Below are 144179 nucleotides of genomic sequence, written 5' to 3'. Positions count from 1 at the left end.
GGAGCTTCGTGCTGTAGAATGCTGTGCAAACCACACCTGCATGGCCTGACCTTCCTGATGCTGCTGCTGCTGCACAGAACTATCCAATCATGGCAACTGCTTCACCTGTTTTTCCCCTTTTTCTACACTAATATTCTCTGTTCTATCTAGTGTCAACCACAGGAAGATGGGTTCCCCTTTTGAGTCTTGGTTCCGCTCAATGTTGCTTCCACCTGCTCTTAGGGAGTTTTTCCTTGCCACTGACCTGAATTTTTCTGTAAAGCTGCTTTGTGACAACGACTGTTTTAAAAGGTGCAGTATAAATAAACTTTGCCTTGACTTGATTTTTCTTAGAAGACTTTAGAAGCTTTCAAGCAGGGGTGAAGAGGGTGCTAAAAATCCCTACGTAACGAAGAGTGCTGCAAGTGAAGTGACAATTATTTCAGTAGAAATAAAAATATTAATAATACAAAGAATATTACTTTTAATGAGAATGAAGAGTTTATAGGAAAACTGTAAATAATACAGTTCCTGTTAGATTTACATTTACAGCATTTAGCAGACACTCTGATCCCACTATGCTTTGCTAGTGTACATATACAAATCTTTCTTTGTAGGCATAGAGAGAGAGAGAGACAGAGAGAGAGAGAGAGAGAGACTGCTGAGAGAGTGTGTTGGCCTGTTTCTCAAGAAAGGCATGGTTTGTTTGGCCATATACTTCAACACCCACATGTCTGATCAACAAGTCTGAGCGTGACATATTTATTGGCCAGAGTTTACAGGGAACCCGTGTAGATTGATTTCCCATTTCCCAGCATTATATGTCTGTATATACCAAAACTACAACAAAGGCATATTTTAAATGGGTAAGCGTTATGGGTTGACATGGCTTATGTTTTTTTTTTCTAGCTAACACATAATGGCAACATAACTTCTCCAACTGCTTTTAAGTTTAATAAATAGCTGTGATGTTATTCTGATATAAGAATAAAATAGTAAAAGAACACAGTACCGGTTTAGCTGGGATTAGCTTGTATGCTCCCTCAGGGTGGAAGATGAGTTGTGACAAGCAGAGATTTTAGCAGCTTTTAGGACAGTTATGCCATTTTTATTAGTTAATTTAAAACTGAATGAAGAATATTGCTCATTTATGTTGGTAACATTGTCGTCTTTCTTTCTCCACTAAACATCTATGAACATGACCATACAGGTCGAAGTGTTATGGGAGCTGTTCTGTTAAGTTAACTGATACTTTATTAATCCCACAAACAGGGAAATTCCACCTCCGTATTTAACCCATCCATGAAGTGAAGCACCACATACACACTAGTGAATAGAGACACACACTAGGGGGCAGCGAGCACACTTGCCCGGAGAGGTGGGCACCCCAATCCGCAGCGCCCGGGGAGCAGTTGGGGGTTAGGTGTCTTGCTCAAGGAGACCTCAGTCATGTGCCGTCGGCCCTGGGGATTGAACCGGCAATCTTCTGGTCACAGGGCCAGTTCCCTAACCTCCAGCCCACGGCTGCCTCCAGCCCCCCATTTCAATTGGCTTTCAGAACTGTATATGTTAAATTTAACTGGGCTTTCTTTTAATTGGTGTGTCCCAAAGACTGGACAATGACGGCTGCGCCCTTTCTTCCCAACATTGCTCACATTCCTTGGCAGTGTTCAGAGTTCGGGCCCTGCCTTCCCACTGGCTCTCGCGGCTGTCATTCAGGCCTGAAGGATGAGCACAAGGCACAGATGGTCAGAATTTGGTGCCAATAGTATGAACCCATGGACCCAACCTGCCTTGTTTCAACAGTCCAGGCTGGTGGAGGTGGTGCGATGGGGTGGGGAATGTTTTCTTGGTACACTTTGGGCCGTTAATTCCAATGATCACTTGAATGCCATGGAATATTTGAGTATTGTTGCTGACCCTGCGTGTCGCTTCATGGCCACAATGTACCTGTAATGTAATAGTTACTTCCAGCATGATAATGCACAATGTCACAGAGCAAAAGTTGTCTCAAACTGGTTTTATAAACAGGACAAGTTCAGTTTTCAGTGGCCTTCTCAGTCACCGGATCTCAACCCAATAGAACACGTTTGGGATGTGGTAGAACAGGAGATTCACAGCTTAAAAGCGCACCTGAAAAATCTGCATGATAGAATCGTGTCAACGTGGACCTGGATCTCAAAGGAATATTTACAAAATCTTGCAGAATCCATGCCTTGAAGAACTGAGGCTGCTTTGTGAGCAAATGGAGGCACTACCAAATATATGGGTTCCTAATAAAGTGTCAATGAGTATATCTTTCAACTTTATAGGTTATACAAATGCCAATATTTTGTTTTTAAACAACATTTTAAAGCACTTTTTTTTTGCAAAAAAGGGCAAGTCACCCATTTCCCTAAAATATCCAAGACTTGTTTAGTGTCTGAAATTTTCTACTAAAACTTTTTCTAAAACTACAAGGTTAATGTAGCAAACAAGCAATGGAAGCTTATACCAGATACTGTAGTGCAACCTGCCCACCCATATCATCACATGCTTGCCTCAAACTATAGTGCCTTGTTTAGTATCTCAAACAGACTTATGTGGTTCCTGACAGTGGATGACACTGCTATCTATAAAAATGGACAAACTGCCCAATTGTATGGACTGCAGGCAAAGCAGGCACAAAGAAATTGTCAAACATGGTTCAAACAAGGTAAGGCAGCCTCAGGAAGGTAGAACGGAGAAGAACCAGACAGCTATAGCTCAGCAAGATGTAAAGGAAGACACTTATATAGGACACTGCTAATAATAACCCCACAAAAACTGGCCACAGAAGCCTAGGTAAAGCTCCATGACCCAGCCTGGAGACAAACTCCCCATTATCTTCATATAACTGAAGCTCATATTATGGCTGTGGTCAGAAACCACACGTTGTGAAAGCATTGTTAAAAAGTCATATCCTGCTGCAATGAGAACAAAACCCTGACATCTGAAACTAGAATACAAAGCAAAAGTGAAGGGCATTAAAATATGAAAATTAAATGTACAGTTGGTTACATGTTTCATATGTTGTATATCTTTATGGTTTATTATAGCTGTTACAGCAGGGAAACAATGTGATGAGATTATCTGTTCATGTTCTTTTGAGAAAAGCAAAGCAAACACTACTTCACACACACACACACACAAGTTTGTATTCCTATCTTTGTGGACAATGGTGGACAGTAATTAAGTAAATGTAATTCGTTATTGTGCTTAAGTAGTTTTTTCGTGTATCTGTACTGAAGTTTTTCCATTTTGGGCGACTTTTTCCTTTCACTCCACTACATTTCAGAGTCTAATATCCGACTTTTTCCTCCGCTACATTTTGAGAAATCTGTCGTTCCTTTTGGTTTCTGTGTGTATAAAAATGTAACACATTAAAACAAAAGATTTGTGAAGCAAGAGCACAAATCAGGGCCCAGCGGTCACTTTGTTTATAGCTGGTTTTGACCCGTTGGTCATACCGACCCAGTGCAGCACGCGGTTCAACGTCAGCGCAGCAGCGTAAAACTTTGGGAGAGTCTGTTCAATATAAATGATGAACTAACCTAACTTTGTGTAAATAGAGCACAATATAGAAATATGGCCACATATGCAGTCGAGACTGACACGGCTTTTTTCTGAATTTCTACAAACACCATTTCATCCATCCATCCATCCATCCATTTTCTAAGCCGCTTCTCCGTCAGGGTCGCGGGGGGGAGCTGGAGCCTATCCCAGCAGTCTTCGGGCGGAAGGCAGGATACACCCTGGACAGGTCGCCAGTCCATCGCAGGGCAGACACACAGACACAGACAGTCACTCACACACTCACACCTAGGGGCAGTTTAGCATGTCCAATTGGCCTGACTGCATGTCTTTGGACTGTGGGAGGAAACCGGAGAACCCGGAGGAAACCCACGCAGACACGGGGAGAACATGCAAACTCCACACAGAGAGGACCCTGGTCACCCGGCCGGGGAATCGAACCCAGGCCCTCCTTGCTGTGAGGCGACAGTGCTACCAACCACGCCACCGTGCCGCCCAACACCATTTCATTTTATAGTAAATTAGTTTGGGCTGGTTTATGTTTATGAACAGACGCCTACAGATCAACATAGTAAAGGAGCTCATCTGTGATCCTGAGTTTAAAGCCAGTTTTTATTCAACTTAAACTTGGAACTAAGTTGTAAATAAATCTGAAACTGAAACTTTGCTTGCTTTAAAGAAGTTTTCAGAGCAACTCAGTTCTACATAATGGAAATTGTTTGCCTCCAGTGTTTTGTGTTTATGATAGACATCAGTGTCAGGCTAATTAATGACGTTCTATTAAAAGACTGGTTTGCCAAGAGAGACGCTGGAGGACTTTCACCTGAAATGAGTTCATGAAGCCAGTCTTGTTATAAAAATGATAAGAGGACATCAGAGCCACGATTAGTCTTTTAGTCTTTTAGTACTTTTAAGTACACTTGAAGGCAAATACTTTAGTACTTTTACTCAAGTGGAGGTCTAAAGGGAGGAACTTCTACTTTTACTGGAGTGATATTTTACCTTGGGCATCTCTACTTTAACTCAAGTACATGGTTTGTACTTCGTCCACCACTGTTTGTGGAGCGTTTTTGTGTTCTTCTATATTACTGCAGCAAATGCTAATGTTAGTATTCTACCTATTTCAACCTTAAACTGTTACTTTAAAACCACAGTGTAAATGCTGCGGTAATCCAAGGTGTTCCTTAAATGTGCATTTAATGCATATATATTATTTGCTTTCATGATGCCATTTTGCGCTTCAGCTAACCAGTTCTTCCCTGTAATTGCTATAGTATCATATTCAAGGGGTGCTTGCTCAACAGTTAAATGATGTGAGTAATAACATGTTCATGCTGTCGGCTTCAACTTGCTCAAATCGACAAAATGTAATATGAAACTTTTGCCAATATTGAAATATACACAGTAGACAGCAGAATCATGTTACTTACTGTACTATTCAGAAAGTAGATATCACAGTTCAGGCCCAGTTCCCGAAATTCATCATAAGTGGGGCTTCCAAAAAACCATGGAGGAGCTGGAGTGGGTAACAGGCATGTCACAGTAAAAGCATCATGGGTAAACCATCTATAGGCACCCATTGGGATGATTGATGGGATATTTTGCATATACATTAACAATAAACCCCACTGTGAGACTTTTATTAGGTAGAATTATTAGGTGGCACTTTATCATGTTAACTGATTGGATTATTAAGTAATTTGATAGTGAGTCCTCACATACGTGATGAATTATGGACTTATTTGGTGAATGTATCTTGGAGATAGAAGCGAGTAGCTGAGTTCAGACTGGGGGAACATTTAACCCTTTAAAATCCAAGATTTATAACATACTAAGGCATATTATTCAGTAGCTACGTGGACTTTAGGATAGAGAAGTGTGTAATAAAGCTTCGGGCCTGTAGGTGGCCATTTAAGGGGTTAACACAGCCGAACCTGTGGCCATGTTAAAGACTAAAAATGGAGAGTAAATGGTACTTCATAATTAAAAAGGTCTGTAAATAATATTCACACGTGGTTACCGTTCAGTAGATGCATGGTAGATCTGCCCTAAGGTACCACACATTCAGGACTTGACAGGATTTAGAGCAAATCAAAAGATCTACCCAATAAAATTCAGTCAATACAGAGTGATGCATGCAAACCAGCCTATATTAATAATGTAACCTTTTACACTCAGCACACACAGTGGTTTCCCTTTGTTTTTTAGATGCTGATCACTAATAAAATAAGCACCGAGTAGTGGGTTTAGAGCAGCATGATAATAGGTTTGTGGGGTATTGCCCCGCTAATCGAACCCCTGATGCTGGGCCTGAGTTCAGTGCAACAGTGCTGTATATTAACGGTACCTTACTGTAAAATGGTACAGTTCAGTTCTGTCAATAGTAATGCAGTAAGGACATGTATTTGAATTTCAGCACTGCAAAGAAACTGAACTGCAGTGTCAGTAGTGCAAGCACTCAACAGGTGAAACTGCTGTAATTTTACAGATACATTGTTTTACATTTGTATGCAAAAGTTTGAACACCTTCGGTCAAATGACATGTTTTGCTGGTTTTGTAATTGAAAATAAGTTAACCTAAATATAGTGTTTTTTGGATAATTTTAGTGCACAAGTTTTATTTTCTTGATGCATTGCCTGCATAGAAATGGCCATTGTACAAATTGTGTATGACTTTTTTGTGCAATATGTGAAGTTCAGCAAATAAACAGTAATTGCATCGTAAAATGTGCAGAAGTTTGTTCTCTGTAGAGGATGCGTGACCCATTTTCACTCAGAAAATAAGTGTAATTGTAACAAAACGTAGTGTAATTAGTAAAAAGCGTAGACTAGGGGTGCCCAAAGGTCAGCTTTGCTTTGTTTTGTTTTTCTACTAATAAAAAAAGCGTTTGGAGAGCATCCAACTGTCCCCACAAAGCCAAAATGTGCCTGATCAACTGGGTCCTTAAACAGAACAAAATACACACACACACACACACACACACACACACACACACACACAAATACACTGTTTGTTTTCATCTGTTGATCTTGACAGTGGGTCTATTCTTCTTGAATAATAGTCCCACTTCTGACAGTTGAGTAGAAGAAGCAATTGATCAAAATGTGCGCAGCATCATGTTAGAAAGGATGGAAGCTAGTCTGAAGATTAATGGCGGCCTAGATTCTCATTATTGATATTGGATTGTGTTTCTGTTATGATGTAAACTCACACATGCATCAATTCAAATAGATTTTTTAAATACTTTAGAAGCTTTCTAAATAGTTACGACACACTGTGTCCTCACAATTACCCAAACTTTCAGTGAGTGGACCGTTTCGTCATAATGGTTTAATTCCTCTGACATTGTAATTTAACAACAGACGTCATGCTCGGTGATGAAGGAGGGAAAGAGTAGCGATAGCAAGAGCCCAGAGCAATTACACCGAGGTTCGGCTCCTGCTCTACAGCTCCAAATGGATTACTGTCACTGTCTTAACACGCCTGACATTCTAATTAAAGCAAAGCCCGGGGATTTGCTATTCACTTACGTCTGAGAGAAAGACAAAGTGATTTATGAGTTTTTCGTTCACATTTCAGATAGCACCATGTGTAATACAACACCTGCTGACATATTCTTCATCCACTATCTTGTCTCTTGCCTTTACAAAATGAACAAAATAGAAGACATTTCTTTCTGTCTCTGTTTGTCTATAAACTTTACTGGGAAAAAGTCTTAGCTAGCCAAGAAAACTGTACTATTAATCTTGGCCTTAAGTGTTTTTGTCAGTAAAAACACTAAATAGCATTAAAATAAGTTTTAAGAAATGAAGTAAAACATAAGATTTTTATGTTTTTTTTTAACAAATAAATGTATATAAGGCTCATATGACAGATTATTTTATTATTTTAATATTATTTTATTATAAATAGCTTGATGTAGTATGTTAACATTGTTCATTTCTAAACATAGCGTCACTCTCCAGTTCATATAGTGCACATACACTATATTGCCAAAAGTATTCGTCCGTCTGCCTTCACAGGCATATGAACGTGAGTGTCATTCCATTCCTAAGCCCACCCTTTGCAGCTATAACAGCTTCAACTCTTCTCAGGAGGCTTTCCACAAGGTTTAGGAATGTGTTTATGGGAATTTTTGTCCATTCTTCCAGTAGAGCATTTGTGAGGTCAGACACTGATGTTGGATGAGAAGGTCTGGCTCACAGTCTCCACTCTAATTCATCCCAAAGGTGTTCTATCAGGTTGAGGTCAGGACTCTGTGCAGGCCAGTCAAGTTCTTCCACACCAAACTCACTCTTCCATGTCTTTATGGACCTGCTTTGTGCACTGGTGCGCAGTCATGCTGGAACAGGAAGGAGCCGTCCCCAAACTGTTCCCACAAAGTTGGGAGCATGAAATTGTCCAGAATCTCTTGGTGCTGAAGCATTAAGAGTTCCTTTTGCTGGAACTAAGGGGCCGAGCCCAACTCCTGAAAAACAACCCCACATCATGATCCCCCCTCCACCAAATTTTACACTTGGCACAATGCAGTCAGACTAGTACCGTTTTCCTGGAAACCGCCAAACCCAGACTCGTCATCGGATTGCCAGATGGAGAAGCGTGATTTGTCACTCTGTAGCGATTGACTCTGCAGAAAGTTGGCGACCTTAATAATATTAATATTACTGAATAATATGGTCATGTAAATTCAACCAAATTATACCCTGGAGAATAAGATATTAACATATAGTTAACATAAAGGTAACACATCTTCTACAGAAAACATATTTTAAGGCACAATCACTTTTTATTTGTTGAATTTAGCATAGGGGCGGCACGGTGGCGTGGTGGGTAGCGCTGTCGCCTCACAGCAAGGAGGGCCTGGGTTCGATTCCCCGGCCGGTCGGCCAGGGTCCTCTCTGTGTGGAGTTTGCATGTTCTCCCCGTGTCTGCGTGGGTTTCCTCCAGGTTCTCCGGTTTCCTCCCACAGTCCAAAGACATGCAGTCAGGCCAATTGGACATGCTAAATTACCCCTGTGTGTGAGTGACTGTCTGTGTCTGTCTGTCTGCCCTGCGATGGACTGGCGACCTGTCCAGGGTGTATCCTGCCTTCCGCCCGAGGACTGCTGGGATAGGCTCCAGCATCCCCCCGTGACCCTGATGGAGAAGCGGCTTAGAAAATGGATGGATGGATGGATGGATGGATGGATGGATGGATGGATGGATGGAATTTAGCATATTTGAAAAAAAAAATACTACATAAAATATCACCTGTACTAAAGTCATGGCACTTTTTTTTATTTTGAACTATTTTTGTGTGCTAATATTCACAGACAAATGCTATATGTCAGTGTGTTTTCTGTATTCGATGTATTAACTTATTTTCACTTAGAAAATCAACAAATCAAATAATTAATGTCTTAAAGGAACAGTAGCAAAAACATCCTGCTTAATTTGAAGGCATAAATTTGGAGCTGGAAAAATGGTCATTTGCATTGTATTATGATTCTTTTTGATATGTAAATGTACACAAATAGTTAAAGTGGACCACAGTGGAAAAGATGAAATACAGGAGAAATGTAAGATTTGGGGCTCTTTAATGTCCAGATAAAACCTTAAATATCACTTTCTAAGATGACTCTTTTGGGCACACAAAAATACAAGCGGTCTCTGTCTCACTCCAAATATTAAATCTTCATTTATAAAAATGACAAAGTTCAATATTCCCACTTTTTTCCGCTGAAAGCTCTTTGTCTTGATTTAAATTGTGACCCATCATTGGCCAAAGGCTGTTCATGGAGTAGATATTATTAGTTAGTTTTGTTACTTGGGAATATTTTTTTATGCACCTTTTATAAATTTATTTGAAATTACTGGTAGCATCAAAGGATAAACCTGCTGGAAAGTGATGAAAGGAAATGAACTGGTGATTCAGATGTTATACTGACACTGTGTTTACAGACATAGTTTGCACTTTTAGGCAATTTAAGATTTGAATAAGAAGTGGCAACCTTTTTTTGATTTTACAAGCATAGTCTGTCAAAACATCTCAGCGTAGGTGATTCATAACAGTTACATCTCAAATATCCTGTCAAACATCCTGCAAATAGCTGGAAGCGACATTGGCGCCATGAGACTGGTGACAGTTTAAGCAGCCTGATTGGTTTTGTTGTTTGAGCTCTTCCCTGTAACAGTGATGCTGTGTAATCAGGCCTTTATTCAGGCATGTCACCAGCAGGGGGCATCACCTTGATGCAGAAGAGTGCAGTATGATGCAGTATTACCTTGTAATTTGAACATAAAATGTAAGTTTTATATAGAATTAATTATAATAACTCTGTATTTATGATTATTTTGCTTTAATATTATCATTTTTGTAAAACATTCATGTCCAATATCCTAAAGCATATAGAATTTATAGAATGCATAAAATATATAGAATCTTCTTCTTCTTCTTCTTCTTCTTCTTCTTCTTCTTCTTTTTCTTCTTTCGGCTGCTCCCTTTATGGGTTGCCACAGCGGATCATCTGCCTCCATCTTGCCCTATCCATTGCCTCCTCTACTTTTACACCAACCATCTCCATGTCCACCTTCACTACATCCATAAACCTTCTCTGAGGTCTACCTCTTCTCCTTCTCCCCAGCAGCTCCATCTCCAACATTCTTTGCCCAATATATCCACTATTCCTCCTCAACACATGTCCAAACCATCTCAACCTGGCCTCTCTGGGTTTATCTCCAAACTGCTCCACCTTCACTGTCCCTCTGATCTGCTCATTTCTAATCTTGTCCATCCTTGTCACTCCCAACGAAAATCTCAGCATCTTCATCTCCGCCACCTCCAGCTCAGCCTCCTGTCTTTTAGACAGAGCCACAGTCTCCAAACCATCCATCATAGCAGGACGCACTACTGTCTTGTAAACCTTCCCTTTCACTCTTGCTGTTATCCTTCTGTAATCATGAGTGGGCAAACGGAAGTTTTGCAAGGGGACAGAGACGGGGACTGAGGGGAGGGGTGGCAATGTCCATGCAGCTGTCCAGCAGATACACACATTCAGGAGAAAACTTGTGTGTATAGGCACAAATGCAGCAAAACACCAAACATACACCCATTTCAACAATCTGCTAATTTATCTTAGTACAACATACAGCACATTACAGCATTAGCACATCCTGAAAATGTAGCCACTACAAAGTGATGCATGCAACCCTTCCTCTGTTCATCAATGTTGTCTTTTATTTATGCCCAGCAGCTGCACACAAAGAGTTTACATTCACTTTGTCCTTTTTGCTGCATTCCATGTATAAAATGCAGTAGGTTTAATTGGATTTACTGGGGTATTAGGATTGGTTAGTCGGGCACTGCATCAATAAAAGACCCCCTGACGCCAGGCCAGATAGGCATATGGATCTGGACAACACGCGTATTGAATGTTTTAAAACAGTGTCCCAAAACATATTTGGAGACTACCCATTCAACCATTTGTAAACATTAATGATGTTCTTTAAATTTTGTAAGAAAACAATATTTGTTTCAGAGATAAGCACTTTTAGTACAACATCAAACTAGTGGTGGACTTTTTTTGCACGGAGAAAACTCCAACCAGACTGCACTAAGGCTACTATGAAGTCAAAGTCTGATGCTGTTCTTCTTATAGTTGTGTCTGTGAACTTGTGTTAATTGAAGGGATCATGAACTCACAAGGCATTTTGAATATAAACCTGCAAACTGCTCTAATGATAAAGATCTCAGCCACATTTTGGAAGCATACCTGGTGTTGGAATAATCTGCTTAAAGTAAATCCCACTTGGTTTGACACTTTGCTTCCTAACACAATTGACTTTATAGATTTTTAAGTATGGCCCACAAGTTCAAATACTTTTTGGGGCTGCTGTATATTTAATGAAGATTAATCCAGTGAGAAAACCACGGCTCATTTAAAAGATTGTCTCGTTTCACACTTTCACATGATGGATTAATATTTGGGCAAACATTAGTGGCAGTTCTACCCACATTTCAGCCCCTTGTTGTGATATCAGCACTCATTAGCACTTCTTTAAGCCACATTTGGACCAAAAGACTGTCAATAAGTGCTTTTAACAGTAGCTCAGAAAAGAAAAAGAATTCTAATCATTATTTATACAAATTTTACTTTTAATTCCAAGGAAAACACTTTGATGAACATGACGCATGATGAATGTTGAAGCTAAATCATCCAAGTGTTAGTAGATATGTTTTCTTACCTTTTTTCAGAACATTTGCCGAATAATGATGGTCAGGTCATTCAGCCAATCACAGCCATTTCTGCACTTACTCACTCATTATTGAAGCCACATATCCTCCTGGGTCGCTGGCTATCCCAGCACTCACTGCGTGGGAGGCAGGAAATACCCTGGACAGGTCACCAGCTCATCACCGTGCATGTTATTTCCTTAATGCTCCATTCCTCCAGCTCAATGTAAACTGTTAACAGGCAGATTAAGGCAGGTTTGAAGGCAAGCTGCACTGTGTCTGGGTAACTATGTTTGTTAATATAAATTTAATAAGATGTCTAGTGATAAGTAACATTTTATGAAGATTTTAATATCAGGTAGCTTTGCAGAACTGAGCTGCTGACAGTGACAGTACAATGCTGCATTGTTTCAGTCAATCTCCAAGGACTTACTGCCCTTCATCACTTTTCTCATCAACAAGTCCTTGGCATCAGGTGAAGTTCCATCAATTTTCAAGACTGCAAGAGTACTTCCCATCGTAAAGAAACCCATGCTTGACAGCTCTGATGTCCACATCTACAGGCTGGTATCACTTCTTTCTTTCCTTTCAAAAATTCTTGAACGTGCAGTTTATAATCAACTTTCTCTCTTTCTCACACAGAACCAGCTCCAGGAACCCAACCAGTCTGGCTTCAAACCAGCGCACTGAACAGAAACTGCTCTCATAGCAGTGACCGAGAAGCTCCAATCAGCAAGATCAGCCAAACTGTCATGTGTCCTGATCCTTCTTGATCTCTCAGCAGCTTTTGACACAGTCAACTATACGATCCTTCTGGACATCTTCACCAACCTTGGAATCACTAGCTATGCGTGGAAGTGGTTCAAGTCCTATCTGGAGGATCGCTCTTATCTGGTAACATGGAGAGGGTTCACATCCTCTCCATGCAGGCTCTCCACTGGTGTCCCACAAGGCTCAGTGCTGGGTCCTCTTCCCTTCTCTCTTTACTCTAGCTCTCTCAGTGATGTTATATCTTCTTATGGCTTCTCCTGTCACCCTCTGACACACAGGTTTCCAGTCGCATCTTGGCATGTCTGTCTGACATCTCTTCATGGATGGCAGCTCACCACCTGAAGCTCAATCCTAGCAAGACTGAGCTGATATTACTGTATTGGTTAACACCTTTGCCTTCTACGCTGTAGATTGGGGTTCAATCCCTCATCAGGGCAAGCACCCTACACTATACCAATAAGGGTCCTTGGGCAAGACTCCTAACACCACCTTGGCCTACCTGTGTAAAATGATCAAATTGTAAGTCACTCTGGATAAGAGCGACAGCAAAATGCCATATATGTAAATATGATGCCCTAAATGTATCTAAAGCCATGAGGAGCTGAACTTTCCCCTCCTCTGCTGTCACTGCAGATGGGCAGGGTCGCCTACAGAGCAGTGCTAGTAGCTGTTAATAAAGTATTGCTCTTTTTATTTGAGGGTCCCATTTTGTAGGGAAGATTTCAACCACTGCCCCTTGTAACTCAGTTCCAAGGGGCAAGGTGACTCTTAAAAATAAGGGGTAAGGGTAAAAAGAAGAAATGGGATTGGTCCCAGGTTTTAAAAATGCCTCTATAATTAAATGGTTAAGATGTAAACAAAGTTGTTCAGAGTGGCTTGATGTGAAATAATCGATTCTAGAGCAACATCAAGTCAGAATTGTTCACTGTGGTGGGGATAGGAACCAGATGTCTGAAGAGTTTATTGGCGTTAAAAGCTACATCACAAAGTTATTACAAGAAACAAACTTTGCAAATAATCAGTAACTGTTCATTAAAATGTGCAGAAGTCTGTTCGTTGTAGAGGATGTGTCCACGTATCTTCACTTAGACAATAAGCAGAATCCCATTTGACCAGAGTACCCAAAGTTTTGCATCAAAGTCTTTAAGTGCTATAGACACTACCAGTGAACTGAAAATGTGACAGAAGTAGCTACATTAACCGGTTTTGTTTTGTTTTTTATCAGTAGAAGTGAAAATGAAATCAAAGAGGCAAGGTGGTCCCTGCACTTAGGACAGGCAGCATATGAGTGCAACATGAGGGCTGGCTGGTTGGTCTCTGCTCATTGAGCTGAAGCAGGAAGACAGAGGAAGTGGATTGAGACTTCATTACAGTCCAGAGTTTCAGCTGCCTCCTCCTGGGCCACTGATGGCCTAAGAAAGACCAAGTCGGCAAAAACACACTGTCAGCTCTCTGCAGAAATGACTCCAGTGGTTTCAGATGTGACATCTCATGTGCCCTGATTGAAGTCCGAGATGAGTGTTCTCTGAATTACTGGAAATGGAGTGTAATCATGTCTGAACACATCTGTTTGGCCACTGTGTTTCTGCTTATGTCAGTCAGCACTAGATTGCTGAGAATGCTCGGTAGTGAAAAATAGCTTTGTCAAAAGAAGGGAAATATAATACTTCTTAGACAATAATTAATAGTAGTTAATCAAGGGAGTCTTGGTAGAGTTTAACAACATGTGGCTCATTTCTCTCATAGCAGGTGGGTATATATGTATATATATATATAAATATATATATATGAAAGGAAGATGAAGTAAATGTTTAAAAAAGGACAGTTAGTTATATAAAACTTTTTGTTTGATTATGAAACCTTTTAAAGCATAACATGTAAAATAGGGCAATTTTAAAAGTATCATCAATGAAATCATTGAAACCATAAACTCTGATTTCCTAATATATCATACGGCACAACCAACAACAAATGACTTTTATTATGACTTTTATTATTTTATAATATATTTAGACTGCAGTCACCTCAGGAGAACCACTACCATGTTATTATGTAAAACTTAAATTCGATCATCATCGTCATCATCAGTATATCACTTTTATTTATCTAGCACCTTTCACTTGCTCAAGTACACTTAGGAAAATACCTAATCAACAAGAAATGAAACAGCACATGCACACACATGTCGAGGAAGCCTTGTAGGCCATGAAGGTGAAGCATTTTCCCAGCTGAACACCACCAATCCAGGCCGCATCATAGCTGTGATGAAGCATCACCCAAATGCCCAGCCCAAGAAAATCACTTTGCTATCTTGGTGGATATAATGAGAAACTCCTTAGCCATCAGGGAAACATCAAAACATACATTCAACCAATACAAAACAAATGAAAAACCAATGTAAAGCAGTAGGCATATTGAGTCAGTGTACAACTAAGCACTCACTGATGACAAACACTAGTTTATACACATTATCAGTGATGTTACATAACTTTGACCCAGGTACCTTTGTGGCAGAAGCCTACTTTTCTGTACTGTCCATACTGTACTCTTCTGTTAGAACTGAAAGGATCTGAGAACGGCTTTAATTCACAGATAGGTTGATTATTCAGCTTTTGATCATGGTAGACATGTTGAAGATTGTATACCAAGCGTGATTACAAGAGCTCAGTCAGTCTGCATCAAACTTACCTTCAAAAACATGCTTTTCCCTCTCAGCAGTAGACAGCTGGAGAATGTGAACACAGATAGAAAAGAACACGGTCAGAGAAGAAAAACTGAAAAGTCTGTCTTTATCATTACTTTGCTTTGGCATCTAAAAGAAATTACTGGTGTTGATAGTAACGTGGATGCTGATTCTTCTTTTACCCTATTTGTGTGGCTGGTGGCCTCAGATACAGAGCAACTGTGGCCAATAAGAGACCATCGAACAGCTTTTACCTGTCCCCAGTCACTGAGATTGACTGTTTTGTTTCTCTTTTCAATCTGTGCCTCGCTATGTTTTTGTGTTGCTTCTTGAACAGTCTATACTTTGACTGAAGTCTGCAGAAATTAGGCAGCGTCTGGCTTGCGGCTGCCGAAACCTGATGAAATACAAGTTGATAAATTGAGAAAATATAATGTTGGAGCAAGAAAATAATAACTCCACTCCTATTCAAATCAGAACAGTTTTATTTCTTCAAAACAAAACCTGTGACAAGTGCAGAGACAAATCTTTCAAAACATTTATATGCAGTAAAATAGTCTATTTATCCACAGACAGGAAAGATATTGAATGAAAAACCTGAATTAATGGGAAAAGAAACACAAGCAGGTGCTTCCAGGCATCTGTACTCCATAGTACAGTTAAGCAGTTTACATCCGATTATGCTCTGTGGCATGTATATAATGCAGTTGTCGACAGTAATGAAACAGATGTAATTCATTATTGTACTTAAGTAGTTTTTTCGTGTATCTGTACTGAAGTTCTTTCCATTTTGGGGCGACTTTTTCCTTTCACTCCACTACATTTCAAAGTCCAACATCTGACTTTTTCCTCCGCTACATTTTGAGAAATCGGTCGTTCCTTTTGGTTTCTGTGTGTATAAAAACGTAACATGTCAAAACGAAAGAAGTGCAAAGCCAGAGCACCAATCAGGGCCCAGCGGTCACTTTGTTTAGAGCTGGTTTTGACCTGTTGGTCAGACCGACCCAGTGCAGCACGCGGTTCAACGTCAGCACAGCAGCGTAAAACTTTGGGAGAGTCTGTTCAACATAAATGATGAACTAACCTAACTTTGTGTAAATAGAGCACAATATAGAAATATGTCCACATATGCAGTCGAGACTGACGCGGCTTTTTTCTGAATTTCTACAAACACTATTTAATTTTATAGTAAATGAGTTTGGGCTGGTTTATGTTTATGAACAGACGCCTACAGATCAACATAGTAAAGGAGCTCATCTGTGATCCTGAGTTTAAAGCCAGTTTTTATTAAAACTGTTTGCAAAAAAGTGATTTCAGAGCCACTCGGTTCTACCTAATTGAAGCTGTTTGCCTTCAGTGTTTTGTGCTTATGATAGTTTTAGTAGACATCAATGTCACTAATTAATGACATTCTGTTAAAAGAGTGACACTGGAGTATTTTCACATAAAATGAGTTAATGAAGCAAGAGTCTTAATAAACAGTAATAGGACATTAGGGTCATAATTAATCTTTTAGTACTTTTACTTTATACTTAAGTACATTTGAAGGCAAATACTTTTGTACTTTTACTCAAGTGGAGGTCTAAAGGGAGGAACTTCTACTTTTACTGGAGTAATATTTTACCTTGGGCATCTCTACTTTAACTCAAGTGCATGATTTGTGTACTTCGTCCACCACTGATAAAATCTCAGCAAGATCAGTTTGTCTGCATCTAGAGAGGTATATTATAGCCATAAACCCCTCATAACGAAGATAAGCACATGCATGTGAGAGCTCAGTGGTGTGCAAACCATCAACACTGCTCTGCAGAGATGTCAACTGATATGGCCAGACGAGTCATCTTTCACCATTTTCTCCACAAGTGGACGACTGCATGTGAAAGTACAGCAAGAGAATAACACAGGCCTGAATGTTTGACCCATTTAGTGAGGGGTTCCAGCAGCTCTGTTATGCTGTTGAGGGTATTTTGCAGGTATAGTTTGGACCCACTAGACAACTTAGAGGGAAAAATCACTGCAAATGAAAACAAAGTTATTCTGATTGATTGACTGTGGTCTCCTATAGTATGACAGTGCCCCCATCCACAGGTCACATGGGGTCACTGAATGGTGTGATGGGTATGAAATCATATGCAGTCATCATATCTCAACCCAACCGATCATGTATGGAAGATTTTGGACCAACATGTTAGACATCATTCTTCACCAGCTTCATTAAAACAGTAATTGAAGGAATATCTTTTGGAAGCACGGTGTGTTCCATTCTTAAACGTTCAGTTCCAGAGACTTGGACAAACTACACCGAAGCACATTGAGGCTGCTCTGGTAGTTTTTCCTTACTAAGACAATGTATATAGTTTAGCCCCTTATGAATCCAGTTTTCAGTCCTGGTAAATATGCCACAACGGGCCAATCAGTTACATCAGCAGGAATACAAAATGCAGGACCAGAAACTGAAAAGGTTTGGATTTAAAGACATTTGTTCCACCTGTTCCATGCAGGTAGCAGGAAATGTATTATAACATGATCATTTACATTTACATTTACAGCATTTAGCAGACGCTCTTATCCAGAACGACTTACAAGAAGTGGGCTCTGCTAGCAATTTTGAGCCTCACCTCATTTGCCTAAGCAGAATCTGTCACAACATTAATATATGCCAAAATCTTCATAATCAATTTTGTTAAAGCTTATTCTCACTCTTATTTTTCAGCATGTGTCCTCTCTAGCATGAAGCAAGCTGTGAATAAGTATGTAGTTTAAATAACTATGTCAATAAACTAATGTACTGTATAACTGTATTTTGTAATTGTGTTGTTGTTTCTCAACAGTGTTGAATCTTATATATATATACATATACATATATATATATATATATATATATATATATATATATATATATATATATATATATATATATATATATATATGATATATATATATATATATATGACCATTCATACAGAAGCACATTTGTGAGGTCAGACACTGATGTTGGACGAGAAGGCCTGGCTCACAGTCTCCACTCTAATTCATACTAAAGGTGTTCTACCGGGTTGAGGTCAGGACTCTGTGCAGGTCAGTCGAGTTCTTCCGCACCAAACTCACTCATCCGTGTCTTTATAGACCTGCTTTGTGCACTGGTGCGCAGTCATGTTGGAACAGGAGAGGGCCGTCCCCAAACTGTTCCCACAAAGTTGGTAGCATGAAATTGTCCAAAATCTCTTGGTCTGCTGAAGCATTGAATTCCTTTCACTGGAACTAAGGGGCCAATCCAAACCCCACACCATAATCCCCCCTCCACCAAACTGTACATTTGGCACAATGCAGTCAGACAATTACCGTTCTCCTAGCAACCACCAAACCCAAACTCCTCCATCAGATTGCCAGATGGAAAAGCGTGACTGATCACTCCAGAGAACAAGTCTCCACTGCTCAGGAAGTTTGGTCTGGCTCCTCAGATCCTCACCAACTTCTACAGATGCTCCATAGTGTGAATCCTCACAGACTGCATCACTGTCTGGTACAGCAGCTGTACTGCCTGTGACTGCAAGGCCCTTAAAGGAGTGGTGAAGATGGCAGAAGCCATCATAGGTAACAAACTACCAGCCTTACAGGACATCTACCAGTCCCGCTGCCTCAGGAAGATCAAAGATATCCGGTCAGACAGCTTCACCCAGCACACGGCCTGTTCACCATCCTGCCATCAGGCAGGAGATTTCGCAGCATCCAGGCTAGAACAACACGGCTGATTGATGAACAGTTTCTACCCACAGGCTGTCAGCCTTCTGAACAAGCTGTGGGTCTGTCCCCAAATACCACTTCACTCAGTCACTCTATCGGCATTATTATCATATCATCTCTGCTATGGACAATAACACTTTAAAGAACAATAACACTGAGTCACTTAGGTGATTTTAATGTATACTGTCTCTATATTTTGTGTATATTTCTCTATAGTTTGAGAATATTTTCTCTATATTTTGTGTATATTTAATATATTTTCATTAGTTTTTTATATTTAATTTTAACTTAGTTACTTTCTGTAGAGTGATTATCTGAGCCTCACCACAAGCATTTCAATGCCTAAATGTCCTGACATGTTATGCAAATTACCAATAAACTTGAAACTTGAATTTCACGACTGGAGTTGTTGCACAGGTGGCGTCCGATCACGGTACCACGCTGGAATTCTCTGAGCTCCTGAGAGCGACCCATTCTTTCACTAATGTCTGTAGAAGCAGTCTGCAGGCCTAGGTTCTCGGTTTTATACACCTGTGGCCGTGGAAGTGACTGGAACACCTGAATTCAATGATTTGGATGGGTGAGGGAATACTTTTGGCAATGTAATTTGTGCATATATATATATATATATATATATATATATATATATATATATATATATATATATACATATATATAAATAAATATAAATGATGAAATTTGGTTATGGAATAATGGAGATGTTCTGGATTAATTTGCACTTCACCCAAATTTGCAGTAAATCACTGGAGTTTTTTTTTAAAGATCTCATTGATTCATTTCTATTTTACAACTGCAATTTTTGCAGCATAATAATTAACAGCTCCAGTATATCTTGAAAACCCACATTTGAAAAAATTAGGTGACATACTGTCTTACACTCTCAGAAATAAAGGTACTCAACTGTCACTGGGGCAGTGCCCCTCTTGTCACTGGGGTGGTGCCCTCAAGGACTCATTTCAGTACGGTTCGGTTAGGGAACATAACTGAAATGATATTTTCTAAGCTGTACTGACTCCACACACCCCGTCTCGTCTCCAGCCTTTTTATTTTATTGCTCTGTTTTAAAACATTTGGTTCTGAGAAGGTACAAATACGTACTTTTCACCTGGAAAAAAATATTTAAGGTGCACAACTGGACAGTGTTGTAGCTTTGAGGGAACATTTACGTTGTTTGTACCTTGATGAACAAAAAATGTACCTGCCCAGAACCTTTATTTCTAACTGTGTCCAGGCTGAAAAACTGGGCCACTCCACTGAGCATTTACACACACACACACACACACAAAAAAACATTTCAACATTTGATATGCTGCATTTATGCTATTTTTAAATAAATATTGGGTTTAAATGATTTGCACATGGTTGCATTCTGTTTTGATTTACATTTTGCACAACATCCCGAGATGTTTAGAAGCAAGGTTGCCTCTATAGATATACATATATACACACATTGTGCTTATTATGATGCAGAAGTAAAAGGCTACATCTGGGCAGACTCAGGCTTCTTTTTCGGAAGTGGGGACCCACAGATATCTTTACAGCTCTGTCCAGGGTGTATTAGTCATATCAGAGTCACACGTATGCACACAACACCCTAACTTACCTCAACGCTCTGGGGCTCATGCATTTTCACACTCACGCTAACACCAGAGGTAAAATGTGCTACATGAAAGAGCTGAAAGCCACTGGGTGTGTGAGTTGGAAATCTGCTCTGCTTGCATACAGAAAGAGCCACTCATTATGAGGCTTTTTCTCATACTGTTTCAGCGCCTGTGTGAATAAAGAATTCATAAAAAACATTTTGAATTAGAATAGAATAGAATCATGTTGATGTTTGAATTAAAGGCATCGGGTCTGAATTCATTACTAATTAATAGTTTTAGTCAAAGTGCTAATAACAAATTTGCACTGTGCTCATTAACGCTTATCGGCATTCATTCATCATGACCCTGGCTCTGACTGATCTACACCTTTAAATCTGAACACATCCTGATATGCACTTTGAAGTGATTCAAGGGCAGTTGGGCACATTTGGATGCAGAGTGCAGCTCCCAAAATAAAAGCCTGCTTTATTCCATTCTACTGAAAGCAGGAATTTAGAGGAGAAATTTTAAAACACTTCGTTCTGTGAAAGCTGTCATCAGAAATGAATTGCCCACAGTTGTAAAGCCTTGAAAGAGTGTTAGAATGGGATGGAGAAAGCCTCCATTATTAGCGAAGTTCAATGCAAGTTGAAAGAAAGAAGTTTAGAGAGTGAAAGAATTGTAGGCAGCTGGTGAACATGTAGGCCTTTTTTTCTCTTTTTCACTGGAAACTTTAAATAAAGATGTTTGCGCCAGGAGAAAGAGGCTTTTTGTTTGGTGAATTGTTTAATAATGCATGCTCTATCCAGCCAATATAGTGTAGACACATTTCCAGAGTCCATTTACTGTAGTGATAAATTGCTAGAATACTATATAAGAGACATATTACCGTAATAGGGTTATAAGGAGCTGAGCCATAAGGCGAAGCTCTCTATTTACCAGTCGGTCTACATCCCAACCCTCACCTGTGGTCATGAGCTGTGGGTAATGACCAAAAGAATAAGATGGTGAATACAAGCGGTGGAAATGAGCTTTCTTCGCAGGGTGGTGGGCTACACTTTACTTGATAGAGTGAGGAGCTCGGTCTTCCGGGAGGAGCTCAGAGTAGAGCTGCTACTCCTCCGCATTGAGAGGGGCCAGCTGAGGTGGTTCGGGCATCTGATCCTGGGGTCGTCCTAGGACCTGCTGGAGGGATTGCATCTCCAAGTTGGCCTGGGAGCGGCTTGGGGTCCCCAGGAATGAGCTGGAGGATGTTGCGGGGGACTGATTGTCTGAGATTCTCTGCTCTCAGCTGCTACCGTGACCCTATCTGGATTAAGCGGTTAACGATGATGATGATGATGATTACAGTAATAAAGAAAATGACTCAAAACTCACCATTGTTGCTTCTGAAAAACTACTTGAGAATACTTGAGTTGTAGGATACGAGTGGTCTTTTTCTTGTGTTTTATTTTGTTCCCTGGGGCCTTGTCATATCTCCCCCCACCTCTGGGGAGACTCAACTTGGACTGTCCCTGGCTCTGCCCACACTCTGCCTCTCCCACACACCTGCAACTCATTCCAAGGACATTAAGACTCCTACTTATACCCCATTGTTTTCACTGTGAGTTGGCAAAGTCTTTGTGTTCTATGCCTGAGTTCTGAGCCTGGTTCAACCTCTGCTACTCTCTTTGGGCCTCATTCTCCAGTAAATTTGCTCTTAAATGTTTCTTGAGAAAGGTCCAAGGAAAATGTCTACATCAGATTCATGCCGTGCTCTTAAACCGCGGAACTGTTCACACCTTTGTGCTCTTGAGTGTGTGTAGATTCTGTCAAATAAGAAAACACTGGTGAATGTCAGAATCTTCTTGAAAATTCATTGTAGGTCTGCATCTTTTCCCGTCTGCCTGTATGTTGAACCCCTGCCTGCTATGACAATGAGTATCAGAATGCCCCTAATAAAGTCACTTTGCACCTTCAATCTGCCTCAGCCCCTATGTTACAGGTCCACTTATCATATTTGTGTGGCATTAGACTAAATTTAGACTAAACAAAATGTTACTTGACCATTTACCAACTTTTCTTCATCCCTTAGATTTTAAATCTATTTGTTGCTATTTGTGCCTTTAAGACGGACACATTTATATGAGCTGTGTCATGATTGGCTCATTCATGAAGCAGTCCAGGCTCAAACATTCCTTGTGACCACTGTAGGCTGAATAACCGTTTTTTTTTAAGTGTGCTGGGTTTCCATGTCATCATCACAAACTATGAATTCAAACTGAGAATTTGGGGCATAGTTTCCACATATGGACTTGGGGTTTGTGTGCATAGTATGGGTTGAAACTGCAACAATGCCTACATGCCACATGAAAGTCTTTTCATTCAAAACTATGAGGGGAAAAAATGTGGTTTTCCACAATATGGGATATGGGTAATATAAAGAAGGTCTTCTAGAAAAAGAACCAGGATTCCAGGTTTCTCTTGATTAATTGTTGTGGCAGTGGAGGCCTACCTACATGTCTGGTTTTATCTCAGTAGGCTCTTGGACACCACACTGTAAGCCTGGACAAGTTGAATTAAAAAAATTAAGTCGTGTAACGAAAACTTGAGTTAGAATAACTATCATTTTGTGTGAGGCTAACAAACACGTAAACTCCAATTTAACTATGTCTCATTAGGAAATTGATTTTTTAATTGTTTTTTTTCTGTAAGTGAGTGACCACCAAACACCAAAGGGTTAAACTTTATTGTGTACATGGTCACTGACCAACACAAACGCCCACTCCCTCAGCAAAGAGAACGATAACCTTCACTCAGCCAACAACACAATGTCAGGCAGCTGATTGAAGCATGTATAAAACACCATACGCCTGAGGAAAGGCAACCTGGGTGGAATGAAAGCTCACTGACGATGAGAAAAACAAATGGAAAGAAACGCTCAATATCCAAATAGACGGCGCCAGGGACCAATGGGAAAGAAATACACGTTTTATGTATAGATAGCGATTGTGTTAAAAAAACAAACGTGTAACTATTTTACAGCTTCATACATTTGCTCAGCAACTTTAACGAGAGAGAAAAAGTAAAACCAACAGAAATATCTTTTTTTGAAGGGGGTTTCAAAGTTGCCATAGCAACAGACTAAACTAAACAGCAATGAGTTAATTCAACTCAAAAATGCCATTTGAGTGTACAAAATCATCAAAAATGTTCCCTTAATGTAAAATTGTTGAGCAGTGTGTGGGATATATTGAGTTTTATGTACAGCTGACTTCATTTAAGTTCAAACAAAATGCGGGATTGCAGCGCACAGAGACATCTTCCATGACCCAGAGGACACTGAAAGCACAGACTCAAAGGAACTGGACAAAAAGCTCATTCACAAGTTCTCAAAATATACTTATGCTGCAGTTTTAAGTTTATTAAAGAGCAACAGCTCTGTGCTTGTCACACCTGCCTCTAGTGCCCTTTCGTGATCTCTAACTAAGCTAACCCATTAGCTTACCCCTTAGCTTATCTTGCATGTTAACTTCACTGTCCATGCTGCTATTTTTTGTGACCAGGAAAATCAAAACACATTCATGCAGTGCAGTTTGATTTACAGCCATCAGAAAACACTTTCCCCCAATGTTATGGGAATTCCTGTGCAAGCTAACCGATATGCTAATGTTTAATTGCTTAAGTGTCTGTGAAGTGACATCACTAATGTTGAAACTGATCATACTGATCAACACACTCACCACACAACCTTCTAGCAAGTCTATACAATTCAAAGGTGCATCTACATTAATATGTAGCTTTCTTTATTCATTATCTCTGTATTGATCAGTACATCTAGCACTAAAGCAGCAGGTGTCAGTACTGCATTTAATGCATTCAGCACAGGGATTCACAAAGTATTTTTAGCAGGCGCCCTTATTGCTATTACTGATTTTACTATGAGAGGCACGAGTAGCTTAATGAGTCATGCTAAAGTGCTTTATTAGTTTTAGTATTACTAGTGTGTTTGAACAGAGGAAGGAAACTCTGGTCTCCTGGTCTCCTGTGTTGGGCAGTGTGTGATCCACTGTGGTGATAAATCCTCTAAACCAGTGAACTACACAAGAATTTAACCAATTTTTAACCAATTTTTTAAACATGTAGCTTTTTCAGAACTGAGAACCTTGACTGTTAGAGCTAGGCTTTCAGTTCAGGACATAAATGACAAAACCTGAACTACAACATGGAAAGAAACCTTAACAGTGCTCATTTCCGCTAGCATACCTATGGGATTCAAGTAGTATCCCATTACACTAAGCTAACAGCAACTCTCACAAACATTTTTAGGCCATTCTAAATAAACTGCAGATCAACAAAATAGGACAGTGCAAACGTGCAGAGTAAGTGTGCAAAACAATTAAACTAGAAACAGTACAATAAATATGATAAATAAGACGGACATTAGACGCAGTAAACGGACAGGACAGTGCAGCGCCGACAGCACTAATTTAAAAACCTAGATATTTGAATCTTATAAAAGACAGTGTAAGATTTAAAGTTTGTAACACATTTTACTTTGTATGTAGCAGTTTTACAGTGACTCTTTCTGCAAAGAATCCTGGTGCCACTGTTTTGGGTTTCTAAGAGCTGACTGAAATCTAATAGTCAGTGATATCTAGAACTTCCAGAAGGCCTAGAGTGACTTTTATGACAAAATCTCTCTCACGTATTGGAAATTAAAATTGTTATGTTGGTGATCACTTTAATGTTGAAGGCCTTCTGTCCAGCTCCTGCAGGACTAACTAGAGGGAGATGTCACTGGCCTGTACCTACCTAGGTAAAACTGACCACATTGTTTCTAATAAAAACTTCATGATAAAAAATCAGCTCTACAATACTTTCAGATTTTAAATACAAACTGTGATTATTTTATTAAAGAAAATGAACTTGGTTTATTTTTTGTTCAATGAAGGTCCTGAAGGTCTTTCTGTGAAGTCTCCACTATCATGCTCCCACTAATGAAGCAGAAGATGGTCATTAATGTGGTAACTGCACTACAAAGGTCACATGGCTGAAAGAAAGCAATAAAACACATAAGCAAAAGGAAGTGATATCAAAAAATGTCATTTAAAAATCATTTTGAAGCTGAAACAGACCACTGTTTTTACTCTGTTCATAACTCAAACTTGAAAACTAATACAACAGATTAGAAACAGATTCAAGAAAAAGTTCTAGGAGGCGAGAAATGAGAGTGGTCGTGTTCTTGTCCCACACATTTTGACGCAGCAGGCCAGATGAGGCGCTCCAGTCTTCATGCTTCAAAAAAACAAAAACAAACATCATTTGTCCATCATTTGTAACACAATACATCAGCAGTCACTTTTTTTACAGTCTGATGTTTCACTCCAGGTCAGTAGTACAGATTTTAGTTTGATAACGGGTCTAATTTATGTTTGTTTTTTTTTTTGTTAGTTTTTTTTTCCTGTTTTGAGTCAGAGAAAGTCTTCAAATGAGTGGAATTTTGGTAAAGATAAGAGTACAGTAATGTAAGGATTAAAGACTCATAACTCACCTGGCTGATGGTAAGAACGCCCACACTGTACTGGAAGTCCAACCCAGCTCCAGGCACAACACTTAACACTATCACACTCGCAGAGAAAAAGAGTTTCTCCTCTGCCCACGTCTCATTCCTACAAGTGGGTTTACCACATACTATCAAACCGAGGGGAGGTGACAACTCTGCTGTGGGGGCTGGTGGGACTGAAGTGTGGTTTAAGTAGCAGGTGACAGTTCATATGCACGTAAGGGGTACAGCGTGTCCTGGAGACTGTGACAAAAAAACTTCTCACTCAAACCCAAACTAAAGCTATCTTTATCACACACGATCTCGCGTGTGCTTTGATAGCTGTCCAAACGCTTTCATTTACGTTCAGCAAAAGTCATTGGTGTAAAATCACAGGAAGGACAAAATACTATATGTAATAAAATACCTAAGGGCAAAATATCACTGATTGTACAGTACAGTCTTGAGAGGTTCTAAATGGTTCCTGACTTGAATGGCCAGTTCCAGAAAAAAAAAAAAAAACTCTAGTTGGCATAGAACCTAGAACCTACATGTTATAGGGAGTTTCTTTACATGTTATTGTTCTTCACACTTACACAGATCAATATCCAAAATCTTTAAATCAGCACTCAAGCTGTTCTGAAATTTCAGTAGTTGCAACTCCACTTAGTTATTAGTAAATATTTGGCCGTATCTGCAGAAATGGTACACGTTTTAATAGATATTATCCATCAGAATATCCATTATTCCATTTTAGCAAGTGAAGTGCCAGATCAGGGATATGGTTCTAGTAAGACCAATATCTTGGGTAATTAAATGAAATTCATGATTGGGGAGCAGGGGATGAAAATGTGGAGCATGTGTGTGTGTGTATCTGGGAGGGGGGGGGTTGAAGGGGGGCAGTGGCACTTATTATCCACAAAGAGGGCCTTGGAGCCTAAACTTTTTGAGAACCGATGCAGTTACAGAATCAAATCCAATCAAACTGAAATCCTGAAAGCAAAAGTCATAATAACCCCTTTTTTTGCCTGCCTAGCGAAAGCTTTACATTTTTGCTCAATCTCAACTGGAAAAATCTATAGTAATATAACCAAACCACGGACCATCTGGGGGCCCTAAGAACCACCAAATTATACAATTGTCATTATTTATTTATTTATTTATTTTTATTATTTAATTAATTCCAGTGCATGTATCCACTTTGACTTTACAGACATAATGGCTTTGAACGTTTAATATAAATATGAACAAATAAGGATGATAGAATCTTGATACAGGCTCATGCTGCCATGAGAGCATCTGAAGCGTGGTCATGCAGAGTGGCCATGTGCAGAGGCTCTCAGGAGGCGCCAAGAGGCTTATGTTGTAAATAAGTTGTTGTTGTTGTTGTTGTTGTTGTTGTTGTTGTTGTTAGCTTAACCTGTGTGTGCATGTGTTGTTGGTTCTATTCTGTGCTGGGCAGTGGGGTAGTTGGTGCAGTGTTACTGCCTACTGTCAGGAGAAAGTGTATGGCTAGAAGTGACCTGCTTGTTGTCTTGTCCATTTCAGCAGCACTGAGTGGTGGTTCTCCTTTGCTGCCTGTTCAATAAAAAAAAAACTTTAGGCAGTGCCCCCCGCCCCGATCGACACTAATCCAGACTCTAACCCGATTCTACACTAATGCCACAGTACGTATGCGTAACAATGACCAAATATGTTGAGAAAACACAATGAACAGGGAAAAAGTAATGCAGACACCACAAATAAATAATATTGTACATTGTTTCAAAGCAATTACAGCTTTGAGACAACTGTGGTCAAAGAGGTTTATTCCTCTTTGAAATCTGTCTTCAGATGGCCACACAAGCACCCTGACCTTCTTTAGACATGTTCTTTCCAATTTTGGCTATGGGGATTACATTTTCCTCTAATAACTCCAGGTACATCACTCCATCCTCTATGATGTGTAATGCCCCAGCACCGTTTGCAGATAAACAACCACATATCGTGATGCTCCTACCTTCATACTTCACTGTGAGTGTGACGTTCTTGAGATCATATCAACAATCCTATTCCTCCAAACATAACCAGCGGAATTCTTGCCAACATGTTTTCTTTTTGTGTCATCTGACCAGAGTATATTAATTTCAGACGGTTTAGATTAGTCTACGTTCTCAGTTCTCCTAGGAAAGATGATTATCGCAGTGCAGGTCATTGCTTACTGTTTCAGTGTAACTGTTGTTCCTACTGCTTTCGGGTCGTCCTGCAACTCTTTTTCGAATGACTGCTGGCCTCTTCTCTAACTTGGCCTTACCTTCCTTACCTCCTCTGGATATTATAGACCAAACTGAGAAGGATGTTTAAGTTCTTGACTAGGTCTCGGTAGCTTTGTCATTTTGAGTGTTACTTAGTAACGTTCACCCTGAGAACTGAAGGAAGCACCTTCACCTTCACTATGATTACGACTTGTTGCATGAAATCTTCCCATGGACAGCATCTTTAATTATGACACCAGGTGCAAAATGCATCAGAACTTGATGCGTTTTGATGAAGTTATATGTAGAGCTTGATTATTTTAACGTTTAAATATGCTAAAATTTGAACGTTGAGACTACTTTTTAGTCTTTCTACGCTATGATTTTGTGCTTTTTTTAGTATGTACATTTTTGCTCATATTTACAAGTGCAAAGTAAAAAAAAGACATTGTGTGCGAATGTGAAGTGAACATCTGCAATGGAAGTAATAACAAAAACAAACGTGTCCGAATACTTCTTTCCCCTCACTTCTCATATTAAGAAAACTGCTTCGTTTGACTGGTTTAACTGTCCTGTTTTCTTGCCTAATGACGAGTACAGCATAGTGATTATATTAACTAACGAACAACAAAAATGAGTCATGGCTATTCATGTCCGTTTTTGACTAAACCCGAGAGAAAGGCTTTCAAACAACAACTGTCACATGACTGCAGCCACCAAAGTGTGGAGTAGTTAGCCCTGTGGTGTCTTTTTCTGCCGTTTCTGGTCAAAGAAACCAAGCCATATCAACTTATGAATGAAGCGTGTTAAACGCTGCACACAGCAGCCCATCTGTGTTAATCACTACTGTTAACTAATAACTATTACTTGTTTCATTAGGCAAGGCTGGCAGTCCTATTACACAAATGTGCGTTTCTCTTTGCTGAACTTCTCTTTTCAGAAGCGAAAGAGAAAGTGTCCTGAAAGACTTTGGAAAAAATTTTTGGTGCACGTTGATTTTGCATATTTTACCAACTGTACTTTTTTTTGTGTGCCCGGTTTTGTGTATTTTTAAATTCTTTCTTTCTCATGCTCGACAACATATTTGCATGTCTTTCCTCAACTGTGTGTCCTCACACTGAGGTGTCAAAGTTAATTCCCACGGCACATAAAGCAAGCCTGCCTACGCTCATTTCATATCTGCCCGTCGCATCCTCTCATATCTCCATTTTCAGAACCAGAACCAGTCATCATTTTCAGTCTCTAAATAGATTTTAAATTTAGAATTGTACATGATTTCTCAGTTGCTTAATGCAAGAGTTTGAGTAATCTACATTAAAAAGGAGATGTTCGAATGGAATGGGAAGAAGGAGGAGGTCAGTCATTCTTTCTAGTGAATTAAATGATCACAGCCATGCGACAATGTGGATTTCTTTCCACCGTGGTCGGTCCAAACAGTCATCCCCCAGAAAACAAAGAAGCCAGACATGATCATTAAACTGCCGACAGCAGAGACTAGACCATCTCTAAAGTAAAAGTTCTCCAAAAAAGCAACATGTAAATCTTCATCTACATTTCTGAAACCAGTTAAATGGAGCTGAATGGCATAATGGTGCACTTCAGTTCTCAAGTCTATATAGAAATGTTCAAATAGAATTAGTGTTCTTCACTTGATTCATTATTGAAACACCTCCAGAACTCTCTCCAAACCAGTTTCTACATCCTCCACATAAGGCACACTCGCCTGGGCCATCCAGGTCTCACTTAGGCACCAACCCCATGGTTTCATTGGCAATTTCATTATAAAATTGTGAGTTTATTCAGATGCCAAGATCTTATGGGATATCTTGAGTAAGTTGGTGGGTACAGTGCTGGAAACAGACAGTAAGCACGGTTTTCCATGAAAAATTAAATGAAATATATTAAAATATAATGAAAAGGCTGGATTTTTTTCCTAAAGTTATCAGATCTAAAAGTTTTTTTTTTTTTTTTTTTTTTTTTTTTTTAAGATAAACGTTATGAGTTCAGTTGAGAGGAGCTTTATTAATGTTTGATTCACTCAGCTCAGTGTTTCATTCATTCTTCATCTACTTAATCTCCAGTCAAAACAGCTTAAGTTTTAATTAAGTACTTAAGTGTTTCATTTTTTGGTGTCGGGAGAGGCGAGCTGAAAAATGTATTCAACTGAAAAACTTACAAAGACGTCGCAATATACTTTGTTTTTATCAGTATTCAGTGTGTACTATTTGGTTTCATTTTCTGTTTCTCAACATTCAAATATTCAAATAATCTTAATTACAAATTTAGGCCTCAGTCCATTAAACTTTATTTTCCATTTACAAATGTCCAGTTTTGGTGTGTATATATAGGCACACCATATATCAAATGAAAATTTTAAATTGAACAGTGCTCTTGATTTAATACAATGAAGTGCGACACTTTGTTTTGAGTGATTTAGATTAAACAAACACTCAACAGACTCTCAGTAACATATCAAAAACATGTGAGGGTTAGGATTAGGTTTTTGGTTGAGATTAAGGTTAGGATTAGGGCCAGGATTAGGACCACTCCAATTAAAGCGTTACCTAATGAATAAATGGATAGCCAAACCATATTGGATGGTGACTACAATTAGTATTGGCCTTCCTCATGGAGAGGTTTAAAACATCTGACAAATAAACTGATTGTGTTAATTTTATTTGAATGTATGAAATATTCTGCATTAAATTGACACAGTACGGTGTGTATGGGTTTTTGTATAGTGAATCTGGGCTGTTAATAGTGTGTGAACATTATTTTCGATGATGTTATTGCACAGAGAACCGAGTTTCTTTGAAGTTTTCATGTGTTCTTGGCAATGATCTTTCTGATTATTTACAGTAAGTTTGAGGTAGTGTGCAGTGCAATTTTGTAACCTTTATCCCAGGCCCTCCAGGACCAAAGGGGTGCAGCTTGATCTGTGGGTGAATGTAGAAGACTCATGACTCAATCCTAGACTCACAGTCAGCACAGGCCAGCTTTCAGATGTTCTCTTATCTTCACTGATTACTCTAAACACACAGCATCAGTGCAGGGTTTCTGTGAAGAGCCTTACAGTGAACCTATTAACCCTGAGGAGTCCCTTGTAGCTTCTTTTCACACATCCACCTCAGCCGCTCTTCTTGCCTGGGAAAGTGCTAATACCCAGTAGTGAGTCATGCCTAGAGATCTGACCTTATGAGTGGACTGCTGAGCCTTTCCACTGACAAAAATGAATGGAAAAGCAGAAGAATATGACATGGATATCAATTAAAAGTACTTGCTGGATTTGTCTGAGATCATGGTCCATCAGCACAAGTGTCCACTGTATTTCACATCTTCATAGACCTACAAACTGCACAATGTATTCTTCAGATTTTACACATTCAGCTGCAGCCTGTGTGGCCAATTAGGTTCCAGAGGTGGACAATGTACACAAATCATGTACTTAGTAGTTAGAGATACCCAGAAGTCCTTACTCTAGATCGCAACTTGAGTAAAAGTACAAAAGTATTTGGCTTCAAATGTACTTAAGTATCAAAAGTAAAAGTACTAAAAGAGTAATTCTGGCTCTGATCTGGTCCTGTTATCATTTTTATAACCAGACTGGCTTCATGAACTCATTTCAGGTGAAAGTCCTCCAGCGTCTCTCTTGGTAAACCAGTCTTTTAATAGAACGTCATTAATTAGTGACGCTGACGTCTATTAAAATGATCATAAGCACAAAACACTGAAGGTAAACAGTTTCCATCAGGGAGAACCGAGTGGCTCTGAAATCACTTTTTACACACAAGCAAAGTTTCAGTTTTATTCACAACTTAGTTCCAAGTTTAAGTTGAATAAAAACTGGCTTTAAACTCAGGATCACAGATGAGCTCCTTTACTATGTTGATCTGTAGGCGTCTGTTCATAAACATAAACCAGCCCAAACTAATTTACTATAAAATGAAATGGAGTTTGTATGAATTCAGAAAAAAAGGAACATGCCAGTCACGACTGCATATGTGTACATATTTCTATACTGTGGTCTATTTACACAAAAAGTTAGGTTAGTTCATCATTGGTGCTCTGGCTTTGCACTTCTTTTGTTTTGACATGTTATGTTTTTATACACACAAAAACCAAAAGGAACGACAGATTTCTCAAAATGTAGTGGAGTAAAAAGTCAGTAGTGAAGTAAAAAGTGTGTGTGTATGTATGTATGTATATATATATATATATATATATATATATATATATATATATATATAATTTATTTATTCATTGACCCATGCACGTTGACCTATAATTATTACATGTATCCTGTAATTTGACCTCAGAGTAGAGTTGATCACTGTAATGTTTTTTTTATTGGGCTTCCTAAGAAAACCATACATACTTTACAACTCATTCAAAATGCATGAGCATCCTAACAAAAACAAAACCGCGATGTCACTCCTATTTTGAAAGAACTGCCCTGGCTACCTGTATCATTCAGGAAAGTTCTGTTTTAAAGTTCTGCTACTACATTTTAAAGCTCCACATGACCTTAAAACACCTCTTTTGTCATAGAGTGTCTGTCTGTTTATGTTCTAGCACATAGTCTGGATCTTCAAAAATCTTCTGTAAAATACAGAAAACATGGAGAGATGTTCTGCTTCCAAACTGTGGAACTCAATTCACCTTTTATTAGACAGTCAGGCTCAGTGCTCACTATAAGGAGCATCTAAAAATGTATCTCTGTAACTCAGCATTTAATTCAAATTCTGTCTCGTGGTATTTATCTTTTAATTTGATCTGAATCATTTTCTTATATGATTCTAAATTCATACTTATCATTTCTTTTATTACTGTTATGATCTGTCCAGGGTGTTTCCTGCCTTCTGCCCAATGACAGCTGGGATAGGCTCCAGCTATCCCCACAACCCAAAATGATGTGGTTTAAAAAGTGTGTGTGTGTGTGTGTGTGTGTGTGTGTGTGTTTTACTGTTGCTTTATGGCCTGTCTGTAAAGTACTTTGAGCTGCCACCGGCATACAAGTGCCAAACAAATTAAAATTATTATATTGTTATTAATTGTTCAGATTTGTTGTCTAGTAACAAAATAAAACCATTTCCATTAAATAAAACTGTGTTGACGTGTTGTTTCATTACTTTTGATCATCAAAATTTCACACACGCTGGAAGTAAGTTGTTAATAGTGGGAAAAGGAGAGGTTTTAAAGTGAGTATGCACAAATCCTTGCGGTTTCTTGGTGAGTGTACACAGATCACCACAGACCTTTTGAGCTACTGAGCAAGTCTGACCTTTTCTGCTTCTGATTGCTTTTTTCTGATTGTGTAACCACTGAACTCAAGATGATACAGATCAGTTTTCCGTAGGTACTGCAGGGGACTTGATGCCCGCTCATATATGACAACAACAGTGGTCCTTCTGACTCAGCAACAAGAACTCAATGGGTTTTCATTGTGTTTCTATGTCAACTGTCAATACTCTGAGCCCATTAAAGTGAAAAAAGTAAAAAGTCTGTGTTTTAATACCAATCATCTTAATAACGAGTACTCCATGAAGCATAAAAGGACTTTTAATTGTATATTATCTAACAACTCATTGTCCAAAGAAAATCAAATATCTCCAAAATAGTAACTTTACAGGAGAAGGCAAAAGCACTCTCACCTTTCAATGTAATTCAATGTAAAGAGATTTTATTCCAAGTGATTTCAGAGCATTTCTCTGTCCATTCGTCATGAAATTTTCACACAATGTAAAGGACGGCTGGTGTGTCGAGAATCAGAATCAGAATTCTTTATTGACCCCAGAGGGAAATTTTTTTGCAGTTTTGTTTTGGTTTTTATTTTGTTTTGTTTGTTTTTTTTCTGTAGATGTAGAAAAATAAAAATCAGCAAAAATGGAGATACATGTTTTTCTTTGGACAGGAACAAACTGAAAGCTTTATGCCAATATATTGTTTAATTATATAAAAAGTGCCCAAATAACGAAATAATGAAATAGAATTGGGCCAAAGCAAGGGTGGAGATCTCATAAACCCTTTTGTGGGGCTCAGGTCTGTGGGGCTAATTTTCAATGTTTACCAAAAAATAAATAAAAAAATAAATAATGTGATTCGTTATTATTTGACCTTGAGGTTCCTTGTCCTTTGATCATTTTCTGTGAAGAACATATAACACATTTTCAGTGTCCGCTACACATTTATATTACACATGTGGTGTTGGGCTGAATCCACGTGGAGTGAAAATTTGGAGGTGCCTGTGTCCTTCACTCTGTTCTCCTCCTACATGGCCTGCTGTTAGTGTGTGTGTGTGTGTGTGTGTGTGTGTGTGTGTGTGTGTGCGTGTGTTTGTATACAGTATCTCACAAAAGTGAGTACACCCTTCATATTTCACTAATATTTGATATCTTTTCATGGGACAACACTATAGAAATGAAGCTTGGATATAACTTAAAGCAGTGAGTGTACAGCTTGTATAGAAGTAGTGTGACCTTCTGAAGCAGAGCATGAGCCTCTCCCTTCAGAAACTGCACCTCATGGCAGTTTTCCAACTCAATAACGACCCCGAACACACGTCCAAGATGACAAATGCCTTGCTGAAGGTAAAGGTGATGGACTGGCCAAGTATGTCTCTAGACCAAAACCCAATTGAGCACCTGTAGGGCATCCTCAAGTGGAAGGAGGAGGAGCACAAGGTGTCTAACATCCACCAGCTCTGTGATGTCATCATGGAGGAGTGGAAGAGGATTCCAGTAGCATAGAGATGCTGTGTGTTTGTGTGTGTGTGTGTGTGTGTGTGTGAGAGGGCGGACAACATGGACAGGCTGCTGACTGGCTACAGCTGCTAAACGCCAAATGCTGGACACTTGTAATATTTTAAACATCTGGTATTTTTACATTTATTGTTATGGTTGTGTTGATTTTAAAAAGAACAAACATGCTTATAGCATTAGAATGGGTATAATTATGAGTAGCAAACACACCACCACACAAAGGTTAAGGCTTTGTAGTTCTAAGTTCTCCCAAAATCCATTTATCTCTAAATAAAGAGATGTTACTTTGAAAGTTCTTCAGTCTTCTAATTATTATTGGATTTTTACCATAGCAATTAAAATTGTTGTCATTATCATCAGCATTATCAGCACTTTTGATGAACACTCTGCTAGAGGCCAGATAGGCCTTTGCACACTGGCTGATGCAGTGCCACTTGCTTAGGCTGTGAGCACAAGTCCTCAATGCACCGTTGAAAACATCACTGGGGCTTTGTGGATAAAGGGATCAGTCACCTAAGAGCAATTCCCTCCTTCCTCCCCAGACAAAGAAGAAAGCTGTGACCTTGGGAAGAGCTGCCTGAAGGATGCGTGCAGACTGCAGCCCACCACATCACAATTCTGTTTGTTTACTGCTCAAGCACATTTTTTTACCCAGTAGCCCTCCCAGGAGATGGACTGTGGTGATTATCAATCCTCTGCACACAGTGGAGGGACAAAAAAAGCACACAGATTGCACCTTTTGTCCTGTACACACACAAAAAAATGAGTTTTTTATTTATTTATTTTTTGATGGACTGTGTGTCTGAGAGAAGACCCACTCAAGAACACTCACAATAAACATCTGGAGGATGTTGTTGATACTATAAGTAGTATTGACCTGGTGGAGAAGAGCAAAGGAATGAAGACTTTACGCCTAGATTTGGCAACATGACTTGTTTACAGTCACCTGCTCAGCAGTTTCTCATGTTTAAATACATATTCAGATGCGTTTAGCCAACTGTATTCAACTATGAGATAAAACAACACTGTCGCTACACACTACAGTTCCCTGAAAAAAAAAATGCACTGGTGTAGATCTTTCATGTCATGTGGAGGTTCTGTAATTTTTTTGTTTTTCTTCAATTTACATTTAACAGTTCAACAGTTAAAAGCATGATTCAAAAACCCTACAAAATTGCACTCAGGGGTCAAATATCCTCTGGTCATTTTTCTGAAAGAAAAATACTGGTTTTATGTTTACCTAAAAAAAATAACATACAAAATAATTTGGTGATAATCATATTTATTTGATCACCTACCATGTATAAATGCAGTAAAGGTGAAATTCGGTAGTACGTTTTCCTCAACTAAACTGGTAAAGAGGCACCAGGATGATTGATTTACAAGTAATCAATAATTATTTACTTATTTATGATGTTCTTAATCCATGAATCGGTTTCTCAATAAGATATCCAACAGTCATAGATTAAAAGCTACACCCAAAATTGGCTGGGCAGCTAGTGTTAGCCAGCTAACCCACTAAAATCTTCATGTTCATGTTTCATACACTGTTAGAAATAAAGGTACCAGGCAGGTACATGATTTATTCATCAAGGTACAAACAATGTAAGTGCACCCTCAAAGGTACAACAGTGGTTTTAAGGTCCAGTGGTGTACCTTACAGGAGTTCTTCATAGTGGAAAAGTGGATATTCGTACCTTTTCATAACCAAACGTTTTGAATCAGAACAATAAAATAAAAGTCCTGGAGGTGAGATGGGGTGTGTAGAGTCAATACAGTTTAGAAAATATCATTTCAATGGATTCTGGTTACTGGCGACCTGTCCAGGGTGTATCCTGCCTTCCGCCCATAGACTGCTGGGATAGGCTCCAGCACCCCCCCGTGACCCTGACGGAGAAGCGGCTTAGAAAATGGATGGATGGATGGATGGATGGATGGATGGATTTTGTTTCAGTTATGTTCCCTGACTAAAGGTACTGATATGTACTCCTGAGGGTCCCACCACAGTGACAAGAGGGGTATTGCCCCAGTGACAGTGTCCTACCTTTTTTTCCTGAGAGTGACCTGCCAATTTTACAAAGTCTAGCAGAAATATAAAAACGTCGGTATCACTTTACGATAAAAGTATTCTTAGAAAGGGTTTATGAACGGTATAAAATTAATGAGTAGTTATAATTCAGTCATGAACACCTTAAAATCATTAATAAACACAAATAAAAAGGGTAACAGTGACCTGCTGCTTGCCAAACGGTGAGCCCACATTCATCTACACCACAAGCTCTCATCTCACTTTGTCTTCTCCATCAGTCAGCATTAAATAAAATCAGCCTCATCACATGTCCATATTCATCATTTTTAGTGCTTCTGATTTAATGTATAACTCTTAATATACTAATTTTAGGTAAAGGTAGGGTCATCTTTTTGTATAGTGGCACCAAAATGCTTGAAATTCACAGTCACAACCATTTTTGATTAATCCATGACAAGACAAGGGATAAAATATTCTCACAGACATAATTCATAAAAAAAAAACAAAAAAAAAAACAAGGTGATTCAGAATAACATAGGAAATGCATAGGAGTCATTTGACCCCTCTTGCGAAGATTTGGGGTAGTGACACAAAGTTTTTTCAGAACTTTGAACAATGATCAAGTAATATGGAAATGACATTTATGTGGAAGATTTTTGAGGACTACCTGAAGTTTCTAATGAAGTTTTTTTTTTTAAATATTAATGAAAACTTATCAATATAAAATCAAATCAATCAATCAGTTTACTGATCTGCATGTTACTTCAGATTCAAATTCAGCTCAGTTTCTTTCTCTTTTGTAATGGAATTCAAAGACAGAGCAGCAAAGCTAGATAATAGAACGGGCTCCTCCACGCTCAGCGTAATCTCTGATGAAAGCCCCGCCACATGAGCATCTGGTTCAGCAGACATACTGTTCAAGCGCCAAACACTTCACCACCTTGAGCTGAGGAACTGTAAGATATTGGCCTCCCTGGCATGACATGTCATGTCACATGCTTCCGTTCGAGTCTAATGGAACCAATTACAGTCCAATCTACTCCAATACCAGACTGTTATTGCTCCTTTCGCAAATGACAGTGTGGAACTCCAGGCTTCAGACTCTACCTAGAGTCACCTGCCTTAATCCAATACAAATATACCACTAAAAGTGATGGAAATCAGAGCCTCGTATGAAAAGCATTACCCACAGTCAACCTTGTGTTGTTTCACTAGTTCTTTGGACATTTTTATTGACATTTCATTTCTTCGAAAATGAATCCAATAAGATGCTCAGCATGGGGCACATCAAGGCTCCACAACCTCTTGACAGCAATGGCTAGTCACCGTAGGGGGCACTGAGAATTACTTTGTCTTTGACCTCTTTAAAAGATCTTGGGTTACTCGAAGACCTTCATGCAGCATTTGTAAAGCACATTATCACAGAATGTAATGTATTTATAAAAGACTGCAGGGTGGAATAAGTGGAAATGGAATTAAAGTATCAAACTACAATCTCAGAAAAGTGATGCTACATTGTACTTATCTCAGAAGTTGGGGATTACAGTCACATCATTTTTTGCTTTTTGTGTGTTTTTTATCTGTAAACTGGGGGAAAACTTGGAGAATTCATGTCTTCAATTTTTTAAACATTTGGGGCAGAACTGCAGTGAAATTCACCCCCTCCACCAAAATCCACCTCCAAGTTTTTGTTGTCCAAGAGCGCTCAATCCAGTTCCTGGTATCTGATGTTGACCAGAGGAGGGTGGGTTCCAGTTTTGAGTCTTGGTTCCTCTCAAGGTTTCATCCTCTTGCTCTTCGGGAGTTTTTCCTTGCCACTGTCGCCATTGGCGACATTCATTTTTTTCTGTAAAGCTGCTTTGTGACAATGCCTGTTGTAAAAAGCACTGTATAAATAAATTTGACTTGACTTGAGAGCCTCAACTCTGGAGAGTTCAGATCCAACATATCTGACTCTAATATACAGCTGTCCCTGAAAACCTTCATTACTCGGATCAGGTCTGATAGTTCAGGATTGGAGCTAAATTATTTTAACATCCAGGGTAGAATCGATAACACAAGCACAACTGGCTAGCTGTCAAAACACTATGACTAAAAGAACTGTTTTGTTTTTTTCATTACAAAAGTTCATGTTTATTGTATTGCATGCAATGTGCTGTCTGCATGCGTCCCATGTAAGCCCTTACCCTTACCTTCAGCTCACACAGCTGTATTGGTTTAGAAATGTCATGCTCAGTTTGTTCCCATCCACAATTAGCCCAAAACTTTTCATGGTTGTCCCCAGATGCTCTTGTTGTGAGATCACATCTGGTCTCATGAGACTACAAACAAGGCAGCTGGGTAAGTGATATGAATAATAACCATTGTTTATGGTTTATGATTCAAAAAGAGCTGCAGCTGGTTTCGCTAACTAAACCTTCTGGTGGGTTCTTGCCATTTTGAGGGATAACTAGCTACTGCGTCTGTATGTTGATGGTTATAAAGCAAATATAAGCTTGTTTAAAAGTAGAGAAATGGTACTTATCACAGCTGACTATGTGAGACACCGTGCTGACATGAATTCCCAGTGTAGGGAGTGTTTTTTAGGGAAGTAGGAAATTCCAAGATAAGGGCTAATACTAGGCTGTGGTTCAACTGGAAATCAAATGGAGTAGCTGTAGTTGTCAGTCACATCACATTGTACATAAATCTGATTTTTCCCAGACAACTAAACAGCCAAAAAGGACAAACATTTGCATCTTTCAATTGTGTTTTGAGTCACAGTCATGTTCTGGTACAGTCGTTTCCAAAGTCATGTGGCACCAGCATGTCTAAACGTGCCAATCTGATCTGTTACAGAAGAACAACCTGATCTGATGTAGCCTGGAGCTTAAACATAGCTATGTTGGATGGGCCATATTGTGCCAAAGGATTGCAAGAGAGCTGTAATGTATTGCCTGTCTACTATGGTCACATCACAAATGAGTGGGATTCAGATACTGTGGGAGTCAGATACTCACAGAGATAACGGACTGGCCTTTTTCACTTTTAGCTGTTCGTACTGAAAGTTCAGCAACAATGTCAGGTACAGAAATCTGTGGTATCCTTGAGCATCATTGTAAAGTCTGTGCAGAGACTGTCTGGCAAGATGGTTTCCTTTTATTCCTGGAGCTGAGCTGGTGTGTCCGTCATTGCAGTGTCTTTCATTCTGTTTTTTGCTCACACACACACACACACACACACACACACTTTGCTCACTCTCACCTGGCTTCATTCTACTCTGTACAGATAGTGGAAAGACAATGAGAGAGATGAGCTTGCTGGGATTTCTTGGAATTTTCTGTCTGGCCTGGTAGTGCAGACAAAGGAGATATACTGCACATCAGCAGATGGCACTGTCATATGATAATATGTGGTCACTAAAGGGGGAGTTTAACCAATTTTTGTCATTTTACAGAACTTGGTCATTAAAATGTCATCATGATGAGTCAGAGTGGTTTGATGTGAAGTGGTCTAGTCTATGGTCACAGTGTCTCCAACACAAACATAACCATTTTATTTGCTATCACCCCCCAAAAAAATCACACCAGTGAACCCACAAGTATCTTCTGAGATTTTATCTCTTACTATCATGCAAAAGTATTGATAAATCCACAGGAGTGTCTTTGGGAACTGTTTAGCCTTACAACACCCTACGTTTACGGCTCCTACAAGAATGGATATTAAAATTTAAGCCAAAACCTTGATTTTTGTTGAAAAGCCCTTGGTTTCAATTTATCCAAGGCACCAAACAGAGTATTCATAATCATTTCACATAAAAACTTTCAGTTCTGACTCTGGCAAGTTTCTATAGAAGACACCAATTCCCATCAAAGCCCTTTGCCCCTTTGGTGGTTTACATCTCAATCTTTAATTATGCATAAAAAATTAGGGATTTTCTTTGAAAGCTACAGTAGACAGATGTTTCAATAGGACAAGGAAGAAATGGTAGAATAAATTATTCTTATGCTAATGCAAAAGTACAGAGTCATTACTGCCATTTTCCACTGTGATTAATTAAAAACAAGTTAGCTTTCAAAATAACCATAAACACAGCTTGACAGCAGTGTGCTCATGAAGCACAAGGTATAGTTAAAGGTCCCTCTTATACCCTCTTAACAGGGTTTCAAGTGCGTCCTTCTCACTCATGTGCAAAAGAAGGCAGAAAATAATATATTTGTATTTCCAAAAACAGGAACTGTCAAGGAGAAGAAAAAAGTTTAGTTCTTAAAGTCCTTGTGAAATCATAACACATTGCACTGTTTACTGCAAAATGGGGTTTATTATGGGTTAATATAATTTTTCTCACAGTGATGTAATCAAAAGTCAGAGGGTGTTTTAAAGGAATGTCATAAACTGACAAAATATCCATCCATCCATCCATCCATCCATGCATCCATCCATCCATGCATCCATTCATCCATTCATCCATCCATCCATCCATCCATCCATCTCCTAAGCTGCTTCTCCATCAGGGTCGCGGTGGGGGGTACTGGAACCTATCCCAGCAGTCATCGGGGCGGAAGGCAGGATACACCCTGGACAGTTCGCCAGTCCATCGCAGGGCAGACAGACAGACACAGAGAGTCACTCACACCCAGGGGCAACTTAGCACGTCCAGTTGGCCTGACAGCATGTCTTTGCATGACTGTGGGAGGAAACCGGAGAACCCGGAGGAAACCCACACAGACACGGGGAGAACATGCAAACTCCACACAGAGAGGACCCCGGTCACCCGGCCAGGGAATCGAACCCAGGCCCTCCTTGCTGTGAGGCGACAGCGCTACCCCACACGCCACGCCACCAAAATGGCAAATTTAATTTTAGGTTGACTTTTTAATGAAGCAAACAAATTAGTTGTGTTGATGTTTGCAATGATCATGCAGGCCCAGATTTGTCCTGTTAGTTCTGAAGGTTATGCTTTAATTTTGTCCCTCATCTAACTGATGCTGTACCATACATTTTTACACAGTTAGAAACAAAGATTCTGTGCAGGTATATTTTTCATTTGTCAAGGTACAGGCAATGTAAATGTTCCGTCAAAGGTACAGCAATTGTTTAAGGTCCAATTGTGAAGCTTAAATAAGTTTTTCCAGGTTAAAAAGTACGTATTTATACCTTTTCATAATCTACTGTTTTAAAACGGAACAATAAAATAAAAGCCTGGAGGCGAGGCGGGGTGTGTGGAGTCAGGACAGCTTAGAAAATATAATTTCAGTGGATTATGCTTCAGTTATGTTCCCTGACTAAAGATACTGAGATGTACCCTTGAGGGTACCACCCCAATCACAAGAGGGGCACTGCTCCAGTGACAGTTTACTACCTTTTTGTAATGTGCATTTTTGTTTTATGTAGATTATTTTGTGAGTGCATTGAGTTTATTACACACTCCTACATTGTTTCTATACTCATCGCTTCTGTGTACATATGTCCAAAGGTTTGCTCACCCCCTTTACTGCAGACACCCCCTATTCTTCTGGGAAGGCTTTACACTGGTTGTTGTAACATTGCTGTGAGGATTGCATTGCATTCGGCCACAAAAGCATCAGTGAGGTCAGGTACTGATGTTGGATGACCAGTTCTGGATCACACGCTCATCCCAAATTTATTGGATGGAGCTCCATAGCCATCTAGCATAGACCTTAATCTAACTAAAGTCACTAATTAAATATCCAGACACTATGAGGTACTGTGGGGCATATCGTATAAGTGCACTTTGTAGGTTGTAGCCCTGTTCCTGCACAATTTATCAGCATTCCTGTACCCCATCCATTAACGGTATAATAGGACCACCGCTGACTGGTTATTCAGCACACTAGTCACATTCAAATAACACACACACACATGCACACACACAAATGCCAGTCAATGTCTATAATTTGCTAGGCTTTAATTTGACTGACCTAGAAGATATCTGTAGTTCCAGGTCCCTTAGCAGAGCCAAGAAAATTCTTTCAGATCTCAGATCCTTGCCTCTCACTTCTTACCGGATTAGAGCTGCCACCTTCTAGCTGCAGGATTCAGTGTTTTCAGAAACAAGATATGAGATTTCTTCACCCTACAAGTGACTGAATTATTGAATGTACACTGCCTGTCAAAAGTTTGGGGACAGCCGGCTTTTCAGTATGGTTTTAAAAAGCCCATACCATCAAAAAAAAAAAGAGAGAGAGAGAATGTTCCTGCTTTTTTTTTCCAAGCAGAAGAGTTTTATCTTTAATGTTTAGTGTGTAACCATTCCAAGTTTATAAAAGCACTGTTCACTCCTGAGTCCACACAATCCATATATGGTAACTAGGCTGCAAAATCAGCCTGGTTTGAATTCAGTCACAAAAAACAACACATTTACATATAACTGCTTATTTAGCCTTCAGGAGTTTAGCTCAACCCATTCACACTGAAGTTGTTAGGAGTGTATCAGGCCAGACCACTTTGTAAATCAGGCAACCAGCCAGAACTGAGGTCATTGACATATATGAGTCTTAAAGGCACAGTAACAACAACCCATTTAATTCTAAGGAATAAGGAGCGGCTGGAAAAATGGTCAAACAAAAATTAAATCTAAAATGAATTTGTGTATTATTAACAATGAAAAATGAAATATTTGGTTCATAAAACGACACAACCATCCTCAGGGGAAATAATAACATACAATGAAAACATAGGATATTGTCACGATTGGCCCCTCCCAGTCCTGACCATGTGTTTGTGTTTTGCTTTAGCCCATGTGCGTTTGTTTTGGTCCAGCCCCCTCGTTTCATGACTAAACCCCAGCCCCCTCGTTTCATGACTAAACCCCGATTGTCTCCACCTGTTTCCCGCCTGTCCCTCATTTACCCTGTGTTATTTAAGCCCTGTGTTTTGCTGGTTTTTGTTGTTTGTTGGATGTATTGGTCTTTGTACTGTTCTGGTTTGTCATTTCTGTCCGTCAATCCGTGTTGGATCTGTGACTCTGGACCGTTTAAATGATGACCCTGGATTTGCCCATAATAAACGTCGCTTATCTCCGCATATGTGTCCGCCTCCTCGCTCCCCGTTACAGGTATTTTTGCATTGGGCACAATAAAAATGGGCAAGTTTTGTTTTTTTAGCATAGAACCTGGTTGGGATGGTTGGGACATGTCGCTCCCAATACTGGAAATATGTCCCACTCAAATTGAAAAAAATGAAGATGTCACAGACTGTTCTTTGTGAGATTCATTAGAAGAGCCATATTTGTAAAAGTGGTTTATGAGTCTGTGGAACATTTTAAAGGTCTAAAGAACATTCACAGGCTATACCAGTCCACGGTTTCTTCAAAGAACCTTTTGCATAATGTGGAGGTTCTTAAACTGGAAGCCATTAATTAAAAGGTTCCTTGGGGAACCAACAGTGGTTTTATTGCTTTATTTTTTCTTTGAAGCACTTTGACATGTCACTGTGTATGACATCTTAAAGTGTATTTACATATTTAAAAATATATTCTTTAGGCCAAAATCTTATCACATAACTATCATAAAACAATGTCTTGGGTATCAGGTAGTGTATTTATTACCATATCATGTAATAACTGACAGGCTTTCAGAGGCATTCAACTCTTTAGACATTTGGTTTCTATCACCACCACTGTGAACAGTTCTGACTTGGTAATGGAGAATTTCACACCAAACCTCTCTAAATCACTTTGTTTACTTATTAATGATTTATTACTGGAAAATAAGTTTTCCATGGGCACAGTGCTACTACTTCTATTACTACCTTAATTAATATGATGACCATGTAACTATACTACTTTCTTGGACTTGAGCTTGAACGTCTGATGTATGCAGGCAGAGGCTATGATTGTTTTCAGTAAAACCTGCCAGTCTTACACAAGTACTTGACCTTGGCAGCTACAAGGCTGTGAATTACAATGCAATGCTATGAAGTGGAGATGAGGGGATGCAGGCCAACATACACTGCTATAACTGTCGGTGGAGAGAAATGATGAGGTGAGAAAGAAAGAGAGAGAGACAGAATGATCGAGAGGGTATCTTTTATCAGCACCTACAAGGGCCCTATTTATTAGCAGCAGGTTAAGCTGATGGCTGGTAATCCTCTAACCTACAGTGTCCACAGATTTCTCTAGTATTTTAAATGACCTCCACATCATGCAAAGATTCACCGAAGAAGCCATGAACTAGAAGGAGCATCTCTGCATTAGACACCAGATGTTGCTGGGGAGCAGTGCATGACATGGTCGATAATTCAGCATGAGCACTAATATATTGCTGCTGTTGGAACAAAACTTTATCTTTATTTTTGTTGTTTTTCAGTTTTTCACATAATGTCACAATGCGTATTGCCCTTTACATTGCATGCAAATTTAATGATGAATGGACCAAAAGAAACAGCCCAGAATGACTTAGAAAAAATCCTGGTTCTATTGACTTACATTAAAAGTAAAGTAGGTTTTTTCCTTCTCCTATAAAGTTACCCTTTTGGAGATACAAGATTTTGTTCCAACATTATATATTTTTTCTTCATAACATTGTTGCGCATTCATTACATATGACAGTGGTAGCATTGTCTGATACATTCCAAATATCTTACTGTACCTGTTGTGTAAATGCCAGTAGCTGACCAATTTCTCCTAGCAAACTTCGTTTGGTGAGTATGGGGCCCAGTCAATATTCGTCTAGCCAGGTGAGCAGTTCCAAACACTCTGTGCATGTTCAACATGCCTTGAATAACCAGCTGTGGTGCACAGACACATTGGCCCCATGTTGACAGCATTAAAAAACAATACATTTACCTACAGTGGGGTAAAAAAGTATTTAGTCAGCCACTGATTGTGCAATTTCTCCTACTTAATACAGGTGACGAGTGGAGGACAGAAGAGCTTCTTAAAGAAGAAGTTACAGGTCTGTGAGAGCCAGTAATCTTGCTTGTTTGTGGGTGACCAAATACTTATTTTCCACCATAATTTACAAATAAATTCTTTAAAAATCCTACAATGTGATTTCCTGGATTTTTTTTCCTCATTTTGTCTCTCGTAGTTGAAGTGTACCTATGACGAAAATTACGGACCTCTCTCATCTTTCTATGTAGGAGAACTTGCACAATCAGTGGCTGACTAAATTCTTTTTTGCCCCACTGTATGTCCAGATCTTTAGTAAGCATCATTTACATGGGCATACATGTGGGCATTGCTATGCAGCTATCCTTTGTTCATCATCAGTTGTGCTAGCCACTCATAAATAGCAAGGCAGTATAATGAGGCAAGTCAAAATGTACTAAATATTATATTTGGTACCCTGTCATTACAACAGAAATCAGAGATTAGATGTTTGAGACCAACACCAGCCAGAGCATTTCAGCATCATTCAGTCTGGAAAGGCCAAACACTGCTACTTCAATCCAGAGAGGTTCAAGAGAAAAATATGGCTAACTGCGAGCCTCAAAAAACACTCTTATGCTTTACTTCCCTTCTGTTTTATGCACTTGCTATGCTATCAATTGAAAGAGAATTCATTCATGGATTGGTGGACAAGTTTGCCCAGATGATAGATTGTTGTGCGTCTTTTCTTTTTGTGTGGTGAACGCCACTGGTGAGTCATTTTGCATTATTACAGGGTGTGTTATTCCCAACGCCCAGAAAGCAAATGTGTTTTCCTGCTCTGAAATATTGCTTTAGTTATGTTTTCTCAGACCACAATGATTGAATCCTGTTTGATAACTTTGGATTTGTAATGCAATGCTGTATAACAAAGTTCCTCTTTGTTCCACTAACTCCTGCACCACGTTACATTAATCTGTGAATTTGTGATGTACTTGAGAGATTGCGAACTGGTATTGTCACTGAATGTTCTTTAAACCTTTCACATGTTCCTCAGACTCACAAATCTCTTTTACAAACACAATTATTTAGGGAAACAGAAGTGCTACTTCTATGGCATCCCATGAAGAAAAGTCTGTAGCATTTTCATTTGAAAGCTGTAATTGATAGTTACTGAATAGTAAACAATAATGACTTAATAATCTCATGTTGAAGGGGTTATTTATGTGTATGTAAGTTCTACATGTGTTCTGTAGTTGTGAGCATGATGAGTTGTGTGGAACCACATTCTGGCCCTTTTGGAAACTGTACATTGAAGGTTCTTTAGGAAACTAATGGTGGTTCATTTGCTTTCAGTTTTTAGAGTGTATTTGCTAACTATTATGAATCATGTGAGATGAGTTATGAGAGTAATATTTAAAGGTTATGGGGCAGGACGGAAAATACTTGAGTAATTGCACTTTATCATTCTTGACTATTATTTTGGAAATTGTATTGAAAAAAAAACATGTACTTTTACTCTTTTATACTTTCAAGATATTAATTATTCCTTTCCTCCATGCATTTTTATTAAGACCTTTAAAAGACGTGACATTTTTCTGCGTTTGTTCTCTTGCCAACATTAAAAAAAAGTAAGTCAAATTTTAAAATCTCGCTTCTGCATAGCTTTTCTAATCTTACTGTGTCTTACTTTGTATCACAGCTGTGTTAAATCTACAAAATATAGTTAAAGTTGGGTTTGCTTAGAAAAACAACAGTGAATGTGGTTGAACTCTATAAGCTAAAATTGCTTCTTTTTTTTTTTTTTTATTTTATTTTTACTCAGTTCCTCCTCCAATTTAGTCATTGCTAGTTCCCACCCACAGGCTATGACTCACCTTATCACACAGTGCCCCAAGCTTGGTGGGGTGAGGGCTTCCCCCGTCAGACATCTGACTACAGAAAGTGAAGTCACCGCTGGGATTTGAACTCATGATTGCCTAGATTAACTGATTAAGCAAATCAGTTACAGTTCCAGCTCTTTGGAGCCACAACACCTTGCTAAAACTTCTGAATCCGAGAAAAAAAAATGAAAGGTTAACTTGGAGCACTGTGACCTCTGCTTACGCAGTTCTTCATGCTCAGGCAGAGAGCACTTTCTGTCCTTAGACAAAGAAGAGCTGCTTGTGGTGCAGCTGGCTAGCTGCCAGCTTATCAGAACACAAGAGATCATGAGTTTAAATCACTTTCGAGGGCCTCATGGTTAGAACAGGGAGCCAATCACCCCCCTACCCCAACCCCTGTGGGAGTTGGAGGTACAGATCTTGTAGGGACCGATATTCAGACTCGCTTCCACAAGTTTCAATTCCCCTCCTGCAGAAAATGTACCATTTTTCCCACTCCTGTCCGCAACCTACACATTTTCCCACTTCTGTCCACAACCTACAGGTTTTGCTCCCGCCCGCAGTCCCGTAGAGTTGGTTTCCATCTCCATTAGTCATGGTTGAACATGAATGTGTCAGATATGCCTGTAGTTGGCTTCAATTTCATGCATTTGCCTTTATTAAGAGCATTTTCCACACCTGTGGCTGTTCATGCAAAGGCTTCATTGTTTTTGTAACCTATAAACAAGTACTTTGCATGTTGCTCACATCTATATAAATGTTTTTTTTGTTTCTCACTCCTACACATGACACAAAAAAATGTCCTGTGCCACATGATATTGTGGTTGAAGTCCCGCAGCAATGCAGAGCTCTACTTGCGAATACATTTACTGTTTTCTTTTGTTTTTTTGGGTTTTTTTTTTCTTACAAGCTCAACTTAAATGTTTTTGTCTACCTAAAAACATAGTAGGGTCACCTAAAATGTAGTAGGGTCATTCTACAGAAACATCCATGTTTTGTGTGCCTAATGCTTCCAGATATATTAAGCTTCAGGGTTACAATTTATTTATATTTCAAATACAACAAAGTCATTTTAACAATTACACCTTCCTGAGCCTCAATTTAGCAATGTTGGTTTTTAAATCAATTATCAACGATTCCAAGCACCACAGACATGCTTGTCCCCACAGTCATGTGTAAAAGATGAGGCTATATTTTGAAGAAAAAAACGATTTTAATTGCGATAATCTATACATAGCTGCGGAATATATAAACTAAACGACATAAAGAAAACAAATGCCAAATAAATATTATAAAATATATGAAAGTTGATGTTCCCTGACATCGTCACTTTTGTTACCACATCATAAAAAATCTCTTATTTTGAAATAAAAATCACACTGATGACATCACTTTACCTCCTTTTACCTATTTTCTGAGGATCTATGAAAAAAGCCCACGATAAGTGACATTTTGTCATTCGGCTCATGATTTTATATGAAGCTTTCAGTTGATGTCAGCTGGTGTGACCTACTTTATTCTGAGGTGATTGTGAAAAAATAGAATACAAATCGATTCAATTACATATTTTAGTGAAAATTCCATGATTAACAACATGTGATTTGATGCTCTGTCGCAAACATTTCGCAAAACGCATTTTTCATTAAAAACCTTTCTTATGTGTAACACCAATGAGGGTTGGTAACACCAGTGACACCTATGGCTAGACGGAAAAGCAGACGTTTTTGTAGAATGACCCAGTACTAAAAAAAAAAAACAGAAGGGGGCAGTCGTGGGCTGGAGGTTAGGGAATCAGCCCTGTGACCAGAAGATTGCTGGTTCGATCCCCTCAGCTGACAGTCTGTGACTGAAGTACCTTTGAGCAAAGCACCTAACCCCCAATTGCTCCCTGGGTGCTGTGGATAGGGCTGCCCACCTCTCCGGGCAAGTGTGCTCACTGCCCCCTAGTGTGTGTGTTCACTAGTGTGTGTTTCACTGCATTGATGGCTTAAATGCAGAGGTCTAATTCCACAGTGAACAAACACAGAGACAAATGGTTCATTTTAAAAATAAAAAAAGAAGGTTAACTTAAAATTTCAAGTTGATCTGGCTTTTTACAGTAAATCGGTTGGATACAGAGATGCTGACATTTTTAGCAGCTCATACGTGATATGAATCATGACATCATCCAAAGTGATATGCCGTTTTATGTTGGTTCGTTTTTTTTTTTCTTTTGATAATTCACATAAGGTGAAAGACAGCAATAAACAAACAAAACTGACACATCAAACTCCTGATACAAGCCCTGCTCTCTCTTCCCGCTCATTCTGGACAAATTTTATACAAGAGTGGCCACATTGTGTCACACCAAAAGCGAGATGTAGTAATCAATTGAAAATGTATTCAAATGTGAGACATTATAATGTTAGCCTGCTTCAAAAATAGTATGCAGCTTTGGGGCTCAGAACAGCTCTGCATACATTTTCCTCCTTTGCACCTCAACCTGCTTGTGTTTGACAATGTGTCCCCAAAGCAGCCAACAGTTGGTGAGGGAAACTTCAACAGGCCACTGCAGGTTTTACATGTTTATGAATCAAACATGACAATACAAACCTCATGGTAAAAAAGCATGAAATCTTTACGTCTTTTTAATTGGTCTTTAAAAAAATGTTTAAGTGCAGATCTTTTCAATAAATGAATTTTAGTCTAAAATCAGTCTAAATGTATTTTTATTTTATTAAAACATCCAACCAAATTTTAGTATAAAAGGAAATTTCCTACAATTTTGCTAATTTCCAGTTGTGGGTGGAGTTATCAGATCAAACACCTGTCAAAAACACCACCTAATGGGCCTGTATGGTAGTGAAGATGGCTTGCCCAGGTGCTTCTGTTTTGTTTTCCAGCTCCTCCCAGACAACACCGTAATACCAAACAAAGAAAAGGTTTTGAAAAAGTGAAAAAAGAAAAAAAATTTAAATTCTCTAAAATAGTCAATTTAATAGAAGCCAATATAGAACGATTTTAGCAAGAAAGTCATTTTGGAGCATTTCTATTTGTCCATCCTTCATGAAACGTTCAGACATTGTAACGGAAAGCTGCTGTGTTCAAATGATGAAGAACCGTAAATCATTTAAAGTATTCTCACTGGCTCCATCACAGTCTGCTCTGCCCAGGACTGTGAGGGTCTGCAGTGGGTGGTCAGGGCAGCAAAAGAAAATCTCAGGAATAACTATCTTACTAATACTCTCCAGGGTTCTCAGGAGGGCCGGCAAGAGAAGCGAGGACAAAACCCACCCAGAACACAACCTCTTCACATTTCTCTCATTTGGCAGATGATACAGGAGTGTGAGATCAAGGATCACCAGAACACCCCACAATATACAGAGAAACTTGAGTCTCACTTTGACTGCTATTGTACAGTTTAGAAAATATGATTTCGATGCAATATGGTACAATTATGTTCCCTGACTGAAGGTACTGAGACGTACCCTTGAGGGGGCCACCCCTGAGACATAAGGGCCACTGCTCCAGTGACCGTTTACTATCTTTTTTTTTTTCTTAGAATGTATGAGATTCTGGTTTTACGCCTGTTAGAATTTGCCATGGTTGCAAACACACACAGATTGTAAAGTATATAAGACGCACTATATATTTTATATATTATATCATATATATTTTCTGCTCTTATTCTAGTTTTGTGCTTCTTTGACTTGATACTTAGTCTTAGTGTTTGTATAGCAACTCCAAGAGGCAGTTCAGAGTAATAAATGAATTGTACAGACTGTCTGTTTCTCTGTGCATATGACTATCTTGAAGGAATTATTGAATCTTTAACTCAAGTTTATTTTTAATTCATTAAGATTTTTGAAAAACTACTCACATTTTTACTAGAAAAGTCATTTCTCTACACATTTAACATCCTTGAATAGACGTCCAAATGTAAAACGGTGTGGAAACACAAGTACATACAGTGTACTAGCACAATATAACAAAAGAGCTCATTTTCTTCTACTAGAAAATGTTAAAGACCAATAGTGCCATCTAGCAGCTTCCCGGGATTCCAGCCTCTGGGCTCAAATACCCTCCAGTTCAATACTGCATCAGCCTCCTAGTTCAAAGTCAAGACCCACCTCAACAAACTAGCTATCACTATCTTTGTCACAATCTCTCTCTCTCTCTCTCTCTCTCTCTCTCTCTCTCTCTCTCTCCCTCTCTCTCTCTCTCTATCTCTATCTCTCTCACTCTTACTTCTCAGTCCTCACTTATGACTGAAAATCATAGGCTACTCATACAGTTACCTATATCACATTTCAATCACAACAATGTCACATGCCATAGTATACATGCTGCCTACCTGTACATCTCAAGTAGTCAAAGCAGCATCTTGTACAGAGAAGAACATAGTGGGCAGTTAAGTCTATGACCAAACCACAGCTGTTCTGAGGCCAGCTAAGAACCCGTCACTGCTGATTGGGTAGTCTCGTCAATGTTTCCACACTGACTCTCATAAAATCCTTCAGTAACGACAGAAGTCCTCATGCTAATTGCTGCCATGAGTGCCATGAAATGTCATCTAAAGAAACATGGTTCCATAGTTTTCCAGTGTTTTTCAACACCGAAGTAACCGGTTAAGCTCCAGACTCGTTATTCAGTTATTAATAGGACTTCTCCAGCAGCTACTGGCTATTATTCAGTAACTACTGTGTAACTGCTATGTAAGTCATGCAGTTATAAGAGTGAGGAATTGAAGTGTGGGGTTAAAAACAGGAAATGGCTTTCTCCTGCAAAAGGCCTCGCGTGAGCTCCAATCTCGGGGTAAGAAAACATTTCCTGTTTAAGAGTACATGGTCGTACCGGGTTTTTGTGGAGAGTGGCGGTGCAGAAAGTGCACGACCTGGCACGCTTGTAGACGAGCGGCTCCCCGGCCTGATCCTGGAGCTGAACGTGGGTGTCTGAAACTCTAGCGCATCTGAGGTTTTTTCGGCTTAGTTTATGCCTCGACTCCCTCCCTCCCTCTCTCTCTCTTTCTCTCTTTCTCTCTATCTATGTCTCTCTCTCTCTCTATCTCTCTCTCTCTCGCGCACTCCAGAGAGTAAAATGGGGTTAAATGCAGCAATGCTTGTGGTAATTTATTTTGAAGTAGACTGCATATGCGCTGGCTGTTGGGGGAGGGAAGGAAGGCAGAGCTCGAGACAACTAGGTACTTAATAATGAGGAAAATGGGCCTGTGTGGTTTAGGCTGTTTTTCTAATCAGTGGTTTTGTGACACATTTTTGTTCGAATTTGTGTCGCTCGTCAGGTTTCAGCAAGAGCGCCAATGTGTGCCAGATGAACACGAAACTTAGATTTTATCACTGTCGTCATGGACAGAAACCACATAACCTTAAATGTAAATCAAACATAAGTACATATACTTGGCTTGTTTGTATCTAAATGCAGTTTGTACTGTACCAGTGACATGAAAAACAGTTTGTACTGTACCAATGACATGAAAAACATCTCAACTTGCTTTTGTAGGACTCGGCACTGCAGTCAGCAAGATGTGTGAAGTGTATTTACTGTATGCAAAGGCCCTCTACTTTCTTGTGGTATAATCAGAGGGTTTATACTAGCTCATCTTCAAGTGAGATCTGTTAATGTAATTGGGTGATGTTTTTATGTTGAAGATACTGCGGTACAGTTATTATCATATGTTTCACATCAGTTTGGCCAAAGAAGCTTGGTAATGAAGGCTCTAATGGATGCCCTGCCATCTTTCAGCCCTGCTTTCTGAATGTAGACAGATCTAATAAGCTCCTTTGATTCTTTTGCTTGTCTTTTATTGATAGATGGAGTGGATTGATGTTGACCAAATGGAATTTGATGATGTAAGGACTTATTAAAGCTTTAAAGCTCCACAACAAAAGAATGAGTTTCCATGTTTTGCAGATCTAATGAGGGTAACCTAAAGTTAAAAAAGTCCTGTGAAGTTCCTTCTTTAGTCAAGAAATGTCAGATCATTATTACTATAGGAGTGCTGTAGTAAGAATTCGGTGTTAGTCAGTTTTCATTTTCCAAAACCATCTCAAATCGGAAGCTGGCTTTTACAGTATGTGAAAATTTCATAATAAATGGACGAATAGAAATACTCCAGAATTACTTGCTATATTAACATAATTAAAAGACCCATATCCCATGTTTTTCCTTGAAATGACATTTGTGTGGGTTTATGTACCAAATAAGAGTCATGCATACACACATGGACTCCACTGACTGGATAGTGACAACAAAGTTCCTGTCATAAGCAAAAGGTTTGGGGTGTAAATTTTTGAGGTAACTTTTGAGATTAATGATGAAAAGACATTGAAAGACGTAAAAAAAAAACTTGGAATTTTGTCAAAATGATCTGCCTTTCTTTCACCCTTAAAGACGGATTCTTTGGAGAAATCTTTAGAAGAACCGTTAAAAACTATTCAGTGGCTGGTTCTTTAGAGAACCATCTCGGGAAATGAGATGTTTGAATTTGAAGAACTTTTTTAATATTGTAAGAATCGTCATATAATGTAGCTTAAAGGCTCTGCGAAGAACTGGTATAGAACCTTCGCATCATATCAGCCTTTCCCATTTTCTGGCACCCTTTCTTAAAGGGATCTGTCTACTGACTCCAGAAGTGAAAACAAAAATATTAGAGTTGTACCTAAAACCAAGATTACATGTTCACAGCTTTGTCATGTGTGGAGGTATCTAGCCAAGTGAAACCGCTTCTCAGTCAATGAATGTGTCCACTTATATCCAGAATGGGGATCTGGGCACAAACAGTGCTCTAAATCTTAAAAGATGAAACATGCATGCTCAGAAATGTTCATGTGTAAAGAATCACATTCTCTACTTTTGCTTCAAATTATTATTTTCTTTTACTACTTTAATAGTTAAACACTTAAAGTAGACTTAAAGTACTTTAAGTCTCTTTTAACTTTAATCCAAAGAATGTGAGGATGTTCCAAAATGCGCACATTTACTTTAATATTTCTGCATTTCAGGACAATAAATATGCAAAAATATGTATTCACATACAACCTCGTGTAAATGCTATCATAAGTAGCTGTTGTATTTTTTAATCACAAAGGTTTGCGATGTTTATTTTTTCCTGCACAACCCTTCACACCCTTCTCACCATGAGAAACTTGTGCCCTGCCATCTTTCAGCCATGCTTTCTGAATGAAGACAGATCTAATAAGCTCCTTTGATTCTTTTGCTTGTCTTTTATTGGATTGATGTTGACCAAATGGAATTTGATGATCGAAGGACTTATTAAAGCTTTAAAGCTCCACACCAAAAGAATGAGTTTCCATGTTTTGCAGATCTAATGAGGGTAACCTAAAGTTAAAAAAGGTTTGCGCAGAGGTTTCTTTAACTGATATATGATTTCTGGACCAGATTAAATCCCGCAATCTGTGGATTTCCCTTTCTCTTGCTGGAATTTATTCAGATCTGATAACTATGGTGGGTTAGCGGCCCCTCAAGTCTTCTTTTCCTCCTGCGTCAATATCTCAGGGCCCCAATGTGGGGCTTTATTTTTTCCTGCACAACCCTTCACACACTTCTCACCATGAGAAACTCGTGCCCTGGGTGAAGCTTCTTCTCTGCCTGTATGACAGAATGCACCACAAAAAAGAGAGATGCCTTTTATACCACAAGTCACAGAGCCAAATATCAAACGGACTGTCCTTATTTCATTGGTCAGCAAGGCATTAAACCAATATTACTATTATTCTTATTATGGTTCTACAGCAAATACGGTTAACTCAAACAACCTAATAATTATGAGCTGATTCAACCTTAGGTTCTACTTAACCCTCTATTGCACAAAGTTGCCTCAAGGCAACAAACTTAGTTTCCTCACTCTACAATAACATTATACCTATTTAACAACAATAGGGTTAACAATAAAGGGAAGGGTTTGAGTAAGTCAATAAAAAGCATGTTCCTGGTCATACTATCTCTTAGTGGACACTTTTGAGTCTTTTTTGCTTTGTTTTGAGAATTTGCAGAAATATGTTTGTTGACTAGAAGCAACACTGTATGACAGTGGAATAGAATTTTAGGCTTGACCACCACTGAGCTTCTTGCTTTACAGCGCTGTGCAGTCCTCACCCTCAGATCTTTTCTTTTCCCACTTTACTATAATACTTCATACTAATAATGTTTGCTATCCGGTGTCGACTGTAGGAGGATGGGTTCCCCTTCTGAGTCTTGGTTCCTCTCAAGGTTTCTTCCTCTTTTAGGGAGTTTTTCCTTGCCACCGTCGCCGCTGCCTTGCTCATGGGGGCTCGGACCCGGATTTTCTTTTCTTTTCTTTTCTCTCTGTAATACTGATTGTCCTGTAGAGCTGCTTTGTGACAACACCTGTTGTAAAATGCGCTGTATAAATGAATTTTGCTTTGCTTGCTTGCTTGCTTGCAGTTGCAAGCCAGATCTCAGAACTTCAGCAACATGGCTCTATATCCTTTCTTCCCATTGGCTCACAATGTTGCTTCATGGCAACATACCTCAAGAGGATATATGAGGATGACATCCTCACATTTCCTTCTTCCCATTGGTTCACAATGGAGGATATATATATATAAAATGTGTGTGTGTGTGTGTGTGTGTGTGTGTGTGTGTGTGTGTGTGATTCACTATATGATTCACATATGATTCATCTTTAAAAAACCATAGACCGTCTAAAAAAAGCCATCTTAACTTTTCCCTGTGTAATCTACTGGTATCAATTAAAGTAATTCCACTGTCAATGGGTTGTTTCATATAGTAACTACTAAATCACATGGATGAGATTAGAATCGTCCGTTTTTGAGGACTCCTATAGTTTAATGCACATTTCCCACAATTTTAGCACTCAGACTGAACTGGTGAACATGAAACACCATCAATGTGAGAATAACAAAAACATGTTAAATGCATCCAAACCTCATATTTAATACAAGAGTATACTAGGACAAAAAACAATGTTTACATTTACATTTACAACAATGTTAACAGAAACCAACAGAACTGCTAAGAATGCTGGGAAGCTTTTTGGACAAGGGACTCTCCAGTCTGTGGCACTTATCCAAATTAACTGATCTGAACTAGGTTTACTTAAGCAACTGAGGATAATACTAGTAGGGGAGGAAATAATCTGTGTTACCGGATTACCATTAGTAATTTTAACAAACAAGTACACCAAAAAAAAAATAGGTACAACCGTTTTATAGTGTACATATGAATGAAACGTTACGCTCATCTTTCCATTCAATATTACGTTACAGAGCTTTATGTTACATTACTCTTCATTGATGAATACAATCAAACATATTTTACGTAATCTTAGGCCTACAGAATGGACCATAAAGAAGCCCTGGTAGACGCACCCTCTCACTCAAATGCTTGTTGAGGTCTTTGCACTACATGCAATTTATTGCTAAACTGAAACTGTTGCACGGAAACAAGCTAGCTGGACAGACCCTGATTAGCAAGTTGGCAGCATCTGCAACCAACAGAGACTTTAGAGGCAAAAAAATTAAAGTGAAAGTGAAATTCCTTCTCAGTTCTTCATAGTTCCCTCAATTCCAGGTGCCAAAAGATCTGCTGTGAAGCGACTCAGTGTGACTGAAAACAGTTGAACTGTGTAGAAACGCTATCAAAGAAGGGGCACATTTGTTTTTTGTCGAGGTAGTATCACTTTCAGTATCCATTTCTTAGGAGTCTTCGATGCACAACAGTAGACAGTTTCATGAACAGTCATAAGACAAATGCCCTACGTCGATCCTCTCTACCCTGAAATCATGAAATCAGGTGTTTAGAAGACCGCTTTGAATTTTTTAGCAGAAAACAACTCCGACTGGGGGCCAGATGGAGTTTGTAGGTGGCCACATTGGACCTGTGAAGTTCTTAAGTGCAGGCTAGAGTTGGTGGCGGGATTCTAAGATGAGTGGAGAGACCGCTATGTTGGTAAGGAAATATAACTAATAGAAACTAATTTATGGTTTTCACAGATTTCGCAATGAACATTGACGATGTGATCGCAATTGCACAATTTCTCTGTTCTTCTCTCGTGATCTGCTCCACTGATGATAATATATGTTAACTGATTTTAATGAAATCACACATTCAATATCCGTGGCTCAGCAAAGAATGAAGTGACTTTAAGAAAATGAGTGGTTATTACAGTATGATGAAATGTACTATGGCATAATTGGCACCCGTAGAAGTTGCAGTTATCACTGGCAACAACAAAACCATGAATTTTATATAAATTTCGCCAGCCATTCAGTTGAAAATGTTGGTCCTAGATTCCCAACCCACACCACTTTTGATATTTTATTATGATGTGAATTTGAAGTTGTTGTTTGTGTAATACAGTTTTGTTTTGTAGAAATAAAACACACTCTTTACATTGTAGCCATGTTTTCGTCATTTCTTGACATTGAAACAAACAAGTCAGAAGTGCAGAATCAAACTTGTGGCATAATGTAATTATTATTACATTAGTAATAGTAATTAAATAACCTCACAAACCAACTCTAAAGGGTTAAACAGTAGGTGTTTGAGTCATATTTCCATACTGCTGACTGGATGCCAACATTTACAGTTTTAAGTAAATGTGAGATGACAGGTCAGCGCTGTCTGCTGAACAGTAGTGGGATGTTGCAAAGAAAGAGAGCAGCTTGGTGGTCAGGAGCTTGTGGGCAGCAACAGGGGGGCTGTAGTTTTGAGGCGTCATTGTCTGAGCTGGTGGAAGGAAGACTAGAAGACGTTCTCTCGTTATTTAGATTCTCAGCAAATCAGAAAGTTGGTGGACAAAGCAAACAAGCAAACACTGCACACATGCTGCATGATGAGAGATGGTAAAGGCTCCTATAACAAAAGCCATCCTAGGTTTCATGTATATGCTCAAACATGATTATATATACAGTCAAAGAACATTTTACATCTTTCCATTTAAAGAAAAAAAATATATTTATTTGATATTTTTTCAAGGTTGTACTCTTATGTCTCTAAATAAGAAGCAGTGCGGCGACATCTCTGATTCATGGTGGCCGAACGGGGCGTGAATAAGAAAGATCGAACAACTGAATAAAGAGCAGGCCAGATGCTCCTGACTAGGACAGCAGGTGCAGCTTGTGTGGCAGAGAGCTTCATATTTACAACCTCGCATCAGTGACTGTGGGAACCCAGAAGAAGTGCTGCAAGCGAAAGAGTGGAATGAAGGACAGAAAATAAAGAGTGAAGCGCAGAAGAGTAGAGCTAGTGGTTGTGGCGGTGGTGGTGATGGGGGGGTCTAACGGTTTCCCCTCTACATCAAACGCACTCTCGAAACCGTGGAAATTTAACCAACGCTTAGAGCGTGTGGAGGCACCAGTTATCTAAAGGGACGCCTCTGCAAATCAGGGGGTTGATGGAGAAAGTAAACAAGCAAACACACAGTGCACGCATACTGTACTCGTGCAGCTTCGAGAGTGATTAATCGTGAAACAAAGACTCCGAAAAATCGGCTTCAGGTTGCCTGTAGATACTTTTTCTTTGCTTATACTTTTTAATGGATATTTTAATTTTAGTCACTTGAAAGTTTTAATAGAAAAATAATTACTGTCAGCTTAGTTGTCAGTACTGTACTGTACAAAAAAGGGGGTGATGCTGTGGGCATGAATTGGCATAAACTACCATGTTGCAACTGCTGCACTTACATTAGGGCTTGATACCTAAAGAGCCCCGACAATGCTTACCCAACTTCCTGGGGGTGCACTCAGGGATGTATGAAGTGGGGGTGATGAGGGGTCTGCAGCACTCTCCAATTTTAGGATTGTTGAACTGCAACAGCCAGTAAAAAAGATAAAATTAATGCTGCATTTTCATTATGGAAAGCAGAATCTGTTCCCTCAACAACTGTTGGCTGCTCAGTTAATCACATGTATGTAGCTTGCTTTGAGATGCACACGAGTCCAACACAATATGAACATTAAACTCATCACTCGTGAACATGACCACTAATACTAATAAGAAGACTGTTTATTTTTTGACAGTCCCTCAAAAAAGATCAGTAAGAATGAGATAAACAACTGGCTCATCGCAGAGATTTATCAGTCTACTCAGGCTTTAGCAGGAACTTCAGTGTTTGTGAAGAAGACCTTTTTAAGTCTTTACACGTTTATAACGCGTATTTACGTTTATTTTAAAATGTTAACACTGATGATATGTCATGTAAAGATGGTAGGCATCACATACATCAATTTTCTAAAAATATTTTCCTCAACATTTAGAAAGTAACTGTATTGTAGAATAGAATACAATTCTCCCTTCACACTATGTAACATGGATTAAATATACTTAATTTCTACACACATATTCCCAATACATGTATTCTGTTACATCCCATCCCTGGTTTTTGACTAGTGCTGTGCCCAAAAATGACCTAATATTGCTTTTAAAATATATATAATAAATTGTAATAATGCCCCATGTGATAAATATATTTGTTTTCAATCATCTCCCACTCAGTTTAAGTCTTTAGCATGTGGCTTTTCTTACTATGCCAACAATCCCATTGGCCACCACTCAGGTCATTTGCAAAAACAGGTTTATGTCTGTTTTATATGTATGTTGTCATCCATCATCACATTACAGCACGACACATTTTATTATATGTAAATTATCCAGAAAATGTAAATGGAAAAATGTAATTTTGCATGATGGAACAGCGTCAAACACCCAAGCTTACATTCTACACACTAACCGTAACTGTAACACAACCCACAACAACCGACTGACTCCACCTCTTTACAGACCATCAAAGCCGTACTACTGTACCACATGGTTAGTATCTCACTTTCTATTATGTTTCCTACGTCTATGTTTACATATTTTTTCACGTTTTCTAACAAGTGATGTCAATTTAATCTTTTTTGATGTATTCATTTACATTTTTCACACAGTTTCATGATGTGACATCACATGGTCACATCACATCACATGTGATCACAAATTATTCATGTGCCAAATGACCACATATTATTCATGTTATGTCACACGCATTTACGCTCAGACAGTGACAAATGGGATTAAATATTGTTCACCTTATGTTACCTGTGACTGCATGCTATTCACCTAGTCCCGTGCAATTGCATATTACTTGCATTGTCATGTGATCACATTATTCACAATGCCACATATAATCACAGCCACATCAAGTCACATGTGACTACAGATTCCTATGCCACCCGATCGCATATTATTCATGTTGCATCACATGTAATCACAAAATGCTCACATGATCACACACTATGTACATGTCATGTCACATGATTCACATCAAGTTACATGTAATTACCTATTTTAAACATATATGCATGCTATCCACAATCACATTTTATTACATATCATTTACATTATCCCCTGTGTCATCACATTCTTATAACGTCACATGAAATGATTAGTTATATGAAGTCACATGATCACATACTTGTCACATCTTGTCACTTGTAAGCAACTTCACATAGAGACGAATGTAACTGCATTGTATTGACATCATGTTATCTGTAATCACATACTGTTTATATCACCTGTGATCACTTATTATTCAGGGTCACATGATCACATTATATTTATGTGACTTGTGATCACCTATTAATCGTATTGTCCTGAGATCACATTATACACATCAGATGTGAACGTATATAGTTCACATAATGCTGCATGTCTATGTGATTGTATTTAGGGAGGTTTTCCTTGCCACCATCGCCGCTGCCTTGCTCATGGGGGCTCGGACCCGGATTTTCTTTCTTCTTTTCTCTTCTCTATGTAATACTGATTGTTTTGTAAAGCTGCTTTGTGACAACACCTGTTGTAAAAAGCGCTATATAAATAAATTTTGCTTGCTTGCTTGTGTGTACTTCGTGTATAATCATGTGAAATAAATGGGATTTTTACATTTTAAATTCTGGAACAGTTTACAGGAACGTACTGCAAATTATATAGTAAACTGTTTAGATTTGACACCAAGTCCTTGAATTCATGGCAAAGTACAATAAAATAACAATGTAGGAAAACGGCATGTTTTTGTAAATTTACGGTAAAATGACAGCAGGTTTACAGCGTATACAGTAATTCATAATAAATCACATATAATCAGCACTTACTTGTATAGACAGATGCAACCCTGCATGTTTTAAAGCAATGTAAAATATGTGTAAACCAGTGAAGTAAATTGCACTAAATTCAGTTTGTGAAAATGTGAAGAAAAATCAGATTGTCAGATTTATATTTCACCCACAATCAGACCACGCATTTATTTGCTTATTTTGTTTATTCATTTATTTATTTATGACCGTTATGTGGTACAACATGCTGGGCAAATCCATGTATAATGTTTATATCTGATGCCTGTGATCGACTGAAGTCATTCAAATTTAACTATGCAAGGAAGTCAAAGTAAAAATAGGCTATTTTGTGTAAAACACACATATAATCACACATATGTAATAAACAAAATGTACTATAGGCCAGGTTACAAATGTCAGTGGCTGAAGAGCTCTAGAATTAGATCATCTAATCACTCAATATCAAAGCCAAGCTGCGTAGATTTCACAGACTTTAATCCCAGATCAAAGTTGTCACTTACAGGAAGAACCATGGCATCGAAGTTCACCACTTGCCGTAAATGAATTCAGGGGGGAGACGACATGCAAATCTTCAGCCTGCCATGACTAATGGGTGCTGCTCCAGATGTTAACATGTGTTTACGTTACAGTAGTGTGTCTGGCAGCCTCTACTCAGTCAACAGAAATGTCAGCGCTCTGACATGTTACTGTACTGTGTACAATCAGACAGAACACGACGAGGTTTCACTTGCAGAACACCATATTCACAAATTGCACAAGAGACGCATGTATCTGTGGGAACCTGAGCAGTGTGGTTTTTTGAAGGGCTCTGCACGCTCCTATGTAGGGATGATGGTCTGAGTGGTATCTTTAGCATCTGCAGGTTATGTCTCATCTACAGCAGGAGCCCCTAGCCCCCCACTCCTGTACCTCTATCATTTCTGAATGAGTTCCAAGTAGGTCAGCAGGGCTATGTGCTTCTGCTACCACAAGAGGGAGCACAAGCGAGATTTACCCACTTTCAGCAGCTTTATAGTCCACATGTGATGCTGTTTCAACATGTCACATCGTTCCACCTCACCGCCCTGATGCAATTCGGACTTAGCTGCCTCTAAAATGCTTGGGATGAAGCATGAAGTGAATTTACATACTTTACAATTAGCATCTTGAAAACAAATGGTCAAGTACATTCACCGCACTTTGACTGCAACATAGTTGATTAATCACATTGTATTGCTGTCTAACACCTATATAACACCTATATTATATTTATATGCAAATGTGATGAAAGCTCAGCACTGTCCATCCAAATCCACACCATACCTGTTTGAGCCTAATAATAGGAAATATAAAACTTAGAATGTGGTAAAAACTTCAATCAGGGGTGGATTACTGACCACGTCAGTTGAGTTAGTGCCCAGGGGCCTCTGACTGTCAGGGGCCTTGGGCGGTCTCAGAGCACAAGGTCTGAGGCAGCTCAAAAAAGAATAGCTCTTGAATATGAACAACTGACCAAACAAATGACCTCAGGTCCCTCGACCCATACGCTTACCAAGACAGTGCTTTTGTTTACATGAACATGGTCAATGAAATCAAAATGGGGCCATAAACAACAAACGCTACTGGGCGTGTCTAATCAGGCTTAGTTTGTTGGTTTGTGGGCATTTTTCTGAATGTGACTGAGTGATGTTGATAGTATTTTGGCATGTAGAATAGAACATTGACTGTAATATTGACTGTAACTGATAGAATAGCCGTACCTTTAAGAGAAGAGCAGATAAACAAGTAAACACAGTGAAGACGTGGAGGTCGCCGAAGACACTTAAGGGGCGCTGATCTGCTCTGGCTTCTGGTGAACATCAAGCATTTAGCAGCCCAGCAGAGTCATAAATGTCAGTTCCCTATTTATTGATTTCTGTATATGTATATATAATAAAACCTTGTATCTCCATTTTTTCACGTTTTTCAGTTTGACATAATATCTGTTTCCCTTCACACTGTGTGTAAATTTCATGATGAATGGACTAAAAGAAATGACCCAAAATGACTTGGAGAAAAGTCTGGTTCCATTGACTTACATTATCAGTAAAGCAGGTTTTTCCTTCTCCTGTAAAGTTACCATTTTGGAGATCCAGCGATATATTATCACTCACACACAAACTCAACCAATCAATTATTTACTCATTGTTACTGATCCACTGATAGACAGACTGACTGATTTGACACAATCACTCACTCAAACACTCACTCACTCACTCACTTAAACACTCTCACTCAAACACTCACTCACTCACTCACTCACTTAAACACTCTCACTCAAACACTCACTCATTCAAACACTCAAACATTCACTCACTCAAACATTAACTCACTCACTCACTCACTCTCAAACACTCACTCACTCACTCAAACACTCAAACATTCAGTCACTCAAACACTCACTCACTCACTCACTCACTCTCACTCAAACACTCACTCACTCAAACACTCAAACATTCAGTCACTCAAACACTCACTCACTCACTCACTTAAACACTCTCACTCAAACACTCACTCACTCACTCACTTAAACACTCTCACTCAAACACTCACTCATTCAAACACTCAAACATTCACTCACTCAAACATTAACTCACTCACTCACTCACTCTCAAACACTCACTCACTCACTCAAACACTCAAACATTCAGTCACTCAAACACTCACTCACTCACTCACTCACTCACTCTCACTCAAACACTCACTCACTCAAACACTCACTCACTCAAACACTCAAACATTCAGTCACTCAAACACTCACTCACTCACTCACTCACTCTCACTCAAACACTCACTCACTCAAACACTCAAACATTCAGTCACTCAAACACTCACTCACTCACTCACTCACTCTCACTCAAACACTCACTCACTCAAACACTCAAACATTCAGTCACTCAAACACTCACTCACTCACTCACTCACTCTCACTCAAACACTCACTCACTCACTCAAACACTCTCACTCAAACATTCAGTCACTCACTCACTCACTCACTTAAACTCACTCATTCACTCACTCACTCAAATATTCACTCACTCCCTCAATTATGAGCTTTTTATTGCTATAAATTCTTTATTTTTTTATTTTATTCATTATTTCCTTTTTTCTTGCCATTTTTATTTCATTTTATTATTCAGCTATTCATGCTCCCAAGCTTGAGGTTATGTGCATGTATTATTTGTCACTCATTGATTTTTGTTTATTTGTTTATTTATTTATGTAACTGGATCACCTTGCAGACCTGACCACATGAGCACTGATCGTGTCCATGTGAGTCCTCTAATCGATCACTGAGCAGCGACTGTGTTCAGACCTGAGCGTGTGTGTGTGTGTGTGTGCGCGCGCGCAGCGGCAGCCCGGTGTGGCAGTGTCTGTGTGTGTGTTTGAGCCTGAACCTGCTGCTGCTCCACTTCGACCACACGTAATTCTCACGAGCTTTTCCGTGCAGAGTGTGTGTGTGTGTGTGTGTGTGTGTGTGTGTGTGTGTGTGTGTGTGTGTGTGTGTGTGTGTGTAGCTCCACGCTCGAGGAGATGGGACTGCTGCTGCTGCGCTGCTGAGGTAAAGCACATCTACACTCGCGCTAATAACGCTCGCTGGGTTCGGTTCGCACGAAGAGATGAAGTGACCGCTGTGTGCGTGTCCACTGTCTGTCCTGTACTTCTGAGAGAGAGAGAGAGAGAGAGAGAGAGAGAGAGAGAGAGAGAGAGAGAGAGAGAAGAGCAGCAGCGCTATCGCCGTCCGTGTGGGCGCGCGCGTGCGTACGTGTGTCCGTCTGCGGCGCGGTAGCGGATCACCTGTTGCCGTTCGAGCAGCTCCGGGAACTTATAAGCGCGACAAACGTCCGTCTGAAAAGCCTCGAGCGAGCGTTACATGGCAAAAAGAGGCCCGCGCGCGCGCGTCGCTGCACGAACACGCGACACTGACGCTTCAGTTTGTGAGGGGAGAAAAGCCGCTGCTGGCAAAAAGCAGCCAGAACTCGAGCCAAGCAGAGAGGGACCACCTGTGAAGTCTGGGGGTCGTTTGGGCAGACGCCTCAGGCTTTGGTCCCCTTAAAAGAAAAAAAAAAGACCAGGGAGAAAAAAAGAGGCTGTTCCTATTTCCTTATTTATGGCCAATTCCCAAAGAACCGGTGGATCCAGTTCAGCATTTTCTCTCCATTCTTCTCCCAAAAGCTGCTGCTCTTTCACCTCCGAGTCCAGCTGATGAGCATTTTTCATTTTTTTCATTGGAGGCCTGAGTAAGAAAATCCTGAGAGCTGTACAGGTGCGGAGTGGAAAAGCTGTTCAGCGAGGGAAGTAGGCAAAGACGCTCTCTCTCTCTCTCTCTCTCTCTCTCTCTCTCTCTCTCTCTCTCTCTCAGCCACATTTGGTGCCATTGCTTGCTTTTTTTTCTCACTTGTGGCCAATACGCTCTCCTCTTGAGTCCCAAAGACACCAACAGCTCAACAGCTCATAGGAACAGGGGACGCTTGTTTTCGGACACAACTTCGGTTTTTGGCTCCTTTTGGGATTTTTTCTCGGTAGCCGTTCCCGGGGGGGAGACAACGAAAGGTAAACCTCTCGCATGGCTCATCGCCTTTTAAGTGGTGGAACTCTTGGGGCCAGGCATCAGACTCTCACTGCAGTCTTGCTTGCTTAATAGCTTCTCGTCTGTCCTTCTCTTTAGTCTAGTTTGCAGTGCTGTCCGTCCACTCTAAGGTCTCAGCGATGTGCTGCAGCTCTTATTGAGGATCTTTGTAGATTTAGAAATAGCATTTACGGTGCATTTATTGTTGAACGGTCTCTGTGTTGCTGCTTCTGGGACACGTGCATGGCTCTCCATGGCGTGGAGGGAGTTGTCAGCGCTTCGGTTCCCCATCTGTTCTCCTTTGCCCCAATGGCTGGTGGCTCTTTTGGTAACTTTGTATCTGGAACATTTACTGACATGTTGTCTTTAAGTGACCGTAAACTAAATGTTTGCCCTTTTTAAAAAAGCTGTTTGTGACACCGTAACCTTTCCCTTTCTAATTCACCTTAACGGTTCCCCCAAATGTCTTTTCACCTTCGTTTACGTTTCACTAAATGACTAATGACGTCACGTTAACTTTTCCCTAAACATATCTTAACTTCACTTAAAGTTTTCAGTCAATATGTCATAATATCTCCTTGAATTTTCCAGAAGTAGCTGTTAACACTGTCAACTTTTCCTCAAATATCGATTAACATCACTTGCAACTTATCGTTTATCCGAGTATAGTATCATCTTAACACTTCACTAACCCATACACCTAACGTGAATTCTAACCCTAAGCCTAACCTCAACCCCAAACCTTCCCCCTAATGCTGGGTCTAACCTAAAACCTAACCCTGATGCTGGGTTTAATACAAAACCCTAATGCTGGTACGTATCTAAACCATTTCAGAACCCAAGCCTAAAGCTGATTCTGATCCATCATCAAACCATAACTGGTCCTGGTCTAAAATCTAACCATGTTGCTGGTTCTAATTGAAAACCTTACCCTAACACTGGTTCTAATTCAAAAACTCTCCCAGACTCTGGCTCCAGTTCAAAACTTACCCAGGACGCTGGCTCTAATCCCAACCCTCAACCTAGCATCCCTGGATAGTTTGTTAATAAAAGGTGTTATACACTAGGGGACTATTCAAGTCAAGTGAAACCCATTACGGTCATAAATTGCTCTTAAGTCTAGATTAGAGTTACTTTCATACATCCTCTTGCTGTAGCGTTGGTACTTTGCCACTACAGAGATCAGTAATGTGTTGGAAATCGAGAAGTCATATAGTCTAGTGGAAAAAAGACATCCATCAAAAATATGTGCGTAACGTGTTTTTGGCTTACGTTGGACGTAGATCAGCACTTGTTAATGTGGAAATTGATCCGTGGGGGGAGTTGAGGAAGGTGATTATTAATTATGCAAGTTCTTAACTGAAGGGGAGCCACACACACACACGTACAGCGACACACACATTACTGCGATCTCGGTTTCAGTCCTTTGCCTTTCTCATGGAGACAGATTAGGAGGCAAAGGATAAATTCTCTGCTTGTTTGCGCTTGGCCTTTTAGCCTCTCGAGTCGATCAGGTAAAGCCTTTCGTTTGATGAGATATAATAGGGTTTAGTTTGCAGGCCTGCAAGTGACTCTCCTGCAGTTAGACGTGTAGGCCATGCTGTTTAAGTGTGTGCAGGTGAGAGAAATCTTTTGGGCGGCTTTCTGTCTGTCATGTCTGATATTCATGCACCTCCACTATTAGTTTTGTCTCCAGTGGTAGATGCCTTTATTCTGATCATAGCTGATGCTGAAGGCTTTGCAGTAATGAGAAAAATAGTTGTGCAGACAGTTAACTTGTGGTAGTTATTTCACATGAAGCGACTTTACATTTCATCTAGTTGGCCACACACTGGGGCAATGCAGTTTGACGATATTTATCACTGTTGTGATCGATTATATCACAAAACATCACAATGGGCACTTTTAAGTATGTCGTTGATATCATCAGCGCTTAAAAAATACTGATAAACTGCATATATGTTTACAAAGAGAGCAACTTTAGTCCTGATTAATTCGATTTAGTACAGTGCAGTATGTGAAACGTCACGGTGTTCATGGTTTTTGTTAGTACTTTTCAAATATGGCACTCATCCAACCTTATCCAACCTCAAAAAAGCTAAGTATTGTGATACTGATCATGCATTATCGTATCATTCTTGAGGAAAAGCTCTCAGCAGATGCTTTAGTTGGAGGCCGTGTGATTAATATAGTGGATGAAAATAAGAGACAGACGTAATCCCAGCATCATGCATTAACATGTATACAGTAGGAGATTTTTCAGGAGCCCTCTGTTACTTCAAGCGCTATTTATTTTGCGTTAATCCATAAGGCACGTTAAATGAGATGGCGCTGTAAATCGTTCAGATACTTGGCTTGCATTTGTGCTGATGTTTTAATTGCAGCCTCACTTTCTGAGCCCCATTTCAGAGTTTGAGCTCAGTCGGTTTCATGCTTTCATCTTTTTTCACGACTTCATGAACAGAAACTAATACGTTTAAGGTTAAAGTGCGCTTAAGCCCTAAAAGGGAGAAGGCCAGGCCTAGTTTGGGGACGGTCGTCTGGTCAGACGCTCCACGCTGTGGGCTTGCATCTCATTTATTTACTGAATTATTTATTCATTTATTGGTCAGCTGACCTGCAACCAAGTGGAAATGTACTCATTTGTTTTTATTTATACCTCCAGTAGTCTGTGTGCTTTTCACTCTTGCCGGAAACTATCGCTGCATGTGTTACTTCCCTAATAATGTGCTGGAGGCCTTTTTTTTTTACAATTAATAGCAACAACAAAGATTTTGCACAGACCCGTGAACAAGTAAGCTGTGCAGAGCAATGCAAACTCTCTATTTGCACAATGTGGAAACCTATTAGAAAGATATACAGTGAAAGGTAAAAAGGGCTCGCTCGTAGATTTTACTCTGTGATGGATTTACATACTGTACATAGTGCAAGAGCTGCTTTATTTTCAGATCAGAAGATATGAGTCATCTCATCATAATGCTTTAGCAAGTATCTGTTTGTATTTTTGAATGCAGCTCATCATGTATCAGCATATGCACACTATATATTTCAGCAGCGTAGTACATACTGTGGTGTGAGAGAATAGAGAGGATGACAATAATGTTAAGGCTATTTTTGTCGGAAAGCTCCCTGTAGATAATTGGTTCATTTTTTCTTTGTTTGACCGTTGAAGAAAACTCTGACCTGTCCAATCAGCACCACCTCCTGAGCCTAATTTATTTATTTATTTATTTTCAGAAAAGTTGTTTTAACATTGTCATGATTCTTAGCAAAGAAAAGTAACTTCTGGAAATCACGCGATTTTGGAAATAGTGCGCTGGGAAACATAATAGAATCTCGTCTGGTGACAACTGCTAGTCCTAGTTATGCCTTTCAGCAGCGTCTGAGCGCTGCACATTAATGCTCTTTTCCTGTGGCCATCGTTGTGTGTTACGGATGTCCTATAGGTAATGAGTGTGCATGTGTGATCTCATTTGTGCAAAAGACAACAGAGGGTTGCAGAAAAGAGCCGCTTTCTTGCACAGCTATGATCTCTGATGGCTTCTCTTCTTCTCCTCTCCTCAGCTCTTCCCCCAAACCACGGACATGGAGGCAACGGATGGCTATATAGCAAGTAAGTCTGGTCTGAATTATGGTTACTATGATGGTTGAAAGGATTATTTGCTCCAAATTTACTCAAAGTTTGTCTTAAAGCCAATCTCAGATGATCATGAATGTGGTATGAGCTATACGATTCGTAATGTAAGTGACATGATTTTCTTTTTCATAGAATAGAATAGAATTTGATAGAATAGAATTTAATAGAATAGAATAGAATTTTAATGCATGTAGTCTGTATGTATTTTTACCTTCACATTATACGCTACGATGTGAAAGGCCAATGGTACATTTTAAGGTTGTATCACATTTAGCACTCTGTTGCCGTTAGGAAAACTACACAGACTGTGAATATACAAATGTTTTTTTTATATATATATATATATATATATATATATATATATATATATATATATAATATTATATATATATATATATATATATATATTATATATAAGAAACATTATTATACATGTATCATACAGATATTATATTATATTATGTTATATGTATAATATATTAGCTGACATATTAACTGAACATATTATTATACATATAATATATGTAAAATACTATTTCTTTGCCCAGTTAATTCGTTTTTTAGACCTTTCAACATTATGAAAGTACAACATTTTACAAAAAAGCACTAGCCACAAGCTAATATATGCTTATGTTTACTGCTTGCTCTTGATTTTGAAGTGAATGTGACTTGTCAGAGGATGGAGGGTTCTCCCTCATTGTGGGCTTGCTTGTTTAATTTCTATTATACTTCATGCAAAATAATCAACATTAAAATGAGCATTATATATGTATATATAATAGAGAGAGAGAGAGAGAGAGAGAGAGATAGATAGATAAAGGTATAGGCATGTATTGTGTGTGTGTGTGTGTGTGTGTGTGTGTGTGTGTGTGTGTGTGTGTGTGTGTGTGTGTGTGTGTGTGTGTGTTTGTGTTTTTTGTGACTGGCTGATTTTGTTTCTCAGTCTTGACCTTTCTCTAGTTTAACCCCCCCACCCCCCCACCCCCTTCAGAACGTTATGGCAGAATAGTTTGTGCCTGGAGCTTCACAGTGTAGGTGTAGTCCTTGCCATGCTTTGTTAAATACATGCAGTAAAGGAACAAATAAGCTGTTGAAATATCCCACTGAACACTAACACTTCTGCTCTTGGCTCCCCTTGAGATTTGTTATCTGCATGGGGCTTCAGTACCAGGTGCACAGTGGTACCTTCCCGCCCGTTGACTCCCCCCTTAGATTCCCTCAGATGGAACAGGCTGATAAAATGTCCCTCATCAGAGGATTCTTGCAGGTGTATTGGAAAATGAAGAGAGTTTTACAGTTTAACTTTCTTCCAGCAACCTGTAACATGTAGATCACCAAACGGAATAAAAAGAGATGAACTTCCTCAGCATTTCTTTTTGTTTTTTGCTGAGCTTTTGATTAACTTGTTTTTCGTTGATTAACTGTCATGGAATTTAAAAAATGTCAAACCCATAAAAAAGCTGCTAATCCTCGAAGCCTCAAAACAGAGAAACGATGTGTTTTGAAACTGTAGTGTAGGCGTTGCAAGGTAGGCTAGCCACTGGTGCAAATTCAGGGGGGGACGGAGGGTCTTGTACCTTCCGCTCTTTGAAATAATGTGAGAAGATTTTGAGGGGTTGTGGGATAGATGACAAAAAAGTACACAGTTGAGTTTCAGAAAGAGGTGTCGGAAGTCAGTTATTGTATAGCTGTCAATTACAGTTTAAAACTCCAATTAAAGCCAATATAGATTGTTTATTTGTTCAGTTATAGAATTATTTTCAACGCTACTTTGTTTTTCTTCATAATTATCATCAAATTTGCCATTATGTGGGGATTTTGCTCAAATATTTACATTAATGCAGATCAGATCAACAATTTGGCACAATGTGAAAAAGATATTATTGTTACAATGAAAACTGAATCTCCGTATGGAATATGTGTGTTATTAATACTGTTAAAAATTTGTTTTGGGGGTTTTAATAGTGATATATATAAAGCATGTGACATCAATAGTGATAAGTCTGGTAGTAGACATTCTTTGCTCAGTTTTACATTTGCCATATTTAGGTTTATGCTCCTGACATTGGTCCCCTCGCTTTTCAGACTAAATTTGTACTCCTCATACACACAATTAGACTGACTTGACCACATCTTCAAAACTCTATGTGGTTCCTCTGCGTCTGTTGCTTTACGCCAAAGCGTCTGATGTGAACTCTGTGTTGAGAATGTTTTTTCTCACTGTGATAAACTAGGAGAACCTTGGCCTGGGTATTTGTGCCACTGGCGATGACCGCAGGCTAGCTTGTGGCTGAGCAGCACATCTTGCAAAGCCAGCAGCTATGTGCGTGCTGTGCTGTCTGTGGACGAACTTATAAAAGTAGGGAGTGAGTTTCACCCGTGATGTGGAACTTTGGTCTGCACCTGACAGGAAAAACCAGATCCTAGCTCAAAAACCTGCATGTCTACAACATGCCACGACCAATCGCTGGCTGTGCATGGAGAATGGATCCTGAGAAAACGTCAGCTTTTTCTTCTGTATTGACGTTTCCGTGCAGTACCTGCCTCTCGGCCCAACCCTTTCTGCTGGAACGGGCTGAGAGCCAAGCATAATGTGCAAATCAGTTCAGGTTTCTGTGAGTCTTTCTCCAAAACAGTTTTCCTAGCCTATATCCAAGGAGCTTAGCTTCGGCAGTAGATGACCCTATACGATTGTCTCTACATTTCGAGGCAGAATGTGAACCAATCGTGTTTATTTAAAACCCCTAAAACTGTTTGGTTCATCGTACGACGCATAGAAACTGATTTGGGTGAAATTGAACTGTAGGCCCACATAATGATCTCTTAGAGTTCAAATCCATGACAGTTCATGCTCCTTGCTTGTCCAAAATGAAAGCACATGGAACAATCCATTCTGCAGTTTCTACTCTTCCTGCGAGTTGAGTCAGTGAATGATCTGATTATGACTCAGCATTCTCCCGCCACAGCCCTGCAGTCACTCCGGTAGTCTCCAGTGGGCTCTCCTACGACTTCTCGACTTGCATCAGCACGGGGGCAGCCGGTAGCCTTTTTAATATTATCCATGCGCTGTTGGCCCACGGTGACAGTACAGCTAGTCTCAGTCTGGCCTGCGAGCAGTCAACAAGTCTGAGTGTCAGGGTATGTGTATCTGTGTGGGAATGTTAAGCTGCTGATTCGTAGAGTAGAAAAAGCATATCAAATGAAATGGAACAGTAGTAAAACCGTGAAAACCACATGCCTGCAGAGGACTGAGTGTGTCATAGCTTGTCGGAGCGCTAACAGAAACAGTGTTTGATGGATATCAGCCCAGTTTTTTGCTCCTTGATTTTACAGCCCTTATCTCTGGTCTGAAAGTCGTCTAGCTGCTCTCTCTCTCTTTCTTTCTTTCTGTGTCTCTCTCTCACTCTCTCTCCCTGGGGCTGATAAGCTGCTCTTCGTTGCCAGGCCTATCTCATTCCCTGAGAAAGCTGGCCGGACTGGGAGGCCAAGCAGCTAATGCACTGTTATGGAAAATCCTCCCCCCCCACACCCCCCCGCCGTCACTCAAAATCGCAGCGGTTTGCTTGTTCCCCGTTGCCAGGGGACTGCCGGTCACCTGAGATTTCCCTCAACCTCGCCGCGGTAACCAGAGACGGACTCCGGGATTGTGTCATTGACTGCCTCTCTCTCCACAGCTCACTCTGTCTCTCTCTCTCTCTCTCTCACACACACACACACACATACACACACACACACGGACTGACACTGTCTCCCGCACTGTGCCGGCACACATAACAGTTGGCTGCCTCACCTCCTGCTCTCCTGACTCGCGGACTGTCCTTTCATCTCACCTCCCGCATTTATTTTCTATAGCAGCTGATTATTGCGATTAATGTGATTATTTTTTTTGGTATTTCTGAAATATTTGCACTTTGAATGGCAAATAACCACGTAGAAAATCAAGCTATGTTAAAGCCACATTTGTATGGTTTAGATCTTTGGACATGGTCCTTAGTTTGACTGGTCAGTGGTCCAGTTTACCCAGTCACATTTCATGTAATTTCTTTTGTTTATCTTTTTTTTTTTTACCTGCCCCACCCAAGTCAGTGGATGCACATCTGATTTGTTACTATGACAACTGATATAGATATGTGGCCAAGGTCTGACCATATAAATTAGATTTGTCACTTGGAATATAAATTGGATATAAATGGACCATATCATAACACTTTGTTCTCAAAATCCACTTATACGATGATGTTTATATGAATTAAAGGACAACATTATGATGCTTATATTTGTATATGAGTATCTAGTAAGAACAGTCATAACTCAGTAACCAGTCTCTCTTCATCTCTTAGAATTAAACAGGCTGCTCCTTTAAGACTGATACATGACTCCTGACTGGCTTTTGCCTCCAATGTGAATGGGTGGAGCTAAACCGCTCTACACTATAAACTTAAATTAGTAGACTTTACTTTTTACGTTCAAGCTTAAATAACTGTATATTGTAGTTATAGCTACTGGCTATTTTCAGGAAATCCACACTTTTTCAGCGAGTAAGGTTGACTCAGACGGCCCAATCAGTGGTTTCAGCAGAGCTTGGGATTAGTCTACTATTGAAGTTCTGCCTCATCTTGAATTAGTTAGATGGACTTGTGAACACTCATACCTGTGCAGTGCATTGATATCAGTTGAAGCAGCTCCATTATTGTAAGTGGATTGTTTCATATGGTAATGAGTGCTGCTAACTTATAGCTATTATGTCTACAGCTGAACTGGAGAAGTTGAGCACAGAAGACCACCATGGTGAAAATAAAATCACGCAAACATAGCATGATGATATGCTATGATAAAAAAATAATAAAAAATAGCATTTTGCGAGGAGAACTAATGAAAAATCTGAAAAAATAAGAGTTAACAAAAACTTAACGGATCTTAACCAGATCTTAAGTAAATTTACCTAAGCAACTGAGGATTACACAAGAAATATTGTTACTACATTTTCACAGAGTAAAGTATAGATAGATAGATAGATAGATAGATAGATAGATAGATAGATAGATAGATAGATAGATAGATAGATAGATAGACAGATAGATGCAGTTGTTGTTTTACGGTGTTAGTGGAAAGACAGAATAGGCACAAAAACAAAGAATGGTAGAAAACCAGTTGTTTCTACATATAGTGAGTAGTAGGTTTTAACTTAACCTTAACTATACTTCCATACTTTACACTAAATAAAAACAAACAAAAAAAGTAATGCAAAAGTGAGAAAAAGGTCACAAAGGCACTTCTCAGATGATCTAATGAGGCCAAAGTTCTGGCTTTCACAGCTGTCAGACAAAGAGATAAAGTAGCCATGTAATGTGTCGACTTTAAATAAAGTATTTTAAAAAAGTACAGAAACAGAAAGAAAATAAAATCGATGTGTCTGGTTCAGAATATTTCAGTTATTTTACATATTTGGTTAAAAAAAACCTTTCTGTCCCTGTCAGGTCATGTGTTTCTCACATCATGATCTTGTTTTAGCAGTTGGACTTCACAAAATGAGTGTTTGCATTTCTTTTTATTTCCGTATTGAGAATGTTTAAATTAGTACTCAGTACATACAGTATCATGTCATTTTTCATTGTTCTTACGCAGCGCAGGCTGTGACATTTACAGCAGCCTTGAGCAAAAGTGGACTTCCTCCGTTGTACTGTGTGACATGCAAAAGAAGACGATTTCATGAAAGCATGCCTGAAACAATTGACAAAAAGACATGAAAACCATTACATTACATTACATTCCCTCACTTTGACTGATTCAGCTAATCCAACCTGTTTGAAGGAGGGACAGACTAGATACTCAGGATGCTCCATTACAATAGAGAGCTTAACTCTGACATCCCAGGTACTTTCCACTCTTTATCAGTCATTCAGCAAGACAGCACAGCTGTGTGTCCTTGTGGACAACTGTGACCGTACAGACAATTTGATCTAAAGATTTACACTTAAATGTTTGAACAAATTGAAATTAAACTACATCAAGTAGTACATCAAGTAGTCAAGGCCTCTGTGTGAATATGTTTGCAAAAATTCACAAAGAAATAGTTTTCAGCAGCCAATAAGGTCTCAGCATATGTGGAATTCCTTCAGTCCTGTTGGAAAGTCATGAAGCTGCTTGAGAGAATGCCAGGAGAGGGTAAAACTGCGTCAAGGCAAAGAGTGGCAGCTTCAGTGATTCTAAAATATAAGATTTTTGATTTAACACTGTTTTGTTGCTGCATAATTCCATGTATGCTATTTTTGGAGGTGTCCCAATCCAGATTGGAGCTAATCCCAGCATATTTTAAAGGACTGACTCTATTAAATCTGATCCAGCTACAATTCTTTTGCTTATTTTCTGTTCTCTGTTTACACTGCTGTCTTGAAGGTGTCATAAACAGGCAATGTCTGCAATCTGCAGTAGTGAAGCACATTTTCAGAAGCTAAGAAAGCGGTTTAAATGCAATAGCATGGAACTGTTTTTAAAGTGTAAACTGAAAACGTGTAAGATTCTGCGGATTCTGCGTTTAGACTGTGTTGAACTAGTTAGCAAGTAAAATGTGAGCACATTGTGAGAAAGACTGTGAGTCTTTCTGCTGTTTACTGCAAGTGACAGCATAAGAAGCATGTAAAAATACACTGAGTTGCAACGTTTTTCACTCGCAAGTCATGACTGGTTAAAAACTATTGTGAAAACATTCATTTTAAAATAAGTGTTAAATTCAGTGTGCCACAACGCTATAAGTTGAACATAAGTGGTCCAAAAAAACTTCAGTGTTTGGTGTTTACCAATATTTGCATTTCAAAAATTAAGTCAGTTTCCTGCGGAACGATGAAGCAACTGGTAGCCAGAATCATCAGTAAGATCAAACTCTAGCATCATCAACAATAAAGACACAATAAAATAGTAAATAAAAAAAGCAAAATTATGTATTAGCTTTGAACGTTACATTATGTACAGATTAATAATTAAGCAATTTCACTGCATCGTTAAATAGCAGACAAGCATTGCCTGAATTGTGTAGCTGCATTAAATAAGAAAAAAAATCTGATACTCAAACAAAATCAGGATGCAAAACAACTGGATCAGGACATCATCAATGCTGCAGTGAAAATGAATGATGATGGTGTAATGAAAGGGGCAAGCTTTTGACTGGTAGGGTCTGGTGCACAGCGTCGTATCCGTTGTTGACTAAATTTGTGTACAGAATATGTACAGTGCATTCTGCGTGCTTGTGGGATGAGAGTGAAAGAGAGTTTTGATTCGTGCCATGTTGTGTTGCAGTGGAATGTTTGTGTGTGTGTCCTCTTTTTACAGCTTTGAAATAGTAGCTTTATAACACAAGCAAAAATGACTTATTGAAACATGACACCTATTAAAATAATAGTAATTTTCAGAGCCGGTATGTGATATTTTTCATGCTCTCATATATATATATATATATATATATATATATATATATATCAGTCATCAATATATATATATATATATATATATATATATATATATATATATATATATATAAGTCATTTTGACTGATTTGTTTTGGTCCATTTATCATGAAATTTACAGACAATGTAAAGAGCAACACACGTTTTCAAATGATTTCAAAAACTGAATAATGACAAAAATGGAGAGGTTTTGTTATGACAGCAGCGATAAGATTTATCAGTGTAGGTTGCAAATGCAGTAGAGAAAACGCAGATATTTCAGTGCAGCCATCCAATGTTGCATAAACATTCTGCTTTTCCCGTGTGAACTGTCCATTGTCAGTACTTCAAACTTTTCATCATGTTTACCGGTCCATTAGTCATGAAATGTGGAGACAATGTAACGGCAGCTGGCTTCCTCAAATAATAGCAGTTTTCTTTTATAAGTGGCAGCGCCAGATAGGTGTAAAATGATGGCCAATGCACATGCATTGTGCCTCCTACTCTGAAGGGGTCAGTATGAAAGTGGATCAGTAGGAAAGGCTCGCTCCCCCTGGGTGGATGCTGCAGTGCTGTATAGAGGCTTGTGGCCTGCGTGCACCGGGTGTGGAGAGATGAGGAAATCCAATCTGGATGTTAAGGATGTGGCTGAAAGCTTAACAAGCTCTCCCGTTGCCCCACACACACTGCAGAAAGCACACGGCAGTGGGGAAATGGAGAAGACCGCTAACACGAGGGGGAAGTGTATAGTGTGCCTGAAATGGAGTGGAGAGTGCTGCTTCCTTTAAGAGGCTGAAAGGAAAGTGTAATGTACAGTTGAAAGGAATGTACAGTTGAGACCCCTCAGCAGGAGATCTGAGAGGTTCAGCATTGCTTTAGTGCCTGATAGCTGCTGAAATCCACACTTTCTTTTGTTGGTTTTGCAAAATGTATCTGCTTCTAAGAAAGAGCGTGGAGGAGTGTGCGTTTGGATATAGTCATGCGCTAAAGTTTGGGCCCTTCTGGTCAAATGACACGTTTTGTTGATTGTAAATAAGTGAACATCCTCTACAGAGACTCACATCTGCACATTATAATGCACAGTAGCTGTTTAATTGCTGAGTTTAACAAATCTGGGAAAAATGTAACATAAAGTGTACAAAATGCATGACTTTTTTATGTTATATATTTATTTTTTTTTATTGCAATGTTATTGCAAACTCAGCCAGTACATAGAAAAAATATTTAAGTGTGTTCTATGTAGAGCATGTATTAACATCTTTTCACGTATAACATGAAGAAAGTAGTTTCACCAAGGGTGTTCACACTTTTGCATAAGACTGGATGTGGTTGTATATGAGTTCGGCAGTTCTGGGCACTCCTTATATCAGCTGATATAATTTTGTATTTATGTTTTATATTTTACTTTTACATGGAATTGTTCTAATCAAACAGTGCAGTGTTTCTCCTAGGGGTGTGAAAGAGACGGTGGGGGGCACTTGCCCGTGGGGTGGGGGGTGGGGGGGTGGTATAGTACTGTTACTGTAACATATATGGATATTTACAGTATCTATATACATTTCAGCACTACTATATCTTTGGAGTGAAAGACATTCCAGAGCATTCCAACATTATTTGTCAGAGAAAACACAATTTCTGACATTTTAATGACAGTTAAACAAGCTAGCCTAGTTAGCAATACAGCAATACATTTGTCTTTATTCATGTCTTTAGCAGGGCATCCTTGGCAGCGTGTCCTGGAATTCATGTTTCTGAACGAAGTACAACGTGGCATATATTTATAAATATGAACTTGTTGTGTTGGCTGAATTGTTGGTTTCTGTCTTCCACAGAGGAAAGTAACAAATACCTTAATAGTAATTTTAGTGTTTTAATGTTGGCACCTCAAATAATTAATCATGTATGTGTGCAGATCCCTAGTCTTAGAAAGGACACATATTGCAGCACTAGAAGTGGAGCTACTCATAATTCTTTGCAGTTTTGGTTTCTTTTTATTGCCTGGTTTTTAGATTTTTTCTTTAATTGACTTTAAAAAGTTTTTTGTTTTTTTTTTTCCGGAAAGTTTTTATTCTCATGATTAAATGTTAAGATTAGCCTGTATAGCTGTGGGGTGATATGTGTTGGGTTGCCTAGTGGCATAACTGTCTAAGGCTTTGCTCTATTTCTGCAAGCTCATGAGTTCAAATCTTGATGACGCCAAAATCATCAGCAATGTTTTCACTGGTACAGATAAAACTGTAGCTTGTCAATATTGGCTGATGTTATCATCAAGTCATTTGTAGGCCTATAAGAAGCTACAAGTAGAAATAAAGACATTTTGGCATGCACAGAACAAGGTATAAAGAACCTTCACATAATATAAAGGTTTACCAGTTTAAGGGTTCTTCCCATAACCTTTACATTATGTAGAGGTTCTTTAACCCTTCACACTCACAAATCCCATTCACAGAAAATGATCCACTGAAAGGTACTTCATATCAAAAGCAGTCAAAAGGGGTTCCTCTGTGGCATCTTGAATGTTTTTTGACACCTGTAGAAGATTCTAGCATGACTGGAAAATCTGAAAAAATTTGAGAATAAAATTAGCACGTGTGTGTAGTCATATGCAAAAGTTTGGGTGCCGATTGCCTCTTATTGATTTTCAAAGTGAAAATAGGTGAACACGTCCTGTACAGAGAACACACTTCTGCACAACTGAATGCACGGCTGCTATGCATTTACTGAATTTAAGATATTGTGAAAAATTATTGCACTAAAATGCAAAAGTAACAGCACATTTTATATTGTGTGTTTGTTATTTCTTCTGACATGTTAATTGCATACAAGCATTTTCAGAAAGATTGCATTTTTGGTTTTGTTTCCTGTTGAGGAAATAACAAAACATGAGACAAGAGATTTGATCAGAAAGTGGAGATCAAAACCTTAAGGCCAATAAATTGACCAACATGTATGTAATGTATGTTACTGCAGTTTATCAGTTATCATTAATCATGTCTTGGACATGGGATTCAAGAAGTGTTGATTAAAAACAAAATAGTGAGTAGGTTGTGTTTAAATAAAAATTGCATGTAATTAAAAATGACAAAAATTGTAAATGTAGCAAGTGATTCCAAACTTTTGAATGGCATTGTGTGTCTATGTATGCTTGTGTGCATGTTTATGTGAATGTGACTGTACATTTGGGTGTCTGTCTGCATGTGTGTGTGTGTGTGTGTGTGTGTGCGTCTCTCCGTCTCTCTCTCTGTCTGTGTGTCTGTCTGTCTGTGCGAGTGAATAAAGCTGAGCTCAGTGCTCTGCCTGAAGCAGGGCGATGTCCTCAGTGCACTTGTTTCTGCCTGTCTCCTAGGTAACGGCGACTGCTCTCCTAGGAAAGAAAACTCGAGAATGCTGGTGGACCTGTCGCTAGACGCACCCAACGGCCAGCATTCCCAAAGCCCCAGCTCTCCGACCCGTGAGTCTCCTCCCCCACACACACACACACACACACACACACACACACACACACACACACACACATACATTCTCCTAGTTACCTCCTGCTCAACAGCTCTGTTTTCCACTGAGAACTCCACACACTCTCTGCTGCGTTTCTCATTTCTCCTTCCTTAGTTACCTGCAGCATGAATTATTAATTCAGCTCCTCAGTCAGTGCTTCATATCTGCTCTTTAACCCTGAGAAGTGGCCAGTGATAACAAAACGATATTAATTACTTCTCACTTAAGGCTCATTAAAACAAGACAGGAATTTTGTGCAGATTCTAAACTTTTAATCGTGTGTCTGTAAGATGAAGAGGGGATATTTTACTATGGCTTTTTGATGAAAGGTTATTGTATCAGTTTCATTTTGATGGACAAAACCCTGCTGTACTTGAGGGAAAGCAGAGAAACGCATGAAAAAAAATGACTCATGTTACAATAGAAGTCTATTAACAATTATAAGCAAAACTTTGAAAACCCTGTCAATTACGTTTTGTCGATTTTCTAAGTGAAAATAAGTTAATATATCACAGTCATGACAAAACCTTGGATCTCCAATTAACCCCTTAAAATCGGGTTTAAAACATACTAAGGCTTACTATTCAGTAGCCACAGGGACTTCAGTGCAAAGTGGCTGAGTTAGTCTTGGATTATAGAAGTTTTTAATGAAACTTTGTTTCTGCCAGTGGGCTGTGGTCATTTAATGGGTCAACTCTACAGGAGAGGGAATAAACTGTCCTAACTTTCCGTGTAAGCTAAAGTAAAGTGATTATGTTCCAAGTCATTGTGAACCATTTCGTTTGGTCCATTCATCATGAAACTTTCACACAGCGTAAAGGGCAGCTGGTGTTTTCAAACTGTCAAAGAATGAAAAATAGCAAAAATGGAGATGCAAGGTTTTGTGCCAACTGATATCTTGATGGAAAAAAAATTCTGCAGATTTTAGTTCATTTCTAGTAATTTAGTTCATTTGTATTAATTTAATAAGTTTAACATATTGAAAAAAGGCATGAAATATACAATCGGCCATCACTTTGCTCAGGCCACGTTTTATGTTTTGTCCTTTTCTGTGTTAAATTCAGGTAATAAACGGTAATTGTGTATTAAATATGCTCAAGTATGTTCTCTAAAGAGGATGTGTTTACTCATTTTCTCTTCAACAAAAGTGAAAGTAACCCCACCCCTCAAAATGATATTACATATCAGTAAATTCTGAACCTCATCAGAGGTATCTAGGCACTAGGCTTCAATAGAACAGGCATTCTTAGGGGTGTGGTTTTGCACAGAGATGTGCAAGGATTGTTTAAGTAACCACACATTTGTGCAGATAGTAATAGAGATGTTTAACTTTGAAATGTAAAATAGTGAAGGTATGAAAAATGAAAACACTTTAATGAAGTATGGATACTCAAACAAGTACAGCGACAGAGCACATGTACTTAGAGGCGGTCAATATGGCAAAAATATAATATACTGATCAGTTAAGCCAGAGAAAAAAGAGCCAATAGTGCTACATTATAAAAGATACATTCAAAAACTGTCAATACAATGATATTCTGTTCTACAAGCACTGATGACACCCATCATCATCAATATGTTTAGAAAAGCATATCGTATTGCATTTTCATGTAATATATCATGATAATGATACATATTGACACACTGCCCAGCCCTACATGCACTTCATTACTGTCCACCATTGCATTGTAATCACAATTTTGTCATTTATTGACCAAAAACAAAGCAAAAATAAAGTATGTAGACTCAACCTTCATACAGAGTGCAAATCAAATATATGGTTATACGCAAAAGGTTTGGGACAGCCCCAGTCAAATTACATGTTCTGTTGAATTTCTAAGTGAAAATAATCCAAACATGTGAAAATAAACCATAAACTGTGGCATAAACTGTTGGTACATTTTATATTTTATCTTTTATTTTTTCCCCAACATGTCAAACTGAAATAAACAGACATTGTGCATTGAAACAGCTCCCTGTAGAGGATGTGTTAACATATTTCCACTTAGAAAATCAATAAAACTTCATTTGCAAGTTTTTGTAAAAGTAATTTGAGCAGGACTGTTCAAACATTTTCACGCAATTATAACTCACTACATAACTAACTGTGTAATTAGAACTGAATGTGTAATTAAATTGAAATAAAACAGCAACATAGCAATAATAAGTCTACACTTCTAAGGGTTAAAGTTGTGTTCCGTTGCACAAGAGGCACGAAAAGGAGAACTGAGTGAGCATCACTGCGTGATGGATTGAGGAACAGCCCTTATCTTACCAAGTTAAAGAGAAAGAAACGCTCAAAATAGTGGTCATCTTATCTTTGACCTGAAGGGACAGGACTGTGAGTGTGTGACATCTCCCTTCCTCAAAAGCTGAGTGAAATAGGAGGAGCTGAGGGCTCCGTTTGAGGTTTGTCATCATGAGCTGGTATACTGAGAAAAGGGAAGCTGTCAGTAACTGAGGGACAAACACTACCATCCCGGCCTAATGTTGGTCACTCGGTGTGGAGAAAGTTGAGAAATGTCGAAGCAAGTAAAGAGAAGTCGCTTCAACTTGCAGTGTCACGATACCTTCGTGGATGTGGAGGGCATCCGTATGAGCTGTGAAACTGGCCAAACTATTACCTTACAAGCTCATGGAAGATTTAGAGTGCAAACGGTATATAGGGATAGTACACCATATAATGTGTCTGTCAATTTTACTCCCTATATAGGCTACTGTTCACAAGTTTGGAAGCACTTGTCGTATGAACAATTTGTTGTTTTATCTACAATTTTTTTTATAATTTAATCTTTGATTTAAAGAGGCAAGTCATTAAAAACATATTCTTATCATCAAAGGCAGCTTGTTTACAACAGCTGCCTGTAATAACAATTCAGACAAGGTGGACTGAAGCATTATAGACTATTTACCAGAAGGTTTTCTAAGATGTTTTAGACAATGGATTTTTGCCAAGTTGTCTGCCTTGAGATTGAGCTTAATTCTCAATGTTACGCAGCTTTCTTAATTATTTTACAATATTCTAAGGTTATATAATCACTTTTGATGTTTACTCTTATATGAAAGCAAATTATATGTGCAATATATGTAATGTTTTAAAATATATTTGCTTACCATGTTTACCATGCCGTTTTGAATATTTAAATATATACCCGTACATTTACATATATGCCACTGTATTGGACTGTATTCACATGTAGATGAAATATATCACTGTGGTCGGAACAAAATCTCCATTTTTGACATTTTTCAATTTTTGATGTGATTTGAAAATGCCTGTTGCCCTTTACATTGTTTGTAAATTTCATGATGAATAGACGAAAAGAAACAGGTTCTATTGGCTTACATTAAAAGGTTTTTTCCTTCTTCTATAAAGTTACCATTTTGGAGATGCAAGGTTTTGTTCTGACAATATACAATTGTGTCCGTTGTCAGTTTGTAATATTTGTATGCATTTGTATGAGTGTGTCAAAAGTCACAGGTCAGTTTTATTTTATCTCAAACAAATTGTGTATGCTGAGAAAATCTGCAACAAACACCACCTTCAGTACTGCAGGGTATAAAGAAGGGTATAAAGCCCCGCAGCACTGGGCAGTGGAGCAGTAGAACTCTCTGGAGTGATAGAGCTCTATCCAGTACCTTAGGATGAGTTGGAGTGTCCAGAACTGGTCAACCAACATCAGTACCTGATGACACTAATGCTCTTGTGGCTGAATGCAATCAAATCCTTCCTTCAACATCTAGCATAAAGCTTTCCCAGACAATGTATAACATTTGTAGACATCCAGTGTTTCATCAGAAATCGAGGGTTTTTGTAAGGAGTTTATGCCCTTTTGCTGTAGTGACACATATGCAGCATTTATTTGGATGTGGGAGGCTACTTAGTGCAGTACACAGGGAGAAGAGAGGCAGTTGAGATTCAGTATTGCTGGTCAAGATTTTAGGTAAGAAACTAGAGAAACTGGAAAAGCTATACATGCCCTGTCTAACAATTACGCTCTGGCCTTTGACTCCATCAGTGCCCAAATCATCTGACCCTTGACCTAGGGTCATGTCAGAACTGTGATTTCTGCCCTTCTCTTTGCTCTGTCATTAAGCTCTGGAGACTGGATTGTAATGTTACACTAGATTGTTTATTTAAGGTGGAAGAAGTCAGGAGGACATTCTGCACTCTTTTATTTTGTGTTGTCTTTATTACTGGGTTCGTCTGGAATTCAACAATGAGATGTTTGGCATCTGTGACTCCCAAAAAAATCAAGACTGAGTTTATTCCACTGCTACGGATGGCTTGCTGTCTGTCATCTGTCTATCTCACATAAGTGAGAATTACTTGCTGCTGATTTGTTTGATCTGCACATTTTAACAGCACAGGCCTTTATTGCCTTTATTAGAAAGTCTAGTCTAAAGCCATATAGTTTGACTAAAATCAAATTTACTCAATTTTCTCCTCAGCTGAGACATGATTGATGTCTGAAGTTTGCTTCTTTAGTTTAGCACTGCAGCTAAAAGGCTAACAGCTAGCAAGACATTGAAGCTTATTAGCTTCATGATTAGCACTGAGCATGCTTTATTCATCGCAAACCTCTCTAACACAGTGGGGCAGTAGTATGAGCCATTGAGAAGCCTGAATATTCTACATGTTTATACAGTAGATGACAGGGTGTCATACAGTGTCAGAATCCACATAATCGCTGCTGTCGGAAGAAAACCTTGTATCTCCAAAATAGTAACTTTACAGGAGAAGGAAAAAACATACTTCACTTTCAATGTAAGTCAATGGAACCAGAATTTTTCCCATGTTATTTTGGGTCATTTCTTTTAGGCCACTCATCACAACATTTACAATGTATATTTCACCGAGCTATTGCTTTAAAACCACTGAGCAGAAAGCCAGGGATATTAGATGGAATGACCACTGTAGATCTTTTGTGCTGCTGTGACGGTGTTGTGTCTGGTTCTCTGTCACGAGGCTTTCTCTCTCTCTATCCCTCTCTCTCTCTCTCTCTCTCTCTCTCTCTCTCTCTCTTTCTCTCTCTATTGCCTTGGCTTAGCTGCTTTGATCAACAAGAGGATGGGGAGGCTAAGGGATTCTATGTGTTGTTGTCCCGGCAACCGTTTCAAGTTCACTCAGCTGCAGCCACCAAAGATGCTCCATGCTTTCTGTGTTAGAGGGTAGAGAGGAAGCATTTCTTTCTAAATGGCAACTGTTGACAGAAGTCAGGAGGATTTGTTGGTAATGGGGACTGTATGAAGCCGCTGGTTTGAAACAGACTCTCTGCCAACAGTCGGTGAGCTGATTTAGCATTAACCCATTAAACTTCAATTACTATAATCCAGCTATTATTTCTTGAAAGATGATACTGTAAATAATTGGGTAGCTACTGTGAAATGAATCTTCAGGTTCTGTTATGAGAGTGAGGAACTGAACCTAAACATTGGGAACCTGGCTTGTTTCTGTATGATGTAGTTATACATAGTAGGACTGTCAAAGGAATAAAATAATTCATGTAACTAATCACACTATTTTGTGTCTTTAATCAAACCTATTTGCTCAAATTTGACAGTTTATTTTGTTATAGCTGTGAGTGGACAAAATAAGCTTCTTCAGAAAGTATTTATTACATTCTGTAATTCAGTATTTAGTCATTTTAAATGCAGAACTGGAACATGAAAAAGTAATGCAGTTACCATAAACTGAACACATTTTCCAGTTTTCATCAGTGTATATATATATATAGCCAAATATTGGCAGTGGTTCCAAATATGCCAGAGATCCAGCCTCTCAAGGGGAACTTATTGCTTTTGTTAGTTTGCTGCTTGTTGATTTATCCATAGCAATCTTGTGAGCACTGTCCAGAAGAGGATGCTGAAAGTAAGCTGTATTTGAATGAGAAGGCTACGATTGCAAATTCTTTCATTACAATGTACAGCATTGGGCTTCAGCCTGAACTACTATGAGTGATGCAAAGGGTCAAACTAAAAAAAACGTATGGGCGTTTAAAAAAATGAGACAAATTAACCATTTCTTACATTATCACACTATTCACATTCACATTCATTTTGATAGCCCTAACACACATTAACTTACCCAGCCATAAAGTATTGTTACTCTGTATACCATACTCTGTCATGTTAACTGGTTTATCATGTATGCAAACCAACAAAATCCTAATTTACAAGTGGGGAACTAGACCTCTAAAGCTTAACTGAAAAGTGTGGGAATGGTACTCTGTTGGCTTTGTGTTTGACTTGAGGTATGTTGGTTGAGGTCAGATTGCGAGATTCAAAACCAGAGTCGAGCAACTTAAAAAAACATTTATAACCGATCACAATTGTGCAAATATTGCTTGCCGTAATGCAGGAGAGAAACTGGAATTGTTATGAAACACGATCAGCCTTTTACATGGGGAATAAATGCTTACTTATTATTCATCAGTATTTCTTCGAAAACAAATGAACACAAGCGTTGTGCAATACACACAGTCACCTTGTAGTAGTTCTTTGGAAGGGCTCTGAAAGGAAAAATTAAATATTTCATGTGGGCAGTTTCATGCTAAAGGGCATGTTACTTTCAGGCACTCCGCACCCAGCTGCACATCATGCTGAAGGAAGCGTTGCTTGCTTCTAAAATATTTACAGCTGCCGAATGCTGTAAGCACAAACGAATGCTCGTTGTATTCATGTCTGAAATCCATGCTGGCCTTGGGGAAGTCTTATTTAAGAGTGTGCCAAATGATCTAATTCATTTCATGAAAAGCTGATGAGATGGGCTTTTGGGATTTTTTTTTTCCTGCTTTTCTTTTTATTTATTTATTTATTTTTCTTGTTAAGCTGCAGTGTTGACGTGATGTCACAAGGCTGCAAGGAGTGTAAAATCTGCCAGACAGACTGACCTGTCTGACCAGTATCAACAGACCCAGATGCACATATAACACATTAAAGGGACACATTATACCATGAAGATGTATGTTCATTCAGAATGATCTGATGTGTAATTAGACAATCTAGAGAATCTAAGTGACTCAGATTTGTCCACAGTGGTGGTGATAAGAAACAGACATCTGAGGAGAAGCTCTTTCTTCTGAAATGGTCATGAATACGCTATTCAATGCCTGAGACATTGCTTTATGATAGAAGGTTTTGGCTTGAATGTATCTTTCATAAAAGTTTAGAGGAAGAGGTGGGGCAATGTAAAGAAAAATAGTCACCAATGAAATATTTTTTTTTTCAGATTCACCACTGTTTTACCATCATCAGCATTATATATGAAACTTTAGAAGATTTTAGGTTCATGGGTCATTTTGCAAAGTAAACAAAAAGACATGGTGACCCCTGGTTCATATCACCACCACTGTAAAAAATCTGAGTCAATCATTGAATCATTTCACATCAAACCACTCTGAATAACTTTGTTTGCATTTGTTTCTGTTTAAGAGCGAGAGTTCTGTCTGAAAGTATCTTTATGCATCTTTCCTGGGGGATGCGGAGGGTAAGGAACTGATCCTGAATCAGCAGATTTAGAACTTTAAACTAACATTTCTGTGAAAAAAATTCATTTCCATTACCACAAATGTACACAATTAAAAAAAGATTAAATACATGTAAATTAATCATACAAATACTGTATTTTAAAACTAGTGTTGTTAACAGAAATAGAACGTCAATTCACAAAAACAAATTGTGAGAATTGTTTCACAAATATTTGTTTATGTATTTGAATGGTTATTACTTTGATGGGAAAAATACCGAACTAGTGAAACTAAGAAATTTAATTACTGTAATTTTACAGATTTTTACCATCATCGAGAAAACATGTTTACCGTTAAATGACTCTTTTTTTTCTGGAACCTCTGCGACCAGAATTTTACTCTTTTTACTTTTTTTTTACACTGTAGTCAATCCAATACACATTTAGTGTTTTGTCTTGGAGCTACAAGGCTATACTAGTACAAAGCAACATAGCTAAAAATACTAGTAGCATCTTGAGGAAACTTTGTGCGTAATTCTGTCCATTTTTATAGATTACAGTAGGTCATGGAGTGTCAAAAACTACATAAATCAGTGTTCTCGAGATTGACCTGTAAGCCAGTGTGTGACGTGTTAGATTTGCTGTTAGCATTATGCTAATTGTTGTGTCTTTCATTGATTGTTAGCTCGCAGCGCTAGTGCAGAAGATAGATTTGTACATCAAATGTTTCCTGACCGATCAAGTTTTCACCTTTCTTTTAAAGCGTATGTCTAGCAAGGCTAACTGATCCGCTGCTAGCCGGCAGCACTGGGAGTTTCCTGCCTTCTGTGAGAGAGCAGGAAGAGGTGACTCAAAGCTTAGTCCTGGAGATTAAAGCCGCAACGGTATTACAGAACAGGTTGGGCCGGATGGCGTGGCCAGTAGCCCGAGCGTTTTTCCACCTGATGCACGGAGGAAGAACGTGGAGAGGTGTTTCTTTTTTTCTCTTTTTTTTTTGGTGCGGTCGAGACGGAAAAGTCGCGGGCTGGGCGCCTGTGCATTTGCGTGTCACTTTTGTGTTTCTTTGTCTGTTAACATGTCTATTTTTGGCCACGCTGTGCGAGTATCAGTGGCTGTGGGGGAGGTGATGGCCTCCCCGGAGGAGCGCTGCACAGGCCCTGACCAGACTGCAGGGCGGCGCTGCACAGCTCACTGTCTCCCACTGTCAGTCAAGTAGAAACCCACCTGCCTCCTGCCCCCAGGGACCCTGCCTGCAGCCGCCTTGTTCCTCTTTAACCTTTAAAACTCTAAGGACCTGTCCAGACTTCTCTTCCCCACTCTAACAACTACAGAAATCACATAGTAGTTTTATAGTAGTTGCCAAATAACACATTGTAGTTACTTGATAATATGTTCTAATATTAATAACTGAATGAATAGCCGTTTAAGGGGTTAATCTTTGAGCTTGCATTGCTTTTAAGCCTCGGCTGTCATAGTAACTGCTGCGCTCATGCTTGGTTCGTCTCACTTTATTTGGATAGTTCCCTGTAGATTATTCTATAAATGTTCAGCCTATTAATAACACATACATACTACTAGGTAAAGGAAAAGTTAAGGTGCTGTTAAAATACATTTCAGTGAAAGTTAAGATGATGTCAACAGACATTTTGACAAAAGTTAAGATGGTATCAATACATATTTACACAAAAGTTAAGATGATGTGAATAGATATTAAGATAAAAGTTCAGATGGTGTCAACATATTAAGACAAAGTTAAGATGATGTCAATAGATATTTAGATAAAGTTTAGATGATGTCAATAGATACTTAAATAAAAGTTAAGATGATGTGAATAGATATTAAGATAAAAGTTCAGATGGTGTCAACATATTAAGACAAAGTTAAGATGATGTCAATAGATATTTAGATAAAAGTTGGTGGTGATGTTCAAACATAGTACTGTGTAAAAATCACACTTCATTTGCTCCATTTAACACTTCAAAACAACCATCAAGTTGTACATTTTTTAGGAAAATGTATGCAGGCACATGTGGGCAGTCCTAGTCAAATTTAATGTTTTTGTTGATTTTCTAAGTGAAAATAAGTTAACACATCTTCTACAGTAGTGGTCTCCAACCCTGGCCCTGGAGAGCTGCCCTCCTGCAGAGCTTAGTTGCAATCACAGTTTGCTTTAGAAAATAGACTTTATTAAAGATTTCAAGTACATAATATCAAACAATCAATACAAAAATCATATAAGTAACCATGTATACACGTAATACAATGAGTCTGTCTAAAACACAATTATACACATACTTATTATTAATTTAAATGAGAGAGTTATGAATCCAGGAGCATCCAGGGATATTTTGATTTGTTTCTTCTGTCCATGATTCGCAGTCATTTCAGTTCACCTATGATCTGTTTAAAAAACAACTTCCGCAGGGATTTGAGTCTGTCGGATTAATGTGTTATTTAATTTACCATTAGTAAAACAAACAATTAACCATTAAAAATCATTAACATTTTTTGACCATTTCTCCTCAAACATTCCAAACATTATAGTCTTAATGTTTATATTGAGCTTTATATCTAGTGCTTTCAGTCTTTTGCATACGTCCACAGATCGTTCACAGTGAATTGACAAATGTCCAGTGGCCTCATCTTCATCACAATCAGCAGTTGGGCATATTTTCGTGGTGACCTAACACTACTTAACAACATATCGTACAGCTAATCTCCCCACATTTACTAACCATGCTATGTCTATCATCTTCTCAGATATATGCCTTGATTGAATGTTTCTAATACTTAGCTTACTCTTTGTTTCATTTAGATGGTTATGCTGATAGAGACCTCCATAGATTTGTTCACTTATAATGTTATAAATATTTTTAATAGGAAAGTTACACCAGTCAGTTTGAAGCTTTTCATATATTCATTACCAACCTCAGATTGCCACACCTGCTCCAATAATCAACCTCTTCCCAAGTCCCTGATTGGCTGGATCAGATGTGTTGGAGTTGAGTAAGGGGAGGGGCAGTTTACCGAATACATAAACTGTGATACATAAAAGTAATTGCACATTTAGGTAAATAAGTAGAAATTGTGGCACTTAAATCTACATAAAATTACCACAGAGGAAATGCTGACTTATTTTCACAAAAAAAATCAATATGTGTCATTTAACCAGTGGTGTTCAAACTTTTGGATATAACTGTATTTAATCTTTACATCTCAGGCGTATTATATACTAAAGGTTTATAATTAACTACAGGGACATCATTGTAAACTGGCCAAGCTATTATCGCCCTGGCGATTTAAGAGCTTAATAGAAAATCATACACAAAACTCGACAATTAAATATAACATCAAAATGTTTCGTTATTTTAAAGTGTCCACAGTTAACCTTTATTATAGCTTCAGTTCTTTTTAGGACATGCTTGCAGGAATATTTCTCCATACCTCCAATTCAGTATTTTCGGCTTCTCAGATTCGAGTAATCCCAAAAAACACATTCAGTGATGTTGAGATCTGGACTCTGGGGTGGTCAAGCTACATTTTGGATTTACAAACGTTTCTCTTTTTTGCCTATTTCCTTTCCTCAGTAAGGGCTTCTCAGCTACGCATCCTTTCAGACCCATAGCACTGAGTCGTCTTCTCAGAGTGGAAGGATTTACAAACGTTTCTCTTTTTTGCCTATTTCCTTTCCTCAGTAAGGGCTTCTCTGGACAGAAACACTTGTGGATGTTTTCAGATCTGAAGCAGCTTGATTTTCTCCTCTCTCTCAGAGATGGAAGCTTTAACTGCTGTTTATCTGATGGGGGCAGTTTTGGTGGTCTAGCCGGTCTTGCATGGTTGTTGGGAGTCGCATTTTCTCTGTGGCTACTGTGACCACTTTTTGAACTCTAGTTTTGAAAACTCAGTATTTTTCACATATTTTCATTTGATATTCTCCTTCCTTATACAAGTGGATTGCTTTACATCTAGACTCCCCTGAAATATCTCCTGAAAAAGTAGTTACTGCACTCAATGGCTGTTTTGACTGGAAATTAAATAAGTAAAGACCTCTGACTTTTGAAGAGTACATTACATTTAAGTTTAATGTTTAGGGAAAAGATGAAGTCAATAGATAATTAGTTGAAATGTAAGAGAATGACAGGTTAAGCATCTACAGTGGACCAAATAAGTGTGGATAACATGGAGACTTGTGTGGGTTTGTGCGTGAGGTGAAGTAAATTGCACTCAGCAGTGCATGATAACTTTATACCATTATCCTCCTGTTTGAATTCATGCTGCAGCTGTCAGTTATCTCTGTTTTTGATCTACAATCTCATACCATTTACAGAGAGATCCACCCTCACACTTATCTACTGTTAAATCACATACACTTCATCGCAGACCATTTTATGCTTCCTTACTGTTATAGCCCTGGCACTGAGCTGTGTAAAACTGCAATGTTAACTAAGCATTTCATTGTCTATGCCATTTTTATTCCAGCTCATACAATCAAACAGGAGGAGGGTGCTGAGGACGAAGCAGAGAAGAGAGTGGCAGGCCGAGATGAGGCAGGCCACAGTGGCGAAGAGGGGTCAGTACAGGAAGACCCTATGATCGACAGTCCAAACAACCTGCAGGAGGTTGGACCAGGCACAGAGGGGCCGACTGATACGGGAGTGCGAATACCCTCTGGTAAATGTGCATTACATGTCTTCAGATGTCTGCATGCTTTATAACCAGGACTGTGAAACTCCCACATTTCACTGGATCTTTTCTCACTCCTAGCTCTGTGAAACAAAGGCAGAAATCTTGTGAAAGTGTCTAAACTTTGACTCCACACTCATGTTCATAAGTAAAAAAGGAGGTATTTATGGTAATGACGATGTTCTTTAGTAAAGAAACTGGTTCTATATAGAACCATGAACACTGAAAGAACCCTTTGCATCATTAAAGGTTCTCAGGATTCCTGGGACTGATGGAGAATGTGCTTGGTTCTATATAGAGCCTTTTTGAAAAGTGTATATAGTCTCTATAGCACAAAAAGGGTTCTTTTATTGTTACCATGTCAAGCTTGCTACAATAGAAGAACCTCTTTTGGGACCATATAGAACTCTTTTCAAAAAGGTTCCACATAGAACCACCTACAGCACATTGTCCATCAATCTCAAGAACCTTTTTACAATGCAAAGAACCCTTTATTCATGCAAAGGGTTCTTTGAGTGTTCATGGTTCTATGTAGAACCATTTTCTTTATTAAGGAAGAAACCCAAGATGAACCATCATCAAGTGTGTTCTACTGTAAAAGAACCAGTCTGGACATGACATCTTAGTTCTAGATGTCATGTGCTTCATTATGACGTCTCATTCATTAGTTCATTAGAGATGAATGCCTGAGTCAGAGGAATTGTCTCAGCTCCACAGGCTTCTGATTTGCCTGAAGAAACCAATGGAATTCTGTTTTAGCCAGGATCTCCTTAGCTTTAAGTACTCAAGATATCAAATCGGAGGGTGAATTAAATTAAACGCTACATAAATTGTGTTAAAGACATCCAGAGAGAAAGTGATTCTAAACTAGAATTTACAGGGCAGTAAAGGTCAAATGTTAACTCAGTTGTTGATGCTCAGTTTGAAATTTGCTCCATCTCAGTGAGTGACATCACCTTATTTATCAGACAGAATTAAGTCTTCTGACGTGAGGTTGAACGAGCATGAAAATCAGAGCTGTTAATTATGAGAAATCTAGATTTGAGAATAACTGCTATATGAAGTACCTCATATAGTTTAGGTGAGCAGAATGTGTTACAAGCAGTGATGAATCTCCAGCTCTAGACCAAAAGCAACATTAAAGAAAAAAGCTCAATTTGTCATTAATTATATTTTTGAACTTGTTTGAGTTCCTCCATGAACGTAATTAATACAGGGACCCAACTTGGCAAACTTTAAAAATAAATAAATAAATAAAATTTCGTCCACACAACTGCTGCTCACTAGATATTTTCTCTTTTTCGGATCGTTCTCTGTAAACCCTAGAGATGGTTGAGCGTGAAAATCCCAGCAGTTTCTGAAATACTCAAACCAGCCCATCTGGCACCCACAACCATCCCATGTTCAAAGTCCCTTAAATCCCCTTTCTTCCCCGTTCTGATGCTCGGTCTGCACTTCATCAAGTTGTCTTGACCACCTCTACATGCCTAAATGCATTGAGTTGCGGCCATGTGATTGGCTGATAAGCTATTTGTGTTAACAAGCAAGTGAACAGGTGTACCTAAGTGGCCAGTGAGTATGAGAGAGTGTGTGTGTGTGTGTGTGTGTGTGTGTGTGTGTGTGTGTGTGTATATATATATATATATATATATATACACATACCAAGCAGTGGTGCCTGGTTAAATAATTAAAAATTAACCTTTTTTTTTTTTTTTAGTAACATTTTTCAAGTGATTGAATTATCATTACTGCAACACACTGAGATTTGGAGATAAATCTGTCAATAATGTGCTTTCCTCAACTTTTCTATTAAGAATCTTGCTATACCATCATGCTATTTCACACACACACACACACACACACACACACACACACACACACACACACAAACATACAAAATTAAATATCTATTAGATTTACTTTCATTTTTTCTTAAACATAGATCTAACCCTAACCACAACCTTAACCTCAACCCAAAACCTAAACCCAGGTGCTAATCCAAATCACAAACCAAAAGCTGTTGATAATCAGTTTCTCCACATAGTTTATTATCATCTATTGGGGGCTATCCCAGTAAAGTGTGACCATTTATTGTATATTAATAAGTGAGAGGTGATGGATGAAGCAATGGCCTTTATATATAACTTTCACCAAATACTGCTTCACTTATATAATCGAGATATACCTGCTGTATTTTCAGTACTATGGAACTCTGTTTATTTATATTAAACCCACCCTGGAGGAGAACTCACATTACATGGTGGCTATGATAGCTTGATATGTGAATACAGAGCCATTGTCAAATTTGACTTCCATTGGAAACTATAATGTATGTAAATCAAGCCTTATCGGCGCTGCACTTTACTTTTACGTACAGTTAGCATGCTTAATAAATACATTTGGCCTAAGTGTATAGTCTGTGAGAGCTGATTCACAGCAATGCTCTCTTCCTTCTTTCAAGCATGTGTAAGTGGGTGTGGGGAGAGGTGAAAACAATAGCTTGGGCTTGGAAAGCCTTCTCAGGGAGAGTATCCCAGGAATCCTCCACAACCTGTTCTGGAGGTCTTGGCTCATGCTGGTACCGCTGTGCATTCGTCAGAAACTCCAGGCTCCGGTTTCAGCTTTCCTGATCTGTATTCTCACAGCTTCTGACACACCAACCGTCACCGGTAGCATCTCTACACACAATGGATTAAATATCCTTCAAGCGCTTAGACGTCCTACTTGATGGGCCTGTTCGTATCGGCCAAAGATTTCAGATGACCGAGCTGTGGGAGGAGATTCCGTAACTGAATCAAAGATGTTCACTTTGAGCCAGAACATACCAGCCGAGGTTTTGTTTATATAACACAACTATGTGTTAATACTTTAGATACTTTTTGTTTCAACATTCAGCTTCATGTTCATCAAAGTATCTTCTTTGATAAGAAGAGCAGCACTCTTGAAAAATAGATGTTCAAAGGGTCTTTAGGACAGACAGTGGTTCTACGTAGAACCATGAATAGTCAAAGAACCATTTGCATGCTTAAATGATTCTTTGTATGTTGAAATCTTTGTATGTTCTTCAGATTGATGGAGAATGTGTTGTATATGGATGTATATAGAACCTTTGGTAACACTTAATTTGGATAGTCCACTTTAGATGCTTTGTAGATACTTCATTTACTTTCAAGTTACATTCAAATAAATATCTACTAAATTGACCATAATGTTTTTAACTCGAAACCTGTTCTAACCCAAACTTTAACCTCAACCCAAAAGCCAAACCCCCACTTTCATCCTAGTCCAAGTCCTAACCCTGGCCCAAATCCTAACCCAAACCCCACCACTGTTTAGAGTTTCAACAGATAGTTTGTTAACAGTTTGAACATCTGTAGATAATCTATAGGGGACTGTAGTGGACTATCCAAATAAAGTGAGACCCAACATTTTTAAAAATGGTTCTATATAGCTCCAAAAAGGTTTTTTTTTATTATTTTTAAGGTTGCAGGCCCCTTTTTTGGAGCTATATAGAACTATGTTCAACGCGTTCTCTATCAATCTGAAGAACAGTCTTACTATGCAAAGCATGTAAAAGGTTTTTGAGTGTTTATGGTTCTATGTACACCCAAAGAACCCTTTAAGAACCATCTTTTTTAATATAATAGATAATAATTTCCGAAACAGTTGAACTAAGTTACACTGAAATGCCCAACAGGTACTAGATATTAATAGTGTAAGTCAGTTGTACAAACTCCAAATGCTGTATAACTACTTAACGATGATAAGAAAGAGACAGTTTAGCTAAATTACACTGAAATGACTATCATGTTTTAATTGTTATGCTGATAAAAATTTTTAGTAAAACATCTCATAATTTTTCAAAGTAAAAAAGTGTAAACATACAATACATTTCATTGTAATGTTACACATTTAAGGAGGAAAGTAAATCATAAACAACTCCAAGCATTGGGTATTTTTTATGTCACATAACTACACAGTACTTTTTACCCTGAAATACTACACAGTACTCTGGAGACTGTACCGCATGCTTGTCCAGGTAAGAAGGTCAACCTGTCGGTCATTTCAGTTTAATTTATTTGGACTACTCAAAGTAATTAGCTAACACTTTGGACTTTGTACCAGACACTTACCTAGGGTTTAATAGAACTTATAGAACTTAAAGTGCTGTAAACGCCTGAAAAATTTGAGTTCTGCTGAGTGCTGATGTAACAAAAAGGGGATAAAATGTCTAGAGTACGTCAAATTTTGTATAGCTTTGTCTGTTGACAAGGCCTAAACAGGTTTCAGTTTAATATATTACATTATCGCAAACTGACAAACATTTTTATTAAAAATATTTTGATAATGTAAGTGTTCCCAAACTTTTGACAGAAAGTCTGCGTTTGTTTTGATGCAGTACTTGGCTAAAAAGAGAGGAAAGGTTGGGATAGGCTTCTCATACTGTATGGAAAAAATGTGCCTTGCCTGCCCGTTGAAAGCTCAGAGTCTTCGTTCGGTTATAAAAGAACTCAATGGAACTTCATAGTTGGTTCGAAACATTGCCTGTGGCTATGTTAAGCAGCAAATGACCTTTCGTTTCATGAGCCTGAGCTGTAGTGAGCCTGTGTGGTAAGCCAGGCCGGCTGAGAAAGGGCTGAGCTATTGAGATCTAACACCTTCTCATCACACCACTCTATATATATATATATATAAAGATGAACAATGCATTTTAGGAGTCATTCTTGATGGTGGTTGAATACTGTTAGCACTCTGGGTCAAAACTGAAACCACGCCCAATCCCTCCATCATCTGTGAACATTCTGAGGGTTTAGACTAATCTGGTGTGACGGGACGGGTTGTGGTGTTAGTCCTTTACTTTCGAATGTACTTATCTGACAAAATTATATAGAGACTCAATAAATACAAGGTCCAATATTTACAATCACACAGTATGTATACAATATATACAGTTCCGCATGTACAGTTATAATATACATAATATATACAGTTTTCTACATGTTCGGTATGTGCAATAAATACAACACATATATAGTTTTGAACTACTTGCAGTATATCGCTGTTGTTTGAGCAAAACCTTGTATGTTTAAAATGGAAACTTTACAGGATAAGAAAAAATATATATACATTTAAGTCAATGCATCATTTTAAACTGAAATAAATGTAAACCGGTCCTAACGACTTTTTTTTTTTGGTATGTTTGACTTCACATTTGTCCAATGCTCTGGTGTCCTGCAGGTGATCGGCCCTTCCAGTGCAACCAGTGTGGAGTTTCCTTCACACAGAAGGGGAACCTGCTGAGGCACATCAAGCTGCATACGGGGGAGAAGCCCTTTAAATGCCCCTTCTGCAGCTACGCCTGCCGCCGCCGTGACGCCCTCACCGGACACCTCCGCACGCACGCCGGTCAGTCTCCTCCCACTATTTGCTTCCTCTCCACTTCTAACAGACCATTTACCAACTAGCAGTGACTATCCGAACTCTTCTCTCATTATTGAGCTGTCAATTATAGATTTCCTTACACTGGTGGTGATGGGAACCAGGAGTCGTGATGTCTACAACATATATGGCTTTTAGAAACATGTTTTAGGGCCAAATTGTAACTAAGATCTATTGTACAACGATGTATCAGGAATCAGGCAGTGTCGTTTAACCATTTAATATAATGACTTTCCGTGACGCAGCCATAAAGGGCATTAAACTCTTTGGATGTCTGGTTCCTATCACCACCACTGTGAACAGTTCTGACTCAGCATTTTTCTCTAGTATATCTTAATTACTTAATCAAGCAGAAACTCATGCGTACGTCTTTACTTCATACAAGCTCTTCAGTAACTACTTTGAAGGCTAGTCAGGAACAAATCAGAGTGGTCTCTTTTATAAAAGTATCTGTGCTGGTGGTCTTTACTTCATCCTTTGCGAAATGTGGCAGTGTGCTATGATTGCTATAGTTGTAGATGAAATGCATGCACTATGACGTCAAGGTTGAAGAGGGGGTTCTGCCCATTTTGTGTGGATTCAGTTCTCAGTGAAGTAGTACTATGTAAAGCATTAGAGCAGGGGGCTCAAACTCAACCACGAAAAAGGCCATATTACAAAAATCTCAAAAAATCTGTGGGGCCAGCTGTGTTCTTATTTCATTTTAACTTAACATTTTGCTCTGACCCCAACTGGCCATTGTTTGTTCAAACTATAATAGCAAAAAATAGGCACTGAATAGTTGAACGATTAAAAAAAATCATTTTAAATAAGACCAAATTGACTACATTAGCTGCAGATAACTGTTAAACCTCTTTAAATGTACCCAGTGCACAGGATTTCTTTTAACTACCCATTCACTTAAACTAGACACCTGGCATCAATTTTTTTTTGTTTTGTTTTTGTAGTACAGCAGTGCATGCTGGGAACTGTAGTGCAGTTCATGGTGTAACTGGTTAATATTGACGGAAAACTTAAATAAATTTGGTTGCCGAATAGGATTGTGTCACGGGCTTGACTTGGCCTACAGGCATTGTGTTTGACACATGGATATTAGAGGATAGACAGAGAGAGAGAGAGAGAGAGACAGTGAGGAAGACAGAGAGAGAGAGAGAGAGAGAGAGAGAGACCTGTATGTGGGCCCACACTCTGCTACTACTGCAAAATGCATTTATTCAAATAGTTTATTCAAGTAGTTACAATGTAATTAATACTAGTTATTGATACTAGTTATTAATACTAGTCTTAATCAAGACTAATGACTGAATGATAAGCTTTGCGAGCACAATGAGTGCAAGGGTGATTGTTTTAAAACATGATATTTGACCTCATTTTGCGTCACACTTTCTGGAGGTGTGAAATGTATTTGCGCATTCAAGGTTACTTTATCTCTAGATTAATGCCTCAACCTCTAAGGGACCCAAATATGGGCACACACTTCCCTTCATCTCTCATATAGGCAGAGCTTACATTACAATACATTTATCTTAAACTGTAAGTTAGGCTATTGTATATAGAGCATTGTATACTGTATGTCCTCTGTCTGTCTGACATACGATCTGAAGACTCTGGCGCTGACGGTGATGTGTGCCAGCTACTGAGCCAATGATTTCAGTCAGAATGACCCAGTCTACGTCAGCCCAGCCTAGCTGAGCCTACCTCCACCAAGCTACTTCCTTTCTGCTGAACTCTGAGTCCACTTTGGAGGGCTCGGAGGGACTTTTACAGACGCACTAGCGAGCGCTGTGGTTAAGCCACTTAGGACATACTCTTCCTGTTGCCTGCAAGGCCTGCGAACCACCAAAGGAAATGTTCTGTCGCTAACTCACATGCTCGCACCCTCTCTCCTTCTTTTCCTGTCTCTCTCTCTCTCTCTCTCTCTCTGTCTCTCTCTCTCTTTCTTTTTCTATCTCCTATCCTTCTGTCACTCAACTTATACCTTTGCTTTTTACATGTATCTCTCTTTCCTCCCAATTTCCCTTCTCTCTCTCTCTCTTTCTCTCTCTCTCTGTCTCTCTCCCCATCTCTGCCTGACTCAGTTTTATCTCATTGATCTCTGAATTCCCCTCTTTCTGTCTGTCGCTCTCTTTCTCTCTCTTTCCTCATCAGTCCCTGCCTCCATTACTCTTCTTCTTCTCTCAAGCATCATTCCTCTCTCCTACTTCTTTCTTTTGACCGCCACTCTCTCTCTCTCTCTCTCTCTCTCTCTCTCGCTCTCTCTCTTCTTCTTCTTCTCGTCTCCCTCTTCTCTGTCTCTTTCTCTATTTCTTCTTTTTCTCCCTGCCTCCCTCTCTGTGTCTTTCTCACCCTATCTGTTTCTTTCTCTCTTTCTCTCTTTATCCTCCTCTCTCTCTTGCTCACCCTCTCTTTCTCTCCCTTCCATCACTCTCTAGCTCCATCATTCAGCTCGTAGCTTTATCTCTCCTTCCTTTTTGCTCAGTTCTCCTTCTTTTCCCCTTCTTTCTCCCTTTATCCCTTTCTCTCCTTGCTTTTATCTCTCTCTCTTTCCCTCCATCTCTTTCTCTATCAGCTCTCTCTCTGTCCTTCTCTGTGCCCTCCACTCTCCTTGTTTTTTTCTCTCTTCCTCTCTCTCTGTCTCTCCCTCTTATCTCTCTCTCTCTAACTCCCTCCATTATTGAGCTCATACCTTTATCTCTCTTTTCTTTTTTTTTACTCACCCCCCCTCGTCTCAACCTAAGGGAAGTGTCACTGCACTAAGCAGCACTCTGTCTAACCCACTTTCATATTATCACTCCATCGTGGCTCGTGTGCTGTAGATCCGGGTCATTCGATACCATCAGCAGTGACCTGGGCCAGGCCTGAGTGAGCTGTCACCTCGGGACAGGCTCATTGAAATGCGGAGGGAGAGAAGGAGCAGGTCTATCTCTCTCTAATCATGTTTTGCTGCCTTTCTTCGTCTTTTCTCATTTCCTGTTTTTCAGAGCTAATCGCTGTCAGCACCTGGGATAGTACAGTTTTCTAGGCCAGGCAGTTAATTTGTCAGGGGTTTTGTCACGTTTGTGTGCACACAACGTATTCATATGCTCAACTTTAGCAGTTTAACCCTTTAAAGTCTTAGGAACTGATGCCAGGTTCAAACTCCATTTGCTCACTTTCATAACTACACAGCTTACACGTTCGTTTTGACTATAACTTGCATAGATATTTCCTGTTTGCTGAAAAATTGGCCTTAAGATCAGTTACTGAAATATAAGACAGAAGTTTAAGCAATTATCATGCTGTTAACTGTGTAATTAAACACAATAACAGACAATTTGTTTGTGCATTTAATGTCCTTGGAGTAATTTAATTAAGGATTAATTGAGGATGAAATTTTAAAAGGAAAAAAAAAATCTTAATACTACTATATATAGAAAATATAAAGAAAACAAAAAGGATTCAAAGAGGTTAAAAAGCCAATAGCTCACTCTTACATGCTTCTATTTAGTGCTTATATAGTTTCATAGACATTAGCAGCTTATTCACAGTAGTTACTGAATAATAACTAATTAATAAATGAGAACCAAGCTTGGAGTTAAATCATACTGAATAGCTCACAGTTGTTACTGGATGATAAGATTATAAATGAAATAATACATCTGAAGCTTAAGGGGTTAAGCACATCATGTTCACATCAGAAAACAGGGAGTAACCACTTCAGCCCACGTACTGTGACTCCTGAGAGTTTTCACGATGTGCAGCTTTGTGGCCAATGGCAGCAGTTGAGTAGCTGGTCGTCTGCTTTCAGAAGCGTGCACAGATCCTGTGAGGCTGCGGTAATTTGTTGTATCACAGCCCACGCCAACGTCTAGCTCTGTGTTCCTCAACCAAACCATCATCTCTAACTCTAATCCTAATTTAGCAGCTTGTTCATATTCCGCTTAAACTAGAAGATGGAAAGTGGTTGAACTCCTAAAAGTGAACAGCTGGCATATTCACCAAGCCACAGGTTAGCCATACCAAGCTGACCTAGTAAACTATGTTACTTTATTTATACTAAATCTGATAAATAAATTTGGTAAGATCTACAGATGGTACAATCCAATACCAGGGATGGTTATTGGCTCAATATCAGCATCAGGTTATCAAATGCTACTTGGAAATAGGAGGGGGAAAATGAATGAATCCAAACCAATGGAGTTAAAAATAAAGTGGTTCAGTTCAAATGACCTCATTTTAAAGCTTAGTCATTTTTAAACACAGATATATGTAATTGTCATTGGTATCAGCCAGTTTTCAAGATAAGATTATTGCATATATTCATGTAAGTTGGGTTTGGTGGACTAGTGAACTCAGCTTATCCCCATCATAGAATCATTTGAATCTAACTGTGCCTGCATTTGTACAACTTTTGTAAATCTATCTCATTTTATCAGTGTACCACTATGGACAATGAATGGGACCCACACTATACACTCTCAAAAAAAGGTAAGACACTGTCACTGGGGCAGTCCCCCTCTTGTCACTGTGGTGGTACCCTCAGGGGTCCATCCCAGTACCTTTAGTCAGGGAACATAATTGTACCAGAATCCATTGAAATTATATTTTCTAAGTTGTATTGACTCCACACACCCCGTCTCATCTCCAGGACTTTTATTTTATTGTTCTGATTCAAAACGTTTGGTTATGAAAAGGTACAAATATCTACTTTTCCACTAGGAAAAACTCCTGTAAAGTACACCACTGGACATTAAAAGCACTGTTGTACCTTTGAGGGTGCACTTACATTGTTTGTACCTCGATGAATGGATCATGTACCTGCCTGATACCTTTATTTCTAACAGTGTATCAGAAATAAAGCTACTGTGTAAATACGTTTTTCATTCATCATGGTACAAACTATATAAATGTAACTTTAAAGGGGTTTATAGTCCAGTTGTGTACCTTAAATACATTTTTCCAGGTTAAAAGTACATATTTGTACCTTTTCATAGTCTAATGTTTTGAAACAGAACAATAAAATAAAAAGCCTGGAGGTGAGACGGTGTTCCCGGACTAAAGCTACTGAGATGTTCCCTTGAGGGTCCCACCCCAGTAACAAGAGAGGTCCTGCCCCAGTGACAGTTTAGTACCTTTATTTCTGAAAATGCACTGTCAAATCTGAACCCTGATTGGCTCTTGATTTTTCCTGTTACACATGATTGGGCCTTATTTTTTCTGGGTAATGAATGGTGAAAATGTTTATTGGTTCAGTTTAGCCATTCTGCATGGCTGACCAAGTTTGAAGTTGCCCAGTGGGTGTCAGACACTCTTCTGGTCCATTCCACTCAAATTTAACCCTTGTCTGTATAAAATATTTAATGTCCTTGGAGTAATACTCCTGCATCTTTCAAGCATATCTTTCTATCTTTTTGTTCTATCTGCTCATGGGCTTATATTGTACGTGGTATTGACTTGGGTTTATGTACTTTTATGCATAAAAGCACATGAAAATGATTGTCTAGGCTCCGTAAGGCCATAAGATCTTGTGAAGCTTAAGAAAATGGCTGGAGAATTCCCTTAATGTCTGGGTTCAAATGTATGGGGAGGTAGGAGGAAGGAAAAATGTGGACGGTCCGGTGGGCCCTGTGGAGTAGGTTGAGAAACGCCAGCCTAGCTTCACTCTTTTATGATTACCATCAGCATTTCAGGCAGGGAGTGAATAGCACCCTTTTTGCTGGATGCTTTTGTCCTGTTTTGCTCCTGGATGGCCCTCCTGCACCAGGTCGGAATGTGAGGAACTTGGGGCAGGTTCGACTGCATCTTGCGCAACACAGCGCTACATGAAAGGAAAGGCCTCTTCCCCCTGCGTATGTGTTTGGCAGCAGGGAGACAGGTGGCAGGCCGCCCAGAAGCAGGGCAGTACGGAGCGAGAGAGAGGGAGAGAGAGAGAGAGAGAGAGAGAGATCTGAACATGTACACTGAACTGCTTCACTTGCACTTAAATTCACATGCATAGAAGCTGCTGACTGGTTTCAGGTGTGGCTGAAAAGCTTGCTTAGCAGAACTATGTGTTTTGGTGACTGTGCATTTAGTAGTGTGACAAGTGGTGGCAAAGTTGATTTATTTCCGTTTTTTTTTTAGATGTGCACATGCAAATGTCTCTATGTGTCTTGGAAAGTTTATGTATTGTCAGTGCTGTAACATAAATGTGCTATCTCCATAATAGCAACTTTATAAGACAACTTCTAAGCTGCAGCACAAAACATTGCATTGTAAAATGACAGTGCTTTACTAACAGCAATGTCTGTAGTAATTTACTGTTAATTTACAGTACTCACACTGTAAGATATAATGACTATACTGTATTTCTAAATACAGTTGTTTACCAGCCTTGGGCCAAGAATCGATATGAATATGTATCATGCTAATTTAACCCCATGAACTTTGTGAGCCTAGTACTGTGCACCGCCCCTCACCCCCAACCCTTGCCAAAAAAAAAGCTGCTTGTTAAAATCTTCCACCAGAGAAGTTATACCATGTGTAATGGCAGAACATTATTAACAGAAAACAACAGATAAAATGGCAGAAAAAGCTGCATTTTTTGCATCTGGTTTAAATCAATACCAATATTGTGCAAATTGTCACTCATTCCTGGAGCCAGTGTGCCAGTTTGGCCATATTTTTTCAAGCCAAACACTATAGATGCCGGATGGTAGCAGTGTTAAAGCTGACTGTACAGAATGTAGTTAGCATTGTTAAGTAATTTTACAAGCCAGCGCAGTTAGTAGTTAATTACCAATTATATTATCATCAGGGAAAATCTAACACTCTGTAATAGTCACTTGTAGCACTTCACAACAAATTTGGATCATGATAACATCATTATGGTGATAATGTATTTGACTGTGTTGCTCTCACACCCCCGTATTCATAATGTACAGCTTATATATGCTCTATTGCACCCCCACAGTTGTCTGATGACCCTCAGTTTTGCTTGTACATTCATGTATAGTGTTATGTTGTTAAGACAGTTATGCTATGTCATAAGCGTGGTGCAGTTTATGAAAACATAAGCTGAACATCACATTACAGCAGTTACCTGCAATATGCCAGTCAATAAGACCACAATAAGTGCAGCACCCAAATATCTATTATTTATAACATGAGATGAACTGATTCTTTGAAACACAAACACCATCATGGCTAGAACACCAAAACAAGTAAAATGCATTTGATGTTTTGGGGCAAAATAATGTAAAATAAATTACAGCTAAAGACAGAATAGCAAATCAGAATCTACAATGCATGAAGGAATACTGGGAATCTCTGCCCCCCACTCTTTAACTCTCTTGCCCTGTGCCTCCCAGAATGTAGCATGTTTAACAGCTGCATTTATGGCATACAGTAGATGTTTCTGCTGTATTATTACACCAGTTTTCTTATAGTGGAAGTGAAAGCCACTCCAGTCTATTCCGAGCCAATTTGACCATTTAATGGCCATTTTCTTTGTGACAGCGACGGTGTGTCAGAACAGCAGCACATAGGCAGGTATTTTATATTTTAAAATGGATGGTTTGATGGGCATGTTCACATGGCTGGGCACTTCTGCTGACGAACAGTTGATAGGCATTTACTTGAAATGAAATGTCATCTCCATCTCACGATTTCCTGTTTTCAACCTGAATGGATGCGGTTAAGTGGGCTTTAATGCAACACTTGAAGTATTTGCATGTCAAGAATAGATGCTGAGACAGGGATTTTTCTCGCTCATCCAACATCTGCTCAGAGAACTCGGTACTGTTCTCTGGATGGCAGGTATTAAGGCGATAATCTTTCAGGCATTTTTTAATTATAAACATATATACTATGTCATTCAGTACATGTATGCCATAGGTATTCATGTGTAAAAGAGATCTTTTTTGTCTGTCCACATCCTAACGTGCAGTCTGCAGGTGCTGTCCCAGTTCACTGGACCAAACCGCTGGGTTTCTTTTTATTTCCATTCTGTGGTGTAGCGAGCTTCTAGCTGTGGAGACGGAATCTCCTCTGAGGTGTCGACATGCAGCCACGTTCCACTTACTGTAAGGATTAAATTGTGCAAATGCGAGTGCCAACAAAAAAAATCTCCTTTTAGAAATATTGAAAGCATGACAAAACCAGACATCACTATCATCATTATCTCTTACTCATACTACTCAGTTTCCAATACATTGACCCAATGACATATAAGTACCCTGAAGCTACTGACTGAGTGGTCTGCCCCAGATTGACTAATTTTACAGACATTCATGAGACAAGCACTATGAGTCAGTCAAAGGCTCTGCCCTATTTGTTTGTGTTTGATATACTTTTGTGTCATCACTACAAATGGAATGAAAATTGTCTGAAAATGATAATAATTGGTAGTGAGAATCAGTCTGGCATTGTTGGAAACTCCTTTCACTTATAAAACTAGCTGTATAAACGTTTTAGGCTGAAGATAATAAGATGCATTTTTTTTTCCTGTTCAGTCAAATGATACATATATATATATATATATATATATATATATATGTATATATATATATATATATATATATATATATATATATACATATACACACACACAGAGTATTTTACAGTATATGAAGAAAACTTGTTCTACTTTTAATGTAAGTCAATGGAATCAGACATTTTTCCAAGTAATTTTGGGTAATTTCTTTAAGTCCATTCATCATGAAATTTACACAGAATGTGTAGGACAATGGGTACTTTCAAATTATGAACAATGACAAAAAAAAGGAGATATGAGTTTTTTGTTCTGACAGCAGAAATATATACATATATATCGCTGCTGTCGGAACAAAGCCTCATATCCATTTTTCAGTTTTTGACATAGTTTGAAAATACCTGTTGGCCTTTATACTATATGTAAATTTAATGATGAATTGACTAAAAGAAATGACCCAAAATTATTTGGAAAAATGTCTGGTTCCATTGACTTACGTTAAACGTAAAGTAGGTTTTTTACTTTCTCCTGTAAAGTTATCATTTTGGAGATATGAGGGTTTTCTTCTAACATCAGCGATATGAATGTGCTACATAACTGTACAATATTTAATAGCAGAAGTGGAAAATATTTGAGAAATTGTTCTTTGTTACCTTACTTAGCGATTATTTAGGAAAATGTGTGTTTGTACTCTTACTCAGTTACATCATTACATTTATTTAGATCTTCAATCTCAAAGGCCAGGAGATGTTTTTTTCTGTTTTCCTTTTGTCCTGTATTTGGATTTATTGTTTCTATGAAAGCATCCAACCAAATTCTTATGGCTTTAAAATGAAATTGACCACAATTGTGCAAAGTCATTGTGCGAGGACTGGTGTCACCACCCCACACATCACCGACCAAAGAAAACTTTGTCAGATTGAGCTAAAAAACCTCATGTGGTAACCATGGTTGAACTAGTTTTATTCAAAATACTTTTGATGGAAAGAATCATTCCATCACACTATTTATTTAGGTTGAATAAAACCAGTTAATTTATGTTACCATATGAAGTTTTTTTTTTTTTTTTGGTAGATCTGAGGAGCCATTTTTTAACAGTGTATGTTGAAATGTATATACTGTTTGACTTTCAGTCAAGTCCATTTTTGGCTTCCACTTGCATAACATTTTGACTTTAGTGCTCATTCTGTCGCTGAAGTATGGTTTCTCCCCTCTATATAACAGGATACTTTCTTTTTTTGGACAGAAATCCAAAACTGTCATTTTGAAACAATGTCAAGACATTTTGTCAGCCAGTGTCTGTTTTCTCAAATCTACCCACAGGGTGTAGTATCCTTTCTGAGGCGTAGTTGGCTTTCTGCTTACAGGTTTGCATGTGGTAATCCAGTCTTTCTCACGCCGTTAGGTGACGAGTCGGTGTTGTTTGGAATCTGTGAAACTGCAAAAGGTCGCCATGGCCACGTCTCGTTCAGTCTGAGCTGTCTCACTTTCGCTCTTTTCTATGGCCTTACAGAAAAGTGTTGAGGGTGTTTTCATAATTGGCTCTCTTTACAGGTAATGGTGCAGGCTCTGCTTGTAACAGGTGTGCGTTTTCAGCTCACGTTCTCACGTGCGACCAGGCGACTTATTCGCATATTTCTGTGAGTCAAGTTTCTCTGCATGTCTTTTCATGAATAATACTGAAAGTGCCTCACACCAGAGAATTGACCACAGAGCTTCGAGCATGGTTTCCTTCAAATTGGAAAGAAGTTTTGGCTGACTCAACTGATTAGTGAGGGCCTTTGCTGGTGGATGAGATGGCGAGGCTGTAAGGCTGGTACGTGAATGAATGAAAGGCCCATACGGGTTAATGAATGACTAAACCAAACAATGAATAAAGCCAGGATTGAATCTCTAAATGAAGTTGTTCCTTTGTGTTACTGGAACATGGCTGCTGATGACGTGTATTCCTGGATCCCCCGGGTCCACCTCCTCGTCCTGCTGTGTTAGCCCACACTGGAAGGCCGTGTTTGGGCTGCTGTTTGTCACTCGCTTCAGCCTTTGGGTGTTCTGCTCCCGCCCCATCGCCTCTACACCAGCCTAGAGTCAGTGGAACTGAGACAGTGATTCACCTCACACCTCACACCTGCTCCGGCAGAAAAACTCCCTCTCTTCCTTTCTGATCTAAACACAGATTTTCCAGCTACTACACACCCAGTGCGCGTGTGTTTCTCTGTGTGTATACGTTTGAAGTACTGGGTCAGAGCGTGTGTGTTTGGTGGGTGTTTATGCATGTAGTGTGTATGGTATGTATTGGGTGTGTAGGTGTTTTTGTATAAGGGGTGTGTGGTGTGTGTGTGTGGGGGTGTATGTAGTGTGTGTTTGCTTGAATATGTGTATTTATAAGTGTGCTTGAATATGTATTGTTTGTGTGTGTGTGTGTATGCATGTTTTGTGGGTGTGTATTTTTGTGTATTGTACATGTGTGTGTTTTTGTGTATAGTGTGAGAACGTTGTGTATGTTGTCTATATTGTATGTGTATGTGTATATATGTGTATTTAGAGTATATATGTGTATTTAGTGCGTGTTTGTATATGTATTGTGTTTGTGTATGTTATGTTTATATACACGTGTGTGTGTGTGTGTGTGTGTGTGTGTGTGTGCACATCTGTGTGTGTACTGGTTCAGAGCGTGTGTGTTCATGTATGTAGTGTGTCATGTGTATCGCGTGTAGGGGTTTTTGTATATGGTGTGTTTTGTGTTTAAAGTGTGTGTGGTGGGGGGGTGTATATAATGTGTGTATGCATGAAATGTGTATTTACAAGTGTGCTTGTATTTGTATTGTGTGTGTGTGTGTGTGTGTGTTTGTGTTTTTTGTACATTGTGTATGTGTGTTTGTGTTTTGTGTATAGTGTGTGAACATATAAACACGTGTGTTTATATGTGCTACATGTATGTGTTTATGTATGTCTGTGTGTGCATATTTTGTGGGTGTGTGTTTTTGTGCATAGTGTGGGAATATTGTGTATGTTTTTTGTGTATTGTATGTGTATGCCTATATGTGTATTTAGTGTGTGTTTGTATATGTATTGTGAGTTTGTGTCTATTGTGTTTATATATGTGTGTATGTGTGTGTGTGTACATCTGTGTGTGTGTTCTGTGTAAAGCATGTGAATGTGTGTTTTTGTGTATATTACATGTGTTTTTGTGTGTTTTGTGTGTTTGTGTTTTTTATATATTGTGTGTGTGTGTTTTGTGTATAGAGTGTGAATGTGTGTCTACCTACAAACCTAAAAACATTATTTAAAGTCATTCATCTTGAGTAAGTGAGTAAGTGCCAATCATAAGCATGATAAAACGAAGATTTCTTATTCCTAAAACGGAGTACTGGGCTTATTCAAGAAGACAAGAAGAAGTTTGGAAAGAATTTGAAAAAAGCACCAACATGCATAGAATTATAAAAAATTATTCTAATATTGTTTTTTTTTTTTTAAATAAATCCATATTGCTGCTAACTAATAAAAAGCTTTTTTAATCATCATCGTCATTAACTGCTTAATCCAACTGCGGTAGCAGTTGGGAGAGCAGAGAATCCCAGATGACCCTGTCCCCTGCAACTTCCTCTAGCTCATTCCCAGGGACCCCAAGCCGCTCCCAGGTCAACTTGGAGATGTAATCCCTCCAGCGGGTCCTAGGTCGACCCCGTGGCCTTATCCCGGTAGGCCGTGCCTGGTACACCCCCACCGGGAGGCTTACAGGGGACATCCAGATCAGATGCCTGAACCACTTCAGCTGGCTCCTCTCAATGTGGAGGAGCAGTGGCTCTACTCTGAGCTCCTCCCGGATGGCCGATCTCCTCACCCTATCAAATAGAGTGTAGCCCGCCACCCTGCGAAGAAAGCTCATTTCCACCGCTTGTATTCGTGATCTCATTCTTTCGGTCATTACCCACAGCTCATGACCATGAGGGTCGGGATGTAGACCGACCGGTAAACAGAGAGCTTCGCCTTATGGCTCAGCTCCCTCTTCACCACTACATACAAGTACATACTTACAAAAATGTCCATAGATTAAATATTTAAAGCTTTATCTTATCAACTACATTGTTATTTGTAAATATATGATAATTCTATGATTGATGCCTGCAACATATTCCAAAAAAAATGGGACAGGAGCATTGTAAGGCACTTACATGTTCAAAAACATCTTAAACAGATGATGCAATCATGCATAGATATAAGCAAAGTCTCCAGGAAAGGGATTTCATGAGGAAGGATCATTTAAGCTCACTACTTGGCCGAAAATGCATCAGTAAATAATCCCACAGTTTATGAATAACATTCCTCAGCCAGGGACTGCAAGGCTTTTAGGTATCATATAAGTATTATAGTAGATTATATCCTGTATTATATTAAATAGGTATAGGGATTGTATCATAAATGGTGCATGATATAAATTCAAAAGAAGTCAAAGAATCTGAAGAAACACAGCTGAAAACCGCAACTGAATGCCTGTGACCTTCTGTACTTCAGATGGCACTTCATTATAAACCTGCATGCTTCTGTATTGGAAATCACTACATGAGCTCAGGACTTCTTTGACAAACCATTGTCAATAAACACCGTCAGTCGCTGCATCTACAAATGCCCTTTAATCTACTGTACTGTGCATGTCAACAATGTCCAGAAATACCACCATCTTCTCAGAGCTTGAGTTCATCTGAAAAGGACTGATGCGGAGTGGAAACTTGTATTGAGGTCTGACGAGACAACTTTTCAGATTTGTTTTTCTTTATGGAAATAGACAATCTGAAAGAAGGACTAGCCAGAGTGTTACCAGCATAAAGTTCAAAACCTTTGGGCTGTTGTTTTGTGTAACTTGAATATCTGTGAAGACACTGTTGCTATGACTTGTATAACAGGAAGGCATTCCGCTTTTAAAACTGGACCAGTTGGTGCCTTCTGTCTGCAGATAATGTGCAAATGAAGTGTTGTTAAAAGGAAAGGTAATGTAACACACTGGTACACATTCTCCTGTCCAAAACTGTTCTCCTTTTTTGGGAATGAGCATAGCTTCCATCATAGTTCATAGGGTAAAGCATATATTTTTGTATTGTTTTGTACAGGTTTAAGTGGATTTGCATGTCACTACTTTGTATTTTTATTTCTATTTCAAATACTGTCCCAACTAAACAATGATCCAGTTTTAAATGTAAAAAGCAAGTAACTGGGTTAACTTGAAGTGTTGAGTTCACTGAATTTCAAATAATAAGTTAATAAATGTAAAGCACAAAGTATTTATCTGTTAACTTAATGTTACATGTACAGTGAACTCAAAATTTCAAGGTATCCAGCTTACTTACATTAAGTTTAAAAGCTGCAAAAAACTTTACAGTAAAATATGAAATATTGTTATTATATTTTAGTACTTACATACAATACATATGGGGCATGTGACTCCACGTCCTCACATTGTATAAAAACAAACCCGTGTGTCTCACCCAAACATAACGCATCTTCGTTCCATAGCACTGATTTTCCTGCCAGTTACTTTACGCCTGGTTGTGTGACAGCTTAGAGTACTAGAATATATCTCCATACACTTCTTACGCCAACCTTGCGGAGGAAGCCAGCCTCGTTTGCGTTTAGTGTGTAGTGTTTTGTTTCTGTGTGGGATTATTCCATCTTAAGCATACTCTTTTTTTCTGCTGAGGCCATCTCACACTGGATTGCATCATCGTGAGAAAGGGCCCACTCTCTTGGTTACTCACTCAAAGATCGAAACTCCAATTGTGCATACAGTCTGAATGACTCGCGTCACCTCCTTACTAATAGATGCAATTCTTTCCTTTGATGTCCTCTCTTTTTTAGTGGGTAAACCGCACAAGTGTAACTACTGTGGGAGGAGCTACAAACAGCGTACGTCATTGGAGGAGCACAAAGAGAGGTGCCATAATTACTTGCAAAGTCTTGGAATGGACTCCGCCCCCAACCCAGGCCCATATGCAGGTGAGTGGGTCACAACTTCTTGACGTAAGCTGAGTAAGACGTGGTATCTCCACCAGTTCTCAAGGTTTCTTCCAGCAAGTGCATCACCAGTCTCCTCTTAGAGAGCATGTTTTAAAAACCTCATTTTTTGGAACAGAAGAGTTTGTTTTACTATATTAACATTGGCGTTCTTAAACGTACCGTTGTTTAACCTTTGTTTAAATCTACCATTAGTTCCCCAGGAAACACAGTCTTCATTGTGTCCCATTCATTTTATAGGGCTGATTCGACATTTCTCAGAGCCGAGGGCTTAAAAAGATGCTGGAAATGTTCATATATTAATAATTCTGACTGGTTTTGGTACAACCCACATAAACACTGTCTTCTTTTGAGGAAAAAATAAAAGAAAAATACAGAATATATCCCCTTTTAAGTCACATTGTTTATTTTCACCCAACAAAATGAATTAACGTTAAGTAGCATATTCAAATTATCATGCAGCATCTAAGAAAGAAAGCATGACTAGAAAGATAAACACACTATGTGGTCACAAATATGTGGACACTTTTCCTAATTGTTGAATTCAAATGTTTCAACAACACCCATTGCTAACAGGTGTATAAAATCAAGCACATAGCCATGCAATCTGTAGAAGCTGGCAGCACAGTAGCAGAATGTACCTGGTGGGTTTTATGTACAGCTGTAGAGGCCTTCTTGCTAAGCTAACACTAGCTTCTAGTTTTAGTGAGGATGTTGAAGCAAAAGTAGTATAAAAAAAATGAACCCACTCAGATTAGAGAATTTATCAGTAGAACTTGCACCAGTAAAGTTTCTCTGAGCTCAGATAAACCTGTGTTGTGCTGTGGTGAAGCTACAGCATGCCGAGCTACCGTACACCACATTTGACAGTTTATCAGATACAAGCAGAGCATAAATTTGATGTAATTGTAAATACCATCATGTGGGTGCATTCATGTCCTTACTTTTTTATTCTTTTCATCCTTGAACAGATGAAAGATGAAGGCAATATGTGTAGCAAACGAAACTCAGTTACAGGCAGCTTCAGATAAGAAGCTAACAACACCTCTGTGTATAGGCCTTTTCTCAAAATCAAAGCAGAAAGAAGTCAGAAGTTCTGACTTCAGCATGTTGATACAGAATGTAAACTGAATGACAAGTTCTTTATGTAACTGTATGATTACATTTAAGCAGTGTTACAAATTCCCAGTGATAACTGAGCGTCTACAGTTTGTTCAGTTTCTATTTTGTATTCGGCAGCAATGTTCTGAGCTTAGAAGCACTGAAATCATGTGTTAGTTCAAAGCATACTGGCTCACTGTTTGGCATTTCTAATCCCAGCACTCTGTTTGACCCCCAGGAGAGGGTCCTAAGGATCAGAGGCCTCTGGGAGAGCCGACTGGAGCTGTGTCATTCGACAGGCCGCCGGTCATCGAAAGGCTGCAGGCCAGTGTGGCCAAGAGGAAGAGCACCACGCCTCAGAAGTTTGTGGGTGAGTATGACAGGGGTTATATTGAAATGTAGAAGGTAGGGAAGCCCTAATTCCTTGGGTGTCAACAATGTAGGAGCAATATTGAATAGTCTGTGCTATTATACATAATTCCTATATAGTTCTCGATCGTCCGGCGATCGCGGGTTTGATCCCCGGGTGAAATACAGCTGTGGCTGAGAGAGCACAATTGGCTTCACTCTCTCTGGATGGGTAGGATGGTCCTCCCATCTAATGATTGGCTCTTTTCTGAGCACTTTCAGCTGTCCAGTGATGTTGCATTAGTGGCAATTAACATTAAAAGGTGCAGTGGTGTTTCACAGGATACAGACGAAGCCTGTACTAGATTTTGCTCTCCTAGCACTGGTGGTATTGTGTAACTGGGGGGAGTTGGGGAAGTCCTAACTAGTGGGTGGAAATGGGGGGGAAATTTATATATTTCTCAGTGTAGATTTACAGAAGAAAATGCCTAAAATTACTTGGTAAAAAGTAAGTTTTTCCTTTGCCTGTAAATTTATAATTTTTGGGCCAAGAGTTTTTGTTCTGAAAGCAGCGAGGTTACTCAAGTCATTAACCATCAACTTCAACAAGTACTTTATTATACCAACTTCATTATTTACATGAAATAGGTCTATTCTATCAAGCCATGTCTGAACTGGCTAGTGTTTTTGCTGCCTATGTTCAGGCTAATACTGGCACCCCTGGTAAACATGAGCAAAACAGGCTGTAAAAAACTTTTACAGCCATAAACTTCTTTTATGTTGATCCTTTTGTTCTTTCATTCAAAGCATTACTAAAAATCAAACTTTTTCGTGAATAAAATGATTTTTCTTAAATCTGGGTGTGCCACAAATATTGGCACCCCTTCTGTGGCCTCCCTTTGCAAAGACAACAGCTCTGAGTCTTCTCCTATATGCTTAATGAGACTGGAGAACACATACAGAAGCAAAGGATCTGAGACCATTCCTCCATACAGAGCCTCTACAGATCCTTCAGATTCTGGGGTCCACACTGTGGAGTCTCCCTTTAAACTCATCCCACAAGTTTTCTAAGGGGTTTTAGTCAGGGGACTGGGGTAACCATGAAAAAACCTTAATTCTGTGGTCGATGAACCATTTTTGTGTTGGTTTTGTGGCTTACTTTGGGTCGCTGTCCTACTGGAAGATACTGGCCCAGTTTAAGCTTCCTGGCTGAGGCAGTCAACTTTTGATTTTATTTCTGCTGGGACCTGGTAGAGTTTGTGATACCGTGTATTTGGAAAGAAAAAAAAAAACAGGTCCAGGGCCTTTGTAAGAAAAACAGCCCACAGCATCACAGGTCCACTACTATACTTTGCAGTGAGGATGAGCGACTTTTCCGCATGGCATCTTTGGGTCCACACCAAATACACCTCTGGTGTTTGTTGCCATAAACATCTATTTTGATCTCATCTGATCACAGAACACATTCCCCCAAGTTCCAGTAACATTTGCCAAACTGTAGGAGCTTGAGTTTGTTGGTTCTTAATAGCAGAGGCTTTCTTCTGGCAACCTCCCAAAAAACATGTGGTTATATAGGTGGTGTCTGATTGTAGTTTGGGAAACGATGTGACGCCAAGACCTAACTAATGTCTGCAGTTCCCCATCTGTGAACCTTTGAGATTCTTTGTCAAACCAGCCTCCTTACTTTTCATGGGGTCAGTATGGACATACAACCTCTTACTGGCAGATTCATAACATCTCCAGTTGTTTTAAACTTCTTAATTATTGCCCTGATAGTGGAAACAGGCTTTTCAACTGTTTAGCTGTGTAGCTTGTAGCCATTTGCTACTTTGTTGCACATGAGTGCTTTTTTCTCCAGTCTTGCCTGTGTTTCATATTATATACATCCCAAATGCATCAGGAAGTCACAGCTGACCATTTAAGCGTTTTGAATTGCTCAAGTGAACTTTAAAACATAACATATAAATGAGAATGAGCTTCCTTTACACATTTTTAAGAAAATGGTTCTATATAGAACCATGAACACTCACAGAGCCCTTTGCATTATCAAAGGGTTCTTTGCATTGGGAAAGGATTGATGGAGAATGTGCTGTATATGGTTCTATATAGAACCTTTCTGAAAAGGATTCAATACAGCACCAAAACGTTTTCTGCTGTTGTTATTATGTCAAGCTTGTTACAATAGAACTGTTGATGGTTCTACTATGCAGAACCGTTTATAGCACATTCTAATGTATAAATATTTGAAGGGGTGCCAATAATTGTAGCACACAGGTTTAAGGAAAATATTCTTTTCATGACAAGATTCTTTCAAACATTATACCTTTTTTGTACTAGATTTTTTGCTAATATTTTGAATGAAAGATCCAACATCCTAAGTAATTAAGAATATTTTTGCAGCTCATTTTGCTCATGATCACCAGAGGTGCAGATATTTGTGGAGGACACTGTACAGGATACAGTGGAATGCTTTGGAGTTAGTTTTCATGGAACATTAAAGCAGGAAAAGCAACAAAACTAAAAAAAAAAAAAAACAACAGCTTTAACCTCCATAATGAAGTAATTTATATAGGAAGTTGACAAACCAAAGAACAGGAAGGTTTGAAAATGTACTTGCGTGATTGTGAAAATCAGCAGAATGAGAGAAACTTCAGAAGATCGCAAACACACAGCATCAAAAAAACAAATGAAACGGTAGACGCCGGGGGAGGGGGGCAGGGGTGGGGGGGTGGGGGGCGTGGGGGGCAGTGGCGCTATGGCAGAGTGGAGCTGAATAGAGTTTATCTGTCAGCATGATTTACCACATGGAATAGTTTAATAGATTCCACAAAGGCTACATTCAGAATGATATCCACTGTAATATTGAGGCTCAGCTCTGCTCGCTGTCGACGTAAACCAAAGGTGCAATGTGTCCCAATTTAACCCCTGCAGTAAATGCGGTTGACCTGACACACAGCAAGCATTCTGCTAATAACGCACACACAATCATATTACAACAAAGACAGCGCTTGTGAGTAACAACCCCACGGATGGAAATACTGTAGCCTTACTCAAAATGAGAACTGATTGCTAAATATAACCACAAATGCCGTGTTTCCTCTTCAAGCAGCCATCATAATGGTAAAAAGAAATAGACAAGGCACCGCAACAGGTGTGAGGTTACACTTCCAAATTGATCATTTAAAGTGGAAAATATGTAAGCGTGATGACTCGAAGCATGTTGTCTATACCACTTGAATCCCCCCTACTGTACTGTTGATAAACCCATTTGTGTAATAAAGGGCTGGAACACAGTGTACACAAAGTGATGCATAATTTTGTGTGATGTTATTTGCAGTGCGGTTGCTAAATCCAAACCCTGCAGTAAAGTGAAAGCGAGTGCGCCAAATTCGCTACAGGCTGGAGATGTTTTTCCCCCCCTGTGGTTTTTTCACACCTGTAACGCTGCCATTGCTTTAATCGAGTGACGCGCAACACCTCACCACTTCCACGTTATGCAGGGGTTAAATTCTCTCACCCTGCTCTCCACATGGGGCTTTCCACCATTTATTCAGACCAAAAAAAACACGTGTGCACAAAAATAACAGAGATGAAAACATACGAAAAACATAATCCAAACCCTGAAATTTTGATATTTGAGAATTTCCCCAGAAACTACGCGCAGTTGAGGTTTGATTCATCAGAATCAGAATCGCTTTATCTGCCAATATGCGTCAGATACAGGAATTAGTTTCAGCATATTGGAAACGCAACAGAGTATCAGAATATTATTGTGTGTTGTAATATTGAGCAGTGGTTGGCAGATGTTTTGGTGCGCACAACATATCGTTGGAAGGAAAAGTTGTATCTCCGCAGCAGTAAAGTTACAGAAGATGGAGAAAAATATTGTCTTTAGTGGAAGATGATGTATCTCAGTTTTACTCAAAGTAGTTTTGGACCATTTTGGCTGCTTAGTTTAAAAATGGAAAAAAATGGACATAACAGGATTCTGTACCAACAGTCATAATATGCCTGCCCTGCCTGCAAAATGGTCAAAAATTACAAAATTATTTGTGACATTTTTATACAAATCACATGTTTAAAATAAAATTGAATTTTCCATAATAAGATAGCATTCATGTAGAAAGAGCCTTGAGGCTGAAGCTTTATCATTAGCTTAAAAATTAAGCAACATGCAAAATCAATGTAGGATTAAGCATTAGCAAGTGGTCTTCAAAAAGACCTGTGGTCCTAAAGAAAGACTGTTTTTTCAGGCTTTGTGAAACTTACAATTAGAAAAACTGCTATTTTCTGCTCTCCTTGTGTTCTGAAGGGGAGAAGATGATGCGCTACACCTACCCTGACATAAACTTCGACCTGAAGTATGAAAAGGAGGCTGAGATGATGCAAGCCCATATAATGGACCAGGCTATCAGTAACGCTATGACCTATCTGGGCGACACCCTGCGGCCTGTAGTCCCTCACCCTCAACTCTCCATGGCAGAGGTGGTTCCCATGGTGAACCCCTTATTTCACCCCGTCTATCCCATTGGCCCTCGGCTGGACCGGCCCAGCAGCCGCGAGGCACTCCCCATACCCCAACTGCCCCCACCAACGGAATTTCCTGTCCCCACCAATGGCGCCATCTCTCTGGTCAGGCCCAAAAACCCCCAGCCAGGTCGTGAGGGCTCCCCCGGAAACAACAGTGGCCAGGATTCAGCTGATTCGGCCCGCAGCAGCCCTCAAGAAAAGCTGGTCAACCACAGCAGGTCGATTCGGGTCAGTCCAGGTCACTTTGTGCCCCGAGAGGAGCCGCGGGTGGCTGAAGCCGGGCGTCCAGTGGTCCGGGACACAGGGGTGCGTGTTTTTGGCCGTGAGGGCCAAGAGCTGAGGGCCTTCCAGTGCGAGCACTGCAGAGTGCTTTTCCTCGATCACGTCATGTACACCATCCACATGGGTTGCCACGGCTACAGGGACCCACTGGAGTGCAACATCTGTGGCCACTGCAGCAAGGATCGCTATGAGTTCTCCTCGCACATCGTCCGTGGAGTGCACACCTTTCGTTAGGAACAGGCCAGGATACACACCACACACACACACGGCCAGTCATAGTCCAGGATCGTGACCTGGACATCGGAAAACGGTGTGGAGTCATCTCCCAAGATGGGGCGGAGGGAAGGCAGCTGTAAGCGTCACGTTGGCAGCATTTAGCAAATATATGAAGGTTTAGGTCCTGCAGTTAACCCCTTAAACTTTAGGCTTATTACTCAGTTCTTGATCTTGAGGTTTATTATCCTATAACTACTATGAATTATTCAGTAACTACTATGAATTATTCAGTAACTACTATGAATTATTCAGTAACTACTATGTAATTAATATATAAGGGACGTAGTTACAAGAGAGGAATGCAAGTCTGGAGTTTAAGGGGGTACTTTTTTTTTTTTTTCTGAAGGTTATATATTTGGGTGAGGGCATGTATGAGTTTGCGCATGATGTGAAAGATAAGGTGAATTTTTTTTTTCCTTTTTTCTTTGCCTAGGCACACTCACTCTTTGACATTATTACTTTTTATCTTTAGTGCACCATTGAAAACAGAGCAGCTATATTTCCTGGAAAGTTATGAAGGTTTTCTTTTTTTGCATCGTCGTTGCATGCTGTCGTTCCTGTTTTACGGACTGTTATAGGACGACTGCAGATTTTAGAGATGTCGCCATACAAGGGTATCCCGAACAAAGCCGCACACAGGGGACTATCAGGGGAATATGGGACAAGAGACGCTCATCATTTTACAGCTTTTTTCCTTTTCTTTCTTTCTTTTTTTTTTCTTTTGCTGCTGTGGTTTCTCAGTGCCTTGGCGACATTTCTAATGATATGATTTAGCTTCTCATAAGTGTGTTTGGACATGTCCGCTTTGTACCATTTGCCCATCAGACATAGTGACCAGGAAGTGCGGTTGAATTAAAGCTTAGCATTATAGTTTTTTTATTGTTATTACTATGTTTTTAACTGTGAGTATGTGCAGGTTCACACTCATCCTCGTGCTCGTGGTGCTTGTACTACCAGGACTCCATGTGATGGCACTGTCTTGTAGCCTTGTAACCACATTAAAAAGCAGTTAGGCAGCGATCGTGCACGAGGAGCTGATGACAATCTGGATCAAAACACTCCTACGGTTTGATGTAGGGCAGTTTTTTTTTTTTTTTTTTTGCAAATGGTTGTGCACAGTAAGTCTGATTGCTCATCGTATGTCCTCCTAAAGCACCTCAAGAAAGCAGCAGTCTGCAGCATGCCTTTACGAGGCTTTTTTCTTTTCTTTTCTTTTAGTTTTTGCATCGGTAGCACGATGCCTCGGCTGGTCCCTTGTTAATGATCCATCAAATGTATGTAGATAGCATATGCAGTGTAGCGCATCCTTGTAAACAGTCTTTAGGGAGCAAATTACAGCTTGCACTTTATTCTGAAGCACTGGCTATGCTGGTTATACAAAGCTCTGCTCTGGTTTTTGTATTAGCCTGATTGCTCACAGTCTCCTAATCTAATGCCTTGTGGTTTACCCTTTATTTCCTCTTGGCCTCAGGTTTGAATTGACCGTTTTTTTTCTCAAAAAAATTAAAAAAAAAGAAACTGCTTATTTTTCTCAAATAAGCAGAGTTTCCCTAAACTGACAGTACTGTACAGTATGCTCTTGTAGTGAACAGATACAATGATGCATTTGGACGGTGGAAAAGGTCAGATTAAACCGTTAGATTACACGTCAGCATAGGAGACATTATGGTGCCTTTGTAATGCTCTTTTAAGCCTTATCAAGCCAGTGGCTGCTTATTACCTATGTATTACTACTTTATTAAGCAGTAATTACACAGAATTTAGATTTTTGTTTGTGCATTACACATCTTAATCTAATTAAATGAAATCCAACAAGCCAGATGTCAACTAAAAGCAAGATTACAATTTAGCATACCTTATAAACAAATAAAAAATCATGCAACTTAATGTTTTCTGATTTTTATTTTTCTACATCATTTGACCACAGCATCTGTCCTTTACGTTGTATGATAATTTCATAATGAATGGACTGGAAGAAGTGCTCAAAAAATAGCTTGGAATAAAACCTCAACATTAATTTACATTAAAAGTTAAGAACATTTTTGCCTTGTCCTGTAAAGTTACTATTGTGGAGACGCGTATACTTCGATTCAGAATAGTGGGTCAGTTTATAGGGTCAGTTAGAGCTAACTGTTGATTTATTATTGAAATATTAATATGAATGAAAAGAAAGTAAGCACACCATAGGCTCGTTGCTTAGGTAAGATAGTTAGTTGCTGCTTAATAACGTATTAATAAGCAGCCAGTTAATTAGAAGCCAGCTTGATAAGGCTTAATTAAAGCAATACAGTGGCATTATAATGCCTTTCTATACTGAAGTATTAACTGTTTCTACTATTAATAAACTAATGCTATCCTAGCATTCATCTACTTTTCATTGTTTTCAATTTAATGTCACAGAAGCTTGCCATGCACATCTATGTGCACAATGTTAGAAAATATTCAACAATATTTATTCATCTTTATGCATAATTGACCTCTCTGTAATAGTTTTGGTAATAATCCATATTATAGATTGAATTATTCCATAATTTTAGTGATTATAATGCTAGGATATATGCTTATATGCAGTCGCATACAAAAATTTGGGCACGCCTGCTCAAAATATAGTTGAAAGTGAAGATAAGTGAACTGAATTTAACACATAAATATAAAAAAAATAATAATAACAAAATGGCACATTTTATATTTTATGTTTTTTTTTTTTTTTCCAATATGTTAAACTCAGCAAATGAATAGAACTTCTGCCCAAAAACGAGCAGAAAATGTAAGGATCAGGTTTGAGGATCTGATAGAAAATCAACAAAGCATAATTTGACAGAGGGTGTTCAAACTGTACTAATGTGTTGAATATGAAAAGGTCCGATGTCAATTATACAGAATTCTACAGAGTGTGGAGGTCTACATTTTGCCTTAATTGAGCTTTAATGGAGATTTTAGGCACAAACGCCTTCACTAAGGTTTCATTTTCAACTTGGTTTGATTTCCCTGTGAGGGCAACCCCACTGTGTAGCCTAACCGTTGCCTGTTTTTCAGTGCTGAAAAAGCTTTGCACTTTTGTTTTTTTTTTTCCCCACTTTTGCAAGCATGTATGGTGCTCAGTGTTGATCTCGCCGCTGTTTGGCCTTTTACCCCCTTTGCTTTGTGGATTATGGGTGAAAACTGTGAATTTCTCCTTTAAAGGTTACGAGGAAAAGGTCTTAAAAACCAAGTCCTAGCACTGATTGAAGATACTTTTATGTACGAAGCCTAATGTCCAGTTTCAGAAGTTTTGTGTGCCTTTTTTTTTTTTTTCATGCACAAACACAAAGTATTCAAAGTCAGTAATGAACAAAACAAACAAAAACATCCGAACATTTGATAGTAACTGTACGTGTTTCATGTGTAATTTTGTTTCGATGTTCTTTCATCCACTGTAGCTGTTCATGTTGTAGATACATGTAAAAAGAGTTTGGAGAAAACTCGAAAAAAGCTCGTCATGCTGGTTTCCTCGCTCGTTACGTATTGTACACGCTGGCTTTTTTCCCAAAAGATTACAAAATGAACGAACGGAAAAAGGATCAAAAAGACAAAAAGAAGGACGTAAAAGAATCATTGTCGTAAAGACTATGTTTACAGCTGCAAGAGCACACCGTAAAAAAACGAAAGTGTTCGTTCAGTGAGTCCACACTTCGGGAGCGTACTTGAAGTTAAATCAATGGCACTCAAAGTCTAGGTTATTTACGTTCATGTGTATGGGGTTGCTATATTTGTAAATATATATATTTTTTGTGAAAGGAAAGTGTTTTTTTTAAAACATGCTTATTTACTGTGGGCCTTACAAACAGCAAAACGAGGATTTGCAGTGTATTTTTATATATATAGTGACTATGTATGAATGAAATACAGTATATTTTGGTACAGATGTTGAACTGGGTTTATCTTTTCTTGTTTTTTTTTTCCTGTGTATTGAAACTTTTGGGCTTTCTCAGGTACTGTGTTGCCAAGATGCCTTTAAAAAACCGGCATCTTAATGAACTGATTGAAAGGGATTTTTAAGAGCAACCCTTGAAAAGGGTTCACAGAAATACTGTTGTTATTTCTTAGTCTATCGACATTCAGAAGGAACTTGTGCTGTAAGGTGTTGGTTTTTAAAGCATGAACTTTTCTGCATTAAATACCTTTAAACTCAAAGCTTGTGTCTGTCCTCTTCTGTTTTCCCTCATTTGCACAATAGACATGTTTCAACATGATAATCATCAGTTGCTGCGTGGGTGGGTGGGTGTGTAAATGTGTGTGTGTGTGGTGAATATAGATAGTGCTTAATAATATTTTGCTTCTGCAAGACCATGCAGAGATTGTAATTACACTAAAAAACTCATTTCTTTACTCTTGCAGGACCGTCAGACACACTGTCCACATTATATTGTGACACTGCATGCCTGGTTTGTTCTGGGTTTCTGTTCTTGCTGTGTGAGAATGTGGTCCAAAAGCAGACCATCATCACTGAGGGGCTCTAATTAAGTACTGCGGGACGAGGAGGGCAGCGTTTGTTATTTTTGATTAAACTACTTTTTTGATCAACCTTACTTCTGTCTATGGTTGTATGCAAAACTTTGGTTTTCCCAGTCACATGTACTTATTTGCTGATTTTCTGAGTGATCTTCTTGAGTATAAGTGAGTATAAGTGAGTGAACATGCTCAGCACAGAACACAGTTCTTCTCATTTTATTGCACACTTACTGTTTATTTGCAGAGGTTAAGATACTGGGGGGAAAATAAGCTTAAATGAGGTCTGTACAAAAGTTATGGCAGTTTAGAAACATTTTTCCAGTAGATTTTAATCTGTCTACCTACATACGAACATACATACATACCTGCAGTGGGACCCAAAGGCTGAGATCACATTGAAATTGTGGGATTTTGTTTATTTATTTATTTTAGTTTCAACTTGGAAACTTCAATTACTTGAATTCTGAAGTAAAATGCGGAAGAAATATTTAAGATTTTGCACAATTTCTAGGACACTATTCAGATTTAAGCAATTTTATGATATTGGCCATGTTGAGGCCCTTTTGGGTTAAACACTGGGTTTTACAATGTCTTCCATTTTTCTTCCCATTATTTTCAAGTATGAAAATAAATTAATTTGAAGTTTTGAAGTGCTTTGAAAATGAAAGCGCTGTATTACTACATTGCATTCAGATTGATTGACTGATTGATTGATTGACACAAATTGATTGACCAAATATGAACCCAACCACATGGTAGACACATAATTCTATCGATTATTCTGTCCATTCATGTGTCTGATAGTAGAGTGCATATATTCCAGATACCATTTTAAGCAAAAGTTTGAACACCCCAGGCAATTAAAACACATTCTCTACAGAGAACAAACTTAAATATGTTCTGTTTATACATAAACAGTATGTATATAGGTATATAATATGTTTATGTTACACATAAAATATTGTCAGCAAATAAATAGTAAACGTGCACAAATGTGTTCTCTGTAGAGAATGTGCGTCTACATAGAAACTCAACAAAATATGTCATTAGACCACCAGGGTCACCCAAACCTTTGACTATATATATATATATATATATATATATATATATATATACACAGGGTGAGTCAAAAGTCACAGGACACCGGTTTATCTGATTTGATTTCTTATCCTATTTGTCATGCTGAAGGTGGTGTTTGTTGTGGATTTTCTCAGCATACACAATTTGTTTGAGATGACCCCAGAGATAAAAGTCAATAATAAAATAATAAATGTCCTGTGACGTTTGACTCACCCTGTGCATGTATATATATATTATATATTATATATTACATACTACTGTGCACAGGTTTTAGACACTTGATTTAAAAAAGCTATTTATCTGGGAAGTAAGAGTTTATTTTTTCAGAAAAAAAATTATAACTAATGCTAAAATAAGCACATTTAATATTATTAATTACAATAAGGCTCTGACTTTACAACTCAATGTGTTCAAACCATTCCCACAGCTGTCTTCATGGAAACCCAGTATCATTTACCAGTGTCATTCCAATATATGGTTTGACTAATTTGGCAAATACTTTAATTTGTAAAAGCAAGTGTGCTGGAGATGGAATGTAATACGTCTGTGTGATGGCTGGAGGCATGCAGGAGAAGTCTGGAGCCAAACATTGCGCTTTAAACCAGCTCAAATGAAATCTTCTTACTGTAATTCACATTTATTTGCATTTACTGTCAGCTGCGCAGTGTTTTTTCTAGCACAACCATACTTATTGCCAAAATAAATAACATGTTTATTTGCCTAAAACCTTCTTTATTTTTACTGTTGTTGTTGATGTTGTTGTTGTCGTTGTTGTTGATCTTGTTACTGTAGCTGCTGCTGCTATTTTGCAAAACACAAAACAAAGAAATGAAATCGTGCATTAATGTTATAAGTGCACGTACTAAACTCCGCATTTCAGGCGTGCATTTGCAAAGACCCAGCCGAAGCGTATCATCCATGTTGCAGCAGGCTTCTGTTGCCATCATCCTTGTGACACTGCAGCAGCTGCTTCTGTTGACCTTTGCATTGTCTGGTGTTTTGCCTCTTTCCCCTGACAAAGGGTGAGGCTCCAAATGCCAGGCGGTGGTCCCTCCTTGTTTGTGGTTTCTGTGCCTTGTTTGTGAGGTTGGCATCCCTCCACTTATTGCCACTGATCAGAGGGCATTCGCTCGCTCTGAACTTTCTGAACTGCTGCCTCTGCTCTTTCTGCAGCCCCCTGTAGAAGCCCCCCCTACACATGCACTGGCGTGCAAAACGTGCGCTGCCTCTACATTAAAGGGGCTGCACTGGTTAAGATAACATGTAACTTCTGTGATGCCGTCTTTTCTCTGTAAGCCTCCACTCAGCCCTGCCTTCTCTTGTTGTTTTGTCAGCTTGCTAGAGCCTTTCTTGTTCCTCTTCTTGTTTTTTTTTTTTCTCTCTCTCTCTCTCTTTGTAAGAGTTAGCTGGGCAGATTTAGCATGCACATGACTCACATCCTGGCTGGTGAAGTTTATCTCTTTAACTGCTTCTTTGCATTGCTTTGATTTCAGGAGGTCTACCAAAATACTATTGTGTAGCAGAAGCCAAAGAGCCAAGTAGATGCATAGTTTGCAGATTTGTATCCCTACAGATCTTCATGCACTTGTTTCATGGCTGTGAGGGTTTTTTTTTTTTGTTTTCTTTTTTTGTGGTAACTGCAATAACACAACAGGGAAATCAGTGGAGAGAGATATGGCCAGAGATGGACCCACTACTGCACAAAGCCACCATAGAGAGTTAAATGTGAAGCGACCTGTGCTCTAAACCCGAGAGACATTCTTGGCTTCATGGCTCTCCTTCTGTGGTAAAAGTGTCATTAGTCAGTCTTGGTGTGAAAAGCCTCTCTCAATAACTTCCTTTTTGCAACCTGCATTTCTCAATCAACTAACAGAGCCATAGATGGTCTTCTCTGTGCCAAATGGACAATTCCTAAACAGGATATTACAAACTCAAAGAATCCTCAACAAATCCTCCTCCAATTTTTATATTACAGTGACAATTTACTACCTTTTTTATGAGAATGTATAATGTGAGATGATCAGGAACGTACCTGGACAAGTGTCACAATTAATAGCCAATGACAGACCCAGCAGTGTTCATATTATTACGGTTAAAAGCACAAATAAAGGGACAAAAGGCTGATTTGGGCTTCTATGGGGTAATTAAATTTAAATGAGTGCAATAGACATGATTGATTTTACATCATTGTTTAAGTCAAGTATTATTTACAGTATATTATAATGTGTAGTTATTTTGTTAACTGTGTTTTTAGGGAAAGGTGATGAAACTTCTGCATCCTATTTATTTCACCTTTGAAAGTCAACATCATTATAGGGATAAAGTATAGTTCCCTACAAGTTTTGATGCCTTTTCATCTCAGTTCAGTGCTTCAGTTCAGTTTCATTTCAGAAGTCTTATCTTCATGATGTTGTTGAAAGATTGTACATGTTTCCTGGTTTTATCCTGCTAGGTGTGCCACTGTGGTCCTAAATCAAATGACAATCACACTCATAGATAAGACTGGTGATCTGAAAATAGCAACTGAAATGTTTGAGAATTGCTGGAGTAGCCAGTTGTAATCTAGGCTGGGAAGATATAATAACAGTGCTTTAAGAAGTGGTTTAAGAATCCAGCATCAAAACTTCAAATCACTCATATTACAGTGATTTTGCATCAGCTTTCAATTTTGTAGTAAAATGCTTCTTCATTTTGTGTCACATGATGATGGTGATATTTGGGATGTTAAGTGCATATTTGCTGCTAAAGCTCTTATGTGAGGCCCGCTCTTTGGCTAATTGTCCAGCGAATATATTCTATAAGGCTACGTACACATTACATGCCTCAATGCTCAATTCAGGTTTTTCGCTCAGATCCAAGGTTTTGAACTTGATGTCTCATATTCATGTAGGTAAGTGACTCAGTCATTAATGTGAATGAACTTGAATATGTCCTGAAACAACCCACATGCACCCATCTTGATCAATAACATCACAAAAATGAGCCAAGTTTGCCACAAACAACAACCAATCTAACCAACAGAACAAGCCTTCAATATGAAGATAATTAGCTCTGAGCAGCTCTCAGCGTTTCATTATCAGAGCAAGATGAAGGAGAATCAGGGTCAGATGCTTTTGCAACATTTACTAGAGGTAAATCTACAGGTTTGATGAAGTTGCTGCCACACTAGCATTGAACGATGGTGTATGCCTAGTGAAAAAAACACAAATTTACTGTCTCAAGGTGATTCAAACTTTGCCAAGGCATGTGTGACCCTCATAGTCCAGTTCATTTGACTAGTGTGAACACTCCGTTCTGTGCCCAGGTAAGGTATGCTAATCCGTGCCTGGGATCGCTTGAAGAGATCATCTTGGACGTGTTTCAGAGGGACTCAGGGACACTACACATCTAGTGCAATCAATTACCATGCCTGAACGCTGGCATCTCCAACATGATACGACTGCGCCACTTCTACATTTATTTGAGAATATTTGGATTAACCATGGGGCCTAACTCTAACCCTCGTTCATCAAGGTACCAACAATGCAAAAGTTCACAACAGTGGTTTCAATTGTACAGTTATACTCCTTTACTAAAGGTCCTGAGATGTACCCTTGAGGGTCCCACCCCAGTGGCAAGAGAAGTCCTGCCCCAGTGACAGTTTACTACCTTTATTTCTGAGAGTGTAGTCGGTGAGTAAAGCTGCAAATTCCCTCTTCAACATCAGTTGCCTCCATAAAGTTGCCACATCATATGATCAATATATCTATAAGACACTTTTCCTCAACACAAAAAGCTGCATCCTGACATCATAAGCATGTTAGATGCACTATGGCACTCAGGCACAGTACAAGGCAACCAGGTATATTTGTGAGTACACCCTCAATTGGACCGTCCTTATTAACAACACGCAGCCATAAATCTGATACATATCTGATCTAGGACCACACATGAAAGTGGCTCAGATCTGATTTGAAAAGAATACTTGGCAGTGTGTATTCAAACAGCTCTGAAAACATCAAATTTGGGTCACATAAACCCAAAAAGTCAGATTTGTGCCACTTCAGCCTGGTAATGTGAACACAGCCCAAAAGACGTTTGTGTTTCTGTGATGTGTTGTGTACACCTGGCTTTACTACAGTTTGCATGAAAGATCAATTTGTCGGTGTAAGTGCTCTAGCCACCAGTCCAGATAACTGTGCAGCAGTCTTTCTTGAAAGCTAATTCCATAAACTGTTCACCTCATGTATCTGACACGTGCCTCACCACTCTTTTTTTCAGTTGACAGAGCTCCATTTCTAGTTGCTATTTTAAACCTTTCAGAACATTTCCAGGGCTGTGTAAAGCCCTGACACTTCAAAGCATCACCTTTCCTTACCTCAACAATGGTCTAAACCACTATTTCTCAACACCGGTAGTGAGGGAGGCCCTTTACAATTCTACGCCAACTTGGCAGTTTATTGTAAAATGTTTTTCCAGTTCTTACTGCAAAATAGAACAATACCCATTTTTCTTAACCACACATTCATCCACAGTTTGATTTGTATTAGGCACACTATAAGTATACTTAGTGAAGTGGGCTAGAATGCACTGGAACCCTGTTCCCAGGGGTAAAAGTTGAGACAGAATGGCTTTCTGGCTCAGATTTTAAAAACCTAGGTAAATATTTTTGATAGGGAGACCACATTTAGTTGTGGTAATCTGTTCTAAAGTGTGTGCATGAAGCAAAGTGCCTTTTGAATGCACCTCAAGTTCAACCTGCAGCCCATTAAGCCAGTAGAAAGTCATGGTGCTTCAGAAGCATCTGCCCAGCCAACCTCCACTGGAATGACTATCAGTAGGCCATATGTTTGGAGTGTGAAGCAACCAAGTAACTTCATAACTGGAAATAAAAATGATGTTTCGCTTTCTAGTTTTCTTCAAATCTTGATGGCATCCACCTGAATATGTAGTCTACTCAATGTAATTATATTATTTCATGATTTGTGCATTTATTGCAGTTCAATACATTTTTTTTAAAAGTCCACTATTAATTTGCATGTTAATTAATGTGACTCAAATGCAAGGTAGCATAATGACTGACAGCCAGCGAGCTACCCCGATAATGTCAATCATTCATTGCAAGTTATCTAAATGTAAACACATCTAATGTAAAAGTAACTGGACACTGGACATTTTTGACAGCTAGACATAATGAAAGTGATAGTTTGGCATATCTGCTGCAGTAGTGAGTGTTTTGACAGCATTTGACGATTTGTTTTGTAGCCCCTGTTTCAGTGAAACTGCTATTGACTTTTAGTGGGTGTTTTTATATGATGTTGGTAGTTTCATTTTTAGAAAATATCTATACCTCTTAGCTTGTGAAAAAATAAATGTTTTTAAATATTCAAGGAGCAAGATTTAGTTTCATTTTCATTGCTCTCCATAGAAATGGTATCATTTTTATTAAGAACAAAAAAGAAGGTTAAATAGGTTTGAGGAGGTTTACGTTGCAAATATGGGGGAATCTGCATTGGTAAAGCATTAACGATTATAGAGCCTGTTATGAAAATGCCATAGCTGGATAGAGACCCCTGAGAGACCCCTCATGTGAAGTAAAGCTAAGCTTCCAACAAAAAAATGGGCAAGTTTTCAGCTCTTGAAATGTCTGATTATTGTTAATGCATAAATTAAAACCTAAATGTTTATAAGTGGATTCTATGATTCATGATGGAAAGGCATTTTAAAGTGTATTTAAAATTGTAATTGCACCATAATCATGACCATAGGGTCATAACAGAAACAGATATTTTAGGACATGTTTTCACAAAGGAGAGTCTGCTTAATTGTCTTGTCAGGCTATTCTTAAAAACTCTGCTGTGATATTATGAGAAATGGTCTCTGTTTTCATCTGTTTGGATTTTATAAATCATGTTACACACACCCAGCTTTGCCATAGCTTGTATGAACAATTCTAAAAACTAATCATTTCATGTAGCTGACATACACTATTTGGAGAAAAACACTGGGACTTTAAGTTCAGGTCTTTCATTCTGTCCAATTGCCACATGTGTTTAAAACCAAGCACCTAGCCATGCAGCCTGTCTGTACAAACATATATGAAAGAATGGATCGTCCTAAAGAGCTCACTGAATTCAAATGTGGTGCTGTAATAGGATGTCACTGTTGCAACAAGTCACTTCGCAAAATGTCTTTCCTCCTAGGGATTCCATAATCAACTGTTAGTGGTGTTATTGAAAAGTGGAAGTGTTTAGGAACCACAGCAACTCAGGCACAAGTGTCAGACCATGCCTGACCAATAACTGCAGTTTCAAACCTCCTCTGGCATCAACATCAGCACAAAAACTGCAGAAGGAGCTTCATGGCAGGGTTTCCTCGGCTGAGCAGCTGCATGCAAGCCTTACATCACCAAGCACAATGCCAAGCGTCAGATGGAGTGGTGTAAAGTGCAGCCACTGGACTCTGGAGCAGTGGAAACACATTCTGTAGAGTAATGAATCACATTTGACTGATGACTGAGCCCCAGTGCACAAAGCAAGGTCCATAAAGGCATGGTTGGGTGAGTTTGGTGTGGAAGAACTTGACTGGCCTGCACAGAGTCCGCACCACAACCCCATTGAACACTTTTGGGATGGACTAGAACCAAGACTGTGAGCTGGGCCCTCTCGTCCAACATCACTGTCTGACCTCTTCTGGGTGAACAGGCAAAAATTCCCACAGAGGCTCTCCAAAAGCTTCCCAGAAGAGTGGAAGCTGTTATTGCTGCAAAGGGGGATCAACTTTACATTAATGTCCATGGATTTGGAATGGAATGTCATAAAAGCTCCTGTAGGTGTAATGTACATGTATTGGGTGTCCCAATACTTTTGTCCATATAGTGTACGCCAGAAAAAAACAGAAAAAACGTACCATGCAGGTGCATTTTTCATTCATTAAGGTACAAACAATGCCCTCAAAGGTACAATAATTATTTTAAGGTCCAACTGTGAACCTTAAATGAGTTTTTCCCAATGGGAAATACATAATTGTACGTTTTCCTAACCTAATGTTTTAAAACAGGACAATAAATTAAAAAGCCTGGAGATGAGATGGTGTGTGTGTGGAGTCAATACAACTTAAAAAAAAAGTTTCAATTGATTATTGTACAATTATGTTCCCTAACTTAAGGCAATGAAGATGTAACTTTGAAGATGACCACCCAATGGCAAGAGGAGACCACCACACTGACAGTTGGTAGATCTCTCATAGGTCAGTATCAGTTCCTGGTTGATGCTATTTTAAACTGTTCAGAACATTTTCAGAGCTGGTATAGCCCTGAATCTTCAAAGCATAACCTTTCCTTACCTTGACAATGGGCTTAACCACTGTTTCTCAACATGCGAGGGGCACCCCTGCGCCTCACAGTTTCATCTTTTCCCAGAACCTGAAACAGGTCAGGGGCTAACCTTTTCCACTGAGTGACATCACCTATACTGCTTACAGCAGTTGCCCTCTAGGCCTAAACACACTGGCCAGTTTTTTTGGATGTTTGTTAGTCTGGTTTTAAGTCCCATGCATACTTATTAGCACTGGAGATTTCCCCAGGACTATTGTGCAACTGCAAATGAGTCTTATTCCAGTTTTTCCTGCCTGGCAGCATGGGAGGTGTTCCAGCTGGCCTTTTGAACCATCCCCAGCAATGAAGGACACACCCTATAAAAGATGCATGTCTTCTCTCAGCTACTGCTTCAACAGGGCCTGCTAGCAAGCAGAACTACCTATCCATGTTGTCAGAGAAGTGCAGACTTCTGCAAATCTTGGTATCCGCAGTTTCAGAGCTGTGATCCAGAGTGGCATAATGGTGCGTTCGGAATGTGTTTCATGAAGGTGTAAATCTCCAAGTTTACCACAAGTAAGTGGTAAAACAAGTGACTGCAAAAACAAGTGGTAAACTCAGTTCTGTGTTATCTAGGCTTAAGAGTTGTGATGTATCACCAGAGAGTATTCTCCACTGCCACATGCACACAGTACACCAAGCAAACCAATGTTACAAGTTATTGCTATATATATATATATATATATATATATATATATATATATGAGACTTAAATTTTTGTATCTATGTGAGTGAAATCAGATTCTCCTGTGGGGGAAGTTGCATGTCAGCACACTGTTGTCTAATATGGGTGACTGCAGCCTTCAGCTAGACAGCTTTGCTCGTTTTTGTAGCTCACATTAGGTCATACCGTGCCCTAAACCACATCAACAACTATGTGTGGACATAACAAGGACCTGGATGCAGTTTGAGCAGGTTGAGAAACATTTTGGGATTTTTTTTTTTTTTTTTTTTTTTTTGTGAAAAAGATTTAGGTGACTATTTGCTTCTATTGTTTGTTAGCAATGTCAGCCTTGTAGCTCCAGCACTAAACTATTTGATTACTACTTGAACCAATCCTTTAAAACTTTACAACTTTTACGGAATATGCAGGCCCAATCACAGAGCTACCAATAATTGTTTCTATTTCTTTTCTTTTTCTTTTTTTTTTATTTGGCAACAAAGAGCGTCATTGCACCATCCCATTTAATACACATTACACACGATAAATTTACCTGATTTTCTTGGTGAGCTTAATGCAAACAACTACATCCAAAAGGAAAACACTCATTTTGTTTTCAGTGATCAGATCAAAGCTGTTTATTAGGTATAAATGTTGTAGGTTGGTGAGAACAACCTATGCAAATTGTTCACATGATAAGTCTGGCTTTTTTTTTTAATTTAATCAATTCAAATAAAAGTGATAGAATTGTGTTTTTCCAGTCTCGATCGGATTTGCATCTGGTGACATGAGACGCACACCTGAGTGAATAAATGATGTTGTATTTTAGTGAGATCTTTGAGTTGAATCAACATATTGAAATTTAGTTCAGTCCGTTGCCATTAGCAACAGGAGGAACAAGATTTTACCGGCTCTTAAGTCTGTTTGTGTACTGGGCGTGTCTTCCCTTGAGTGTCTGTTAATATTCTATATCATGGCTCGAACTGCCTTACCTTGTTATCCTTAGCTGTGAGGTTGTGCTACCATATTGTATTACTGAGTGTGCTTCTAAACTGACTGGGTGCTACAGTGACCACTTTTACACTAACTCTAGTCACTAAAGTTGGACCAGCATCATGAGTAAATTTCAACAAACTTGATTTTCCACAAGTTGTTCAACATTTTTGCATGATTTAATTGGTAAGGTGTAAACAAAGTCATTCATCAAAGCTACTGTTGAGAAACGTTTAGAGTCAATATTTTCACAGTGGTGGTGATGGGAACCAGACATCTTGACAACTTATTACATGAAGTGGTAACGAATACACTGCCTGATGCCTGAGACATTGTTTTCCATGAAAGTGTTAAACTAAATACATGCTCATGCATGGGGCAGGGGGGAGGGTGTTGTGAATCAAAACAGTCCACAAAGAAAATGTATTTTTTAAAGATTTACCACTATTTTGCATTGTTTATGAAAAATAGAGCTTCAGAATACATGTGGATTCACCAGTCATTTGGACAGTAAATAAAATGGCTATATTTGTGTTGTAGAAATAGTGATCCCTGGTTCCCATCACCACCACTGTAAAGAAATCTGAGTCTGTAAGTTTTTCTACAATTAACCATTTCTTGTCAAACCACTCAGAGTGACTCAGAGTTTTACATCTCATTGTTCGACTGGTGCAGAAAAATGGGTTACACTGGAAGTGTGATTGCCGGCAAAGTTTAGCCATTTTTAGTACTTTGGATCAACAAACTTGAGTTATTTTGGGAGAATTTAGTGGGATGGTAATTCATCTGAATGCCCTGTGAGCAGAGGAGAGGGATAGTGAGTGAAACTGGCAGCGCAAGACTAGAAGCATCAGGCTGATCCAGCTCCACTGGTGTGAGCAGTTTGCTGTCCGCTACTGTCAATGGCCCCTTTCACAAAGCCTCGGGAGAGCAGGGCCACTCCATCAAAGTGGCTTCGACTGTCACTGTAATCCTACACACAGTCTGGAGAGCCAGGGAAGGGCAGCGTTGTCAACACACAGCCCAAGGCTGCTTTTGTTAAAGGCCAGCAGGATAAGCTGGAGGACACCTAGAGAAGCTTCTGTTAGAAAAGCCAGCTATAATTGAATTTAGCATGTGTACGTATGTGTATGCAGTGGAAACACAGGTTTGTTTGTTTGTTTTTTTCTTTCTTTTAAATTTCATGCTCATGTTGCCTGATTCTCTCGGCCTCAGCACCGAGGGGATGCTACACCTCTATCTTGGGTTTCTGAAGGGGCTGAGGAGTGCAACTTCCTGTGCTGAGTGTGAACGAGAAAAGTGAGAGAGAGAGAGAAAAAGAGAGAGAGAGGGAGACAGAGAAAAAGACTGCTGCAAAGACCTCTGGGTACTGACTAGCTGGTTTGTGGTTAGGCAGTTCGGAGAGGTAAGTCGCGATCTAAAGCGAGAGGAGGAAGGAGGGAGCGGGAGGGGGGCTTCCACTTTTTCTTCCTACCGCTCACCAAAGTCACACGGCCGCTACCAGGAGGGAAACTACCAGGCTGCCAGCTGTCCATTAAAAGCAAGAAGCAAGAGAGCTCCCTTTCAAACGGGAGAGCAGAAGGTCAAGGCGCTGAGATATGCTTAGAAAACAGCGTCTCCGTCTCTCTCGAGAGGGCTTGAAGTTACAAGAGCGCAAACAGAAAAAGGGGTTCAGAAGTTTGTTAGGTGCCTGCACCTGCGCGTGAGCGAAAGAGCGAAAGGAGATGTGTGGAAAGGGAGCCATCTGCAGAGTGGGGTGTGAGGGGAGAGAGAGAGAGAGAGAGAGAGAGAGAGAGAGAGAGAGAGGCAGGGCGAGAGAGGATAGAAGCTGGAGAGAGGTGTGGGAGGAGGGAATGAGAACCAGTGAGGAAAACAGTGAAACAGTGGTTTGACAAAAATGGGTACACAGCTGTCAATAACTGAAGTGAAAACAGGAAACTAACCGAGATGAAATCTCCCGGCGCGTCTGACGCCCAGACGATTAGAGGCCGTGACGGTATTTTGAGGCCTCTAGGATGCAGAAGGAATTAGGTGCATGTTCAAAAGCACATCTCAAATATGTCTAAATGACAGTGTCCCATGCAAATGAACCAAGAGGGGCAAACGAATGGCTGAGCCATTAATTGCCATTGCACGCTGCCTTCACGTGCACGCCAGACAGTTGGCCTCAGCATGCAAGCGTGAACTTCTCGCTCGCTCTCTTCACACTCTCACATCCTGATGAGGCGCTTGAGTGCTTCGGACTGAAAAGGTCAGTAGAACGTAACCGCAGAGGAGAGGAGAGTTAGAGGAAAGGAGCGAGCGAGATCATCATGGTGCAGGCCGAGGCCTACTGTTAGCCTCCCGTCCGGCTGGCCACAAGCTCGAGGTGTTGCATTGAGTTATTATCCATTTGTCACACATCCTCTGAGCCTGATCTAAAAGCTCGACGAAGTTTGCAGCCTTGCACAAATATCAGAAGCGCTTTCATTTGTGGTATCTTGAGAGAGAACAGTGCAAGAGGCTGCATTAGAAATGTCACCTGCCAACCATCACTGTGACTTTTGATGCCTTCTGATCAAAGCATTGTTGCTTTCTGAGAGAATCAGCTTGTTGCTTAATAGGACACATTAGCCATTGGCCCAAATAGAAGTCTACCAGCACATGATGCATGTAAGACACAGTTTGCTTCGGCTCATTTTTTCTTGGCCTATTTATCTTCGTTTTCATTTTCTTCCCTGAAACGCACTCATGAATTTAGTGTATCAAAAACAGTCATCATTCATGACTACATGACCATTTTCCATTTTTCTGTAGCTCAGGACTTTGATAACTGTGAAACAAGCTGTGAAACTGTCTTGTGATGACGGCCAGCTGATTGAAATCTTGATTTGTTTTTTTCTTTTCCAAAATCACTTGAACGAGTCAAAATGACTCGAACAACACAAAAGATTTCTTTCACAGTCATCACATTTCGAATCACTTCAGTTTCCACAGTTCTTGGAGCCACTGGACATGCACAAACTTAGTCATTTTGAGGTTTCCTACAAACTCAAAATATGAATGTTCGCTTTTTGGTAGCAGACGACGTGAGTCATTTGAGGTTTCTTTTAACTCACAAATTTAGGTCTGTGAGCGGCAGACACTCACATACCTTCATTCTTAAATAAATCTAGACAGTGGAAGGTGGTGTTTGGTTTAAAATCATATAAATGGCAATATACATGAATTTTAAACATTATATATTTATATTTATATGCTTATTCTAGGTATATACAGCAGAGGGCAGTGCCTGTTATAAGTAATGTGACAAAATATCAAGTGGAAATATTAAGAACTGTGCATGGTTTTGCCATGTTATTGCGGTTCAAAGGGGTGCCCATTGGTAACCTTTATGCACCCTTTTTGCGGCTCCTACATGAGGATCACATTGGGTCAGACTGGGTCAGCCGCTTAACCAAAATTCCTTAAGATATAGACAACAACCAGTCAGGATAGATGGATTTGTTTACAGTAGCCTCACCAACAGAGAAGAATTCACGTGTGAGTTAAAACGTGTTTGTTTATTATTTTCCCTTCTCTTTTAGCTCCCTTATTGTCCCGAACTGAGCAACTGTAAGATAATTGGCCCATTAAATAAACGAAAAAGCTTGGTCAGTCATATAACCTCACAGGTTGAAGCACCTGCAGAGTCACATCACATGAGTCAGTCCCAAACACAAGCTGTTAACCCAAGATCTCTTGCCCTATATGTTTCCTAGAGATTGGACTTGGAGGACTGTGGTCACCAGTGTTTTTGATCAGAGTGATATGGCATCTTTTTTTTTTAATCTTTTATTTCACCTCTGCGGTATTGCTCAAGACTCTAGTCATGCCTTCATTAGCTTCCATGTTGGTTATTCTAATTCCCTCTTTGTCAGTCTTCCCGCTAAATACCTAAATAAACTTCAGTGCATTCAAATTTGAGATTCTACAGTACTAATGATGATAAATCACCATATATGGATCGGGCTACCTAAAAAATCAGAAACACATTTATATCTGTTCACTCTGAGGCACCCCGTGAACTATTTTTGTCTATTTTATTAAAATACAAGATTAAACTTTCCATTATATCACTAACAAAGCAATCATAACATGGCCAAGTCTCTATAAAGTCTCTATAAAGCATTTCGTATAGTGACTTTTACAACAGTGTCAATTTTAGCTCATTTTGAGCAGAACTCAAGATGCCAGCCAGTACATGACAAGTAAACAGTCACTTTAAACAGTTTTTTAAACACATCAACTCATAATATTTTTATTAAAACACAAAAATATTTGTTTAGTTGCAGACAATATGTGTTTTGGTAGTAACTAATAATGTTTCACACTGTTTTTCAGACTTTGAGACACCTTTACTCAAAACAATGGGTTCTAAATGCTCACCATGTGGTCATGAGGGACAGGGATGCAATCTCACTTCATGCTTTAAATTGTAAGAGTGTGGCTAAAATAAAAACTACAAACTAAAACTCTTTTATTTTTTAAATTGGTAGTAACATAAAAATGCAGGACTGCATTTTTATTTTTTCTTCATAGAAAAATTAAACTCAGGATAAATGTTAATATTTCTACTTCACTTTAAAGGCAATCAAAATTATCTTTATAAACACATAAAAAAAGTATTTTCACAAAGTGTAAATCTACGGATTAAGGTTGACAGATGGATCCCCATGGAAAGTATTCTATAAATAATGATTATAATGATGACAAATATTGATGTGGGCTTAAATTATAATGTGTATATATGAATATGGGGTAGATATAGTTCCCATGCTTCATGAGCTACGTTATTTCTTCTTATGTAAAATACATAATTGTCATTCTCACATTCAGTGTGCTTCACACTTTTGCTCATGATTATTTTCTGTGCTTCTTCATCTTAACATCTTTGCACACTGCAAAAATATATATATATATATGTTTCCTCGCAAGTCTGCAACAAGTAAATGAAGGCCTACGGAAACCTTTTTTTAAAGGTCATGTAAGAGATGTTCTAATTGTTTAAAAATATTCCCTACCCTACACAGCACAGCAACAGCCACATATTAGCAGACTACCAGAGAAGAATCAATATAACATGTTAAATGGAACTACACTACATGCATTGTAGTTCAGTTAAAAGGCCTCAGTTAAAGTAGAAAGCAGCTTTCTTGGTTGGACTGATTCTTTTTGCAGTAGCAGTGGTGATCAAATGTCTTTGAAGCATAAAGGATACCACAGCTACAGTGCAAAGTGTAGTCTCCAGGATTGGGATTGAAAATTTTCATAAATTCTCAGATTTTTTTATAAGCACTTTTTGAGCCAGGTTACATTTATTAGGGGACCAAGTTTCAGTTACAAACTACAACATGTGGTTCTGTAATGTAATTTCTAAAGGACTTGTCAAGGTAGATGGTCTGGATTTAGTCACAGCCCAGATGTTCACGTCAGCAGCACACCACAGGACACTATACACACTGCAGATTCATACTGGATTAAAATCACTCCACAATTATTACAGTCAGACTGTAAAACTACACACACTGCAGATTCATACTGGATTAAAATCACTCCACAATTATTACCATCAGACTGAAAAACTACACACTGCAGAGTCATACTGGATTAAAATCACTCCACAATTATTACCGTCAGACTGTAAAACTACACACACTGCAGATTCATACTGGATTAAAATCCCTCCACAATTATTACCGTCAGACTGTAAAACTACACACGCTGCAGATTCATACTGGATTAAAATCCCTCCACAATTATTACAGTCAGACTGTAAAACTACACACGCTGCAGATTCATACTGGATTAAAATCCCTCCACAAATATTACAGTCAGACTGTAAAATTACACACACTGCAGATTCATACTGGATTAAAATCACTACAAAATTATTACAGTCAGACTGTAAAACTACACACACTGCAGATTCATACTAGATTAAAATCTCTCCACAATTATTACCGTCAGACTGTAAAACTCCACACACTGCAGATTCATACTGGATTAAAATCACTCCACAATTATTACAGTCAGACTGTAAAATTACACACACTGCAGATTCATACTGGATTAAAATCACTCCACAATTATTACCGTCAGACTGTAAAACTACACACACTGCAGATTCATACTGGATTAAAATCGCTCCACAATTATTACAGTCAGACTGTAAAACTACACACGCTGCAGATTCATACTGGATTAAAATCCCTCCACAATTATTACCATCAGACTGTAAAACTACACACGCTGCAGATTCATACTGGATTAAAATCACTCCACAATTATTACAGTCAGACTGTAAAACTACACACACTGCAGATTCATACTTGATTAAAATCACTCCACAATTATTACAGTCAGACTGTAAAATTACACACGCTGCAGAATCATACTGGATTAAAATCCCTCCACAATTATTACAGTCAGATTGTAAAACTACACACACTGCAGATTCATACTGGATTAAAATCACTCCACAATTATTACTGTCAGACTGTAAAACTCCACACACTGCAGATTCATACTGGATTAAAATCCCTCCACAATTATTACAGTCAGACTGTAAAACTACACACACTGCAGATTCATACCGGATTAAAATCGCTCCACAATTATTACCATCAGACTGTAAAACTACACACACTGCAGATTCATACCAGATTAAAATCACTCCACAATTATTACAGTCAAACTGTAAAACTACACACACTGCAGATTCATACTGGATTAAAATCACTCCACAATTATTACAGTCAGACTGTAAAACTACACACGCTGCAGATTCATACTGGATTAAAATCACTCCACAATTATTACAGTCAGACTGTAAAACTACACACACTGCAGATTCATACTTGATTAAAATCACTCCACAATTATTACAGTCAGACTGTAAAACTACACACGCTGCAGATTCATACTGGATTAAAATCACTCCACAATTATTACAGTCAGACTGTAAAACTACACACGCTGCAGATTCATACTGGATTAAAATCGCTCCACAATTATTACCATCAGACTGTAAAACTACACACACTGCAGATTCATACCAGATTAAAATCACTCCACAATTATTACAGTCAAACTGTAAAACTACACACGCTGCAGATTCATACTGGATTAAAATCACTCCACAATTATTACAGTCAGACTGTAAAACTACACACGCTGCAGATTCATACTGGATTAAAATCACTCCACAATTATTACAGTCAGACTGTAAAACTACACACGCTGCAGATTCATACTGGATTAAAATCGCTCCACAATTATTACCATCAGACTGTAAAACTACACACACTGCAGATTCATACCAGATTAAAATCACTCCACAATTATTACAGTCAAACTGTAAAACTACACACGCTGCAGATTCATACTGGATTAAAATCACTCCACAATTATTACAGTCAGACTGTAAAACTACACACACTGCAGATTCATACTGGATTAAAATCGCTCCAGAATTATTACCGTCAAACTGTAAAACTACACACACTGCAGATTCATACTGGATTAAAATCGCTCCAGAATTATTAGCATCAAACTGTAAAACTACACACGCTGCAGATTCAAACTGGATTAAAATCCCTCCACAATTATTACCATCAGACTGTAACACTACACACACTGCAGATTTATACTGGATTAAAATCACTCCACAATTATTACAGTCAGACTGCAAAACTACACATGCTGCAGATTCATACTGGATTAAAATCCCTCCACAATTATTACCGTCAGACTGTAACACTACACACACTGCAGATTTATACTGGATTAAAATCACTCCACAATTATTACAGTCAGACTGTAAAACTCCACACTCTGCAGATTCATACCAGATTAAAATCACTCCACAATTATTACAGTCAAACTGTAAAACTACACACGCTGCAGATTCATACTGGATTAAAATCACTCCACAATTATTACAGTCAGACTGTAAAACTACACACGCTGCAGATTCATACCAGATTAAAATCACTCCACAATTATTACCGTCAAACTGTAAAACTACACACACTGCAGATTCATACTGGATTAAAATCGCTCCAGAATTATTAGCATCAAACTGTAAAACTACACACACTGCAGATTCATACTGGATTAAAATCACTCCACAGTTATTACCATCAGACTGTAACACTACACACACTGCAGATTTATACTGGATTAAAATCACTCCACAATTATTACAGTCAGACTGCAAAACTACACATGCTGCAGATTCATACTGGATTAAAATCACTCCACAATTATTACCGTCAGACTGTAACACTACACACACTGCAGATTTATACTGGATTAAAATCACTCCACAATTATTACAGTCAGACTGTAAAACTCCACACTCTGCAGATTCATACTGGATTAAAATCACTGCGCAATTATTACCGTCAGACTGTAAAACTACACACACTGCAGATTCATACTGGATTAAAATCACTCCACAATTATTACAGTCAGACTGTAAAACTCCACATGCTGCAGATTCATACTGGATTAAAATCACTCCAAAATTATTACCGTCAGACTGTAAAACTACACACGCTGCAGATTCATACTGGATTAAAATCACTGCACACTTATTACCGTCAGACTGTAAAACTCCACAAACTGCAGATTCATACTGGATTAAAATCCCTCCACAATTATTACAGTCAGACTGTAAAACTACACACACTGCAGATTCATACTGGATTAAAATCACTACAAAATTATTACAGTCAGACTGTGGAACTACACAAACTGCAGATTCATACTGGATTAAAATCACTCCACAATTATTACCATCAGACTGTAAAATTACACACGCTGCAGATTCATACTGGATTAAAATCACTGCACAATTATTACAGTCAGACTGTGGAACTACATAAACTGCAGATTCATACTGGATTAAAATCACTCCACAATTATTACCATCAGACTGTAAAATTACACACGCTGCAGATTCATACTGGATTAAAATCCCTCCACAATTATTACAGTCAGACTGTGGAACTACACAAACTGCAGATTCATACTGGATTAAAATCACTCCACAATTATTACCGTCAGACTGTGGAACTACACAAACTGCAGATTCACACCAGATCCCTGTCTTTACCTGTTTTTTCAATATTTCCAGTACAGTTATTTTTTAGAGAAAACTAACTGAGTTTAAAAGATGTGTCTGACAAGATGTGCAAAAGCATAAGCTTATGTTAAACAATGTGATGATCTCAAGATCACCTCAGTAAAACCAACTTCCTCAAGTTCATCTCTTTATCATATCTTGACCTCAGCTTATCTTGCCATATCTTGTGTACTGTAGGGCACATGGTATAGGTGTAGATCTTGTTTGTGTAAGCAGCAAAACTTTCAGCATCCAACACTGCCACTGATTAACAGGAGAGACGAAATTTATAGACTAAACCTGTCATGGTGACATGAGACAGTGGCCCCTTTGTACGTTTCATCAGCCAGCATAAATTCTGCCTCTTAGCAGCTTGTGGCTTTTAGCAGCTTGTGGCTGTTAAAATAATGCAACAAGAAAATTACATGTTATTCTTGTCCATATGACACAGGCTCAGAGCTCACAGGAGAGCTTTCACTCAAAGACACTCACACACCGCTCACTATTACTTTTATCATTATCATTATTTGACTGACTTCTTGTTTAACTTTTATTTCAGACGGCTACCCCAGTCTGCTCTGTTGTTAATAGTCTTATTGTGATTGAAAAGACAAGGTTACAGGCCATGGTTATAAATTTCACACCAGATTGCAGATGCCCAGTCCACTTGCCACTGCTCACATTTGGAGTAAGCTATCGAGATGAATGGGGAGCGAGGAAGCTGTGATGTTACACACAAAAACACCTATAGCCTCACTGATCTACAGCACTTGGCACTTGAGGTCTAGAAGCTAGTTAGAGGCCTTATACT

The 144179-nt window shown here is 38.9% G+C and overlaps 1 protein-coding gene across 3 annotated transcripts; it reads left to right on the top strand.

The window, feature by feature from the left end:
* Positions 1-65442: 65442 nt before the first annotated feature.
* Positions 65443-123814, top strand: ikzf2 (IKAROS family zinc finger 2). 3 transcript variants are annotated; one of them, XM_037539032.1, is made up of 8 exons: positions 65443-65480; positions 70053-70101; positions 80911-81015; positions 93007-93198; positions 98449-98616; positions 112949-113086; positions 114444-114575; positions 118866-123814. In XM_037539032.1, exons 2-8 carry the CDS (start codon positions 70074-70076, stop codon positions 119597-119599), a joined length of 1497 nt encoding a protein of 498 aa, XP_037394929.1. In that variant the 5' UTR covers positions 65443-65480; positions 70053-70073; the 3' UTR covers positions 119600-123814. The 3 variants fall into 3 exon arrangements, with proteins under 3 accessions (XP_037394929.1, XP_017562809.1, XP_017562811.1); XM_017707320.2 differs by lacking the exon at positions 65443-65480 and adding an exon at positions 65570-66472; XM_017707322.2 differs by lacking the exon at positions 65443-65480 and adding an exon at positions 67982-68002.
* Positions 123815-144179: the final 20365 nt, after the last annotated feature.

Source organism: Pygocentrus nattereri, chromosome 6, assembly GCF_015220715.1.
Source record: "Pygocentrus nattereri isolate fPygNat1 chromosome 6, fPygNat1.pri, whole genome shotgun sequence".
NCBI lineage: Eukaryota > Metazoa > Chordata > Actinopteri > Characiformes > Serrasalmidae > Pygocentrus > Pygocentrus nattereri.
This window is presented reverse-complemented; position numbering and strand designations above follow the sequence as displayed.

Excerpts from the sequence above, each read along its gene's own strand:
- ikzf2 (XM_037539032.1), top strand. The coding sequence starts at position 70,074 with ATGGAGGCAACGGATGGCTATATAGCAA. Across the intron at positions 70,102-80,910 it reads AACGGATGGCTATATAGCAA|GTAACGGCGACTGCTCTCCT; the intron begins GTAAGTCTGGTC and ends CCTGTCTCCTAG. Across the intron at positions 113,087-114,443 it reads CAACCCAGGCCCATATGCAG|GAGAGGGTCCTAAGGATCAG; the intron begins GTGAGTGGGTCA and ends TTTGACCCCCAG.